Here is a 121,896-nt window from a genome sequence, read left to right as displayed (position 1 = left end):
CGATTGTCCTGCTATAGCTTATTTAAGAATACAAGCACTTTATCAGTCATAGAATATGAGATAAATGTCCGCTCGTCCTGTCATACACATGGCACAATAGTACATGTCCACGTCAGAGTATCGAGTTGACTATTGGCTGGCGTCAAACGTAATAAAAGTCTTTCATCTATTAAATTTCCTGAACGGACTATTATGAAAAGTTATTTCATCTTCTCACTATAGCCGCGCTCAATTTCTGTGTAAAATAGCAGGTTGTTGTTTACTATATCTCGTCTAGCTATAGTATAGTCTTGTTTTATATTGTACACAACCGTTTACCCAGTTGTGACGGTCATGCGGTATCCTTCAAGTAGACACACTCCTACTCCTTCCTTCACCAGCCCCGGTAGCTCGCCGTGATCGTATAGTGGTTAGTACTCTGCGTTGTGGCCGCAGCAACCCCGGTTCGAATCCGGGTCACGGCATTGCGATACAATGTCACGGCACACGGGCTGATCTTTTGGTTTTGTTACCACTTTATTTTTCCGTTTTCACAACAAACACTGAAAACGTTTGTCGGCATTCGTTAATAGATTTAACTGAAACGTGACAACTGTAATTTGTGGAGGTTTGATTGTGCCTTAACCTAGGGGATCCCAACCTTTTTTCTAATCCATTTCACCAAAATAGCATTAGACGACGGACCCCTTTTCGTAGAGATTTTGTCCTAAGGAAGCCCATCTGAGAGGATTGTGCAGTTGAGTTAGTATAGATTTAGTTATGATACGAGTTAGTATACAGTACATTTAGGTGGATAACAACAGAGTGCAGGGTGAAACGTATAATCAAAATAGTCATCTTTGTACAGCATCTCATTGTGCTAACTCATTAGAAATGAAATAATAGTGAAATTGCACAGTGTTTCATTTTTCTGGAGACCCCCTGGACCCCCTCAGGCACCCCCGAGTTCCCCGGGCCGGACTGCCGACCAGAAGTGGGCACTAGCGGTTTTACTAATTGTAAAGCGCACCAGCGAGGGCCGGCCTGAAGATGGCAGTCTAATACGATTCAGTCTTTGTTCACTGTAGCTTATGACATAGGAAGAGTTATAATAAATAATAGCTGATGTCCTAATTTTAGTGTGGCTTACTTTAAGTGTAGCAGAACTACCAACGTTTACACCTACCAACCTCCAGTCAGATAACTATGATATATTGCTTATCTGAGCATTAAACTTAAATGATGATCCATGACAGCATGGCAGCCTGGCATAAGACTTTAGGCAGAAACTGAACATGAAAACCACTTACCTCCAAAACACTTTATAACACAGTATATGAACTGCAACAGCCATTTTCAATCAACCATTGCTTTCGGCGACTTTACCATATTAACGAAGGAGATATTTGATATGCTAAATCAGGAGGGGTCATCAGTATTGTCTAGGCTTACTCACATCCAAAGTTCTGCATTTTCCACTTAACCTAATAGCCTAAAATACTGTGCCAATTCAATTTCCTGGGTTGCACTGAAATAGGTAAAGTGAGACCCATTCAGGATGCTAAGACTCGTTCATTCACCATGGATTACCTCAGCTGTTGATTAGACTGGGGCTAAACCATTGCAGTCATCACTCAGTAGTTTTGCAGTCGGTAGCTTATAAATAAAACATGAGCCTATATTTAGTTCTAACCAGGTAAAGGATATCTCCAAAAACTCAAGCCCCCTATCGAGGATTTTCAGTGCACGGATAGGATAAAGTGTGGGGTTAGAAAAAAAACATTGGATATTAAAGTGCAGAGAAATGCCTCGCTTTCCCGTTGGTTGGCTTTGACGTCAGTTTTCGGCGGGTCCCGCCCTCTTGCTCAAGTTGCAGCGGTGAATGGTGAAAGATTATCCACCGCCCGAGCACAGAAACACAAGGCTGAGCTGCCTCTGGATCTGGATGCGGGCATCCCTGGATTCTGCTCTCCCTGGCACAGGCCTGCCGTACCAAAACTTAATGGGACAACAATGGTCCGCACGTCGGCGCTTCAACCCGTGGCTGCTGCTCGTTTAGCGGATCGGAAAATGTGGTCAATGTGACATTACTTGCATGCTGGTGTTGAGTTTATTGTTCTGGTCCTAGACGCAGAGCAGCAATTCTCTGAGAAGATGTTGAGCCGATTCATGAGTGGCAGCATCAGGAATCTTGAGAGAGAATACAACTGCACCGTCAGACTGCTGGACGATACGGAATATACGTGCACAATTCAGGTTAGTCACCTGTCGACCACAGTTTATTCCCGCCGCAGAGCGTGTAATAGCGCTGCAATTGTCTCAGACCTGGCAGAAAGCGAGTGCTTCAGCATAGGGGCTGCAAGTGCCTGCATGTCCCGCTACTGGTGTCTGCCACCAGCAAATGTGTTCCTTGAATTGTATTATATAGACTTAATGTTTGCCACCTCACCTAACATTAGGCTTATCAAGGGGAATTTAGGCAGTCTACGCCTCAACACGAGCCATTATTGTGAAAATCCTTTGCTAAAGTAGCAGGCTTTGATGTAGACATCAAGGAGCCCTATAGGACAGACATGGCAATTCCCTCAGTGCATCAAAGTTGAGGTTGACAAGATGTAAAATGCACATTAGAGGCAAGGAATTATGGGTGAAAAGGCAGATGGATTTTGGATATTTGGATATTTTTCAAATGTATCAGCTTGTCTTTTAGTTTGATGGACTGTTGTTTGCAGGATTATTTCTTGTAGATTTTTTTGTTGCTACCTGAACAAACAAATGCCTTCACTGATACAAACTAGTAAGCTAGTAATGCATATGATACGATGTTTACATGCATTACCCAGTACTAAGTGGTATTAAGAATGGAGAGCCACTAGATATTAGTCATCATCATTTACAATCACTCATAGTATTGTAGCTCATGCAGTTTCCCTATAGTCACTGACATCAATAATGCACATAGGCTATCCTGTTGCCATGTTGGAGAATAGAGCAGAGCCATAGCATGGAGTATGGTAGAAACATAAATATTTAGGCAGGATTGAATAATATTAGATATTGATCACAGCAACCAAGTGTGCAAGTACTGTATTTTCCCTTCAGGCATGGCCCTTTACTTCAGTGGAGAAGAAAACTTTGATAATGTTAAGTGAGACACGTTGCTTGTAAAGGTAGAAACAGGGCTAGGCCCAGATATTAAACCATGTCTTTATCTTACTTTTATCTCTCCGCTACAAAACAGGCTTTGATGGTTGTGTAGTTTTATGTTCATCCTGATGTCATCAAAGGCAGGTGAGCGGGCCTGTCAAAATCAGTCAGAATTGTTTTTTTTTCTTTTCTGGATGCTGTAAAGTTGTGGGAAAGAGTCGTGCATGAATCCCGGGAGGATCGTCTGACTATTCAGCAACATGTAGACGCATCAAAGCCTCTCCAACACCTAAACCAAGGAAACATGTAACCTATGTGGAACAATTAAACATTAACGAGACATGGCATGACTGTTGTCACTTTGATACCTATTGTTTTCAGCGGGACCATGCTGCAATCGAGCCTCTATTGTGTGCCACGACAAAGCGTGAGAGATTGATACTGCGGTTACTGTAGGACCGTGATTGTGTGCCCAGGTTGTAAACAGACCTGCATTTCTGCTCGAGGGCTGAGCCAGAGCTGGAGCCGGGCCAGATGGACTGTGAAGCCAGCAGGTGTGCTGTTTGCAGCAGTGTCGTGTGGACTGGGTGGCTGACGTCAGCAGGCTGGAAGGAGGGGAAGGGAGTGAGAGAGAGAGAGAGAGATGCCGTGAGTGTCTGGCAGCCTGGCTACCTCTCTGTCTAACCTGGCCCTGCTGGGAGGGAACGGGCCGATCCACCTGACTAGCCGTAGCGTCGGAGCGTGTTCCTCATTTAGCTCTAACTTTGCCCTTCCTTCCAGGCTACCAGCCTGCCAAAAAACACCCAGGATTCCAGGACACCTAGACTGGGGAATGAGCAGCAAGAGGCATAACTAGGTCATATATTCTCCCTCTCTCTCTCTCCCTTTCCCTCTTTTTCACCCTCCTATCCTCTTTCCACAGTGTGCTGAGACTCTATCCCCACTAGACCTGTTTCCATTACACTCCGATCTTTTCCCTAAACTGGTTAATGGCTCTAAATTCAGATTTGCCCCTGGCTTAGGTTAGCCTCCTTTCTCTGACATCGAAGCAGGTACCAGCATCTTTGTCCTCGATGTCCGTGTCAATAAAGCCACCTTCAGCAGAAAGAATCTTCAGTGGAAATTAAAAAAACAAAACAAGGACATGTACCGAACCAGGGCGTAGACAGCTTTCAAACGAAGGCCAGGAAATGTCTCCATCTTGATAAAGCAGAGGCAGCCATAATGCATGACCCTAAGTTTTACTCTAATGAATTATGGATCTTTCCACTATATTCAGGGGGATGAAGAAGTGAGTGCTCATCATTATAGTAGATTTAGCTCTCATCTAGTTGGAGGTTGATGAAAGTCCCAGAAATCCTCTTCTGCCGTCTGATTTGATGCAACGTCACAGCAGAGAGTCAAACTGAGGGTTAAGCGGCTCCTCGCATTTCCGTGTCACCTCGGTATGCAAAGATAATACTATATTATTAGTAATATTGTCCAGCCAAGACCAGGTGAGGTAGATTTAGCCGCTATAAATACACAGAGTTGGGTATATATGGCATAGCTCTGTTTGTGGGTCAACTCTGCTTGGGAACTGTGATGCTTTTGTGTGATTTTTTTGTACAAGTTCTTCCCTGTAGTGTTCACTTGTACAGATGGAATGCGAAAAACTGCTTGCACTTTTTATGAAATGCAATGAAATTGATGAAGTCTGTTCAGCTCCTGAAGCGAACCTCAAACATTATTCTAATTTGGTTCTGTCAGATGCATTATTGATGAGCCTGGGAGCTCTTAACTCAGGTTGTTTATCCTGTGCTTGCTGTCCTTTTGGAAGTTTTGTCACCCAGCTTCTGCATGTGCCGAAGCCTCGAAAACGCTGCTGTTGCACACTTGTGTCCTCAGATGCTAATATTTATTCAGGATCTCCATTTTTACAGGGGCTCCATGTATGTTATTTTGTGTAACAGTTGACAAGGTATTGTGTATTTTTTATATGTGTGGAGAGGGGGGGGGGGGGGCAGAGAGAGATGGAGAGAGCATCTACACACACTGCATCATGTGGCTTTTTAAGGAGCTTTATTTGTCACAGCTTATTTTTTACAGAAAGAGTCGGATGTGCTTCCACAGTCCTATGTACGTATCGTAATCAATAAGCTGCCTTTCACCCAGTCCTGCTTTTTCTGATTATTCTTTTTTTTTTTTTTTACAGATTTGTTTTCTTCTGTTGTTCATAATAATACACTGTGCTGAAACGAGACTGAAATTGTACTTAATTTGCCCATCATCAGTGTTTTCTCTACCTGCTTGCGATTAATTACAGATTTATTGAACGACTGTCAACACAGAGATGTGGCCCACTCTATTCCAGATGCAGTTAATAATAGAGTTAATTACAGCATTCGCCCTGTGAAACCTGTGATTGCCCTTGGTGTTCTAATAGCTATTTTGCTTGACGATATCACAACCACCAGCTTTTCCGGGCAGTTTCATCCCATTAGAAGCAAAACAAAGCAAAAAATAGTGGTGTGTTGTGAAGTCTGTGCTAAGAAAATAATTAATACACTGTGCTGGCCTACCATTGCATGTGGTGAAAGTATAGGACTTTCTACCTGCTGCTGCACAGACTCTCAGGGAGATAGTCCAGATAGTAGATAGTGTGTGTTTTTGGTGTATGTGTGTGTAGGGGGGGGGAAGGGGGGGTCTTACTGTGAAGCATGGTGCCGGGCTCTCAGCTGTTGCTACGGTGACTCCACAGTTACTCTGGCAAAATGTGAGATCACTCTGGTCAGGATATCCCATTCCAAAAGCCTTGACAAAGGCCCAGCCGTTAGCGCTCACAGAAAAGCACAATAAGGTAATTTATTCCCTGAATGCCATTGGAGGGTGCTGATGATGAGGTGACTGATGACACGCCCACCTCAACCAGTACTATCCTCGGACTGTCCCACTATTCCCCTGACCCAGATTCTGTCTTGTACCTCCTGTAATGCCATTCTCATGGTAGATATCCAAGACTGTCTTTCTGCTCTTTGGAGGTATTTGGTTAAAGCTCAACTAGTTGCATTAAAAGTAGAGTTGTTTTTTGTTTTTCTTGACTTGTTTGTGTTTTGCCCTCACTGACTGCATCAGCATAACTGAGTATCTTCATCTCAAAAACTTAGAAAGATACCTTTTTGTTATCTTGTTATTACGGTTATATAGCTGCAGTGTCCGAGAGGCCTTAACAGCGTATTTGAGATCTGTGACACTCTATCTGAGCTGACTTTACTCTCTCTCTCTCTCTCACTCTCTCTCTCTCTGTCTCTCTCTCTCTCTCTCTCTCTCTCTCTCTCTCTCTCTCTCTCTCTCTCTCTCTCTCTCTCTCTCTCTCTCGCCCTTCTATTCTCCCCTCCTGACTGCCTGCTCATCAGACGGCTCATCTTCTCCTGTCAGGATCATGGAAGGTGTCCTGTGCCAGTTCTGCCAGGTAGTCATATGTCAGTCAGGGTTGAAGGAGCGTCTGCCCTCAGACACTGTGTGTGTGTGTGTGTGTGTGTGTGTGTGTGTGTGTGTGTGTGTGCGTGTGTGTGTGTGTGTGTGTGTTTGCGCGTGCGAGGGTGCATATGTGTGTGTTCAGAGCTCACGCCGGCTGACACACTGTTGCCATGCTGCATATGAATGATTAAAATGTGTGCTAGGTCTGAATGTTTGATGAGGAGTAACCTCAGGAGGACGTCGCTCGTGTTTACCGGCGTCACTGTGCACCAGCGGCACGATTGGCCGAACCTCGGGCGCATGGCTGGTTTGCGATTTAAGGATTACATCACTGTAGTGTCTCCACAGCAGAGCGATGAGACGATGGCAGCATGCAGCTTTCTCCCAATCCCTTTCATGGGGTTTTGATTTGTGGAAGTAGCCACTTGGCAGTTACACTCATTCAGCTACTCTATGCCTGCGTTGATAATGAAAGAGTTGATGCATCGTCTCAAGGTTGCGAGGGCTGCTGCTCCGTTCCTGCCTTCGGATGGGGTCCTTAACCTTCCCCTTGTGTTTCATTACCGTTTCTCACACAGTTCTGGTATTCCAGCGGGGTATTACAGGGAAATTAAACTCTGACTGACCTGCATTGGCTTCCTGGGATTCACGAAAGAGCTTAGTGGAAGACGAGCTGCCAAGTGACTCTTGCGCTACACACTCATTCTGTCTCTCTCTATTTATGCTCCTGGCTCACAGAAATGTCATCAGTGCTCTCTGTCATATCAGCAGGCCAATAGATGTGGGTGCTCTTTTGTGTTTGTTTGGGTTGGTCTCACCAAATGTCCTTCTCATATTCCCCAGTGTCTCTTTGTGTTGTGTATGTGTGTGTGTGTGTGTGTGGCCTGGATGGACAGCAGGCAGGCAGTCTGTCAGTGCGTCGATAGCAGTCTGCCGTGTCGTCCATTGTGCTGTCTGGGTTGTATTGTGTGACAAAGGGAAAGGGAGAGGGGGCCTGAGGTTACGCTCCAGCTGGAGGCATGAATATTAAACCTCCTGAGCAGAGCAACGTATCGCCACGGTCTACCAACACAGAGAGAGAGGATTGGAGGAGACCATAGTAGAGTTGGTGGTCCCGTTGCCCTATACGGCTCCGCTCAGGCCAAGGTTCACTGTAAAAGGAGAGCGCCTCCAGCCATAGTAGTGCAAACAGATTGCACAGCTTGTTGGTGATGTTTATATACTTCACTGGCCTCATAAATGACTTAACACGGTGCGGTGCAGCCCTGGGTGGGGATGGGAAACCAGAGAGCCTCAACTCATTTACAAGGGTAAAAAACAAAGTCGAGTTAAGCTTTGATCAAGTCCTAATAATCAAGGGTGTTTGTAACCTGCAGTGATGATGCACAAGAGTAACGCACCACCTCAAGCCAGATAGCTAACCAGATATGAGCTGCCTTCAAAAGCTGACCTCAAAAAGTGTGTGAGCTTGCTCTGCTATCAAACAGAATTATAATTGTGGTGTTACATCAGGCTCAGCATTGAGGAAGACAATGGAACAGCCTTGTTTAATATTGGATATGTTATGTTTTACAGTGGGGAAGTCTTTTTGCAGAGCCCTTTTTCCTTGTTGTGGAACTAACCTCATGCTGTTGTTGTATTTGTGACCAGTGCCAGTTCAATCCCAGTGCAGGAACAGCAGATAGCTGCGATAACTGCAATACGAGAGAGAATAAAATGTTAATGTTCCGGATTTCTTAACTTGTAGTTCGGGGATTCCACACAGCACAAGAACACCTTGTTAAGGAAACTGTTTGAAACATCTTGCAGTCTAAGAAAAAAATTGTAGCCTTGCGATGTGGAAAGTAAAATGAAATTAGTTCTGATTTTTTTTTTTATCTATCAAGCAGCTCTGACAGTGGCCTGTGTGCCTTGAGAAGGCTTTAATGGACAAATGTCATAGTGCTGCTGTCCATATCCACTGGCCTTACCTCTCCTCCTCCCCTCTCTCCCTCCTCCTCCCTCTGGTCCCGTTTGTCTTTGGGCCTTTCGGCTCTCTGCTGTACGAGAGAATCCGGCCTTTGTCTGGCTTTCTACTTCAAGTCCCTGTGCCTCTGCAGACTAATGAGGAAACACAGGGATATGCTGGTACCACTACACTCACAGTGACAAACGGCAGTACTGCACTCTGTGATGACTTTTGTTGCACAACTGCAGACTTAAAATGTAGTAATCCGCATTAGTGTGCATGTGGGATTCTTATTATACTATCAGTTATATACTGTAGCTATTGCTTAAGATATATTTTTGATGTTGTTACTTGTGAATTATCAATTCAGTTCAATGAGCTTTATTAGCAAGAAGTACAATTCAGTAAACATATTGCCAAATAAATATATTTCTAATATAATATAATATAATCCAAATAGAATTGTCTCTGGCTGCTCTCTCTAGGTCAAAGGTAACGTTGTGTTGGAGATTAATACTAATCTGGGTGTCATCAGTATACATCAGTATAGGCCAGGTGCTGAGCTGAAATCGGACAATGTTTGACAGCAGTGACAGTCCAGCCAGACAGCAGACCAGAGAGAGAGACAGAGAGAGAGAGAGACAGACACAGAAGGAGAGAGAGAGAGATACAGAATGAGAGCGAGAGAGAGAGAGAGAGGGACTGACACTTAAAACATCTTTATAGTCTCTTGAGTTTCATGTGACACAACAGAGCATCATCAAGGCAGCGGAGGGGGTAAAACCTTCTCTCTCTCTAGATATGAGATATATACTGTATGTCCTTTTCTCTCTTTCATCCTCCTCTTATTTCATCCTCCTCTTGTTTGTGTCCTTATCTGCTCCACAGGTCACCTCTCTCTCTCTGTACCATCATCAGTCTCGTGGTTCTTTTCCACTGCAGGGTTTCTTGAGCTAATGATTGCTGCCTCTCCCCTCCCCACTTCTCCTGCCATCTCCCTCATCTTCCATCCATTTCTCGGTACTCTCTCCGCATCAGATTTTACTTCCCCGCTATGCCTACTGTGCCTCATTATACATGTGCTTGCTATGCTGTGGCCAATGAACTGAACAAGAAATAATTCACACGGAAATGCATGCTGCTTCTCTTCTATTGATTTTATCTTAACTAGTGCTTTTCCAAATACAGCGTGTACAGTATGGGATTCTCACCCTGGTGCTGTATATTTTCAGTGGGCAAGTCAAGGCCTTTTCTAGGGCTTATCATAGTTTCTACACTGTCACTCTTCATATAAACTGGATTTGTGGCTCAATTGAATTTCAGCTTTGAATTGCTGCCTGATTCATGGCTCCTGTCTCCCAATAGAATTTGGCTCCAGATGATTGAGGCGCTGCTTCCGATGTGTTAATATGACTAGAATCATGATTTAGTACTTTGTTTTGGCTAGATATTTAACACACATAATATATAAAGAAAAAGATAAGAAGAATAAGATAAGAAGATCTATAAATGATCTTCTGATTTGTCCTCTTTCATTCTTTCATGACATTGGAGAAATCGCAGGTCCTCCAGTAGTTGGTAGATAGAGTTACTGTTTAGTCACAACTAATTTTCTCTCTCTCTCTTTCTTTGTATAAGCATATATAGGCCTACAGTCTGTATCCACTTTGTACACCGTGTCGTTCAAAAAACAGCTCGCTCCTCCAGACAGTGAGTCATGTATAAATAAAGCATGAAGTATAAAGCATGCAGACAGGATCGAGGGGTTTAGCTCCTGTTTGACTAAATGGTAGAATGCGTAACATCAGTGATTTAAGCAACTTTGAATGTGGTATAATCATTGCTGCCAGATGTGCCAGTTTCAGCATCTCAGAAACAGCCACCCTCCTAGGATTTTGGCGCGCTATAGTGTCTGGAGTTTACCAAGAATGGTGCGAACAAACCACGTCCAGTCAGCGACAACTCCTCATTGACAAGAGAGGTCATGCATGTAACGGCTTGGTACAACGGTGGTGTGCAGAAGGGCGTCAGTATGAAATTTGGATAGTGGAAATGTGGAAAAACGACACCTGGTCCGACAAATCCAGGTTTTAGTAAGGTCAGAATTTGGTGTAAACAGAATGAATCCATGTTGGTGTCAAATTTGGGGAATGTTTTGCAGGCACACATGAGGCTCCTTAGTACCAAATTATCATCAGTTGAACACCAGAGCGTGACAGGCCAGGTGCATCCCATCATGGCCATAGTCTACCCTTTTTCTACTTCCAGCAGATCACGAAGCACACATCATCTCAACATGGCTCATGCTCCAGTGGCCTGCGTAGTTCCCTCATCTCAACCCAGTAGAGCCTTTGGGATGCGGTGGAACGTGTTTGCTGCGTGAATGCGCTGCTGATAAAAACTATATGCAGAATAATTTATAATTGTCATTTGTAATGAAGCGAGGGAGGAATGGAAACATTTTAATTAAGAGTACACTTGGGTGCTACGCTCCACTTGACGTTCACAGGGATAAAGTAAATATTATCTCTTCTGAAACAATGGAAGCTGGCAGAATGTGCCTTTCAGGCTTGTGCTGTTTACTACGGCAGAAGGTGGTTGATCTTGAGCAACAAAGTGAAAGTGGCCACTAAGGAAAGCCATCTGCACTCTCACAAATGAGTGTCTAGTGCTAAGAAGAGAAACACAAAATCCTGTCATCATTGTCCAGATGTGGCTGGGAGCCTGTGAAGAGGGCTACTTGAGCTGCGCTGAGAGTATGAGGTCTGTTCATTCTCTGTGGATCTCACTCTCGCTCTCCTTCACTGTCTTTTATCTCAGAGTTCAAAAGAGTGACAAAGCTGCCTTTCTCTCAGGTGTGCCATGGCGCACAGTTTAACAAATCCTCTTATGAAAACTGAGAAAGGCAGAGAGTGGAGGAGCTTGAAGAGAGCTGTGTGTACCGGTGCAACACGACGTCGCGACGAGGCGGGCTGGTTGTTTTGGTATTCAGAGTTGAAAAATCTCCCGTTGAATGTTTAATTCATCTAAGTCTAATTTGCCACCCACATCTGGTAATTTTCCTCCAGAGTAGGGGTTTTGTTTTCTACTGGGTGGATAGATGACAGGCGCTGAGTTTCTTTGTGAGAGTCATTATTTGTGTGTGTGTGTGTCTGTATGCGTGCATGTATGCTTTTGTCTATACGTGTATATATTTGCGTGCCATATTATCCATGAGTCCACAGTATTTATTTATTCCATCTTGCATTCAAATAAAGGCTGCTGTGGTGATTGCCGATTGGACGGCTCCTGTTGTCACACGTGTGGCTGGGCCTGCAGATTACACTAACAACAGCTATTCATTCATGCAATCAGTCTCCTTTTCCTTTGTGTGTGTGTCAGCGCAGCAGTCAGAGGAGATGAGTGTCTCTGGAGAGGAGATAGACAAACACACACAGGAGACAAAGAGGCCGGCCAGTCGAAATACACAACAAGCCACAACCACAAAACCAGCTGTCCGCTGCAGGGGCAGGGTCAAGTAGAATAAAAATAATAAAAACTGGATATCTTTTTGCCATGGAAAGGTTCTTATATCCAGTCTATAATGAAATTTGTTATTTATTGAATTTGATAAATGAGAATGAAGCTCTGTCATTAATATGTGACCGTTTAATTTCACATTTTCAAACAAGTGAATTGAAATTTACTGAAAAGACTAGTACCAAATGGAGGGAATTGAAGAACCAGGTTTACTGACATATAGCCTACTGTAGGTCTTGTGTTGGTTTGCCAGAAGGGCAAGCATCTTCAAGTACTGATGTTGCTATGAGTCTGTAGGACTTTCATTGGGTCCTTGTTGAACTGTTTATGTCTGAAATGCCTCTGCTAGTACTCTTTATAGTCCAGCTGATGGCTCATAAATTACTGCTCCTGCTACCTGCAGCTGAATTTTGCTTTTTCCATTTCACATTTTCCTACAATTCAAATTGCTTGTGGAATCATTTCACTAGCTAGTAGAACATTCATTTCTAGCTCCTTGATTTCCTGATGAGGTAAGTCGAGTTGTTTTACAACATTAGATTGTTGCAGTAATGTTTTTCTTTGTAAGTTGTAGTAGTGTGCTATTATTGGTGATTTTATTTTATTTTTCATTGTTATATTTTAAGGTCGATTTTCAAAACTGGAAAATGTGTCGACTGTGGTTTTGTGTGCTTTTGTCTGAGTGTTCAGCTTTGTCAGTGTCAGCTGTAGCCGATCACCATTGTTGGCTGTCTTGTGTCGTAGTGTAGTGTAGTAATCTAGACGGCTTGTTACATTATTTGCCAGAAAGACACTCACAGCTGGAAAACATGTAACTAGTGCTAAGGTAGTTTTCACTTGTTGTATTTCTCCTGTGTAACTGTAGTTCTTTGCATTCAGACTTGGTATTGCTCTGTATTAACCATCTAGCTATCCCACACATAACAGCATCCTTCACCACTGTAAGAGCACAGGCTATGTATATCCTGTCACAGTGGCATCCAATCATGATTTCATTGATTAGCACACCTTGAGCTAGAGATGAACTATTTAGTGAAGTCACCTGGTGTAGTGATTGGTTGGAAGGAAAACCTCCAGACTCTTGGCCCTTGATGGCAGATGATTGGACACCTCTGCCCCATCACAATCCTGTTTCTCAGGGCCCAGAGTGCAAGTTTTCTATCTTACCAGGTAGTTAATTGCATTCACCTGCTGTCCCAGGTGTAAATCAGTCCCTGGAATGAAAACCAGCATGGCTCTGGGTCCCGATGAGCAGGATGGAGAACCGCTGCCCATCACAACACAGTGAGCCCATGAGCCCACTGGCTTTGGCTGCAATGACTGCCAGAGATCAGTTCAGGTGAAACATACTCATCCTCCCTGGTTCATTGGGTTGTGTGTGTGTGTGTGTGTGTGCGGCTACACAAGACCACAAGCCAAGATAGAGTCCTGTTATTTGGGTTTCTCCTGTCCTGTCCTGTCCTCTCCTGTCCTCTCCTCTCCTCTCCTCTCCTCTCCTCCTGTCTCAGCCTGCGCTCTTTGTCCTTCGAGGTTTCACCAAGAGGAGGGGGGGGGAGAGTGTCCTCTGTCTGGATTTGCCTGCATGCCTCACTGACTAATAGCAGAGCGAGTACATGGAGGACTCAATCACAGGCGTCTTTTCATTTGGTTCAGAAAATTCCATTTGCTGCGCTGTAATTGTTGTAATTGTAATAGGAGACTGTTCACACATCTAGCACACGAAAATCACATTAGGAACAGAGGAAGCCCCTAACAACTGAATTGTTGTCTTGAGGAAAATGTTGTTGTAGCCTCACAATTGTAAAAATGTCTAGGAAAAAGCTTGGGATTTCAGGCCAGAATGACACAGACTTGAACCCTCCTTAAATATGTAGTGAAATGGGTTAAGGGTTTAACAGTGGTGCATGTACATGTTTGTCAGTGTGTGTGTCTCTCTGGGGGTGTTTGTATCATGACTGACTGAATAGAGCATCTGATGTCTTCTGAGCAGCCAGATGCACTCCCCCTCCTCTCTCTGATGTAAAAACAGAGAGTTGCTCTTTATTGCTTCCTGTCTTGCCTTTTCTTTATTTGAAGCTTTTCATATCAGCTTTGAAATTAAATATGTGATTCAGGGTTATCAAAGGTCTCCGTTAAAAGTCAAATGTAAGATTATTCTTAGGGACTATGATGCCTAACTTGTCTCTAGGATTCCTGTTTGGAATAAGAAGTGGATGGGGAATATGAAGCAGTGGGAAGATGCTTTGAACAAGAATGCCCTTTAGATGAAAACACGGCTGCATATTTGGCTCTGATCTGACACTCTGAGCCTTGCTACCTGATGAAACAACTCATGGACCAGTGTGAAAAGAAAAAGAGTGAGACAGGAGGTATTCTGTCTCACTCTTTTTCCCTTTCTGTGTGTGTTGTGTGTCTGTGACATGAGCTGTGGTGGCAGTCAAAATCAGCCACATGTGTGTACTGTTCCAAAGAAGAGACATCAGGCAATAATAACTTCATCCTTCGGTGGCAGCTCTTAGCTGTCTGCGTTTTGGTTGAGTGGAGAGGCAGAGGTGTGCCATATGGCAGCAGAATGGGAGTCTGGAGGGGATTGTTTCAACAGCGGTGCTTCCCTCTCCCTCTCAATAAATGGTGTTCTTGGAGCTCCCCCGTGTCCCCAGGGTGGGAGACAGGTGCCGCTGAGGGGAATAAAGGCCGTGTTTGCACAGCTACCCAGCACGTCAGTCTCCCGACTCATTCAGAGGGGAAGAGTGATTGTTTTCCCCAGGCCGCTCTGGGTGTGTATTCAGTGCAAGATGGGAAGAGCGCTTTCAAAAGAGTCTCATACAGTGTGAAATAGTAAGAGGACGGAACAAAAACCTTCACACATTTTCTCTGTTTTGTGTTGGCGAACTGTAATTGCGTGTTGCTGCTAGTACGATTTTATCTTTGTATTTTATGCATAAAATACATATTTTTTTAAATCTCATCTATTCTAAATGAAATATTCAGCTATCCTTCTGTAGGACTTTTTTGTAATATTATGTTGTTTATTTTGGGAGAAAATTGTTTAAACTGTTGCAGTGACTTGCCTGACACAACGATCATTATATGATGAGACAAAGGGAAAAAGTTGTTAATCTAAATTGCAAATGGAGCTTGTTTGCCAATATTGTTTTTTTAACAACCCATGCATCGCAGGAGCTGTCCTAATTGGAATTCAATGAGTGTAGATCGGCCCAATCAATATGGAGATCAATAGCTGTTCTGCGGGCTGTGGGGATGCTGATGATGCTGATGATGCTGATGATGCTGATGATGCTGATGATGCGGTGCTGCGGTCCAGTCTGTGGTGAGCTCAGCTATTTTTAGCACTAGCCGTTCCTCACAGTGCAGGTATAGAAAATAAACTGTACAGAGGAGTTAGCCCAGCCACCTCCACCCACATGCCGCCTCAAGCACAATGCAAACATAATGAATCATGAATCCATTCTGTGGCATCATTATCTGATCTGTCAGTGCCCTCCCTGCCTTTCTCTGGGAAGATTCAGTACACTACATCTTGTATTCATTGTATTGCTCGTATTCTCTACTTTGCTACAATTTTATAGCAAGCCGCCCAAGCCAGATGAGTCTCGTGAGTTGATCTCACTGCAAGACACGTCTGGCCTCTCTCCCCGATAGGAGACTAGGAATAATGCAGGTCCATCTACAAAGTGGACGGTCCAATCACAGTTTTGGAGGCTGATCCATGGGGGGCGACATAAGCAAGACACGACACTGCAGAAATATAAACAACAATGGCGGCAGTGCAGTTTGGTAGTGTTGGCCCTATACCGGAAGTCGTATCTTCTATTATTACAGAATTCGATGGCATAAATGCATTAAAAGATGAGCAAATAACTGCACTGAAGGCTTTTGTTGGGGGAGATTTTTTCACTCTTCTTCCTACCGGACTCTGTGATTCACATACAACTGGTAAATATTGCCCCCATGTGCTAAGCTATGTAACATTGTTTACCAGGTAACGCTGTGATTTACATGATAGCAGCACTTGCATGCGCCGCACTGTGCTTATGTCATATGATTTGTTGTTCTGATTGGTTTTAACATTTAGCCAGACGTGGCTCTCGCAGTGTGATCAACTTGTGAAAACTTGTCTGGCTTGTGAGGCTAACAACTTTATGTTAATTTATTTAATATATTTCCTCACAGTTGCTCTCACTTTTCATTTTCAATTTACACTTTTTTTTTTTACCTCTTCCATTCATCTTTAAGTTGTGTTGGGTAAAGCTGTGTATTAGCTCTTCATCTGCACCCTGACACCTCTACCAATGAGTACATGTTGTATATCTTAAGTTTTATCTGATGTGTAATGCCCAGCTACCGATTGAAGCTACGATACACAGAGTCTCATGCAAGTATTAAATATTTCGAAATTTACATCTGCATACTGGAGGTGGACGACATTTTCTGGCCCAATATCTGTTTTTTTAATAACAGGGCAACAGCCTGATATGTAAACCAATGTAACCGTAGTAACTGATAATTCTAGACACTAATCCTACTTCCAACCCCACTCTGGAGAGAGGTGGAGGGCATTTGAGAGTGTTTACATTCCCAACCTGGTGTTGTTACGTAGACTTTATAGATGTTGATAATACTGAGGTAAATTTATACCTGCATACTCAGTTCATCTGTATGGTTTACCAGAAGGGCAGCTTGACACAACTTGTATCTTCTCAGTGTGGGATTCAGCAGAGGCAGGTTTCCCACCTGAATGAATTGCTGAGTTTGTGTTGCATCCTCCTTGACCACTGCTGCCCTCCCTGGCTCCTGTGGGCTTTCCTGAAATGCCTCTCATACAGTAGACATTAACTGGCCTCTATAATTAATGAGAGTAGCTAACAGTAGAGTGGCGGCAGAGCTTTATGGAAAGCCCCCAGGAGTGCCCTTCAGGACATCCCATTACCCCGCTTCTCGGGTGGGAGCAGGCGCAGACAGTTGCTGCTGGCCTGTTGCTGCTGTAGGCCTAATTGTGATGCCAATCATGGATGATCAGTGTGGTCTGTGGGAGATACATTGAAAATGTGCTCCAGTAGAGATTATTCTAGATTATCTACACAAGTAACTACTGGCAGTAATCTTAATGACTCCATTAGGATGTTCACTTGTATTTACTGCATCAACTGTGTAGTTTTTGACTTCTCTATCAGCAGCCTCCATTAGCTTGATACTTTGTTGTCCTAAAGAAAGTTTTACCAATTTTCATAGTGCATGATCTGTACTTAGGGAGATATCCAGTTGGAAGCAGCAGTCATTAAGAGGAAATGACAGTATAGTGGGTTTGACAGTCAGCATTCAGCCCCGGGGGACGTAATGGAATTGTAAGATGATGTGGTATTTCCGCTGTTATTTTACATTAATTACATCATTCCCTTGGCTAGGCTGTTTCTTAAAGTTGCAAGTGGCTGAATAATGGATGAGCAAAGGTATGAATTATGTATGTGCTACTGAATACTGAGGAGGTTGGATATTTGGGAATTACTATACTTTACTATGAAATTGACAATGCATTAACAATTACATAACTGAAACTAAATGTGCTTCTCTTTGTGCTTCTCTAGCCAAGGTTGATGATTGCTAATTTGGCAGAAATCAACGTATTGCCTGTCTCTAATGTTTTATAAAGTTTAACTGAGTCTTGAACTTTCACTTCTCTGAATTGTAGTGTGGGCAAAATATGAGTGTTTGAGCCTTTGCCAAGGCTGTGCCCTTCTGCGAACTGTGCAGTAATTACCAACCAACTGTCAGGCCTTGTTTGGACTCTGACAGTTGGCCAGACTTTGCAGTCAATACCTCATTGCCCACTTCATTCACAACAGACGTCACCTTGATTTGATTTATCACTAAGACTCTTCTTGTCAGGGTCTAGGAAAGGGGGTACACAAGGACGATGGAGACTGAGGGTCACCGCACGTGTTTATGGCTTATTCGGCTTATTGCACACTGATATTGAAGTTGTTTGAAAGAATGTGTCTTGCCTGTTTTTATGTCTTAAACTCTCCAGCTCAAACAAGAATGCCTTTCACCTGTCATTGAATCAGCATCTCTGTGTTCTCTGTCATGGCACGATTGTTGCTATCAAATAACACAAATCCCTTCTATGTTTGTCTCTATGCATCAGTGGAGACTGCAAGTCTTTGTTGATGCTTCAGTCAGGTTTTCTGCTGTGGAGGGTGATACAGACTAGAGCAATACCAGAATGCTGATCGCTCTGCCTGTTTACACCTGTGTTGCAGGAGACAATTTGTGTTGGAAGAAGAATCTGTTCCCTCTCTGTCACGGCTGGACAGCTACTCAGAGTTATCAGTAATACACACTGATGCAACAAGCATTATAACATTTAGTTTGCTCACAATCTCTGCTATTTGGATATTCTAGCTTGGTATTTGAAAAAAATAAAGACCCCATCCTAATCTGCTAGTTATTCTATGTTCAGAATAACTCAGTGTCCCCAGAATACATGCTTTTCATCTTGACTATATGAGCTTTTCAACACCTGCATGTCTCTTCGGCCCCACTCATGCAGGCGCAGAGGATTTTTTGGTAGTAATTTACACACTGAACATTGTATTTATCCCTCAGGACAGTGGTTGGCAGATTGCACTGTTCTGCTTTTCCTTTTTGTGTAGTTGTGGCAGATAATGGTGTTTTTTCTTTTTCATACTGACTGACAGTAATAATCACTATTCATTTCATAACATATATAAAGAAACCAGATATCATGTCTTTTAGGGACGGGACGATATATAGAAATTCAATATATCACAATACAAAAATGTGACAATACGTGTCGTGGGGCAGAAAAATGAATTGTGATATTAGGTACATTTTATTCTGCTGTAGTAATCAAGAGTAATGAGATGGCTTGTCCATCACAATTTCACAAACTCTCCATTCAAATTATATTATTGGCACTTTGTAATGACATTTTTAAATAGTTCTTTACATTCTAGCAAGCCAATGCCATTGCTAGAAAGATTTGTGGCTCAGATATAAACATAATTCTGCACAGTCACACATTAATTACATCGTATGGTGGTTGTATCGAATCATGAACCCCATATCGGGTATCGAATCGTATCGTGAATCGTATCGTGAGATAAGTGTATTGTCCCATCCCTTATGTCTTTTCAAAAGACCCTTTACTGTGTTAAACATAAATATCCAAGGACAAGGTACAGCATGAAATTGTCACTCATACTGTGTTGAGTCAATATAATATGTAATATTACATTGCTGTAGCGCACCAACCCACTGGTTTTATAAAAAAAACAAAAAAAAAAAAACAGTAGCTGCTCAGCTGGTGAATCATGAATATGTGAATGTTGCTGGCCCGTCACGATTGGGAAGATCACAGATGGAAGGGATTGAAGGCCAGTTCTAAACTGCTTTCTAAATCTTGTCAGTATGGCTATGCCGCGTGTGCGTGTTCAAGGTCATTTGTCAGGGTTACCGGCCGATGAGTCAGTCTGTTAGGAGGCAGTGAGAGGAAGAGAGAGGGGGCATGGTCGACTGCCAAAGGAACGATATAATATTCTTTAGGCGCTGTCACAAATCTGTCAGTATGTCAACACCGGACAAAGACTGATGGATGCCGTCTTCCTTTTAAGGAATAAGGTCACAGAAGTAGAGGAAATAAAATTCAGTCTGAAATTTGAGTGACATTCAAAGCTGGCATGCAGTATACTGCTATTGCCTTGGAAATAGAAGACAGCCTGACTGATCACGCCGTATAATAATCTCAGATGTACAAGGTAGAAGTTCTTCTCTGAGCATGAACAGCTATAGAGATGCTGGTTGATTACATCTGTGCAGGTCTGATCCAGGTTTTCATGGCTGTGCTGTGATGCAATCCCCATCTCCACTTGCCTCTGCCACAGTCCGTTATGTTTAGATCACAACCCACTCTGCAGGTTTATTTCACTGTGACCCTGTTCTGACATCCTGTAGTGGATTATTTCTCTCAATCAAGATGTTTTATGTAACCGCTAGCCTGAGAGGATTATGGGAAAACATTCCACATTTAGAATTTAGTCCAATGAACCATGAAGATGCGGCTCTACTTTCTGTCATATGTTGTATGTTAAGAATCTTCCTGATGTGAAACGATTTTGTATAATGTTTCTAAGGCGTTAATGTACATGTGCTCTTCAAATATTTAAAAATGTCATGTTGAAATGCGTGTTCTATGTCTCTTGATATTCTGGATCAAATTACATGTACATGAACCACATACATGGTTGACATTGAAATTAGCATACAGTAGGTTGAGCTTAAGTCCATCTCTCCTCCTCGTCTCTGGCATTCCTGAGTGGCAGCCAAGGAAAAAATGACATTTCCATGTCCTTGGACTTCTGGGATGCTATAGCACCTCATCTCCATGGCAACTGCTCATCTTGTCATTGCTCCCCAGGGGCCTCATGTATAAACGTTGCACACGTACAAAAAGGTTGCGTACGCTGGTTTTTGCGCACACGTCGGGATGTATAAAAATGAACTTGACGTGAGAATGTGCGGGCCGTCCCGCAAACTTTAAACCATGCGTACGCAGATTTGTCTGGCTTTCTCAGTTGGCGACGCCAAACTACAAAGTAGTGAAACTCTCCAAATGTTTCAAAATAACATTTTTTCACTCCATTCACTGCGCTATATCTATGAAGTAGTCTATGAAAAACAAGAATTATTTCACATTCACCATTGTTTTTGACAAGAAGGTGACATGAGGGGCGTATTTATAGTCATTTGCAAAGTTAATTCTGGGAGGAGACAAGGCGGGGTGAGAGGCTCGTGCCTGTGCGCTCAATTTCACGTTGATTGGGATGTATAAAGGAAAGGTGCGCAGGACCTGGCGTGCACGATTTTATATTATATTATATTATTATATTTTATCTGAAAATTTCTGTGCGTACGTACTTTTCAAGTTTTGTGAGTACGCCATCTTTCAGTATGAAATCTACGCAGTCTTTTATACATGAGGCCCCAGGTGTGCTGTGTAATGTGTGCCCAAACTCTTTCTCTGCTCCCAGCTATGTGTCTCACCTCATATCCCTCTTCCTCACTCAACTCAGATATCACTCATTACACTATTATCATGACACAGAGCAAGGCCGTGTGTTACGCTCATGATTGAATGATTATCCCTCTTCTATGATATGCTTTTACTTTTGTTTTCTCACATCACCCTACATCTTTTAAGTCAACATGCAGGCTGGTAGATATCAGAGCGATGCAGTCTAGTTCTCCAGGGAAGGTTTACCAGCCCCGTCACCCCTGATGTTCTCATTTCAGCTCCCCAAAACAAACGTCTGCTTCCCTTCTTGTATTTACAACTCAGAGTGCCAGTAAAGACCGAAGAACAACAGCAAGTGGCGTGCACATCACAGTGAGCAACACAGCCTGCAGATGAAAATCCGCTTGTTCTGGTACAGTAATTAGTGCCTGAAGGGTGCAGCATTAGCACATTCTGCTAATCCAGCGCTAGTGCTCCAGTGGGCTCAGGGACGGGAGAGTAGGACTGAGTCCCAGTGGAGCAGCTGGGTGACGTGATCGTGAGGCAGGCTGAAAAGGAGCCCTGATTGTTTAAAAAGGCTGATTGCATGGTGGTAATGAGATCAGCGTTTTGGGCTCAACGCTGGTGGTTTGCTAGAGATCCAGTTCTCTCCGGGCTTCTAGTGAAGCTCAGAGGACTCCTGTCTTTAAAGAGACTTTCTAGTGAGATCAACTCGAGGTCGTCTTTCTCTCCAGGGAAGTTAAAAAACATTCTTGTTGTTGGCTTCCACATGTGTCAGTATGAGATGACATTGCCTTTTGGTTAGTCAAGAACAAAGAACGAAATCCTTGCAATCTCTAGATGAAAACATGCATGTTGTTAAGAGAAAAATGTAGAAAAGCTGAACGCAATTGGAAGGCTGATGAACTGCAAGTGTCCTATAATATTATGAAGGAAGTTCAGAAAGTGGTTAAAAATGGAAGAGTGGTTTGGTTCTGTGATTTCATTTTGAAGTCATTGACCCCTCGTCTAGTTACTGTGTTGAAGCTTCCACTGAAGAGTGTGATCTGAAAAGGAGAGGACACAAGACTCCAGCTCTCACCCTCTGATAGGGACTTTTCTGTCACTGTTGATAATTCAGTTGTGATGAGCTGTTGTGAAGGCATTTCTCTCCTGGTCCTGGAGCAGATCATGTCTCAAGTCCTTCACCAGTCCCTTATATATTGTTTTTAAAAGAGGTATGAATCAGTCAGTGCAAGCATTTTGTCTATTATCAATAGCTCTCTGGTCACTGGCATTTTTCGTTGTAATTTTAAACGTCCAGTACTTCAATCCCTCCTTAAGAAACCAAGGCTTGACCTCCTGTCTGCAGGATGAAGTCCAAACTGCCCTTTTTGCCCAAGGCTGTAGAAAAAGCTGTTTCAACCCAGCCGACATCTTTTAGGACTCAAATAATATCTTTGAGAAATTCCAGTCTGGTTTTACAGCACTTCATACAATACAGACTGCTCTCCTCAGAGTGACCAATAACCTTCTTTTAGTGGCAGATGATGGGCAATGTTCCATTTTAAATCTTTTAGATGTCAGTGCAGCCTTTGATACCATACTCCATGTCATTTTATTAGATCGGTCACAGGGATATCGCTCTTCAGTGGTTCAGCTCTTACCGTTCCAATAGAACATTTTCAGTCCCCACAGGAAACTCATCTTCATCCTCAGCATGCATTACTGGTGAGGTCCCGCAGGGTTCAGTTCTGTGCCCACATCTTATTCCCCCTTGACATGCTTTCACTTGGATATATTATCTGCAAGCAAAACATACATTTTCACTGTTATGCCGACAACACAGTTATATCTGCCCATAAATCCTAATCCAGTTAACACTCTAGCCACTCCTATAAACTTCCTCGCACATATAAAGTAGACATTGCAGAATTTTCTACAGCTCTCCAAGTTAGAAATAGTTGGTAACATTTTCAGCTACCAAACTCCATTTAATTACCATGAATTAGGTACTCTGCCAATGTTAAGCCAGTTGCAATTTGAACTTTAACAGGCAAGTTAAGAGAATTGTGCAATCTTGTTTCTTTCACCTGAGGAATATTCCTAAAAATATAGAGCTTTTATCCTTCAGTAATCTGGAAAAAGTCCTCCATGCTTTCATCTCTTCTCGCTTTGACTACTGCAACTCTCTGTATTCCTGCCTCAATCAAAAGTTTTTCTCATCTCCAACTTGTACAATATGAAACAGTTTGGATTCTTACTGGAACAAAAAGAAAGGATCACATCACACCAATTTTAGACTACCTCTGGCCCCAGAAAAATAATATGATTTTACTGGTCACTCCCAAGGCATGGATGAGTCTGGAACAAAGATATGAATGCCTGAGGAGCTTAGGCTGGCTAAATCACTATTATCTTTTAAATGACTTCTTTCTTCTGCTTTTATGTAATGAGCTTTTATTAATTGTCTTGTACCTCTCTTCTGTGGTTTGCCTTTATATTTCTTACCGTGCTTTCATCGCTTTTGCTCTCGATTGTTTTTTCTTTTTTTTTTTCCTTTGTAAAGCACTTTGTAACTGTGTTTTGAAAAGCGCCATATAAATACAGACTATTATCATTGTTATTATTATACAGTCACCTTCAACAATAACAATGGGTGCTTGAACAGGCATCCTACAAGAGAGCAAGAGAGCCCTCTTTAGTTGACTTTGGTTCCAGCCTGGGGGAAGGTTAGGAATTAAATGATCTTCATTTAAATCACTGTCGCTGGACCAGCCAGCCACGCTCCTCCTCCTTACAGATGGTGTGTGTGTGTGTGTGTGTGTGTGTGTGTGTGTGTGTGTGTGTGTGTGTGTGTGTGTATTCCCATGCAAGTGAATGCTTTGTTCTGATGAACCAACCCTCACTGCATTTCCATTGAACCAAACACATCCACACATCCATATGGACTGTGTCCCTCTGGCCCTTTCTGGTTCCAGCATAGGCACACATGCAAGCGTGTATTGCTGTGTTTGACTAAAAATGAATCTGCATTCACTCATGTTGATATCTCAGAAGACTGTTGTTATTTGATTTTCATTCACCCCAGAGCAGGGATTAAGATTTGATTAGAAGTATTTATCAATTAGGGGAAGGTAAATGGAAGCAAGAGCCTCGTTTGGCAGGATTAAAACAGATTTAGTTTCTGTCTTGTTTCTGTGGAATGGAAATGACTTGGCTCCTAGGCCCCTTTTCACTCTTGAAAGTCTACATCAGTCAACCTGAGTCCCATATTCTAGTGAGGGCAACACAAGGGGTAAACATTTCTAGTTGAAAGAAAGGGCGATGATGGATGATATTGAAGATATTGAAAGACAGTAAGGACTGTTTGCAGCCTGTCCTGTGACTCTCCTGTGAACTCTAACGTCCAATCATAGACAGTGAGAGGATGCACAGCTGGCCAGGTGGCCCTGTCCATAACCTCGTTGCATAAACTGGAATCTGTTGTCGGTGCAAAACCTAAGGTTAAAAATGCTGGTGTCAGCACGCATGACTGGACGCAGCAGTGAAAGGTATAAAAATTAAAAATTTACTAATTGAGTGAGTTAATGTGGTGAAGGCTGTCTGATCCCCATGCACCTCCTCTCCATTTCTTAAACATAGTTTCTCTCTTTCTCAGCAAGGACTTGGATAACGCAGGCAACAGTAACACAGTTTATAGATGGGGGATGTGATGAGTTGCTACAATACCTCTTGCCTATAAAATCCGTCAAAGATGTTGGTTTTGCATTAAAAAAGGGTGATGAGTTTAACTTGTGCTATATGTGGGCAAAATGTTCCTATCTGATCATGGTTGTTGAGCCTGTAGAAGACAGATGTTTCTCAAGTATTCATTGATTCATGAGATGCATGTTGATTTTGCTGTCTTTTCATCCTTGACCTCCATCAAATGCATCCACAAAATGATTTCTAGCATTTGCATCCCTATAATTGTCCTCATGAAAATGTATGTTTTGTTTACTCCAGTGAATCCCTTTTTCCTGTCCTTATCCCTGTCATTTTGATGATTCAGAATCTAAATCACCCAGGACCCATATTTTGTGGTATGCTGGGAAATCTATCGGCCTGCTTTCCAGTTGCAGCTTCCCTTTGCTGACTGGGGATGTTCTGTGCACCATCCTGTGGGCTGTGAGATTTTCATCTGACAACGCCTCATCCATCTCAAGCAGAGTGGCAATACAGTGAGCAAAGAAGGTGATGATAGTGTTGAGATGCACATGTTCCTTCTGGGACCCTCCCTCTCTGTGTGCTTTTGTCTGAAGTGATGGATGTTCTCCACCAAACCCACCATCATGAAGCATCGTCCTCAGCTTAGTACCCCGGCTAGTCATACTGTGTGGAGGATAACTATTTATCCAGCTTTTTTAACCAGCAGATGTAACCAGCCCAGCATTCACAGTTACTGTGTACAGATAGAATGATTAGTTTCCTTAGCCGACGTCCCAGTTCCCATATTTCTTCAAAGTTCCCATTTTCTGTTTATGGCACCTGCTAATTGGTTTCCTGACCATTTTCCATTAGGATTTGCATAAACGTATTTATGCATGTAAGAGCACAGCAAAAGCATCAAGAATTGACACTTGGACTGACTAAGCACATTATACTCATTTAACCGTGGAAATACATTGTGTGCATTGTGTGCATTTGAGGCAGTGATTGAGCAACGATACCACATTGACAGTCATAATTGAAGCCTTTTATTCTAAATCTCAGACTTTGCACTGGCTGTCTTAGCGAGGCTCACCAGGGAGGCTGCGCACTGCTTGCAGCACTGAATGACATCATAGCTCCCAGTGCATCCCCGAGCTGCATGACTGAGTGGAGGTTTGAAAGACGGGGGAAAAGGCCTGCAGCAAAAAGTACAGCCTCCCACGCCACCCCGGTCCCAGTTAGACCAGACCACATGCCACCCTGTGCAGCCAAGCCATGCCATTCTAGCTCTCCCCCCCCCCGGGCAAACAAAGACCCCTTTCAGGCCAGTCCCTACTGTGATCATGCAGAGCAGAAGCAATCTGTTCCTCTTGGCTGCTCACTGTGAAGTGACCCAGCCTTTTCCTTGCTACAACGTTGCTGTTTTGTGCAACGCTCGACCAGCCAGGCTGATTCTGCTCTTTGATTTTCCTGCTCGGCCCATCTCAGAAAAGGGCATGGAGGCTGAGATGAACCATCCGCTGAACTCGCTGTGGCAATGCATCAGCATATTCAAGGTGCGCTTGGATTTGTGAGGCAAAGGTACATGCTCTGTGGCCTTGAAAACAACTAATAATTTGTTGAAATAATCCAATTTCATAACCATAAACGTCTGATAAGTCTTAATAGATAAGGTTTTATCCTTACAAGCTAAAAGTTAAAGAACACTGTGATGGTATTTCGTGCCTATCCTCAACACACACAGGCGCGCGCACACACACACACACACACACACACACACACACACACACACACACACCTTTGATAGCTTAGGATGCTCCAGGGCCAGGATGCCATTTGTCTGACTGATGAGGTCCGAGCAGGGCTGTCTGGACCAGCATGCACCTGCACTCCTATCAGCCCTCCAGGGTGATGTCACATCCACAGTGTGTCAGTCAGCTGGCTCCCCTCCCTGTCTACCTGCAGCACCAATCCACTGGCCCCATTCAATCACTCTCTGCAGCAGCTAAGGTGCTCAAGACGCCTTGCCCTACAAATAAAAACCTTTCCTACTGAGTCCCCAAGACGTTTTAACATTGTTAGGAAACCATTGGCTCACAAAAGAACTGACAATAGACTGAACATTTCAGCTTCTTTTTACAAAGGTTTTTTTATATCAGTTTTCTTCAGACTGACAGGGACAGTGAGCATTAATTAATACTCAAAGAGGCAAAGTGAAATCATGATAATTTATATGTTAAAATAATGCCTGTTGTGGGAAATGTCATTGGCAGTCTACAAAACAGTTTGACAGAAAGGCAATACCATTAAAATCTCTCACTCTCTCTTTATAGTTAAGTCATTGGATACTCATCTATTGTGAAAAGTAATCAATAGCTGAGTAAGATGCATGTGTCAGGATATTGACTTGTTGGTTTTCAACATCCACCTCTCTCTCTCTCCCTATTCATCAGCAAAGAATCATAGCTTTCAGACCAGAGCTAGAGGAAAACCTGACTTAGCCCAATGCTAATTTCTTTTGCGCGCCCCTGCTGAGTATTGATAGAGTCATCACAGCATTTTAACGGTTTAAAAAAGGACTGATCCAGCAATAAATTAGTGATGGATGTTTTGCATTTTGCATGAAAGGAGTTTTCATGCTCATTCTACTATCTCAGCTTATTATGTAATTTGTGGATCTGGGAAAACTTGCTTGTCTTGTGCAGGATGAGGATGAAAAAGACACCAAATTCTCAGTTAAATGATATCAATTTTTAGTGTCTTTCCTGGCCAATGACTGCAATCTTTTTTTTTAGAGCAGTAGTTTCTTAGCGCTACCATCATGATCGGAGTAGGGTGTTAAAAAGGGCAATACAAGGAGCTCTCTATTTTTGGTCATGCTGACAGCCTACTTTTTCCACTGTGGTCTTACAGTACTGTGGTGGAGAATCTCATTATATCCAGTGAAGTGGAGGACTCTTTCAGACACTCCTTTTGAAATGTGAAGATGCAGCCATCTTAATTAGAAATGTAAGATTTGGCAAGCCCAGAGAAGAATGGGAGTGGAGAAGAATTACATAGTTGGTCTGCACAGATGCTGCTGTCATTGCTGGGTATGACTGTCCCAAACTGTACTGTGCTTTTCATCCCATAATATAGTGAAAGACAGACAGTATGTTGTTATCACTCCATGTCTTGTACGCACTAGTAAATAACTTCTGTTGTATTTTAAACACTGTTCTATGAAGGCTATGGGCATTTTAAGGAGAAATATACAACTTGAACTACAATTTTGGCACACTCAAACCTACAGTAGGTAGTCTTGGTGTTATGAAAAAATATGAAAGTAGGCTTTAGCCTGATCCATATGAATGAAGCAAAAACTCAGCAAATCCACAAAGTCCAAATAGCCGAGCAAGATTTAGAAGACAGGGACAAGCAGCAACAGGCGACCTAATTAAATTGAAATTCAAAACGACTGATCAACAATTTAGAATTCCAATAACCCAATGCCTATAATCATAATCACCAGTGCAGGATTCCCCACTGTGTCTTTCTTGCTTTGAGCATGGCTGGATAACAGTACTCTTCATCTCCCTGTTGTTGTTAATGAAATGGCACGTTGTTGTAACTTATGAATCCACATTAAAGGAATAGTTCACCCAAAAATTTAAATTCTGTCATCATCTACTCACCCTCATGCCAAATGAAACACAGGTGAAATTTGTTAGTCCATATAACACACAGGGAGGTTGCCAGCACAACTTGGTAGCAGCCTTCTCCAAAACAACTGAAGTCAATGGGGACCTGTTCTTTAGAGTTCCAAAACAAAAACAGCCAAACAATCACACTGTGAATAGAAAGACCTATACACCATTATTTGTTGCAAATCAATCAGCTGTAGTTAAGATTTGCACTAAATTATGGTGTAAATATACTGTAGGTCTTTTTGGAACTCTGAAGAACTGGTCCCCACTGACTTCAGTTGTTTTGGAGAAGGCTGCTATTGAGTTGTGCTGGCAACCTCCCTGTGTGTTACATGGACAAACTTTACCTGTGTTTCAAGTGGCATGAGGGTGAGTAGATGATGACAGAATTTTCATTTTTGGGTGAGCTATTCCTTTAAGTGAGATCCAGGGTTAGAGATCTGTAGTGATTGCAGCTTTGCTTGTTTGGTCTAAAGTAGCACAAATAGACATCATGTTTTCTACATACATTTTCTCTAGATGAGAAGTCATTGCTTTACATGATGGGCCAGAATACTCTATAAAGTTGTTTTACTTACTGTGTTGGCAGGATTATATTTAGTGATTTTTGAGCTCCCCATCTGCCCCCCGTTAAGAGATCCCTCCACCTTTAAGGACACGCTTACTAGAAGGTGGAAGTTCGAAATATGCCCTATCGTTTGGAGACTGGCACATTTCGCTAAATGGCAAAATAGCAGCGTATGAGGAGGTGTCTTTCTTACTTGTACGTGGAATAGAGTACTTTCTAAAAGGGGAGAGATACTTGGACTATATTGAGGGTCCACAGATACAGAGGTATTCAGCTCAATTCCCCTTATCTACATACAGTATTATCCTCTTCTATCTCCCCTTTACTTAGCTCAGGACCAGTTATAACATATAGCTTCCTGTTATCTCCTCTATTTATTTGTTTGATTGATTGTTTTTGGATTGTTTATTTTTCATTATTGTCCATAATTTTTGGACTGTCCGGTCAGCATCTCTATGTACTCATTGAAGAATTCAGTAGCAATATGTCTTTCATTACCTGCTTGTGTGTATTTCTAATTGTGTGTGTGTGTGTACTTGATTGTGTACTTCTGAAGGCCAGGTGTTGGGTAGCTTCCTGGTTGTTTGTTTGTGTGTGCGCGTGCGTGTGTGTGTGTGTGTGTGTGTGTGTGTGTGTGTTTGTGTGTGTGTGTGTGTGCGTGTGTGCGTGTGTGTGTGTGTGTGTCTGTGCGTGCGTGTGTGTGTGTGTGTGTGTGTGTAAGTACTGAAGCAGGGATGGCCTCAACACATGGGTTGTTCTTTCATATCTTCCACAGATACTGTTGTTGTCTCCTCTGAAGCACTTGTAATATCACTGGAAGGCTTCCTTTCATTGTCACAGTATGGGTGTGCTGATGCTGCTTTATAATCTTGTCTTCCCTTTTCGTTTGTACATTCTATTAATGTCAGGTATTGTCTCCCTGAGGTCTTTTATTTTTTTTATGTTTCCTAGTAGCCTTGATATAATTTCCCTTTCTTGTATATTCATACCTGTTGTTGCCCAATAAATTTCAAATAAAATACTAATCATGTAAAAAAAACCACATTCACTATCTCCCCTCTGATTTCTGCTGATCCCTCCTGAATACTGTTGGTTGTCCAACTTAAACGTAATGTCTTGTTTGTTTTGATCTCTCATTGCAAGGCTGTGGTAGCACTTAGCACCGTCTTGATTAAGGGTTCTTTGTTTACGTCTTCAGTTTCTGAGGATTCATGGCAAGGTGAGGTCGGTGCCTCGAGGTCTACTTCAGGCAAATCATTCTTTCTCAACTTACTTTTCCCATTGTGGAAGTTTGGGGAAAAAGTCAGTTTGCTGCCGCATTTTAAAGTGATGTAGATGAAGTTAATGTAGCGATAATTCTGACTTAAACAGATCTTGTTTGATAAGATTTTAAGAATTAATTTGCCAAGCTATCCAGAGTGTGTCTTACTCACTCGTCTCTCCACCCGAAGTCTGGCACACTCATCAATACCTTATGTAAGCTGTGTGGGAGACAGCTGAAGGTGTTTTTGAGCCTCCGTTACTTAAGAAGACCCAGTGCTATCTTTACATTGAGTATGTTCTGCTAGAAGTCGCCTACCTTTGTTCAAAGGGCATGTGTTGAGGAGCAAGCAGCACTGAGTCCATCGGACACTTCGTTTGCAGTGCTAAATAGATGCTTGTAAGAAGTGCTGGTCATGGCTGCTGCTGTTGCTATGAGACAATCGAAAACCTGTTTGAAGCGCAGCCCTCTTTTGATAAAAGTTGAAATATTTTTAACTGCTACTGCTCAGGGCAACGAGCGCCAAAAACATGCTAAGCCCTCTGCCATGAGGATGCAGTAATGCGTTCTTTCCATTGAAAACATTGAGAATAAGAAGCCAGTGCTGTAAAGGTACATTTTGTCATTTGGACATTATCTAGGGCAGCTCCCCTCCCCTCTGTCTCTCTCACTGTCTACTGCTGTCTGTTCAGCTTATGAGGGACAATATTTTCACACGGCATGTATAACAGGGAGAGAAAAGGCCATGTTTGTCCCTCCGGGTTTGTGTTAAGTGTTAGGAGGCTGAGGGAAGCGGTTATGGGGAATACACTCAGAATGTCAGTGATTGGTTTGGAAAGGGCACAACTCTGGGGTCACATGACAGATCGTGTTTGTAATGACGGTCTCTGTTGGAAGCTAGAGGACACGGTTAATGACCAGGGCTACAATGAGTCAGCTTTGTGGGTGTCCTCTTCTCACCTGCTCAGCATCTCTACTTTGTCATCCTTCGTTGACCTCCCTGGTCACTAACAGACATATTCCATTCCTGCATTGCCTTTCCACATACTTGTGTTGGATCACAGATGATTGCATGGGACGTCTTTAACCTTTAGCCCCTCTGGGGCCAGAAGACAATCACCACCATGTCTCCCGTGAGGAGAACAAACTAAGCTGCCGGGGAGTGAAATTGTAAGGCGGCTAAAATAATTCTCACAATTGCCTTTGAAAGTTCTATTTTTGCTCAACTTTTGGGGTTCTATCCTAAGAGGCTTAATTTATATTAGCTGTACAATCAGATTGCTCTCAAAATACCAGCTTTTAATTAAGCGTGCAAACCAATTAAGTTACGCTCTCTCCATGGCAGTCGCTTTCCCCGCTAGTTAACCTCAGACAAGGTTAGCTGCAGAGGCGTGCACTGTGACTGGGACTATGCTCAGATTTACAAGCTTCTCTGGGTTAAAGTTGCTGCTAGAGGCATACTGGGTTAAAATTACTGTGTGAAGCCATGTCATCTCATTGAAAACTGTCAAGCACTCAACTCAGGTCACGCTCACACAGACTAAAGATGTTATGCATGTGCTACTTAGATGTCAAGGTGTGTTGCCCATTGCTAAGCAAATTTATGTGGATAAAAGGCATAATTGGTGCAGTGGTAAATTCAGATGGGGCTACTTCAGCTTGACTGAAATAAATGTCTGTATTTACACAGCCCAGCTTGCTCTAAACTAATAAGGGACAGCACCCATCAGCAGATATCAGTTTTCAAATGACTGGGTCTCATCTTAATTGCACAGATCTACATCTATATTGTATGTACAATATAGATCTACTCGACTTCATGAAGCTTTACCTTCGAAATCTCTTGTGAAGTTGAATGCAGAGTGTTTGAAGGGTACATAAATGCCGAGAGCTCAACAACAGACATTGACAGTGATTGGTACCGTAACCTTTTGAAAAGAGATAGCACAGATTTGTCATGGGATCAAGTTAGTTCTCGCATTTTGTTAGGCTGATGGTCAGCTACACTGTCTCTTTGTTTACTTTTTTCCTCATTAAAACATTTGTGCAAAGAAAATGTTTCAAGTGTGTCCAATTTAGCTTTAACTGTGTCAAGGATTAAGCAATAGGGAGACCTCTCCTTGAAGCCACATAAATGACACCGCAGTAAATCTCTCAAATAAGCTGTCACTCCAAATCCCCAGCCAACAACTCAACAGCACTTTTTAGCTTGTCCTGTCTGGCTGTTTGGTTGCCAAGTACAGCGCTGTGGATGGGGAGACAGCAGCCGCCCTCGCCTTCATAGTTAAACTCTTCATGGCTGTCACACTAGATAATCAACGAGAATAACGCGGTCTGAAAGAAATTATTCTACTCGCAATTGTCTCTATAAAACTTTGTGAAAACGGAGCACTGAAAGGATAGTAGAGAGCTCAATAACCACCTCAGGACAGAGTGGAGTGTGTCATGGCTGCTGTGGAAAGTTAGCCAAAGATTACATCATATCAAATTAGATCAAACAAAACAGGGTTGAGTGATTTTTAGGAACATTGCTCTATTGAATCTCATTATATTCAAGGATTAATAGTGAGAGGCTTTGCTGTATGTGTTGGGCATATATTCTGAAAGAAAATCTTGGTGCATATTGACCATTTTAAAACTCTGCTTAGGCCCTAAAAGGATGTTTTTCAGATTTTCAAATTTTTCTGAGCCAGATTTATTAGTATGGTGTGAATTATTGGGATGATATTTGGGAAATTGTTATGAAAGTGGGTTTGATTTACTGCAGCATTTTCAGTGGTGGGTCCCACTACATGTTGAACTAATGGTGCTGGTGATTTGGACAAGGCCTAATGTTAAGAAACAGATGACAAATCGTGTTGCATTATCACTCTGCCAGTCTGTCGCTTATAAGGACTCACTCAACACAATGTCCTCTGGGAGTTATCAAAGACAGCTCAGTCTTAGAGGGCACTGGAAAGCTCAGCGGCGTTGAACTGGCTCTTTGTTTCCCAGTGGCCGATCCGTTTGTGTGTGACCAATAACATAATTTCCTAATTTCCCCTGTTATAGTGGAGCCTGGCATTCATGAGCACTCATCTTTAAAGAGAGCATCTGACTTTTGAAGGTTATGTCACCTTAACACAACCTCTGATAGTAATAGACTTAAACTTGTTATGGATAGGAAACAGAACATAATTACAAGAGGGAAAAATGTAAACTCTCTAACTTTCTGTACTTGTCAAATGAATTCAGAATAAACAACAGTGAGTTTGAGTTTTTGTCAAGAATTTTGAACATATTTCTTCGGAATGACAATTCATATGACATTTATAACATTCCTTTGTTTACCCGTAATAAACCTTCTACATTGACATTTCTGCTGTTACGTTTTGATGCCTCATTAAATCCCACATCTACACAGAGGCTTGTTTCAGATAGTTTCTTCAAGGAAATGAAACAACTTTTTGAGTTGGTGTCATCCGATATGTGGTACAAAACTATATTGTTGAAGGTCAGGCATGGATCTGACATTAGTAATCACAGTGTGTGGACTGGGGATGATAGAAATGAAGCAAACAACATCTCATTCTCCTTCACCTTTTCTCTCACTCTCTTCCTGGCACTTTCCCTTGCTTCCTCTCCCTTTCTCTCTAGCCCAAGCTTCTACTTTGTCTCAGACTCTGTCATGTATTGACAAACTACACAATGCAATGTAACATAATGTGCATTGCATCTGATAAAAACTTTGCTTTAAATGAACGGCAATGATGCCAAATGGGATATAGGTGGGATATAGGTGAGTTACTTGGTAGAATACTATCTCTTAGAAAACTCAGAGAGTGATTTTCAACTTGGCTTGTTCTCGTGCTGACTATAAAATGTCATCTTCCATCAGTGTGATAGAAATACCTCATTAAAGGACTACACCGGCTTTTGGGGAGTTTGGCCCATTGGTCACCTAACCCAATATGTGACGAGAGGATTGGCACCATAGTCCTGTCTGAGTCTGGTAGATAGCTCTCTCATGCGCATGCTAATGCTTTAGCATACAGTATGTCAACAAAATTGGCAGCTTTTTGTTGCAGCACAGGCTGCTAAGCACTGGGATGAGCAGACTATCAGCATGTAGTATCTCTTGTATACAGTGCTAGTGCTAGTATAGTGCTAACAGACCAACAGCATACTATAGGTCTGTCCTGCTCCTATCTCTGTCTACTGTCACAAATCATGATTATAGCAGATTTAAGGATATGTTTGTGTTACATTCACCCATTATATGTTTTGGGCCCCAGAACTGCTTGCAACCGAGGAAACCTAATTTCTAACAGATTTGCATCTTGGTTTTGTGAAAAGGGGAGTGAAATTACATAACACGTATTATCCTTTTTCACAAATCTATTTTAAATAGGCATAATGCAAAGCTTTTAAAAGCTCACCAGTGCCAAATCCTTCCAAACTTAACCTCAGTACCTCTGTGAAGACCAGCAAAGCGTGAATATGACAAAATGCTCTTTGCCACACTGGCCACACACACTCATACAACTCATTATGCTACATAACATTATCATTGTTCATATGAAAAAATGGCCGATGGTAGAGGGTTGTTGTGGTCGGAGTGGGAGACAAAATTGTTGATAAGTATTTGGGCAGAGGAGGACAAAAAAACAAAGTGGTACAAGCTGTTGTGGTTCATAAACAGCACGTCACTTAAAAGTACCAGTAAGAAGAAAGAGAATACGACGCCACTGTTGGTGACGGTTTATCTAAACTTGACGGATAACTTGACACCTCCGGTTACCTGTGTTGTACCTGAAATGTGGGCTGGGATGCGTGTTTGGTGGAGACATTTACGCAAACGATGCTCTGCTTTCCTGCAGGCACAGGGAAATGAATAAGTTTCTCAATGAGGATTTCTGAGTCATAAGTCCTACAGCCCACCAGTGATGGATTTCGCTGCCAGCTCGGCTCTAATAGCTTTTCTGTCTCATCTCTCAGCGGCATATACAGCTGAGCATTGTGGGTACAGCCATTTCAAAATAGACTGCACACAGAGCATCATGCAGAGCTCGGATTTTTGTAAGTTTTATAGGTGCTGTGATAACACAGACAGATGCACACCACATAGCAATTGGATCACGCTTTCCCATGCACTTCTGGTCTTTTGTTGACCAAATATTGCAAAATACTTATTTGTTATTTTTTTCCCTGTCCCTATCTCTGGTTAGAGTGCCATTCTTTGTCTCCTTGCTCTTGTCACCCAGACTAAATGTATTTTTAGGGGGTTTGGAGTTATTCCTCCGCTGCACAATAGTCACATTTTCTTACTAAAAAGTGTAACAAATACCCCCAAAACAGAATGCGCAGCACAATTGGTGTCATTCTTGGGATTAGCATAGAAACAATACTTAATTTTTTGGCATCTGCACAGCTCTGATGGTGATGCGCCAGTTTGGTCTCCCCCAGTGTATTGCAAGGCTGTTGGGCAATGACTCAGTGTCTCTAATTCAGACTGCATCAACCCCTCAGACCTGACATTTACTCTCATCCACTGCTGTCCTATACAACAATGGGAACTGGGCACTCTTACAGCACACAGTATTATCATAACCGCATCTAGCTTTAGCCCACAGGCATGACGCATTTTACCAGCCATGCACATTAGTGTTGCTGGCAAAGTCTCATTCACACATTGACTAATGTCTGTTGTTTATCAGTGCAATAGCCATAAGCACTGCAATATTGGATTTTTTTCTTGTGGCGGTTGTTAATGCCCATGAGCCTTTTAAGTTGCTGTTTTTTCACTCTCCATTTCATAAATGGCATTTAAGACCCTGCCATTGCCAGGCAGGTTCAGCCTGAAGAGGTTATTGTTAAAAGCAGCACTGCATGCTCTGCTGATTGTCTCAGGGTATAGATTAGGTCCACAGTCTGTCTCAGCCCTCGGCTTTTTTAAACAATGAGGCAACTGGTTCGTTGAGCCCCAGCCTCACCCTCTTTGCCAGAACTACCCCCCTGTCAGGCAAAGGCAGCTGCAGCCTACCAGGCAGTCCTCACCACTGGCCCTTTCTCTCCAGCCTCCTGTTGGGAAAATATGCGTGGACACCCACTGGGCTTACTTGTTCCAGTACCATGGCACCCTCTGTTTGGCATTATTGTCACTGATACTGTGCTGATAATGCGAGAGTCCTTCCAGTGAGGGTGCACTCTCTCAGGCTTCATCTCACAATCTCCTCCTGACTGTACTGATGAACTTTGATTGCCAACCTGTGTCAGAGATTTTCATCTGTGTGTTTCTTGGCACTTTCAATTTTCCTCCCATTTTTCACACTTAACAGTTTGCTAGTAAAAATGCCATTTTTGCTGCTATTTAAAGAATCTGCTGACACAAATAAAACAGCTGGTAAAAGCATTGTGTGTCTCCTTCAATAAATTGCTGCCGTCAGATCTTTTAATGAAAAGCAAGAGTGCACAAGATAAAGGGCAGAAAGAAGCGGCTTTCTGGGGAAGATGGGCATTCAGTGAGACACAGTTATCTTTTTACTGTCAAACTGTAATTTCCCTCCTGAATTCCAGGTCTTTTTATTGAAAGAAAGTATTTCCCAGCCCCAGCCTCTCCTATTTTTGTCTCGGGGGCTGATTGAATCTGAAGCCACAGGAGAATAGATCAGTTGGGAATGGCCTTTTTGCTGTCTTACCTGTGCATCGACTGAAGCCTGTCAGAGTCACTGCTGCATTGTGAAAATGAGAGTTTAAATATTAGATGAGGAGAGCAACTTTCTATAATTCCCAGTGGTTTTCAACTATTCTAAAAACATACAAACTACTGACTTTGGTGTGTGTGTGTGTGTGTGTGTGTGTATGGGTTCCTGTGAAGAATAGTTTGGCACTTCAGAATCAGTTGGGTTGCGGTGAAGAACGTGTCCCAGGACACCCTCTGTAGAGATCTTTCTTCATGAGATTCCACTGAGACACCACTCCTCTGTCACATTAAAGAGTAACTAAACACCCAACCTGAATCTGTGTAAACCAGAAGATGACATCACCTGGCACCAAAGATCAGCCAATGGCAGATGGCAATTACAGTAGCATGCTTTTTACCATTAGATGTAAGGCTTTGGGTTTGATGTTTAGTCTAGAACTCTTTTAGTTTGCCTAATGCGATGCTACTTTGTCCAAAGTGATCGACAAAAAAGCCAAGTGTTCATATTCATAGTATTCCCATGATGTCACATGCATTTCCTACCAATATGCCGCTTTACAATACACATAGCTCATTGGCTGTGTTTGTCATTTGATTGTAATCACCTGTTAATTTATTAGAATCACCTGTTATTTTCCTACCAAGATGGCTGTGTGGTGATGTAACAGAATACTATGAATAGTCCACTAAACTAAGAGGCAGAAATTCCCAATGGAGTAATGGAGCACTTTCTTGTCTGTCTCATCTGTGAGTCGGTGTTGCTGTATCGTCCACTCAGGGGAAACCCACTGAACCAATCAAAAAGCTTGACTTGGACCCACAGAAGTAGGCTCTGCTTTCTCGTTGTCCTCAGTGTATCTAGTATATCTGAATATCATGGATACAATGACACCAGTCTCTGTGGTCAGAGCATGGTGAGAGGCTCTTTCCCTTTTGCATAATTAAGAGCTTTTGAACAGCTCCGGCTATTTTAATACCTTAGTAAATGCCATGCATGCATTGTGGAGTGGAACTTAAGTCGTTCTTTATCTCATCCATATGTATAAGGTGCACTCTACCAAATGCAGGAGTCTCTAACGAAACAGCTCCTGCAGACAGTTTCTCCAACTTTCTTTGTATTGACAGCTGGCTTTAGAAATGCAAACGTAAAACTAGTGGTGGTGTGTGACAGGTTTCCCGGTTTCCTCCAACCCAAAGCACTCAGAGGATCCATTACTCGACAAGGCAACACAAGTAAACTGTGCATTTGCCAGCAGGACACAGTGATAAAACTAGATTGCCGCTGTAATCCGAAGTAAAGACAATAAAGCGAGCAAGAAGAGGCAAAGGCAGCAGAATGCTTTTGAGTGAATTCAAGGCTTTCTGTAGTGAGTAGGTGGAATGCTTGATTTTTCTGGCTCTGCTGATGAAGTCACTTCTAGCTGGCATAAGGTTTGCTAGATAGACATACTTCTTTTTCTGTGCGACTTTGGAGAGTGGACTCTCTGAGGAGGTCGGTGTCAATCAGCCAAAAATAGCTACCAGAGATTAAAACTTGACATAGATCACCTGGGGGACATAGATGGTGATACCGTTCCTTAAAATGTCACATGAAGCGATTCTGATGTATCGCTTCTTTGCAAAATGCATTCCGTTGACGATTGGTTGCCCACTCACTGTATTGCTGCCTGAATTTCACTCAGTGTGCCTTTAGTTCTGATGATGACATCCTACATATTGTGTAGCTGTGTCTGAATCCAGCATGCCACAGGCACTCAATGTACTGTAGATCAGATTCTGTTGCTGCTACAGTATGTAGCAACAGCTACCACTGATTGTTGCCTGCTCCTCTTCTATAAATGGTGCATATGGTACATATGTGTCTGAATATCAGGGTTTTTATGTGGCCTAAAATCAGTACACATGTTTCTGGCAGACTGCTGGCTGATTGACTAGCTGGTGGAAAGGAAAACGACAAGGAGCTCCATTTCCTAGAGTGGGCACCCTTTGGCTGTTTTAAACATCTCATGCTGAGAAGAGGGGCCCTCCATGGTGCCACTTCACCCTTTCCATTGTCTCCGGAGCCCCAGGAAAGATCACTTACCAGTGGTGAATCCATCCATAAAAATGCAGAAAGCTGTTTGGCCCTGCAGACTGGCTGCCTGTGCACGCAGGCGTGAGAAGCCCACTGCTGCCCCTGCGTGTCAACGCTCTAATGGAGGCTCCAGGGAGATGCAATCTCCTCAATAAATGATTCAGAGAAACTAGGCTTTCGCAGAATGCCGCTCTACACAGTTATGACAAGGGCAAATCTGGCCTTGGGTGGGTCAGCACACTTCCTCCTGCTCCTGCCCATAAATGATGGTCTGAATGGTTGGAGTAAAGATTGACTCATTTCATACGTCTAACGGGGCGGATAGTTCAACACAGAGCGATGACAGAGCTGAGGATGTTATAATTGGATTCACTGTTCAGAGGCTGGGAAAGCCTGCCTTAAGATTTTCATATTAAATATAACTTTTTTAGATTGTCATAATTAATGATTTGTTGACAGTCCTGCCAGTTGTGTCAAGTTAGGTTACCGGTAAAAATGTCAATTATGAATAATTTTTGAGCACTAAGGGTCTTGAAGTGATGCCTTGGCATTTAGCTGAGTAGAACATTTCTCTCTCATGCATTCCTGTTATGAATCATAAATGCCAACTCACATTTTACCCATTCAAGCTATCTGCCATTCGAAGGCTTTAGAAACAATTATCCATATCGCTTTATCCACAGTTCTCTTTTGCTTTGCGTGTTCTCTTGATTTCTCACATTTCTGGGGCAAATCCATACACATTCCCACCATGTTTTGATGGCCCACTTTTTGCCTGGTGAGACTGTGGTGCATGCTGTTTCTCTAGTTCACAGCATCATATTGTTGGTGCAAAGCCTCACTGCAACCGCATCACTTTATATCTGTATGTGTCATTACACACTGAGTCCAATTCTCAAGTGAATAAACTGCTAAACAAAAAGTAACATGTATTCTGTACTACTTGCACATACATAGCTGATAAAAAATATGCTCTGCTGTTGTTTACTAAACAGTGTTTGGTAAACGACAGCAGAGCATATTTTCTTTTTTGTCTTTTCCGATTTCTTGCCAATTTACCATTGTGTTGCATCATTGGCCTTGTGCATTCTAACATTTATTGTTATTGTGAATTCATAAAATGCGCACTGCATTGTCTTTGTTCTATAGAGTGCAGTATTGTTCCTCAAGGCATCATTATGGTGTCATGATGTCTTTGCTAATATCGGCCTGTCTCTTTAGCATGCTGTTTTGATGATTGATGATTGTGAAATAGTCTGAGTGAAGCTTTTTAATCACTCTTGAGATATTCTGTCACTTTCTATCACATGCATCTCCTTCAACTGCCCAGGGCTGCATATAAGTTAATCACCCTATTCAAGAGCTGCCATTGAGCTACCACAATGACATCAAACGTCTGATCATGTGCTGATCAATCAGATCCACACCTAAGGCAGATGAGCTATTTTGCTCACTGCTGTCTTCCAGAGTATTTGGCCTCTGTGTTTCCTTTTGACTCCTATCTGCGGGGAGTAAGGCATTTAAGATGTGTATGAAGCTTTTAATTGGCTATACTTCCACTGACCCATGGATCTCAGCATGGCCCATGATGGGGGTTCAAGTTATTCTCTCTCAGAGAGCAGAAATTGTTCTCTCCTGCTCCTGTCCTCCTCAGCTGTGGGGGCAGAGTGTGATAATAATGGCTGCCTGGGGATCTAATTGGGGGAGTGAAAGACTCCCGTTCCAGAGGCAGGTGAAACTTTTAGACTTGAGTCTGAGGTGTATAAAAGGCACAAAACTGTCAGTACAGCACTGTCTTACTCAAGACTTACTTGCTTTTATCCCATTAGGCCCAGCCACTGGAGATATCTAGAGGCAGCTCAATAAAGTGTAACTGCCATGTTAATGTGTTGACTACTTGACAATTAATTCCATAAATGTAGTTAATGATTCCCTGTTCATTCCCTGACTGTATGATTTTAATGCTGCTGTGTTTCAAAACAATGTTCAGATTTTCTTGGTATTGGTGGTCATATACTGTATAGCCTACTGCTGGTGGAGTGGCTGGAAAAGAGCTTGACTGATTTTATACAGTCTGAATTGTTCACCTGGCATTGATTCCTGCTCTGAAGTAGTATCAATTTGACTGTCTCTTCAATAGATTTCAAACAGTTGCTCTAATCCTGCAACAGCCCATGTTGATTTATTGTATGAACATGTTCTAGTAATGCCCTGTTGTAAATAGAGTAATGTTAAAATCACCACATGATGGGGATCTTTGTAAACACCTATTACCTATTTACTGTCCATGAGTGGACATGCAAAAACCTAGTGGTGAAATGTTTTGTTCATTTCATTGGATTCTTATGCATTCTCAATACATGAAAACAATACACATATTTGTGTGTCTGTTTTATTTGCATTCAACAATCTTAATACATATTTAGGGATTGTAGTCTTAATATTTTTCCATTTATATTTCTGTTTACTTTATTTTATTGCATACTGTATATTTGTAAATATTGAGACAGATCTCCCGATACTTTCATCTCTGTGCGACTTGAAAAGAAACCTGACTGATTGTAAGGCTTACTGTAAATAGAGCTGTGTATTTAGCATCAACTGAGTGGATGTGGGTTGCCCTCTGTGCTCCCAGCCCCAGCTGAAGTGTCGGGGTCTTGGCTTGAACTTCATGCAGCTCAGTCTGGAGACGGAGTAGGTTTGCTATATTAACCACTGCAATCACTCACCCTCCTGGGGTGGAGGAAAGTAATCTGTTTATGAAACCAGAGAAATCACCCCAGGGCTCTGGTGCTCCAGGTGCTTTCTGAGCCTCACCCTGCTCACACACACTCGCCTATACACACACTCCCACACAGTCAGAAACAGCATCATGTTTCCACCTCTCTCACTATAAAGTGATACAATCTTTTATTAATGGTCTGTGCTCCTGTGCTGACATGGAGACCATTTTAATGATTAATCTGAAAGGAAAGTGCCTATTGTACTCTTGGGCCTCCTTAGGAAGTAAAGGAACAACCAAGTTGTTTTCAATGATAAGCTCATTAGAGAGACTTTTTTAATTCTACTCTACTACTGTCTGTCAGAGATGCCTATCAGCTCCTTTCAGGGAGCCTATGGAGGTCCAGTGACATTCAGCTGTTGGTTATTTCTCATAAAGCACAATGGTTACACCGACTGCCATGGCTTGATTCAGTCAAACATCAGTCACAGTATTTACACATAATTAGTTGCCCGCAAACTATTTCATGAATACATAAACATACCAAATAATGCAGAAGTACAGAAGTTGCCATTTCTTATCAAAGTCTAGTTGTGCAATAGCTCTTCTATTCCCATTAAACAACTATTAAGCTATTAAATTATCAGTTAATAACCAATGTATGTGTAAAAGTTACTTTCTAACACCATTCCCCACCTTATACGTTATATCTAGGATTTCAACGTCAGTAGAAAACAGATCGTAGATAACAAGTCTGTAGAAGGAATCACCACGCTCAGCCTTGTTTTGTTTGGTGCGAAAAAAACAATAGAATATCTTCAGTAGAAAACGAGTGGTTCGCACTCAGAAATAAATGGGTTTTTGGGGGCGCCCCAATGGCTCAACTGGTAGAGCGCGTACCATTAAGACTAAGTCTTAATCACAGTGGCATGGATTTGAATCTGGCCCGTACCCTTTGCTGCATGTCATCCTCTGCCCTACCTTTCCTGTCTCTCTCTCTGTGACTGCCCAGTAAAGCAGAAATGCCCAAAAAAAAATCTTAAAAAACTAAATGTGTTTTACCTTTTATGTTCTCCTTTTTAGTTTTATAAATGCATTTACAAATGCATTTATAAAAATAAAAAAAATGAGCATAATGAGAACATAAAAGGTTTGGAAAACCCACTTCTTTTTGAGTGCAAACCATCTGTTTCCTACTGAAGATATTCTATTGGTTTTTACGCACCAAACAAAGCAGGGGTGAACTCAGTGATTCCCTCTACAGACTGGATATTTCTCAAAGACAAATTCATATGAAAATGCCTCTATTGACAAAGACCCTAGAGATTGATTAGTTGAGTAATCAAGCAAGAGGGAGCAGCCCTACTAAACTGCATGGATACACATTGCAGTGTTGCCGAATCCCACCATTTTCAGAACGAGACTAGACTATTGTTTTTTAGTTACAACTTATCCATTGAGGCACACTAAGTTTTTTGAATTATGGCTCTGTTTGCCTCTGTTGCCACAACATCTCCCCTCAGGATGAGTTTATGTCCAGTAAATTGGCTCTGGTCAATAGAAGCTTCCTTCCATCCAGTATGCAGGAGAAATCTGCTAATGATCCTGTTTGAGATTTAATTAAATTCACCCGCCATTTAATTATTTTACTGTAGAGCAGGGACATTTGGTCACAGGTGAAATATCATCATGGTTTTCCCAGTGATCTAATCCATCCACATTATAGCTCTATTGTAGCATTATCTTAGATGAGTACACAGTTTTATCTCTGAGCTTTTTGCCTCTCTAACAACAGGAAGGAGACAGAAGGCGAGAGACTGGGCCTATTTATTCAACAAATACATCATGGCAGGATTGGATTTTGTAAACCTGATCGCACCTGGTCACTGAGGTGTTTTAAAGCACATGTTTCTGGCTCTCTCAGCCACAGGTCAAACCAGTGAATTCAATTTGTAGATCTGGTCGGGCTCCTATAGTGTTATATTTAGATGTCCACCCAGCCAGGCGAGGAGATCGTTCATTAGTATTAATTAGAAATTCACCAGCGTTTTTCAGTACATCCTTTCTCTCCTGCAATCATCTCGATCTTGTAATTAGACAGACTGGCGGGGGAATAATGCAGCTGCACTCTGTGTGGGGCAGAGACAGAGGTGGGGGGCATGGCAATGGGGAGCAAGGAAGGGGGAGAGAGAAGGGGAGGAGGGTGATGGGAGCGCTGTGGAATACTAACAAACTTGCTCTTTCCTTGCAACAAAAGAGCAGGTGTCCTTTCTGACTCACTGTGCTTTCTCTATACAGAAATGTTGCACTGTTTTTTCTAGCTTTGTCACTGGCTCCCTACTGCAGGGTTTTCAGCCCAGTGATGACACTAGAGGAGGAATGAAGCATCACAGAACATCAACAACAACATAAAATATTTTCAGCCTGCCTCCTGTCCTTGTTGTGTTCTTAGTGCATAGACATTTAATATCTCTAAGTAAAGTGAACATTTTTAGCTTATTGATGGAGTATGGACAATGCTGACTATGAACACTAGTATGGAAATATCACCTTATATTTTGAATGTGTGCGTGTATTTTTTTGAGTGTGTGTGTGCATGCGTGTGTGATCCTTTGAAGCAGTGTGTGTACGCATGTATGTGTCCCAGCGCAACACAGCGATCCTAGCCTTTCTATTTTTTCTAGGTCCAGTTAGTAAGCAGGCACGTCAGATTGGTTGATAATGTTACTGTGAGGGAATAATCTGGAAGTGACAGTGGAGGAGTGCCCATGACGGCCCTCGCTCTCACTACAGAAAGGTCAGTTACCTCCAGTAGCGGAGCTCCTATCGACGTTTGGTTTGGGGAGAATCGCACCGGTTAAGCGACGAGCCCAGCATCGACAGGCCGCTGTCCTAATGAAGTGCCTGTTATCAGCAGCCTGAGTAATGACATGGAGGAGAGTGCTGCAAGTGACACTTCTGCTGCCATCAGAGCAGAGAGGGAGTTAGAGCTAAGACTGAGAATTAAGGCCAGCTCTGGTCGTCCAGCCTTGACCCTGGCTGACCTTCTTCTCTCAGAAGCAGAGTGGCCATCAAGCTGTAGCTGATCTGTTATTTACACATGCACAGACACACATTCCCTTTATAACCCTCCCTCTCTGGCTGGACATCACTAGGGTAGTCAGGAACATCTGCACACTTAAATCAATGCGTTTTCACGTTTATTGGCCGAGCTTTCGGTCCATAAGACCTTCACCGGCAGAGCGTTGGAATACATATCAAATGTATTTTCAACCAAAAAAGATGAGAAGCACTCTGCAGTACGTTTCAGGTACCGAAGAGAAGTAGGGCCATATAAAATGTATTTGAGTTGTCAGTCAGAACTTTTTCTCAGAATCTCAGAATTCTGACTTTATTCTCAGAATTCTGGCTTTAAACTTAGAATTCTGGCTTTAAACTTAGAATTCTGGCTTTAAACTTAGAATTCTGACTTTATTCTCAGAACTCTATGGCCCTAGTCCTCTTCCGCAGGTTTGCCTTTCCTCTCAGTGAGAAAGTTCTCCAAAGGAAGCCCAATTTAGTTTTTTTTGCTTCCCCCGGAATCGAGAATGAGGACAATGTTGAAAGCTGACATGTTGTCAATAGTAACTTCCCTGATCTGACAGCTGCTAAATTTGACCTTGAAGTGTGTTCTTTTGACAGTTGTGTGCAAAAAGTGCATGAGCAGTGTGACGCTAAGTGTGTGTGTGTGTGTGTGTGTGTGTGTGTGTGTGTGTGTGTGTGTGTGCTGACTGACCCCATTACAGCGCTCCTTTAAAAGGCCCCCCGGTGAGACAGCTTGGGGATGAGGCACGTGGGCACGATGTCTCCCTGGCATGAAGGCAGAGAGCAGCGAGGGAACTAGCATTAATCTCTGCTCCCTTCCTGACACTGATGTATCACACCCACCCTCTCAACCTCATCACATTTATTAGAAACACGCTCTGATACAATGCTTTAATGCCACGGAAGTCAAGATGCTGAAATGTCAAAGTCAGCACATGGGATCCATAGATTTTACCCAAATGTCAGTTTTACATAATTATTTCCTTCTGATATGACTTTGTAGTTTAATTTTTTTTCCCGATTTTCTAATGGCAAATAGGATTCTAGCCTGTTAAATAAAGTTTTAATCTTTTCACAGACTGACACTGCTTTGTACAGTGTGGCATCTCCAGGGTCTTTGATTAGGTGGAGACCTGTCGCTTATTACTCTATTTGCCTTTTGGCTTGCTGCAGTGTTCTACCCGGTTGTAATCATCACTCTAATGTACTTATGCAAATAATATCTGCATCCCTCACCTCCACCAGAGGAAAGACAGCAAATTACGTTGAAGTGCAGCACTTCACCGTGCCATCTTTCCCAAAGAATTTCTAAACAGGTGAATGCTATGGGGAACAAAATCTATTTTTTCTGAGAGACATTTCAAATGGTAATCAGTGCTAGGAGTTACTGCCTGGCACAGAGGCACGGATAGTGTTTTTGCAGGTGGGCAGTCTCCCCTGATCCTCTACCGTCTCTGTCTGCAATCCTTCAGCTCTCTAATACCTTTCAATTCCTGTATATATCATGTTGTCTTTGTTGTTGTCACCCACACTGCATGCACATTTTTGACCAGTTGTATTTACTCACTCATGGCACAGGGGCCTACAGTTTGCTGGTGTTTTTGAGCATTATGAAACAGTACCTTGTCATACATAAGCCATTACAATATCCCACACAGAGATGTCCCACAGTTTGTGCTGCAGATTATGCTGAAGAAGATTACTTCACATCACACTGCAAATCAAAGTGAGAAGGCAAAGAGATCATATCCGCAGTCTGATCCAAATGTCCCGGTTTGTCCCAGGATGGACAGTTGAAGAATTCCCCCTGTTGTTTCTGTGCTGTGTAGTTGTGTAATGCAGACTGGAGTGTTGTGAACAGGGAGGAGGGAGGATCAGATGTGTATTGTAGGCAGTGGAGTGCAGTCCTCTGTCTGGTATGTGCGAATGTTTCTCTGAGGGCAGCTTGCTCATGAGGGAGGTTCAGAATGCAGGGCATGAGTTAAAGCCCGGCCAGATCTCAGCATATTTAATCCACTCTCTCTTTTAGCTCTTCCTTTAGCTGTGGAGGGGGTTTATGCCAGACTCTTTAGATGGCTCCGGCTGTGTATTAATATTGGATGAATCCTAGATATCTCTGGCAGGGTTTAGAAAAATCTGAAGCATATCCTGCTCGCAGAAATTATTTCCCACGCTCAAACTTGGGGCAGCGTCTTTTCATTTCTTCATGGAGTCTTTTGCTTGACCACATGTTTTGTTTGTGATTTGGTGTTTCTCAAAATTGAGTTTTCAGCTGCTGTGGTCATGCTGAGTTTCTCATTTTTGTTTCTCTTCTCTTCTGTTGCAGCGGGATGCAAAGGGGCAGTATCTGTTTGACCTCATCTGCCACCACCTCAACTTGCTGGAGAAAGACTACTTTGGCATCAGATATGTGGATCCAGACAAGCAGCGTGTAAGTGTGTGTGTGTGTGTAGGTGGGTGGGGGGCCTTCATGTGCATGCTTGTGTGCATTTTTTTTAATTTATCCTTTGTTTAATCAGGTAGTCTCATTGAGATCATGGTCTCTTTTTCAACAAAAATACATATTCCTAAAAAAATTAAAAAAAAATCAACCAGGTCCACGTTCGAGCAGTCAAACAGTCAGCAACTCACAGGTATATACATTATCAAAAGCAATCACAAACAGCACAGAAAATGTAAGATACCATTGCTTTAAAATACTTGAGGGGGACGTAAAAATCTAATTTCAAAGTGCTTTGCAGTCTGTTTCATTTGTACGGTGCGTAATACCAGAAACTGCCTTGACAAGTTCAAAATTTGTGCGTGGAGTTTTTTAAATTAACCAGTCCTGTGATCTCGTACCGTAATTACTGGATTTAAAAGCAAGTAATAATGTGAAGCAAAATTTGGATATGAATCACAGTCTGAAATTTATCTCTTGTAATAAAATGCAAAGCACTGTGGTAAATTGCATCCAGTGGTTTAAAAGTAGAAGTAGAAGCATTTGAATACAAAATGACTCCATAATCATATACAGACATGGCTTTGAATTGTTCAGTGTTTTTTTCTGTTTTCAAAAGAGAAGCATGTGCTGTTTCTATATAAAAATGGAAGGGAAGAGGGTAAATTTAATTGTTTATGTCCTTTTGTTGCCTTGTGAAGCACTTTGTGATAAACATATTTTATAAAAAAGCACTTTAAAAATGTATTTCGTTTTATTTAAGGGAAGAATGACAACAGGACATGGGCCAGATTGAAGATTTATGTCCTTCACTCGTCTTCATTCACACCCCCTTTCAGAGTGATGGTTGTTCCATCAGGCCCCTCGGTGTACTTAAGGTTATTACCCTCTGAGGCTTGTAGCTGCACTGCTTGATTCATGAAGAATTCACATGTTCACAGATCATGTTTTAGTCCTGGAGACAAGAGCCAGGTCCTGCTGATGCTGCATTTCCTATGCTGTCACTCAGGGCTATTTTGGTGGTTGTTGCCAGGGGTGGGCTGGGCTGGGGAGGAGACAACCGGGGAGAGGGGGGAGAGATGGAGAGAGAGAGAATGAAGGATGGTTCAGGAGCCTGAGCCTGGCCATAGACACAGAGCCAGTGCAACCTTCACCACCAGTGGGAGCTCGGTGTGAAGTGAAAGCACGATGTCTAATCAGCCGTACTGCTGGAGCGATGCCTCGAGAGACCTCCGCTGTCATGTGGCAGAGAGCGGCTTGATCTGTGTGAGATCTGATTCGCCGGTACTCTTTGATATCGTCATGACTTTTTGATAAAAAGAAAGCCCTGCTAATTCTTCATATTCTATGATCTTTGTCAAATTCTGGGCGGATATTTTATTTGAGCAGTGGTGTTGCTGCTGTATTAACATGACACCATGTGTGACACAAGCAGGTTTCACCTGAAAACTGTCAGTAGTAACAGCTGAATATTATGGCAACTGACACTGAAAGTGTCAGCTGAATGATTTGTAGTGAGGATTAATCAGAGAGGATTTTTGGTCATGTGCTATGTGTCTCATAAGTCCCATTTAATAATTTACTGTGCATGTCTTTGTTTTTGTTGCTGATGCAGCATTGGTTGGAGTTCACAAAATCGATTGCCAAGCAAATGAAATGTAAGTACTTTGAGTTTGTTTATTCATGCTGATAATTTTGGAAATTGCACTGCACTGATGTCCTGTGCTGACAAATAAATGTATTTGAATTCATAGGATAGGATCACATTCAGCTTTCCAATGTTGGTGCACTGTTGGTTGGTGTTAGTCAGTTTTGATAGACTTGGCAAATAATCCTCCATCTCATACATAGCTGAATGATAAAACTGATAATATCCCACACTCTTCAGTTCTGTTGTGTCACAATATGTTGCAGGATGGTGTTTTCTGACTGTTTCTCCAGTTAATCATTTGAACTCTCACCATGAAAGGGTTCTTGTCCATTTCTTAAATGCTGATACATGCTTCTTTCCTCCAGCTCAGCCACCATTCACCATGTGTCTGAGAGTCAAGTTCTACCCTCCTGACCCCGCTGCTCTCAAGGAGGAAATTACCCGGTATGACCTCTTATTCAGATGAGTTGGTAAAGGCTCTCTATCCACTTTTCTCTACAGTTAGAGTTTGCCTCAAGTTTCTCTAATTTGACAGAAAAGACTTGCTTGCAGTACAGATTGTGCTCAAGAACATTCTGAGGAGAAAACAAACAGGCTTCTTACTAAAACATTATTTAGAGGCCTTCATTATTAAAATGCCTGAATACTTTATTGTCTAAAAACAGCATGATAAATATTATAAGGCAAGAGGACTGGTGGGGCTACAATAGAGAAGAACGTCCCTGTAGATTCACCTTTGCCTAAATGAAATTCTGCACACCATTAGATCTTTTGCCTCTCTCGTCCCCTTGGAATCCTTTGGTATAAAGCGATCAGAGACCAGTCGGGTTGGTTAACTTGTGTGCAGTTACAGGATTTCTGGGTATTCATGTTCAAAATTTTCACACAATTACCTCCATTTGGAGCAGTCAACTTGCAAAGTTGCCTGGTCCCACTTTAAGGTGTGTGCATCTGGGCCTTACACTGATCTCTCAGCTGGGCTGACTCTAGAGGCAGGAAGGAGGACCGAGGGTCAGTGACTAGCAAATTCACACTAAATGATATACGTTTAGTCCGCGGTTAGCTTGGAGTGGGATCACATGTTCACATTTCTGCCTGACGTCCTCGTCCCCTAGCACAGCCACAATGAGGTCACCCAGAAAAAACACTCCTTGCCCTCAATAGAGACTCTCACCACAACTGATATACTCTTAATTTCCCCACCTGATGACAACATCAGTGAATGTGCATGTAAAACAGAAGAGATATACAATGGCCTGTCTCCGTAAGATCTTCAGCTACATGTATTTATTACTGACCAGAGAGAGGACTCTCCGTTCTCCCAGGTGCGATGGAACGAACGCTGGATGCAGAGTGTACTTCATCAATAGAGAGGAGAGAGTAGATGGGGCAGAGGGCGCTGATGGAGAGGAGAAAGGAAAGGAGGATGAATTAAAGGCTGGAGAGGGAGAGGGGGGGGGAGAGTGATATGATGAGAGTGGAAAGGGTAGCTTGGTGCAGACCACAGTGAGAGGGAGTGAGTAAATAATCAATTACACGGAAGTCTCCTTCAGTATGTGTTCCCTCTCATCACATTTTGTGGGGATAGTATGGACGGTACATAACAGCAATAATATTCTATAGGGGAAGAAAATAGACTGCCAGAAATAGTTTTTTTCCATTAATTATAGAGAATGCCTTTGTTATTATTCCAGCACCTTTCACACACTTTCCAGTTGCACGTTATTAATCTGATCTGACATTTAGGAACTTATAAGAGGTAGGCCCTTCTCTTTGGCCCCCTCTCTCAATATATTTTTGTATCAGCTCAGTGTCAGAAACGGCAGTGATCAGATCCCCACTTTCATTCCTCAAATCCACAAGGTTTTGTAGAAATTGCACTTTATGTAGCAGTTTGCGCATAAAAGGAATGTTTCTAATACAATAAAAAGCCAAAGCCACAAATACCAAATACACATATTATCACCCATTTACTTGTCATACCTTCAAAAGGATCTGTTGAACCCACAGCAGAGTGAACAACAGGGGGAAACGTAAGTGGTTTTTCAACACTTGTCTCTGTACAGGAAGCATTATTAGCTGTTGTGGGAATGGCCTAGTTAGAGGCGAGCGGGCCTCCGGGGCTGATGGTGAAAAATGGAGGGATGAATGTCTCATTTCCTTGTTCATGGCTGGGGGTTTGTAACAGGAGAATTAAAGTTCCGCTGAATGACTTCTCCGTACCTCTCTGCTTTCCGGTGTGATAACATTACAGGAATTCATTCCCACCTAAGCGTTGAACCGACAACAAGAATTACGGAATCTGAACAGACTTTGGAAATTGAGGTCATTTCACACCCAGGGACCTAACATTATAAAATGGTCTCTATAAGTGTTATTAACCACCATGGCAGAATAATGATGGTATGATAAATATGGAACGTGCTCGCTATAGACGCTCTAGGAATTGTGCTGGGAAAGATAGAAAACAGAAGAAGATTCCCGCACACAGAATTCACCCCTGCTGCGTCAGACATGTCTTGATAAAGATCTTGTACCGAAACGTCGACAGGTGATGAAAGGAATCTTCATTTGTTTTCTATGGATAATAATAATTAGAAGAAGAATGATAATAATAATATGAGCTTCAGCAGCTGATTGGCTGGCTGACTCTGAGTGCTAGGCTGCAGGCTTTAAGAGAAGCACAGCCCCAGTAGCAGCTTTTAGCCTCAGGGTCTCCCTACCCAGATTTGTCCCCACACTCATCTATACCTCCTCTCCACAAAACAAAACCCTCATTTCAGCTAAATCAAAAAGAAATATTCAAACTACCCACAGGGAATGTGAAGTCAACAGCCTTTTTGAGGTTTGTCAGGTTTGTCGTTTTGCTGTTGCTTCCTATTCTTTTTTTCCTTCTATGTCTTCACTAAGAAATGTAATCGTAAGACTGGTTAGGAGTATTTATGAACATCATTATTCTAATAAGTGTCAGACCTTCTAACCTGATTTTGTCCTCTTCTCTTCTGTAGATATCTCGTCTTCCTGCAAATCAAAAGAGATCTTTACCACGGTCGGCTCCTGTGTAAAACGTCGGATGCGGCGATGCTAGCTGCCTACATCCTTCAAGGTAATGGAAGGTGACAGTTAGAAATGGCTTGCACCGCTCACTGCTCTGCACTCTGTCCATGACCTCTGCCCTGCCGTGCCCTGTAGCCACCAGCCTGATAAATCCCTCCAGCAGAGGAAATAGATTTCTCTGGGAACAGGAGCTGAATTATCTGAGACAGTGGGGATGCAGTAAGCCTTTAGCTCTGTTTTTCCACGCAGAATGGTTTTTATGGTTTAAAGCATAAAATAAGCATTTCATGCCCATCGGGTGTGTTTTTCCAAATATATACTATCAAACTACTACAAAGCGAAAGGTGATAAGGTGTATTATTATTAGTTCAGTGCTTTGCTCTTTTTCATAAACAAGGATTCATGCTCAATTATAATGTCTTTGAAGTGGTTATCTAGCATCTTATCTCTATGTTTTGATATGGTTGCGTCTTGCTGCACACACACACTCACAACACAAATGAGGTATGGTGGTGCAGCTAACATCACAGAAAGCACAGAGTTAGTGGGAAGGCAGGTCCTCTGTTGAGGAGCGGCTGCTGAATTAAAGATGGGCTGCCTGGTCAGCTCCTCCTTGCAGAGAGAAACCGGCATCAGGGTCATCTGAGGGAGAGCAGCGTGGAGGCACGAAGGAACACAAATAATCCTGTGCATATTCAGCACGTCTCCGCCGGGCAAAAGGAGCAGTGTGCTGAAAACTGTAGCCACCAGTAGGCTGCCTGAGAAGCGATAACACCTTTTTTATTTGCTTTGAATGTCTGAACAGATGTACATTATGCTTTTTTTCTTTCCTCTCCTCCAGCTGAGATCGGTGATTACGACCCTGGGAAGCATCCTGAAGGCTACAGCTCCAAATTCCAGTTCTTCCCTAAACACTCGGAGAAGCTGGAACGGAGGATCGCAGATATACACAAGACAGAGCTGATGTAAGAGCCGAAATATTTTTATTCCGCCAAACAATCTCTCAGTCTCACATACATGCAGGTATTGCACTCATTTAGGCCAAACAAGTACCACAGACTTACTCTCTTGACATTTAATTGACTGCAGTAGACAATTCTCCAGCAAGGTACCATCTTGACTGGACTAAATTGGCCAAACAGCATATTGTCGGTTATTTGAGCCGGTAATGGAAAGCAGACCTGAGGTGGTTGGATTGTCTTGAACATATACCCTATCCTTCTTTATTTGCACACTTATTAGCGAGGGGTGCTGGCCCTGGCTCTAACTGGAAGAACAGCATAACACGCATAATGAATGTAATCAGATACAGCAGGTAGTGCACACACATGCACACACACACACATACAGACACACACACACACACACACACACACCACTCTCTCTGGCAGCAGGTTAGCTGATGAAGCAGTTCTCGTGGCCTCTTGGTGATGATTCACACAGTGGACACACACTCACACTGATCCCTCCAACTCCCCCACACGAGGTCAGGCAAATGAGGCCAAACAGGTGATATTTTAGCTTAAAATGATGTAGCCATTTGTCTCAGCACAGCACTTACCCTCAATCTGAACTAAAATGAGTGTTTTATCATTCCTAATGTAAAAAAAGCGACTGTTATGTGTCTCAGTCGTGTTTGTATTAGCGGGGAGGCTGTTTAAAAGGTTAATGTCGGCCAGCATAATCAAAGGATATAAGGAGTAAGAGAGATTGTAAATACCCCTCTTGTCTGTTCAGTATCGTACAGTGAGACACAATAGGGGTGGAACTGCATCAACCGAGCCTAGTATTAAGGCTGTAAGAGCAGTATGGCGATCACTATGAGACTCTGCTGCCCTCTAGTGGGCCGTTCTGTCTTCACCACCAAGTAAACACAGCGCTCTATGATTACCTAAAAAGGTAAATGTCTAAATACAACAAAATAGAAGCCAAGGCACACAATAAATGCTCTTTAAATATCTTGTACCACATTTTTATCAGTCATTTTGTATAAATTGATCTCATGGATATTTTATCTGTTTGCGTCTGTGCCTGAAGAGAAGGGTCTTTCTAAATGAATGTGTCACATCATTAGAAATATATTTTCTCTGTGCTTGTCTCGATTCTCTTTAGCTTGGACTGTCAATGCGACACATTTTGTGTTACATTTCTCATGCTTAAGGAGCACTGACACAGATGTTTGGCTTGTTGTTTCTCTCTCCCAGCGGACAGACACCTGAAACATCAGAGCTGAATTTCCTGCAGAAAGCCCAGATGCTGGAGACATATGGTGTGGATCCTCATCCATGCAAGGTTGGGTGCTTTCTCAAACACTGCTTTTCCATTTTTAAAAGGTTTACGTTTTAAAACCATTTCTGTCCAACTTGCAGTTTGAAATATGTTCATGGGATATAATTCTTAAAAAGCATTTATCACAAGTTGTATTTTGACGTTGTTACATTGTAAGGCATTGCTTCCTTCCTTACAGGATGTATCTGGAAACCCAGCTTTCCTCGCCTTCACGCCATTTGGTTTTGTGGTGCTTCAGGGAAACAAGAGAGTTCATTTCCTCAAATGGTGAGCCAAGTCATTTTTTTCCCTCTCATTGTGTTCTGCACCAAATGTGCAACTGTTTGTTATCTGTGTCAAAGAAGAGGCACTCCTCACAGGATGTGAATAGACAAGGCATGCTGTAGGTTTCCGTTTGAGCTGGTCTCACATATAGCACTCTATAGGCAAGGCCCTCTGCATCCAGCAGCATGCACACCACAGCTTGCTGTACTCTCACAGTCAACAAAGCCTATCTATCTGCCTCTGTACCTGTGACAAGAACCGGAGGCTAGCATACACACAGATGGCTAATTATGCTAGAACTAGATTCACAGGCATACTTAATACAACATCACTACAATAGCATGATACCAGTAGCCTCCACTTGTAGTAGACACCTACTGATTTACATTCAGCAAGATCTCTCATTGAAGAGCTGAAAATATGCATGACAATATGCATTTCTGTTTAGACATCTGTCCAAATGTCTTGTGCCGCCTTTGTTGTCTGCTTCCTGTTAACGGAGGAATCACAATGCTGCATTTAGCAGGATATTGTTATAATGATGAAGACAGATTTATTCCGTCCAGGTAAACACAGCCTGTGTTTACAGTATTTATAATGGCTTCGTTTGTTTTCCGTTAATAATGCTTGTGTTTCCCCATTGCCTGTCCGCTGTCTGCAGGGAATATTATCAGTTATTTGTTTTGTCAGCAAACACAGATCTCCTTTGCTGTTTATGTGATCTCAGAGTGGTTATCATGAATATTTAAAGACGCTGTGGCTTTCTGTTCAACTGGCTTTGTGTGTGTGTGTAACTTACTCCGCTCTCCTGGACAGGAACGAGGTGACCAAACTGAAGTTTGAAGGCAAGACGTTCCACATATATGCAAATCAGAAGGAGGTGAGAGCATTAATTAATGAACGGTGCTTGTGGGGTGAAGTAGAGGAACAACTGCGGACATCATGTTCTGACGACACCGCTGGGGGATGCGGCATGTTCTTGTCATGTTTCAGTGTGTACATACATTAGCAGTAGAAGAGGCTCATGCTGTAGAGCAGTGGTTCTCAATGTGAGGTCCAGGGACCACCAGGGGTCCTTGAGGGGGTTCCAGGGGGTCCCCAGCAAACTGATACATTGTTCAACTCTACCATTATTTCATTTACAAGAAGTTAACACAATTAGAGAATGTAGAAGAATGACTATTTTGATCATAGTTTCACTGTTATCTACCTACAATACAGATAGTCATGGAATTCTGGACAAAATCATATCTAACAATAAAACTACTCTCAGATTTGAGTTTGAGAGAGAAAATATCATCAAATGGGGGTCCGTGGCCCTAATGTGGACTAAATTAGGGTCCTTGATATGAAAAAGGTTGAGAATCACTGCTGTAGAGCGTCTGTGATTTGTCCCTCGGTTTGTTATATTGTCCTGCACACCCTTTTATTTCCAACGTGCAGGATAAAAAGATCATCTTGACGTACTTTGCACCCACGCCGGAGGCATGTAAACACCTGTGGAAGTGCGGAGTGGAGAACCAAGCTTTCTACAAGTGAGTCCATCCATCTCACCCTTCATTTCAATTTTTCCTGCCTAATATCATGATGCATAGTTACCTGTTGTGCATCTGTGAAAGCTGTGCAGCAGTTACTGTCACGCTAAATTGGCGTCCTTAAAAGCCCTGCCCCCCAAGTTGTTTGTCAACGGGAAAATAAGGTGTGTGTGTTGCCGCTGACCTTTAGTGAATGAGTGTGCGCTGGCACGAGACTGCAAGCACTCCAGCGCTCCTTCTGAGATATGGCTCCTCTGTGTCAGCCGTGACTAATGGTGTGGGTCGCCTCTTCTCCTTTCACCTCGGAAAGGTGATAAAAATAAAAAAGAAAACAGCAGCCAGTGAGCACAGAGGCCAGGAATGGTGTACTAATGGATGGGGCTGATGGCTCAGGTGATGCAGGGACAGACGGGGCGTTGGGGGGGAGGGGTTGATGGAGAGGGAGAGAGAGGGCAAACGAAGGGCAGAGCCTGGCGCAAGCAGGGATGGAGTTAGTAAGATGTGACCTTTTGATGACTCTACACAGTGGGAGACTGATGATACTGCCTCGCTGCTTTAATAAGGACCGAAAGGCAACAAGACATACGAGGCAGACGTACTGTACTCCAGAGGAACGCACATACGGCTCGAAAGCAAACATGAAACATTAAACATTAATGTCTCACTTACCACGGCAATCTAAACATATTGAATACTGTATGGAGCTGTTAGAGGACGTAATGTCTATACTGCATGGAGAGGACATGCATAATTTAATAGCAGGGTATTTGATTCTAGTTTCTGCTCTGGGACTCTGACAGCAAAGATTACACATAACACAGGGATCTACAGTGCAATCACATTAGAAGCATATGCTCCCCAAAATAGACTCATGCTACCTAGGGAATTCAAAATGGGGCACTTGACAACAAAACAACTTGACATTCAAAGTAGAGGTGGGAATTTAAATAATTTTCACAGATTATGGTTGCAAATTTCATTCCTGTGCTGCTAAATAAATTAAAAAAAAATGTTTTGCACACCTAAAAATCTCAAAAACCAAAAAAAGTCGATATTGAGAAAGAGATATAATCACGCACACTGTCTACACTAAAATTCCCCATTCAGCAGCTCATGTAGGTGCAACATTCCCCAATGCTCTAGTTGAAATATGGCCAAAAGATCAGTCATACAACCCTGAAACACTGACATCCCTCCTGTCTTTTCCTTGTTTTTTTCTCCTTCCATCAGGCTTGAGAAGTCAAGTCAGGTTCGCACTGTGTCCAGCAGCAACCTGTTCTTCAAGGGCAGCCGGTTCCGCTACAGGTAGAGTACATAACAGGATGGTATGACTGATGACAGGGAGGGGAGGACACTGCAGAAAGCCCCCAGCTGGAAGTGGAGAGAGGTGTTCCCAGAGGAGCAGGCCTCCTGGCCCTCTGTGCTGTAACGTCAGCCTACTTTACCTGGAGGATAGGACTGACACCTCACCAGCTAGAGGACACACAGGGAAAATGAAGGGGACTGAGTACATACGGCTGTTTTTGAAAAGCCATGTCACGTTGTTTCTGCTATTAATCTGCAGTGGGAAGACATTGTCCTATATTCAATAGATACGTTTCCACAGAAAAATATTGAAAGGTAAAGATTAAACGATTAGAAAGCAATTTTACAGCGACAATAGTCATGCATGGAGATTGCATATGAAGTTAGATCACAAGTGAAGTCAGTGAAATGTTGAGTTTGCTGTTGAAGGGCAAACTGTGGTCATTGTTTTGATATTTCTGCCTGTGAGTATGTGTGTGCGTTTGTCTGATGGCCGGTAATTCAGTTTCAGAAAGCCGAGTTCACCAGGTTAATCCAATCATGATGCTCATGTACTGTACTCATGCACTGTAGTGGTGCCTTTCACAGCCTTGTGTGGCACCAGGGCGTCTGGTTAGGTGTGTGTGTGTGTGTGTGTATGTGTGTATGTGGAACTCATCCTCAGCATCATCTCTATGCTTTATAACAGTGGGCGTGTGGCAAAAGAGGTGATGGAGCAGAGTGCCAAAATCAAACGAGAACCTCCAGAAATACACAGGTAGAGTTTCAGATTCAGGAGAGGTCAGAATGTTCTGAATCAGATGTTGATTTGCTTTATTTTCTTCCACTTTGTTTTTAGGCACCAAGCTACTGTAGATGTCTTTCTATAACAGCTCTGCTTGCTACAGAATGAGTAACCTCCATTCGTTACCGTTCTCAGTGCAGTGGTGCAGCTTGTCCATTTGTGTGTGTGTTTGTCTCTGCAGGGCTGGCCTAGTGCCCAGCAGAAGTTGTCCATCCATCACCCACGGCCCGCGCCTCAGCAGTGTTCCACGCACCCGGCGGAGAGCTGTCCATATATCTATCATGGAGGGTAAGACCTGAGCCTCATGCCTGGCTTCACCAGGCCACAGCCAGCAGCACAACACATCAACAAATCCCCATATCAGCCATAGCAAGAAGTTCATAAATTCATAAGAGGCCTCAGAAATGTGGGTTATAGTATTGTTCATCCGTCCTCTTTATCAAATGGTTGCTTTAACACTGTCCAGGAAACAGTTGTGATCTGTGCCTTTAGATGTAATCATGGATAATGCGTTATTGCAACAACAGACGGGCTGGCGTAAAATTCAAACAGTTTTTAAATGGATCAGGGAGTCATTGGTCCTATTTGTGAAAGCCCATCCCCACACTCATGCACGCGCACACACACATACACACAGACACACTGTAACTAGAGCCATTTGGCCCAGTTCATGCTTGCGGTGCTGGAGGGACATGCTGCAGGTGTGTGCGTCAGTCAGCCTGCTCTATTTCAATGCCAGGGCCCAGGGCCTAGTGTGTGTGTGTGTGTGCGTTTCCAAGCATTTGTGTATATATTGTGCCAGTACAAGGGCAGCTGAAGCGAGTTACTCAGCCCACCTGCAGGCTCCCCAGCCCAGAACAGGTGGCCTTACTGTCTCTGTTTCTGAGACAAACCAAGCTGACAGTCCTGCATGGCCCTGGGTAAAACCGAACAGTGGGGCTGCTGCAGCACTGCTACCTGTCCTTGTCACAGCTGAGCCCCTGCATTTCATGTACATATAACTCCTAATACACCTAGCTAAACCGAAGTCAGCTTTTAGGCTGCAGTAGCAGGCATAGTGTGTGTGTTGAGAGGGTCTATTGCTGTGGGTTCAAGAGTGCTGTAAGAGCTTCCCACCCCCAATGTGTGCTGACAGGGTGTCTTACAGGAGTATTAATACCCCAGCTGAAAATAGCCAGGGTCTTCCTCTCCATGTATGCCGCTGGCTTGGGTGGGGCCTGACCTGGCTAGGCCAATGCTGGCGATCCTTGCACCGCCGCAGAAACCCACGGTTTGACCTCACACACTCCTCTCCGCAATCCGTAACTAAGGCAGACCCCCGTCGGCCTAACGCACACACAGCGAGACTGTGGCCTGGGCTCCGGGACAGGGACCATAAGGATAAGGGATAAGCGCGTTGCATGCTGCAGCAGTAGAGACCACCAGTAGCCATGGTCAAGTGTCTGATCCGCATCACCACCAGGGTGAACGTGCACCTGCGTATGATCAACCACTGTTACCGGGATGTGAAGGTTCGCGTGCTGAGCCTGGGGCCCCGCATGCTGGGCAAGGCCCTGGGTGTCCTGCCCCTCTACCCTGCTCTGACGGGGCAGCAGGAGTCTGCCAGCGCCTCCCCGCTTCCCGCCACCCCCCTGCCCTGCGTTCAGCCCAGCGCCCCTGCAGGTAAACTCATCACAGAGCCAGCCAGGAGTGTGCTTTACATGGAGCTGCCAATCGCTCTCTCTATTTTAAATCACCCCCTGCTTCATCAATGTTGGCAGAGAAATGACACCATGCTTAGTGTCTGTGCTTTTAAATCACATGCTCCCTTGCGGTCACAGTGATTGGACAGGCATTTAATTTTACTTCTTGGCTCTGTTGTTGCGATGGTTTGTCAATGCTGTATTTTGTTGATAGAGATTGGAGGACTCTTTATATATTTGGTTTCAAAAAGTTAATATGAATGATTATTCATTTGATATTTATAGGCGTATGTTGTTCATTTGGTTTATGCCCTGCTTTTTAAATTGTCAAATGTTTTAGTTTATGAAGTTTAAGAGTTTGGGCTCATGAATGCATCAAACATTGTGCTCTGGAAGTGAAATGAAGCATTGCCTTTCTGCTCACTGCCCTACAATCCTAAGCATAACGTAGGATAAACTGAAGCATATCAACACCGAGTAAAGATGGCCGCTGACAGTCATCCAGCCTTTATACCTTCCTCCTGCTTTCCACTTGACAGAACTTTTGTGTCAGCAATGGCTTAGACTGTACACTGGACATAATCTCTCCTACTTGTCCTGGGGTTTTAACAAGTCCTTTTTTCATCTATGGATGAAATGCACACGCTGTAGTTTTATGATTTGCTGCCTCATCAAAAGCTGAATTTTAATCCCTCCCCTTTATAGTGAAGGTGTAATATTGCTGCTGTGACACTCCAGGGAATGTGATATAGTCAGCAGTAGCTCAACCACTGCTCATCTGCAGTGACATATACAGTACACTGTACTGCGGCTCGCACATACTGTACTGGTACTTGTGTTGCTGAACCCACAGCAGAGTAGATTTGTCATGTCTAGAAAACAAGGCGTTGTTGAATGGCTGTTGGTCAAAAATATTTAATTATTAGCATTGAATATTTTTGTGCATATCTGTTTCCCTTTCTATTTTGTTGTTATTTACGTAGGAAAAAAAACCTCTCTGGTTGCATGGGCCTAATGCAGTCAGAGTGATCATAGGTTTTGTAGAAGGTGAGTAGGTCTGCCGGTTCATATTTATTGGAGATTGTGAGGCTTTGTTAAAGTCACAGTGAAATGAAAAACGTCCCTTTCTCCTTGTTATCTGAATTCCCAAGCTGTCATACACCTTTTAGCCATAAATGCCAAAAAATGTGCAAAACTTTTCTTTTCTTGTATTTTTATATCAAAATCCCATCATGACTACTTCCTAGAAAATAGTGCATATTTAATGATTACCTCATGCTGTACCAGCAGGTGTAAATACAAATTGCAATCAATAAAATCATCACATATTTTTGAGCAATCCTGCCCCTCCCATCAAATATAACTGCCTTTCTCTCCCTAGCTGATATCGAATTGGTTTACACTTTTGAATGATCCCTCTACACGGTTGTTGAATGCTCCACTTGAGACCCGTACCTCCAATACAAATGGGTTCTTGGTGATTTCCCCCATTGGAGATGACATTTAGCATCACATCAGCTCATTAGCATTCTGTACACTGACAGTATCTCCCCCTGTCTGCTTGACCCTGGGGAAACCATGATCAGATTTCTGCTCTCAAGATGGAGCCTGTCTGTCTGCACTGTGTAACAGACCCATACTGGACAAATAGCAGAAGAATGCTCTCCACACTTAGCACCAGAAACACTAGTGTACACTGTGTCTGCGAACACCACACCACCATGACAGTCTGATGACCATGTCAAAAATCTAATGTGCTTATTTGTGGCATTTATTTCAAGTGTTGTAATGTATGTAATTCTTCCTTCCTCCCTCTCTTCCCTCCTTCTCCTCCTCCTCCCTCCACCACCCTCGGAAAGGTCTGGAGTCATTGCGTGACAGCGCCCATTCTACACCGGTGCGTTCGGTGTCCCACGGGGAATGCTTCTTGCCGCGTTCCCGGAGCCAGGCCGCGGACTCCAGCGAGAGTACAGCGGTGATCTCGGACGAGGCCTACAGCCCCTCCGACAGCGTCCTGCCCACGCCCGTGGCCGAGCACAGCATGGAGCTGGCCGTCTCGCGCCAGATCAACGGGGCGCCCTGCAGCATCGAGGAGGAAAAGGAGTCGGAGGCGGGCACTCCCATGCGCGGGGAAGGGGGTGATTTGGGTGCGGACGGTAGATCGGCACCGGAGGGTGCAGGGGGGGACTCGGCGCTCAGCGAGGTGGAACAGGTGAATAAGTTTGTCTTAAGTGTCCTCCGTTTGCTCCTTGTGACCATTGGACTCCTCTTTGTCTTGCTCCTCCTCCTCATCGTCCTCACCGAGTCAGACCTTGACATTGCATTTTTACGTGATATCCGCCAGACCCCCGAATTTGAGCAGTTCCATTACGAATACTTTTGTCCCCTCAGGCGGTGGTTTGCCTGCAAGCTCCGCTGGGTGGGCGGGTTGCTCATTAACAAGTGAGAGTGAGGCCCGTAGAGTTCGTAAGCCCATTCGGGGGTTTGAGAAGACGATTAGGACTCCGGAGCGATGGAGGGCAGCCTCGTCCCAACCATGAACCCTGCTTCTCTCATCATCCTCCTGCAGACATACACCTCGGACCACTCCTGGTAACACTGGGCCAGGATCTCTCTTCTCCTCCATTTTGAGTTACCTCCCCCATTTTCCTCCCCCTCCTCCGTTTTGCTTTTTTTTTGTTTTCTACAAAGCCAGAAGACGTTTTTGCATTTTTCGTTTGTTTTTTTTTTATTTCAGGTCATTTCAGGTATTTTATTTTTTCAAATAATACAAACGAAAAAATATGAAACTGAAATCAAAGAACTGAAGCATTTTAAACAGTTCCTTTTTAGGAACGGGAGATTTTGTTGCAACAAATGAACGTTGCCTTCATTTATTATTTGTTTTTAAACATGTATTTGCATAAGGAAAGAATGTGGTGAATGGTAATCAAGAAAGTTGCAAGGAAGTCATCAAAAATTAAGATGGAAGTGAGTTAGGTTAGGAAAGATACAGTTGTGAAAGATATGTGAGGTAGCGTAGTATTGTTTGAGATGAATTCATCCCCATCAGAATTTAAGTAGACAGTCAAACAGTAGATTCACCTCATCAGAAAAACCAGAACAATCTGTATGGAATAAGCGAAGGTTCAGAGTTGATTTGTGACACTGAGAATAGTCAGGGTGATTACCAAATGCCTTTTTTGAGAAGATGTTGATGACTGGTGGCAGTTTTGAATTTTGTGGATTGTTTTAGGGAGACAATTACACTTTAGTATACATACAATGGTGTACAAAGTAGAACTGGTGAAGATCAAAGTTGTTTTTCTAAAGTTTTATAAAGGCTACAATTAAATAAACCAGTAACAATAGTGTTATGTGACCCAATAGCGTCAGATACGGTTAGAGAAATTTTCATGATCAACCTCTTGCAAAGATTCACTGGCACCAATAGAAAATAGTCTAGGTAGATGTGCAATGCTCATATGGTTTAATACTTCAGTACTTCTGAATGTGCTCATTTGTTCGGTTATTCTGTTATTTCTCAAATTAATTTGATTTACATTTTTTGATCAAGTTGAAATTTGATGAATTTCAATTATTTCTTTGTATGAAGAATTTATGATTTATTTTGGTTTCATATCAACCTTGCTCTTAGGTTTATGTATCATACTATATTATTATTAGAATAAGAGTAATGATGTACTTTTTGTACAAATTAGTTTGTTTCCTAATATATATTGACAGGTTTTCCATGTATATTTTAACAGAACTGAAATGTTATTTTGTTATTGAAGATTAAATTATACCTTTTTTAGCGCTGTGTTTCAAGTGAGGTCAAAAGCATTTATGGAAATATGGAAGGGGGACTGAAAAACAGTGTTTTTATCCAGATCCACTCAACACTGATCACACCTCTCACTCCACCAGCAATGAAGCAGCCTTCACTGTATGCACAATTTTTAAACATCAAGACGGATTATTATATCAAACATGTACAGTTTGGAGTCTGGAGATTTCATTATAGCACCACAAATACCAAATACTCCAAAAACACATTTTCACCTTTCAAAACTTTACCATATCTTATTTTACTTTACGAGTTTGAGAGGTGACTGCGCAGAGTCTTCTGCATCATAGCTCAAGGGAGCAATAATTCTGTCGTGGCTGCTGGATTCTGGGTAAAATCTGTTTTTGTACTGCGTGTCTACCTCCTGTACCAAGTGCAGGTGTAAGTGAGTGTGTTAGTGCGTCTGTATGTAGGAATGTAACAAAATTCAAGGTGATAACGATGGACGTTTAGACAGAGGAGAGAATGGTCATATGGGGGTTTTTTTGTTGCAAAAGGAGAGAAAGAATCACTGAAGGGGAACTTGAAAGACATGAAATGAAAGAAAGGGGTAGAGAGGGAATGAGGCATATCAGAGGCCTCCTAGTGAGGTTCTAGTGATCAGTCCGCTCTTGAAAGTGTGTAGGGAAAAAAAACAACAACTTGGGAATGAAAGGTGTGAGCACTTGGTGGCTCGTCGCTCTATTGGCTGCACAGGGTTGCCTGTTTTGGCCTGCTATTTAACACCACAAAACCCCCACACCCCCAGACCCAACACCTACAGCTGCTCCACTGAAAGGCCCGACGGTGCTACCTTCTTTGTGGAGTGCAAGTTTGCTAATCAGAGCGTGTCAGTGCTTGGCTAAGTGTAGTTTGGACCACAGAATATAGCAGGCACTCGGGCGTTGTGGCTGGGTCCACTCCTGTAGCTCATCATCCTTCACGAACCTTAGTTATCTGTGGCCGAGGGAGCAGCACCAATACTTCTGGGAATATCACACCGTTGGAAATAGGTCAGCAAGCAAGTCAGTATACATATGGCATAGGAATTTAGAATATGTTATGTCAAGTATGGATTCATATTTTTCTAATTCTGACACATCCAGTAAATAGCAGATGCAAAGATGAAGCACACTTTCCCCTAACTGAGGTGGTGCTTGGGTGGAGTGGGGTGGGTTGACTTCATTAGAGATAATTTTTTTGTGTGTGCATTCATACTTCATATTTATTACTTCTCTACTGACATATACAGTACAGTGAAGGTCAGCAAGACCGACCCGTCCAGCCAGGCAGAGTTGTTAGCAGGACATCTTTAAAGGTCAGTCTGGAGTGGTTTCTCACACATCTATCAGCATTATGTAGCTTCAATGGTCTTTCTGAACATGCAACAAATAAGGCAGCATTATTCAATGAGCAATAATCAGTGAAAACTGTAAGAGCAAATAGACGTGATTACAAACTTGTGTATGAAAATCCAACAATGAATAATGTTTGATAAGTCAAAAAAAATGTCTTTGTTTCTGCAAAACCAACCACTTACCAAATTACTGGTGTGATAACTACAGTGATAATGTGACCACAGACAGTTACCATTACATTCAGTAATAATGTTTTGTAAAACCCATTTCCTTATAGATCTCTTGTTTGGATTGCTCTGCTGTTTTTTTTTTGTTTTGTTTTTTTGCTCTGTTTCATTGTAAGTGATAGATTGTTCCCTGTGCCTGGATCGTAACTCTGCAGTTTACCAAAGTGGCAAAGATGAGGGAATGGAGAAAGAAAGGCAGAACATCCCTACCAACTAAAGTATGGACTACTCCACCCTTTAATTTCACAGGCTACCAGGGAAAACGCTTTTCAATTTGACCTCCCATGAAGATGTATTAATGTTGGCCTGCGTCTGAAGCTGTTTCAAATGTACACTGGGCAGCCCAAAACTTCTGGCTCTATAGTATCTGTCTTAATTTGTCTGTACAGGTATGTTTCCTGTGACAAACCTGTCTTTACCTTTACATTTCAGGTGTTGGTGTCATGTTTACATACTTTTCTTTTTTTTTTATTTCATGGGAGTTGGCTATAGCATTAGCTAGATATCTGACTCTTGCTGGTAGAGTGTGATTGTCAGCCATGGTTTATAAATCAGAAACAGCAGGTCCATGCCCAAACTACTGCAGTGAAGGTGCAGTCATTCAAATACAATGTGGTCCATTGGAAGATGAGGCATTCATGTTTCATGAACACCAGCAACGATTTGTTGCGGTGTTCAAAGTGCATATTATACTTTGTTACATTGTTTCAGCAATACTTTGTTACAATATTTCAGCAGTCTCAAATACGAATACAGTTGCAACATAATCAGGACTGGAATCCAAAAGATTATGTTTGGCTGTTGTTCCATCAAACATCCTTAAAGATTTTTTGTTGATATTTATGTGATGGAAAGAATTTGACAACCTCTTTAAACGGTAGATAGGATTCAAGATGGGTGATTTATATATACGATTGGCTACCTAAATTCTGGCCAACTTTCCCTGACAAAATCCCATTCACAAACAACAATGCAGATGATACAGGTAGAACTGTGGGGTTGAATAAATTCGTCATCATAAAACAAGACCAACATCTTGATATGCTTTCGCCCCTCTGCCAGCTCCCCAGTAGACAGACCCTCACACAACCATGCATATACGCAAATAACTGTATATGCATATCCATGTATGGTGGCGTCTTATGTAGTCTGCATCTTTCTATCTTGGGACTGGAGGTTGCTGTTTATTTACGTAATATATACAAATATATATATAAATCCATGTGCCAAATCCAGTTCTTGTTCAGTCCGATCCATTCCGAACCCATGTTTGTACTGTAGGTAACCTTCTGTACAAGTCAGTATAAAATATTGTTTCTCTCCAATAGTCCCTTGTAACTGGTGCCATTAAAAAAAAAAACTATTCAAACTTGAAATAAACATTGAATAAAAATGTGAGGTGGCTTCTGGTGTTTTGTGGTTCAGCACCTTCATTTCACACAGTGTGCTTCACCAGAAATGGTAACTCATTATAATGCTGACATCTAGAGGAAGCATCTTCATACTGCAGTGTGTAGATCCAACTGAAAGCAGTTTCATAATCAGGGATATTTCAATGTGCCTTTAATTAAAAAAAAGTAAGATTTACATCAGACTGGACAGTGAAAAGTAATGCTCAAGTCATTCTTAAAACAATCCAACAAAAACGTCACATGACAAAGACTGTACAGAAAATAAATACACAATGTTAGAATTAACAAACAGTTGGAATGTAGCAATACTTTATAACAAGTTGTAAAAACCAACATGTTTGGAAGTGTACTGAAAAAGGAGGAGTTTCCCCTTCCAAAGCACCGAGTCCTGGTAAGTTAGATCCGGAGCCTATGGTCCTAGCCCATGTGTGAAAAGGCAGGTTTTAGGAAAGGCCGGTGGTTGGTCTGTGGGGTCGGGATGGCCATGAAGCCTGGCCTCCTGCCTGTTGGTGCGTCTGCTGCTGAGGTCCTGGAGCCCTGGCCTGCAGACTGGGGGTAAGATTTCGTTCCACCTCTGGAGTTGGATGATGACCAGGATTTATTGCCACGTCTGAATTCACAAGAAAGGCAGAGGAAATTCACAAAGGCAGAAGAGAAGGAAAAACAGTTTCAGCTATGGAGGTATGACGTTTTGATATTTGTCAAAAGCATATTAGCTAAAATATGATCCTGTCCTAGATCAGTGGTTCTCAACCTGAAGGTCGGAATCCCCTAGGAGGTCACAAGATAATTTATACAAAAGGGAAAAAAACATATTCCTGCTTAAGTTATTATTGTCTATTTTTTCTGATTTTTCTCAAATTTTTGCTTTTTGTCCTATGAAATAGTAAATAGTTTTAAGCCTCTAGGCCTCCTCTGATAATCAAATTAAACAACCTGAAAAGAGAAAAGCATTCTTTGGTTAAACTGTTCATCACTCTGCATATGCAGCCTGTACTGGGGTTGCGAGTAGGCATCGCTTTGTTTTAAGGGATCACAAGCCAAAAAGGTTGAGAACCATTGTCCTAGATAATGAAATGTGAGACAAAACACATTACAGACCCTTTAGAGCTGGTGTTCTTTTTGCCGAAACCTTTTCTCTCAATCAGCGCTCCTTTTCTCTTTTTGGCATTGTTGAAGTAGGGGGCTTTCTTCCTCTTCTGTCCTTGGACAGTGTGGTCACTGAAGTAGCTGGAGGACTCGGTGTCATCCCCATATTCAAGATCTTCATTTGAACGGCCTCGTGCCATATCTATCCACCCATTAGAGTCTGCATTGTCAGTCGGCTCCTCCACTGCAGAGGGGTTCAAACGATGGGTTAATAATCACAATGTGCAGAAGAAAAAGACTGCACACTGACACTGCCTGAACTAGTAAGGGAGATGGGGTACATACAATTTAAATACACAAACGCTTCAATTACCAGGTAGCTTCCATTGAGAGTATTTCTGCAGGAGCTCAATGACCTCAGCGCCATACTTCTCCAGCTTGTCCTCTGTCACGCCATCAATTTGTAGAAGGACTTCTGGGTCAGCAGACAGCGTCTCTGTTCATGGGGGAAAAAAGTTTTTTAAAATTCTACTCATATCAAATGAGCTTTCATGACATTTAAAAGACAACTGTTGATAAATCAGGAAATACACTCACTAATTAACTGCATAACAGTCTTTAATAATAATAAATAATAAATAATAATAGTCTGCTTCAGAAATTACCAGCTATCTTTTTCAAGGTGGCAGTGGGGAAGATGTTGTAATAGTGAATGCCAAACACTTTGCCCAGCTGCTTGCACAGATCCGTCAGCTCTTCTAGACACTTCTGAACCATCTCTTCTCTCTGGGAGACGCTCTTGGCCACAGCAGCCTTGTGTTTCCTGATGCTAGACGCGCTCTCGGTCTCATAGAACTCCACCTGGGATGGGACAAATGGAAATTAGTGATTTGAGCTATGCTGAACAGTTGAATAAATGTGGACTCATAGCTCTAGCTCTTCACACTGCCGTAAAGCCGATGTATGATAGAATGTGAGCTGTATCGAGAGGTGATGTGAACCTGCATGTGTCCAGACTGGATGTTCACGGCCTTGGGTCCAGCGGAGATGTAAGCCACAGCCTGGCCGTTGTTAGTTATGTAGAGGTCCTCCATCAGGACGTTGTCCAGGACCAGCTTCTTGAAGAGACGGTCAGCATTATGCCTGGAGTAGGCTGATCCCATCCCAAACATCCCTGTCTGGATCTTGGCAGTTTTAGACCCTGACAAAGACAAACAACTCAATCATCCAAAGTTTCCCCATATCTGAACATTCACAGTTCTTGCCCACTTGGAATATGAACACAAAGGACAAATGCACAACTCATTACATACATCATGCTAGTTTTACTGTTGCAAAATGCATTCATTTGCAGTATGTATTAGAGCCCTGCGCGGGACTGTTTTTTTAATCCCGCTCCCGCTGGATTTCTGACCATTACCACCCGCTCCCGCAATGTGTGTGTTATTGATTGCCCGCTCCCGCCCGCAGCAAAGTTAAAACCGCCCGCTCCCGCGAGATTTGTGTCGGGTCCCGCGGGACCCCAATCCCAATGCAGGGCTCTAGTATGTATTGCAAGTATGTACCTAGGAAGATGTCCACCAGCATGTTCAGCGTCAGTCTGTTTTGCTGAGCGGTCCTGCCGAATCTTGCCCCAACTTTCTCACAATTCTCCTGGACGAACCTCACAACCTTCTTCACATCTTCAGTGACATTTCTCATCCTGTATTGCTGTAAAACACACATAGGAATATTCAACCATAATGACTCAACTGGAAACAGTCAGGTAAGTTTCGGATTTGTGATGAAAGAAGAAATTATTCTTACATTGGGTTTGGCACAGTTGTCACAGATGACGTCTGGGTGGTCCTTACAGAAGCTGGCTTTGAACTTGTGCTCTCCAAAGTAAGCAAGCAGCTGAATCCTCCGGCAGTCCATCACATTCTCACAGAAATGCACCATGCTGTGTAGGTTGTTGAAATGAGTTGCTTTGGCTTGTCTGTTGCCTTCTTTGTCCACTGCGATAAAAAAAAAGGGGAAACAGTTTAGTCTACACCACCAAAATTATATAATATATAACTAATATGTAGGAAACATGTTAGAAGACATTTCATAGGGCACAGGATAGGTGATTAAAAGGAAAATAAAACAAAAAGACACTTCATAACCAAACATATCTACAGAAATTGCAACAAGGAAGGGCTTTTTTCTTTTAGCCACGTACTGCTGATAATCCTCTTGATGCGGACGACATCAGTGTAGGAGTAGAAGAGGATACAGTGAGAGATTTCTCCATCTCTGCCAGCTCTCCCTGACTCCTGGTAGTAACCCTCCACTGACTTGGGGAGACTGGCATGGATCACATAGCGCACATCAGGCTTGTCAATGCCCATGCCAAAGGCTATGGTGGCACAAATTACCTGGCAGACAAGGGCAGGCAACAGTGAATTAGGTTCAGCTTGTGTGTATGTGTGAGCCTGCATGGTGCATCCTTCTGCCATCTACTGGTTTGCAAAATCTTACCATTAAGTCTATGTATATTTCTTGTTATGAAAAACCATCAATCAGTATATGTATTTAAACTATAATATCAGTAAGAGGTGAGCTCACCTGGCAGCCATCCTGATTGATCCACTTGGTCTGCACATATTCTCTGTCACTGTCCTTCAGGCCTGCATGATACGACAGAGCTAATAACCCCGCTCTCTGCAGACTCTCAGCCATAGTATCACAGTCATTACGGGACAGGCAGTACACAATGCCAGAGTCACCTGTAACATGCAGAGGGAGGGAGGTTAACACACAAAGGTAATGTAGAGCGAGAGCCAGTCATTAGTGCAAAATAAGGCCTGACAGGATGATTCAAGACCCAGACAGGAAACATGGGCATTCTCCCACTTATTACATGACTATTAACCAAAGACAATCATTTGACACATAATATTGATTTTAAATGATTTCAAGACAAGCTAAAATAATTTACAAAACAACAAACTAAAAATAAAACATAGTCCAGCAGGTATGTCTGTAGTAACCAAAGAGTAATGTCTTTTTGGCTCAAGGTGTTGCTAGTTAATCTGATTAGAAATCATAAAACCGACCAGACTTCCTGACTGATAGAGTGATATGTTTAAATGTGGAACAACAGTCTGTTATTCAGAAACAGCAGACCTCAGAATGCGTTCACTGGGCAAGCAGAATTGAATATTCAACAAAGCCGAGTAATAAAAAACATTTATGGGAGTGTTCTAAAAATATCTACGACTAGAAAAAGAACTACTGAATCATTTACGTGGATAGTGCTTCTTGATCCAGCTGATGCAGTCCTCGTCAACCTTCTTAGGTTTCTTGGGCAGCACAGCGTACTTGAGGTTAGTTCGGTTGAAACTCATGGTAAACCTGAAAATACAAAGGGTGAAAATTTAAAGTTACTGTTGTGCAGCTACAGTCAACAATAACAGAAAAGCACGGCTGTTAAAAAACCAAGACAGGGGCTGATGTGGAGCACATACACCTGCGGCCGGGTCATCTGCAGCTGGTTGAGGATGTCTTTCTGGACACGTGGAGTGGCAGTGGCTGTTAGGGCCATGATGGGCACATTGGGGAACTTCTGACGCAGCTCATGTAATTTTTTGTAGTCGGGACGGAAGTCGTGGCCCCACTGAGAGATGAAAGGGCATGGGCTTAATCACAATGCCGACTGCCACAAGAAAAGGATACTACAAATACTGTATAATACACAGGAACACACCTGACTGACACAATGGGCCTCATCGATGACAAACCGGGCTAAAAGGCCTCGCTCATACAGGTTCTGCAGGGCGCAGATCAGCCTGTTACTCGCACTCACCTTGGGGAAAAGAAAAGATGCGTCATTAATAGCTATATAAATACACCTGAGCAATTAATGGGAAAAATCCAAATTGCAGAAGATGCAATTAATTGTTTAAGAGAGAAGTGCGTCCAAAATGGATTTCTGAACAAGGCATTTTAGTGCTCCGGGTAATCAAGTACAATATTGGTGAAAACCTGCCATCATACTCAAACTCAGTAAATCCATCCAAATCTATTTTATCTACTTTTATTTAAACAATTACAAAAAATGTATGACAATAAAAACTTGTTATGATATAAATCACAATTTAAATCTGCAATCGCAATTGGAATTTTTGTCATTATCTTTCAGCCCTACTACTTTGCAAACAAGATAAAATACAGAACAGATATGATGCTTTCAACATACAGTAGGTCTGTTAATCATACATCCCCCACCTTCTCAGGAGTGACATAGAGCAGCTTAATGATGGGGTCTTTCTTGGACAGCTGCATGTAAATCCTCCCTGCTTCACTGTCGCTTTTCTCACCAGACAGACTTGTGGCTGGCACCTAAAACATAGAACATCACACAAAACAAAACTCATGTACTAACTGAGTATTCAAATGCAAGACATTAACACAACTTCATACTTAACTCCGATCCAACAGACCAGTGATAGCAAAAAAACCCAAAAAAACACTTACATCCAGAGAAGTGAGTTTCTGGACCTGGTCTACAATGAGGGATTTGAGTGGGGAGATCACCACAGTGACTCCTGGTGACAAGCAGGCAGGCAGCTGGTAGCACAGGCTTTTACCCCCACCTAATAAATATAGCGGTTAGAGAGATTCAGACGTTATCATCTCAGTTGACATCCTAAATCCATTGTTCCGTCGCCAAGTTCAACAAGTGTGTTTCTGTCACATACAATCATTACCAACCTGTGGGCATCAGAACAAAAGCGTCTTCTCCCAGCAGCGTAGCGTTAATTGCTTCAAGTTGATTGAACCTGAACTGATGAAGACCAAATCGCTTGTGAAAGATCTTCATCATCTCTGCTGAGTGGGGGAAAGTGAACCCTCTAAAGCGGTCATGGGCAGGGTTTCTGTAGTTGGGTTCTGCGGTGTACAACATAAAAATGAGACGGTAAAAACACAATGGAAGACCAAGAACACAACATATCAAGATCAACATAACTAAAAAAGACGCAACTGGCTTTACATGAGACTTGCCTGGGGAGCAAATCTTTGAAGGCTTGGGTGCAGGGGGAGGTGTTGCTGGTTTCCTCTCCCACGCAGACTTGTTCGACCCCCCCTCTCGGACTGTTTTAGTCACCGTGCTGGAGTTTTGTCCCGACACCGAGGAGCTTGGGGGTTCATCAAAGTAATCTGGGATATCCGATTCATTGAAGTCATCTATATCAAAGTCGTCAATGTAAAAATCATCTGTTTTTTTGTTTTCTGTAGCTGTAATGCCAACTGCCGTTTTATCCATGCTACCGCTCTTTTGCACAATAGCCGCTGGCCTCTTGGGTGAGTAGAAGAGATCTGAGCCATCCAAGCTCATATTTGTGTTCTTAGAGAAATTATGGGATGGGTTTGCAAGGCTGTAGGCTGATGGAGAATCACAGATACTGTGACTTCCAACAAATGTTCTCCCATTGTCTCCAGTGAAAGCGGGCTTGACACTATTAACAAAGCTGCCAGACTCCTCTAACACGCTGCTGTCATAGTCCACAGAGATGATTGAAGATCTCTTCAACTGGAGGGTCTTCTTGGAGGACTCTCCTCTGTCTGTAGGTAGACAGGTGGTGGATGACATAATGCTGGGAGTGTTGAAAGTAAAGGAAGGCTTTTCTTTAAAGCCGGGTTCCAAAATCACAGTACTGTCTGGCTGTTGCATCCTAAATGATGCGTCACTGCCATTTGAAAGAATCCTCTTCCTGGGGGTGAAAAGGAAGATGATTGCAACCACACTCAGACGTCAAATATCATTAGGGCTAAACAATTAATCAAAATTTTGGCCTACTGCAATTTTCAAATCGCAGGAGGCGCAATATTTGTTAAAGGTAAAATGTGTGTCAAAACACCATTTTAAATTAAATATTGTCGTGCTGCAGAGATGTCCTGGCCTACACATCATATTCTACAGACTTAAGAAAACATCTTTGTTTGGTACAGATCCCCACAAAAATCACACCATAATCATTTTAATACGTTTTTCAATGAAAATGAGAATAATGATGTAAAAATGATCATTCCCTCTAATATCGCAAATCATATTGCAATCAGTCAAAATAATCGCAATTAGATATTTTTTCAAATTCGTTCAGCCCTAAATATCATGAAGTATAGCCAAGCTGTTTTCTGTTCAGATGTACACTACCTGAGAGCCCTTTTCAGCAGAAGCTCAGTTCCACAGGCCAGACCTATCAGTTCATGTTCAGGGATGGAATCAACCAGAGTGCAAATGGACTGCATGATACTGAGAAGTTGCTCATCTGGATAGGTGATTACAGAAAGAGGCAAACCAATTAATGAACAAAGGCAAAGAATATAGTCCAAATATGACATTTGAAATGAACACCTGGTTTAGACAAATCAGAAAAATGCATAATACCCACTTGCTTTCTCTTTAGGGTGGAGTTCATGTAGTGTTGTCATGGGTCCCTTGGTTTTAACAGGGCTTCTTCGGCTTTTAGAATCAGCCGATTTCAATCTGTTTGGGATAGAAGAAATGTTACATCCTGTTTATCGCAAGTTGGGTCCCGGATTGCTTCCAGGTTATTCATTGGTTCCCCCTTTTCAATTAGAGGGTTCAATTAACAGGAGAAAAGACCACAATCGCTAAGTGGTTCACTGCTTACCACAAGAGAGAAAACAATAAACTACGGCTAGTTGTGTTTCACGAGAATCACCAGAACTTTTGGAAAGTTTCTCTTGACTTATCAGATTGCTTGGGTGAAACTACACATTGTATGAAATACCTATGCATCTTAGTCTGATTTCAGACATTACCTGAGAAACAAGTAAACAAGCTAAACCTAAAATATAAATTTGATGTGATGCCTTTGTAATAAGGCTGTTACTATACCAACTTTGTATTCACCTTATCATATTTCAAAGTAGCCTAAAAACTGAGTACAAAGTTCACTGTTGCGTGTCACAAAATTGAAACAGAAATCATTTCAATGTCTCAGTAAGGTTAACACATGGACTGCAATAATCCGACTATTGACCTTATTCTAAATAAGACAATATTTCGATTAAGGTGTTTACATGAGTTGCTTATAGAATATTCCATTCATATTCCCGTTTAGAATATGAAAAAGTATCGGATTAATACGGCCTGACGGATTAATATCGGAATATTGCAGTCCATGTAAACGTAGTCAGTGTTTACACAGTTGACCAATAAGATTCATTAAACTGATAATCTTTATATAAATCAAAGGCAATACATGTATACTTAAAAATTATTTCACCACCATATATAGCCTACATAGTAATTTACATGAATTGATGGGTAAAACCCACAGTAGCCTAATTCAAAGCTAACCTTTTCTCCATTATAGAATTGGTGTAACTGATCTCATCAGGTATCGGAGAAGGGGGAATGAAATCCAGGTCATCGTCAGGCTCTGACTTGTCATCAATTTCTATGACATTTGGATTGATCCATTTACCCTGATCACCTGCAAGGTAAAAAGAAACATTAGATATGGCCTATTTGTTGACCATAATTCATTGCAGTCCAGAGCCATATTTAAATTTCTGCCCAAGTGCCCTCCAACATACAAATGATGTAGAAGTGCTACAACAGATAGCTAGTTACCTGTCCTTTCTTCAGAAGGCCCAGGCACACCGATGCTCTCCTCTTCACTATCAGTCACGACAGACTTGAGATGAACAGGTGGACGTCTTCGAGTCATTTTAATGGGCGAATCCTCCAGCTCCCACTCTGCTGGTTCCTGAATGGGACTGTGTCTAGGCGAAGCTGTGGCTCTATCCATATGGAGCTCCAATTCATCCATTTTAATACTAGACTGTTTTCTTGCAGCAAAACCATTATTGTTTGCAGCATTGTTGTTGGACTTCGGAGCCAAAATCTCAAGAGAGGCATCTTCGTTTGACCTTTCTGTCAACTCCATTTTTTCTTCATTAGAAAATGAAGTTGCCTTGCCATTATTCGCTGAGATTTCTGGACTTTTCCCTTTGACAGGTGTTTCAAAGTCATCAAAATCATCCCATTCATCCATTGGGAATCCAAGAGACATATCCATACCTGTGGGGTTGCCATTGCCACTAGTAAACTTGTCGTCAAATTTAGTGGGCGCAGAAGACACTGCTGCAGGGGGCTGGCTTGCAGCAGGAGAGTTAAGTGCTGGGCTGATGGAGTCCGACTTGCCTTTAGAATTTACCGGGAAGAAGTTGTTGATTTTGGCACGAGGTCTCTCGGGCTTGTTTGAAAACGTCAAAGGAGATTCTGTCACCAAACTGCTCTGAATATTGACACTCCTGTTTGCCAAAGCATTTGAGGTGATTACCTTGGTCGGGATTTCTGCCTTAGTTGTGCCTGATATGGACTTCTTTCTGAAAGAAAAGGTCCTGTAGAAAGAGTGGGATGATGAAAACACATGTAACAGTGTAGATAGACATTCAACGCAGTATCTCTAACAACATTAACATAGTCGTGCTAGTAGTAACGCTGCTGTTTGATGGACCTTAACCAGCTGCTTGTAACAACATTGTCATTGACAAAGCTGACAGCTCGAGGCTAAATGTTAGCTAGCGTTAGGAAGCTAGGTTAACTTTTAGCTCGCTTCGAAGACTCACCCCGCTTTAGGTTTAGCCAACGTCAACTTGCTCTGAGCAGCATTGCAATGCCTCGCCAGCTGTTCTTTCAAATTATTTTGTGGAAGACTGGACATGTTGGTAAGCACTGAGCTAGCGAACTAACGTTAACGTTAGCTGGCTAGTAGTCTTAGCTTAGCTATTCACGAACTGCTGGTGGAAAACCTTGGCATAGTTAGCCACAGAAGCTGCGGCAAGTGACAGAAAATACCCGCTCTGGCTTGGGTTTTCCTTGCAACTGGATTGTAATTCATAAAGTTAGCAGACAACCTCGTTCTTCATCAGTTGTCGCTCTTGGAAAGCATACAAGTGTGGGGAAGAGACAACAGATTGTTGTTTTGCGCCTATTCAGTAACTGACTTCTTATTGGCCGAGACGTTAGCAGGAATGAAGAGGAGGATTCTGGGAAATATAGTTTTAAGAAGACAGGGGACAACTGGCGCCAGTCACTACACACTACGTTCACTGCTGAGTAAACGGGAATCCTTATTCATGCTCCTAATGACGAATAAAAATGAATTTTCATGAATAACATGAATAATAATAAAAAGTGTAAAACTCAATTAGCCTATGTTTTCAACAGCTCGCAAGTAATAACAGCCAACAACGCACAATTTGTATATGGAAATGGAATGACTGTCATGTTTAATTCAATGTGATAGGCTATAATTTTACATTATATTCCCGTATGGAGAGATCAAGCCATTTCTGAGAAATTACCTCAACCGCTGGAGGGCACAGCACGACTTTACAATGGTTGTGAAAACCATTGGGCCAGCAGCCAAAATGGGCCACTGGACTGTTTATGGTGAGTCCCCACATCCCAGTAGCAGTAAGATGTTTTAATAAGCCTGGATCCCACAGCAACACCAGTTTTACTCAATATGGTTCCTAGGCTAACGTTTAGGATGTCATTAAGGTCTCTGGACCTCACAGTGATGCCAGGTAGTTACAGACAGTGGTGTTATAGATTTGTTCACACATTCAATATCATTATATAGCCTAAGAAGAATTAATTTGGCCTCCACAGCCTTCTTTTTTTTGAGCTCCACATTTTGAGCCAATAAAAAGTGAGATTATCAGGATATATCTTCCATTATTTGCATGCTCATAGATAACAGTCAAAGATAGGAAGTCAATCTCCATGTTTAGGAAAACACAAATGCATTATTGCTTGCTAGCCTCACATTATTTTTTAATGGCCCACACCCTCTGCATCCTGCAGACATCTGCAACTACGTTGTGATGAAAGACTCGGACAAGCTGATTCAACAAAAGTTTTATTACTGTATTTGGTCAGCCATTTGAGTGATCAGTACTTCTTAAACAACAATTCCCTGCAGTGTAAATCTCAGATATTTTGAAAAAGCTGAAGGATAGGCTACAGTACGATACTGATTGTATAAAAGCAAATCACCCTGAATCATCACAAAACCCTTATACTTAGTGTTAGGACAAATGTGTGTGGTCAAATTAATCCCCAATCTTAATTCTGGAACTGAAATTAATGACTATCATTTCATATCAGTTGATGTCAGAAAACAGACTATCACATTGTTCATTGAAAAAGAAACAACATTAAGAAAGATATTTGGATCCTGTTCCCTTTTCAGCCCTTCTGTAGCTTTCTACCATGCAGCATTCACACCACAGGAAAAGATGAGCAGGCAGCTAGTCCACACATGTTCTTCCCACGTTCAATGAAAAAATATCTGTAAAAGGAGCACATCGTCATTGTCATCGTCCTCTTGCTAGTAGATTCAGATGTCCTATATATGATTAGACTGAAGACTTACCCTTTCATCCCCCAGCTGGTTCCCCATGAGTTCTTCACAATCCAGTAAGGGGTGCCGTTCTCCTGACCATACCCAACAGCGAGCACTGCATGGTTCACCTTGTCTGTGGTCTTGTGGCATTTAGTGCTACAAATGGGAAGAGAGAAGTGGGAGATACTGTGAGTTGATACGGATGTGTGTTTTGACAAGGAATGAGGAAATAAACCCTCAAGTCTGACACCGCCTCTCTGACTGACATGGCCTTTCGCTGAGCCGAAGAGACTTTATACAATATGCAGCGTGCAGACAATATGTTTTCACTTTGATTAAATATTAAGAAGCAGTGCTTTCACAATCTTTATTTATAGCAGTGGTGGTTTGGAGGTGAACATGGTTTTGTCTCTGCATCTGTTCCTGTTTTGGTTCCAGTTTTGGTCCTACTGCAGGATGTTCTGCAAAAACTGTTCCTATATGAATACTTTATGATGATGATAAATGCACTAATGCTCTAAGAGGACACACACTTGTCTGTGTATATGAAATATGGCTAAATTACATTATTTATTATTGGGGTTTTAACAGCAAATCAGCAAATTTCCTGTGTTTGTCCACTGCTAATGAAAGATTATAAAGCAAACGTTGCTAAAGCAAAATCATTGTTGGATGAAGCTGAAGAAGACATGTGGTTCTAGGCTTGTGGTGGGTGTGGGACCAGCTGTGAGTCTAGTTTTTTATCATATTAGTCAGACATTAATACAAGATAGACAAAACTATTTTCAGGAGCTAATATGACAGTATGACTATGACTAATTCTCACCTGCTGTACACGCCCTGATGGTAATGCATGAAATCTTCAGTCACCTCATAGGCAAAGCTGACAGGATTGCGTGTGGCCACTGCGTCCACCATGCCCATCTCATCATACTGCCATGTAACAGAAGAACAGAGGCCGACTAGAACTGCACCAAGTTACAGACATTTATCGCAGACATTTGCTTTGGATAGACAGATCGATATTCACTTACCGCCGTTATGTTCATCACTTCCTTAACAAAAGCAGCCGCCATTTCAGGTCTATACTTGCAACTCTGATCCTGATTCAACAAAAAAGAAAAAAATCCTTCGATGTTGTTGTTACCCCAAAGCATGCCAATATATCATGATTTGTCATTCTTTAAAAGTCAGTTTTGTTCATGTACAGTATGAAGGCTAATTATTTACTTACAAAAGCTTTGTATGGGTAGTCATCCTCTGTCATGAGTCCCTTGTTGTACATGATGTACTCAAATGCCTGACTGGGAAGACCGCTAAAAGATAAATGAAGACTCTGCATAAGAATTTGACTGCAGTGATACAAACAGAGTTAGAGAGACTTTATCAAGAAGGCAGAGGTGTGACCAAGTCAACTTTGCCTGAGATTACAAATCTCTCTTACCTAAGTTATTTACACAACACAAGATCTTTTGTCAAGACTTTAGAAACCTTTTCAAGTCATCAAAGTACAAGTCAAAGTCAAGTCCCAAGTCACCAGAACCCAAGTCAAGTCTAAAGTATTCTCTTTATGCATCAAGTCAAGTCTCAATCAAGTATTCTCTTTATGCATCAAGTCAAGTCTCAAGCAATTAAATTTGTGACTTTTTCAAGTTTCAAGTTTATTTTCCATTTACATAAAAAAAAAAAAAGCATTGGAATTCTTACGCAAGTCCAAGTCGTGTCTCGCCTCCCCACCTCTGCAATACAGGATTGTTGCGTAATACAAGGAAACATGGCTTCTCAGTGGCACTCACCCATCACATCCATGGTTGTTGAAGGCCTGGGCACAGTCCACCAGTTGTTGCTCTGACTAAGCAACATAAAAGGTTACAATGGTGAATGAAAGCGTATCAGATTAGAGTTGATACTCTATGTCATATGACAACAATGGGAAAGACCTTCAACAACACTGCCTTCAAGATAACTTGTCTAGGTGTTATTGTCCGTAATACCAAATCATGTGATGTTGTCAAAACATTTTTAATGCAACAGCAGCTATTTTTCTAGAGAAGTGAAAATGTGTCACCAGTAGTAGGAGTTTCCCAGTGGCAATGGCAGTAACAGACTCCAAACAACCAGTGGTGGAAAAAGTCCAGCAGCTGCCACAAGGACCCTTTAGTTAAAAAACAAAACAAAAACAAAACATGAGCATTTTGTGGGATAAGACCTGAGGAAAGAATGTATCTGAATCATGCACAGACAACATTAAAGCTAACATCAGGATTTTATTATAATATTCACTGTCAGTCGTCACAAACCAAAATTAATCTGCTTTGTTCCACATGCAACAACTTTGAGATCAACAATTGAGAATAAACTGTGTGAATGTGTGTGGAGTTAAACTGTACCTGATTCTTCACATCTGTCACATAATGTCCTTTGTTTCTCCAGTCGATAGAGTCTGGATATGGTCCATTGCTGCTGCTGACATAGTTCCCTTTTGTAGCTGAGCAGTTCTGCAATTGACAGCATGCAAAATAATTGTCTTTCCCATCAGCTACAACATAAAATATGTAAACTATTTCCTGCATGGATGACAATACCTGTGGCTCCGTCAAGAGGAAAGATCTTCGAAACTCAGCAAACGTCAAGTCAGAAAACTGATTCAGTCGCACTGCAAGAGGAGATCAATCAAGGTTAGATCAACACAATTTAATATATATATGAAATAAAAAACTAGCTAATGCAAAAACAAGGAGTTCCTACTTGTGAAAGTGTGATTCCCCTCATTGTGCTTGTCGATCCTCCTCTTGTTCTCATTGAATATCTGAAGTCTGTCATAGTACTCCTCCACCTCGTACATTTTGTTGTGCTGTGCATTGGGAGAATTGCTGACATTGTTTAAGGCCATTAACCACTCATCAATAATGTTCTTAAGATAAATTATGTAGTTATAAAGTAGTAAGTAGCCTCAGTTAAGCCTAGAGATTTGTTTACAATCTTAACAATAGTAATCCAATAACTTCTTGAAGGATAACAAATATCACAGCTATAGGTCAAAAATTATACCACATAAAATCCTATAGTGATACCATAGGGCATAAAAAATACCATTAAATATGATAAAGTCAATATAAACTCACTACTGAGCAGGCAACGTCCGAATATAATAGTGATTTTACGGTTATGGGAAAACACCCTCATTTTGATAAGCACAGATTCTTACCACATGACGTTTGACTGACTTACCTGTACCATCCATGACTTGAAGTGCGATTCGTCTGAAAACAATTCATATTGTCCAAATCAATGCAACCAATAGGCCTATGGTTATAAAACTATATAAAACTATATAAAACAACACCGATACAGAGCTATACGCCCTGGCAGAATATGAAAGTGAAAGTTTTGAGCCTATTTTAAAACGCACAAAACTGCACAAATAGTTGGCGTAGAAAACAGACGATCACAGCAGCTTACCTCGCTCAGAAAGGCGAAAAGCTGAAGTTCCAGACAAAATAGCAAACAAAAGTAAAGTGTTCATGCTCGCCGTGCGTGTTGGCTTCAGCTGCGGTCTTGCAAAGAGACGCAGGTTCAAAGTGAAGTAAAGCGAGCTGAGGAGTCACGAGGTTACTGCTGCCTGTTCTGTTCCGTAAGAATTCCCCTACTCACTCATACTGGAAAAAATGCAAATTTAGCCCGAATTAATGAACTAATAAATAACAAGTCGAAACAAACAACATAAATAGATAGATAAAAATACTGGAAATAAAACAAACGAACAAATACATAAAAAAGAAACAAATAATAAATGAATAAACTGGCAATAAAACAAACTAACAAATAGATAAATAAACAGACAAATAATAAATAAATAATTGTTGTATCTGCATTTTAGCCACTACAAATAAATATCATCTACATGTAGCAAAAATGTTGTTTTTTTTTGGCCAATTTATGTAACTTTTTAAACGTCCATATGCATTGTGAAGTATATGTGGATTATGTATTTTCTTCTGTATGGGCAGGACGATTTTATGTTATTTTCAATCTGTTTTTTTCATGGCTTGCAAGGAGAGAGAGACAGACAAAATGAGGAAGAGAGAGAGGGACGTTAAATACATCATATTATATTATATTTATTTGACATTAGTAATAGAGAGAGCATGATGTCGATTGATTGATGAGCTACAAAAACACTTGAGACAAAATGCCCCTGAGATAGAATGGATTTATTAGCAAGAGGTAACTGGGAAACATACTTTTTTTATTATTATTATTATTATTATCATCATATCATTTATATATAGAGATTTTTTTTTATTTTTTTTTACAAAATTGGGAATATTTCTTAAGCTGTGGAAACATGAGGGTTGAAAGATAATTTTCATACCACTGGGTATTGCTAACAGCAAAATGTTTATTTGTTTATATTCCTTATAAGAGTATGTGCATGTATAAGTGTATACAGTATAAGTATATAGTATTATTCTGTCTGTGAAGGTGTTGCATGCCTGCCACATGAGCTTCAAAAGTGTACTGTACATACATAGTAAAAATACATACAAATATTCACAGAATAAGCACTACGTTACTATATTCCTGCTAACAGAATGGTTATAGACAGGATTACAGTATAAATGCAAAACACTTTGAAGTTGTCTCCTACCTCTAAGTCATGGTTTCAAGACCACACTGTTGTAGCATTTTGTGTTTAAGCTTGAGATACAATATTTTTTTGAAAGGATTACACTGTTCCACATTGAGAAATATGCAGGGTTGCATGTACAAAATGTACAGCACATTTCAATAAGGTGAATTAACAACAAAGTACAAAATACTTCCCCATGTTCATATAAAGAGCGGATCACTCTCTCTTATACTACTACAAAAATAGTGTTTGAATGCTGCAGGCAGAGATCATTCACATACGGTTTTTTTTTTATCATATTCTTAAACAGCAATGCATATAACAGAGTGATATACAGTCACGTTCCACAATCACTGGAACAGCAAAAAGGACAGATTGTCTTTTAATTACAGAAGAGCAACAACCTTTTACTCTACAGGAGTATCGCCGGACCTGAAAGTACAGTACTACCACTGACTGCATGTGTTCTTTTTTCATGAGTATGCTCCATTAACTTTGAGTTGAGTTGAAAACCGAGGAACGTGAGGTTTTAACAAAAGGAAAACTCATGAATCAGTCATTGTACAATGGCATGCTCCAAGCAAAACAGTGAATTCAGACAACTAATCCCTCACCACAGCAATCAATGAGATGTAACACTTCATCACTGTATGTTGATACATGTACATACAGAGGGAGATTTGCACTTAGCTTATTATTGATGAGTTAAAGTTAATGGAGTGGTCTGCGTTCATTTGGGTAAGATAGGACAGTATTGAATTACAACAAATGAAAACACACATTGAATTTTGTCAATTTTGGGTTAATGATGATATGAATCTCAGGGTGATAAGCAGAAATGAAGCAATAAATCCCCTTTATTTTGGTTTGGGAAGCACAGAGACAGCTATGCTTCAGATATACCATGCCATCATCTCCCCCTGAACAATATTTCCCCTTTGTTAAATATTGTTATATTCTCTGTGCTCTTTTACCTGATTTGATGCAGTTAGATTTTTACAATGCTACATTGGTTGCAGAGTAACTCAATCATCGTTAAACTCAAGTAAAGAGAACAATGGCCGGCAGCATGAGTGCTCAGAAAGTGCAAAGTCGACACAGTATGAGACGATGCAAAATAATGTCATTGGTCACGAAGAAGACACAGTTGTGTACAGCTGTAGTGACCTCTGTTATTATGCTTGAAATACCCAATGTAACTGAAAAAGAAATTAGAAACAAATCCTAAAAGCAGGTGGCATGGCAGTTGAAACAAACAAAAAATATATTATAATGTTTTGTGTCCTCAAACAACCTCGAACATCTACTGTACAGAAGAGCAAATATTTTAAACATGTACAACTATACAAACGTTAATGTGTGCATGTTAATTGATGTATAATATTAACAGAGAAAATAACGTGGAGGACCACCATCCTCATCAGTTGGGCACTTTAGGCTCAATTCTGAGTGAGGCTTCGTACATGCTTTCTTCATCCAGAACGAAACTGTTATCCAGCAGATACTGGGCTGCCTAAAAGAGGAAGTGAAATGGCAGCGAATGAATGGTTTCAGCTATTTCCTTTAAAGAAATGAATCAGCATAGTTTGACAATGCAAAACTACTTTGGCAGGCAATACTGTCCATTGTCTAGAGCAGTGGTTCTCAACATTTTTGGCTTAAACTTTCATTTTGAAAGGCATAGAGGCTGAGAACTATTCAGTGCTTCACAAGAAAAAATTTGAGAAAAACCTGAAAAAAATAGACATGATAATAAATTTGTATTGTAGAAATGTTTTTTCCTTATCACATAAATCATCCCGCGACCCCCCAAAATTATCCTGTGACTCCCTGGGAGATCCCGACCCCCAGGTTGAGAACCACTGGTCTAGAGTACTAGTATTAGTATTAGTATTAGTATTAGTTTACCTTTGGCTGATGATCAATCTTGTATGCTGTTTGCTGAAACTGCCTGATTTCTCTGATGATATGGGAAATCTGAAAAGTAAGAGAACCAGGATGTTTAATTCTAACAGTAAAACTCACACTTTGCACATTGCACCAAACAAGGTACGGTGGCAAGAACATCTTACCATCCTCATCTTGGAGAAGTTGACCAGGTTATCTTCTGTGTAGTTTGGCGTGCCCTCCTCGATGAAAGCCAGATCCGTGAGGTACATCCCCAGATACGGCACGCAGGGAGGATCGCAGCTGGCGGGAGAAAATACACGTCATCCGGGTTGCACTACATACTGTATTTGCTTTATCGATCCAGTATAAAACTATGTCCTTGAACAGAACTCACTTCTTCAAAGCCTCCCGCAGGTTTTTGAACCTCCCCTCTGATGAAACCAACTTCTGTAGCTTGTCAATCACCGCTTTTGTCTAGAGGAGCGCGGTAGAAAGAGTATCAAGCACAGTTTCAGTGATAACAGTAAGTACTTTTAAGAAACAATACGTATGGAGATAGATAGGCACCTGCTTGGAAACCTTGAGCCAGGTCTTCTTGAGGCGGAAGACAGAGCTGCGGTTGAGGGAGGAGGTGATCTCCAGCACAGCGTTGTAGTTGTGGAGACAGCGGCAGATGTCAGCCACAGCCACCCATTTCTCTATGACCGACACCCGAGTGACCACATCCTCACAGCGCAGGATCTCCGTGGCAATAAGGTTGCTTATCTTTCAGAGGGAAGAGATAGAGGAGGGGTTTACTTTTAAAATTATGAACAAAAAGAAGACAAGAAGTATTGTGGCAATTATTGTGGAGGATGGTGCTTGTTGATTGGAACGTACATCATTGAAGTGCTTTGTTGTTTTCATGATATATGGTGTCTTTTCATTTTTGTCATTCTTCATCCAGCCTTGTCCAAAGAATTCTCTGTAAAGCCGTACAGTGTGGATTGGTCAAGCAAAAAGTAGATCAACATCAGAAAGTCAACACTGAATCTGTATGGCTTATACATATAAAGGTGTGATGGCACTCACTCATAAGGGATGACCTTAAAGACCAGGTGGTCCAGCAGGGTGAGCTGCTCTGCTATCTCCAAGGCGGAGTGGTTCTCGAAGGGCTCGGCCTTCCCTCCCTCCGCCTGAGAGACACAAAACAGCATGTGATTTCACAATGAAATGAAAAATGACTTTGTCAAATCAAAGTCTCAAATCCCATTACTTTTATTTCCTGGAAAACAGAGTATCTTTAATGGTGACCTCATCATGTACCAGTAGACGTAAATGAAAATTTCAGACAATAATCCCATCACAGATTTTTGAACAATTCTGCCCCTCTACCCCTCCCATCAAATAAAACTGCTTTTCTCTCCTTCCCATTGGTTTACACTTTTGAACGATCCCTCCCAGTGTTATGTCCCAATTTGTATATCCAGTTTCAACAGGAAATACATCAAATTAAGGAAGCAAGATGCTCTCAAAATGCTGTTTCATTGTGACTTTAAAGCTGCACTGGGCAACTTTGCACATCGGGGGCTCCAAATGGCAGCGAGAAGTAACTGAAAATTTAGAACGTCAATACCCAGAAATCATTTAACTTGACATCAGTAATGATGATTAACAGCCCGGATGGTCTGTTTTATGCCAAAGGATAGCAAAAGGGGCAAGAGATGCAAAACATTAAACATTGGTGAGTCCAGCTTTCTCTGGACAGAGCGCTCTTAAGTTTTGATTCACCAGTTCCTGTGGGCAGAGAAGTTTCCATACCCAGCACCACCCAGAAGAAGGCAAATAGGACGAATCTACAGGGTCTCAATTAATGGGGATGGGACGCTCTTCTCTATTGCACTGTGATTTAGGCTGAGAAATGTGTGTATTTTTTTACATAAAAATTGTACATACTGCAGCTTTAAAACTGCTCCACACTATATTTTAAACATGTATAGAGTACAGCAGCCATTGACTTTACTCACCAATTGTGCCACCTCTTCAAGGCTGATCTGATTGTCACCATGATCTTCCTGAGTTAGAGTCCTGGCAAACACGAAAAAAGATAGTCAAGCTCTGAAGAATGTACAATATAGTAAATGTGCTCATATTCACTGAGCTTGTGAGTTTACATGTAGTGAATTCTAGTCCCACTACTAAAGCTGCGTTTCAGTACCTGATGATATTGGCTGCTGCCTTCCTCTCCTGGGTCAGCAGCTCAGGATCATGCATCACTTCTTCCAGGAAGGCAATAACCTTCGTCTTCAGCTCATTGTTACTCTCAAAGTCCTGGAGGAGTGCAGAGAGAAACACAAACAGGCGGCTTAAAATATACTGTAGAATTTCATCAATCATTAATCGTGCTTAAAGGAAAAATCCATCCTTGGATACTCTTACACGGTTGGATCATCAATTTGTGATGTTTAATGATATTTTGTTAGCTGTTACATACAATCAGTCCTTGCATCAGAAGTACACAATGGCTAAAAAAATCATAAATCCAATGTAAACAAAGCCAGTGATATCATCACAGTGTTTCAGCAGGGGGAGCCATACTGCCATGATGGATTGGGCCTGTAAATGCAGACTGTATTGTGTTGAGATGTTTTACCGGAGAGTGTTTGGACACCCAGTGCCTCAGGACATTCAGAACTCTGTTGGTCGCAGCTCTTCTGATGACGAACTCTTTGTCTCCATTTCTCTGATCTGTTGGGAAGCCTGGAGGAAATGTTTCTAATGAGTTTTGACGTGCAGCTCTCACCAGTACGGTATATATTTGCTAATGAGGGACAGTGAATTTTGGAGAACATGAGAATCTAAGGTGAGTCCTCATGGGTGTGGATGGGTGTGTGTACCTGTGCTGGCGAGGGACATCCGTCGATATTTTTCCTTGGTGGGAGTGCCCTCGTTGGCTCCTGCCGTAGCAATAGCGAAGGCGGAGGCAGCAGACAGAGCGCTGCGGTTGTTGTCCAGCTCTCGACACGAAGACATCACCATGCCATTGTTGTAGGAAAACAGGGAGAACTCTGTAGGGAAGCATAGAGAAAATAACTCCTTCTGTAAACTGGCAAGAGATTCATTTTGGTGCCATTTTCGTGGCATAAATTATGTGGGTAGTCCCTTTGAGTGGAGACATAACAAATTTATTGGCAGTGTTATTAATTTCACTGAGAAATATAAGCCAAAATGTTGAGAAAATGTCATTAGGTGAAGTTAGCTGGTTTCTCCTGTGGGCCATTCTGATTGAACAGATTTTGAATCAGTGCAGCAGAAGCAGGATGTGTTTTTCTCCTTGCTCATGCCTCCACTAGGGGGTAGTATAGGCTAACACTACTCTCTCCCTGTAGAATTTCCTTTACAAGAGGCTTTGATATTCAAGATGGTTGCGGCTAAATATAGCCACCAAATATCAGCATAACAGAGGAATCAACAGATTCTCTGCAGTCTGCTGTGTTTAAATCCTGAGAACATAGAGACATCATAAGGAGCTGAAAATCCTACACTATGTGCAACACCAACTGTTTCACAATTTCAGTTAATTCATGAATTTCAGGTCAGCCTTTGCTTTTAAAATCTATTTGTATGATTTTTCTCATAAGATTTGGACCACACAGAGAAGCTTAGCTACAGTGAAACAGCCTCATTACTGGGGGCGGAAGGGAAAACACGCTCCTGATGTAGTTGCTATGACACAAGTTTCCCTAACACCTACTCAAGCCAAGCATTGGCTTTCCCCACATGTTCATAACCATGCACCAGTTTACATTTCATATGGCTTATGCTAGACACAATGAAGTGCCTCTATTTTGATACACTTTTTTTTTGACCAATCACAGCCTAATACTGAGTCAGAGCTTTAATTTTCATAGACAAAAAAATACCCATCCATAGACAGTAAAGGAATACTTTGAATTTAAGAATATTTTACACTTTGTTTGCTGTATTTCTTTGGTCAAACACAAGAATGTGCAGTGCTCACTGGTAAATGTGGTATTGGCCAGGACATGGGATACAGGTGGCATGCCAGTGTGTGCTTCAGGAGCTCGGAGATCACACTACTGAGCAGTAATGATGTCACTCTGCTGTCTGGGACACAATGTACCTGAGGAGTTTTTGCACTTGACGTTTTTGGGGGTGGTTGGTGACTTGGTGGGAGAGGTTTCTGGGTCTGCGTCATCGCTCTGGTTCTGATCGTTGTCGCTTTCTTCCCGTACAGAGTGATCTATATAACACCAAAAGCATGCGGCTCAGTCAACACATAATTACAGGCAAATTAACAGTCAAAATAATCAAAGGCATTGCTTGAGGTGGGTGAGAGGTCAAGTGAAAAGAAGTCACTGAGGCTGACGTACCTTGTTTGCACGCAGCCGTGTCCTCTACCTTGTCCGTCTTGGCCTCTCCCTCATCGGGGATTTTGCTCGAGACAGGGCTGGACACGTAGAGTTTGTTGATGTCCAAGGTGGTCTTGCTGAACGGGGACATGGAGGAGTACATGCTTGCATAGCCATTTGAGGAGCAGCTGAGGGCGGCCAGGTCGAGAGCCTTGCCCCCAGTGATGATGGGGATGTTGAGGGAGAGCTTGCGCCGGCGGTTGGGGGACGAATTCTTGGCGATGGCCAGGGGCGGAGGGGAAGAGAACTTTCGGCTGGCCCGGGGGGAGCTGGGAGGCTCTCCATACAGGAGTTTGCTGTTCTGACTGCTGGCAAAGAATAACTCCAGGGACCTGCATCAAGGGAGGATATACGCATTTGAATTTAGGACATATGAATATGTTTCTTTGATATTTCGGTAAGTATACTCTATGTTTTAACCCACTCATCAGTGAAAAGAGCTTAGCTAAATACACAACACTGTCTCAATAATTTATGCAAACCAAGTCAGCCGCAGCAACAAGAAGTCCCTTTGCAGCCGCGTCTCGTCGTTTTAGAATAGGATACAGGCTGCAGTGTTGCAGAAAACCTCTCCCACTCCCTGCCACCCTCCTGGCGACCTCACGGGTTCCCATAAATAGCTCAGCGAGTGATAGCGCGCATGGCCACTGCTGACACAGGCAGCCAAGTGGAGGTGTCTCACAGTGACATGACAAGCACCACAGGAGAGCGTGCTGCAGGGCGTGGGCATGGGGAGCTCCCCCTGATCTAAACCTGAGAGTGGGGCTCTCTCTCTAGGCCTGCGGAGGGGCTCTGGTTAGTTAGCCCCACTGCAACACACCATCAATATTTCACACTATGGATCCTTTGCAGACAAGGAGAGGGGAGGGGAGGGGAGGGGAGAGGAGGGGAGGGTGGGGTCCTGCAGCATGGAGGTCGGTTGCCATAGAGCGACAGAGCCCAGTTGAGACACTCCCAGGCAGGCAGGAGAGACTGGACCCAATTACTGCATTCTAACACTGAACATACACACGCATGCGCACATGCACACACACGCACACACACACACACGCACTAACACACAAGCTGATACAGAAGCATCATAAAGCCTGTCCTCCTCTACTGCTCCATCTGCCACTTCACCATGCTCACAGTCACCAACAGGAACAAACTCCTCAAAATCACGCACGCAGCCTCTAAAATCACTAGACTTTCCACTCCCAATCTAATGAACCTAAACACCAATACTGTCACATGTAAAGCACTGTGACCCTGAACACCCCCTCAACTCATGTTTCACCCTCCTCCCATATCCAGACACAGATTAAAAAAAAAACCAAATAAATAAAAAGCTTGCTGCTGCCACAGCTCTCAACTGCCTCAATAACATCATGGTCGACTTTGGTATAATTGTTTTTTTTATATGTGTAGCGCCAATATGTCTATATGACTGTCTCAATAAAGTATCTATCTATCTATCTATTTATCTATCTATCTATCTACAGTATCTAAGAAAACAGAACTGGAAGAAGGGCAGCCATAAGCAAGAGGTAAACCAGCTGAGAGGAGGAGGAAGGTTGCTAGCCTGAACCCAGTGCCATGAATCACTGAAACCATGTGACCATTTGAATTTTGCAATTTACTGGACTGGCATGGGCGTCGTCGGGGCTGCTCTCCTGAATTCTCTGTCACCTTGACTGATAATATTTCCTCCAGCAAATAGTTATTTTACTCACGTCTATACATGCATCCAGCTCACAAATCAGCATGAGCTATCGGAGTCTTCAATGCCTGTATGTTTGAACTGCCTCCTCAGAGGAAACTACTGACAGTCCCATGAATTGTGAAATTCAAATGGCCTCGTGGTGAATGATTAAAAATGTGGAAAAACAAAAAGTAAGAAGTCATTGGACTGGATTCAGGCGAAAGGCTACACATTCTGTCTGTGGGCATTACCATCAGTCCAACATTGCCTGCTTGTCTACTGCACATGCCTTGCATTGATCAGAGGACCACAGCCATGAAACAGAGCTTCTCCGCATGACAGAACAATCCTATCTTTATGCAGCATGGTATGTTCTGGAGTGATGCCAAACAATTGAAAAGAGATTTTTTTTTTTGGTCTTTTTGTCTATTGTAAATGTTGTCAAATCCAAGCGTCCAACGTCAAGTCTGTCAAAGTGAGTGTGACTCACTCACCGAGCGGGGATGGCGCTGATGGGCTTCTTGTAGATGGTGATGAGTTTGTCTAGCACCACATCAGCACTGGTGAACACGCGGTAGGAGTGCAGGAAGGTGTTGAGGAAGTCGATGGAGAGGAAGCGGAGGTCGGTCAGCCTCTCCAGCAGGCGCTCCACACTGGCGTAGCGGATCTGCAGCACCTTGCAGGAGTTCATCATCTTGCTGAAGCGGATGTCCACATCATCACAGTACAGGCTGGAGTCCGACCTGCTCATATAACAGACCAACAGGTGAGCACAAAACATCCCCAGGGAAACAGGAAAAACACAGTTGCATATCACTGCTTTTGGATGAAAACCTTATATCCTTGTAACCTTGTATCGGATGAAAACCTTGTATCCTTGTAAGCCAACTTTTCAGGAACTAAGAAAACAAGCATTGTTTTCAGCTTGACCACTATGCATTTTTGTGTTTATCTAATTGGTTGTGGAAAAGTTTCATAAACCCAAGATTTGTATAATTTTCTCGAACTGTAGAGGAGAATATAATCCTTCCATTGAAGTTAAAACAGTTACAAGGTTTTCACCCGACAGCTCCGATATACCAACAGATGCCAACAGACAGACAGGCGCATACACACTCACTGTATATGAAAATAAGGCTTACTTGATCATCTGTGGCACTGTGACTTTAGAGTTATCTTCAAAGGCGTTCATCATCAGCCCGTTGCAGCGGATGTTGTCTATGCACTATATAGGACAGATGCGGTACAGGTAGACAGAGCAGACAGAGGAAATGTTAGTGAGTACTGTAATGTGCAGGCTCACCGCCGACATCCTCGGCCTCTCGTCTGACTGCTGGAGAGTGTGATGCGTGTTGACGTGCCTGGCTAATGTCACTGGTCCATGCAGACTTCTCCTGCCTGGAGGAGGCCACCAGGATGACTGTGAATGACTGGCTGTCTTTGGGCTCCACGACAATCTTGAAGTCCAGGTGCTCCATGTCCTGGCCAGTCTTGTCTGATTTGGCTTGGAGGCAAACAGACACACACATACAGTTATAGCTAGAGATCAGCATTTCTGTAAATACAAGCACACATAAAGACATTTCCCCCAAAAAATTAATTATTATCTGAAGTTCAACATTCTTTAAAAATAGTCAGTCTGTAAATGTGTCATTTTGTCAACAACAGATATAAATAACCCACTATCCTTTAAAATTTACAATAATTCATTTTAATTTTGTGTTATCAATTATTTTGAGCAGGAATTACTTTCTAGCGGTTGACTCACACTGGAACATAACTCTTCAATTGTTCCACATATGAATAATTCAATATTAATAAATTTAGTAATCATACATTATATAGCACATTACACATGGTACATATAGTGCACATTTCTGTGAGCTGCTGTATGAATAAAACACTGAGGTACTCACACTCATCATCTGTCCCCTCAGGATCCTCCATAAGAGTGCAGTCTATAAGCGAGACGACTCCATTCTGAAAACAACAGACAGTATACATTTAGCATCTCCATAACCGCCTCATCTGGCTCAATAGTCACGCTCACTGGTTTTGCAGTTTATACCATAACATCCAGAACATTTACCACTTTCAAAATCACACAAGAAAATAGCAGTTATAATTATATTTACAGAGAGACAAGGAAGGATGTCTGCACACTGAATATATAAGCTCCCAAAATATTTATTGCTGCAGTCCTTCCTTTTTGCTGATTTTGTCCTGCACCTGTATCCAAGTTGGGCTGGACCATTTTACTTCTATCTCATAATCCCTTTAGTGGACAGCCGTATCTTTGACCCCCAAAATTCCTTGGCCTTTGTACGAAATATGGTGTAATATGGTAAAATAACACCACTCCATTACACAAATCAAATTGACTACATCAAGAAACTGCGTTCAGAAGTGTACAATGAGCGCCTATGTGTGCGCACGCCCGTATCAGCATGCATAGCTCCTGTGGTCAATGCCACTGATAAAAGCCATGACATCTCTAACCCTGCAGCTTTCATCTCCTGCGAGTTAATCAATTTAGCCCAGAGATTCAAGGTTTGTGGTGCCACACAGATGGTGATGGTTTGAAAAGAGCGGCTCGTGTGCCAGCTCAGCAGCTCAGGCCCACCTTGGTGAGATGAAGCTTTCCCCCAGAACCCCTGGTGCAGATGATTAAATGCTTGGAGAAGAGAAAGCACTGCCTTTCCCCCTCCTTCTTCAGAGACAAAGAGCCCAGTCGCCCACGGGTGATCTTGCCCTTCTCGCTCATCGGCACCTGGATGAGAGACCCTGTATGTGGGAATGAGCGTGTGTGTGTGTGTGGGTGTGTGTGTGTGTGTGTGTGTGTGTGTGTGTGCAAATGGGACGGGGTAGAGGACGGAGAGAGAACAAGAGAAAGAGATACATATATAAATGGTAAGAGACAGGGAGCGGGGGGGGGGGGGGAATAGAGAAAGGGAGTGAGAGGAATGGAGAGTGGGGAAACCAAATGAAAGAGAGAATCAGTATCAATTGCTTGTCTTTAGTTATGTATATATGTACATTCACATGGGATACACAGGATTAAACACATAGGATTAAATAATTTGCCATTTCTATTTTCCCCTTCCCCATCCATCAAGGCCTGCTGGGGATGTGTGACATTTACAGTCCCAGATTCATCATCGGTTTGCCTCAGAACAGTCTAATTACACTTGGAAATTAAAGAGTCGCCTCACGAGGAGTACATGCTGTTCCTCAGAGAGAGATACGTCTCTTTTAAATCTGAGTTATTTCCCCAGCAGAGGTCTGCGGAGGCTTGAATATGTGAAGAACACGGATCAGGCTGTCAGGCAGGTGAGGGACAGGAAATCCACTCTGCTGCGATTGTGCTCTCCTGCAGAATCTGCGGTTCCTCGTCAGCTGATGGGAGCCGATCTGAAGTACAACACTTGAAGGCAGCAGTTACCTTGTCTTACAAACGTCTGGCTGGTGTCAAGGAGAATCTCGCACCCCTCTACGATCATGCGCTCTATCGCCAGGTTCTTCCTGATGTTCTCCGTCTCGCTCACTTCATCGTGCATGATTCTGGGGAAAGGACATTTCATCACTCACACATTTCATCTGTATGGGACAGCACTATAGATCTAGTTTGGGCAAAACACAAATAAATGAGATACACAGGAAATCTTATAGTCCTTCATTTCACTATTGTGCATGCATTATGCCAGGATTCAATGTTCTTTTTCCACTGAGGCACTGTGTGTAATTTTGTTTTGACAATGTTGGACTGCTGTACCTGGAGAGCTCCTCCAGCTTAGACTTGGCATAGTCCAGACTGTTTCTCTCTACATGTTCATGGGGTGTGTGGGCCAGCAGCTCATGGAGTGTAAGAATGTAGCGGGGAATCTAGAGAGACAGAACAGAAAGCAGCAGGAGGGGTCACACTCAAATATAAGAGCTTACATGCATGCGTGTATAGTGTAATGTAATAACAGAAACAACAACCACGCACACACAATCACACAGATGCATGGACAGGGATATACATGTGCGCACACACACACACAAGCACACATACTCTGATGAGAAGTAGATCAGCGGAGAGCACTATCTACAGTCATCAGCAAAATTTATTATCAACACAGCATAGCCTGAAGTAGGCCCCAGCAGAGCGGACTGTAGGGAAACTGCGTGCCTTGCCAGAAAAAAGCCATTATTAAAGCCCGAGCTTCAAAAACAACCACTTTTTATAGACATGAAACACACTACAGGGATATTCTGAGCAAAAGCAGAATAAATGGCTGCTGTTGTGTTGTGGGACACAGTTAGTTTAGAGAGCCAATGAGCAGCCACCTAGCAGAGTTAGAGCGTTCAAGAAGGGATTGTGTCTTTAAAAGCCTTGCCTTGACTGAATGGGGGAATTTCAAACTAGCAGCCAGACCAGAACACAGTAATTCTTGTAAAAGCAGAAAGCAGCAATTAGTTAGCTAACCAGCTTGGTTGTAAATCTTAAAATTTGCTTACAACATTTGATTTGATCCAATTTGGGGCTTGCTTTGCCATGTTACATTTTATGGTCCAAAATTGGGAAGTAGACCACAATTCACTGTTGCCACCTTGGACCAAACCAGCAGAGGAACCCTTACTGTATGTTCACACATTACTTCTGATTGGTAGAGCAGGCTACAGGCTCTTGACTCGCATCCCCAAATTGCCACTAATGGAGCAGGAATGAGCTACAGAAGAATATTAACCTTTATTTATAAATCACTTGTGAACAAATGTGAACAAATAAATCAAGAAAAAAATGTGGTGAATGTTGGGTGAGGTAGGATAGAGGGAGGGTTAAGAATAAGATTAAGCTGCCAACCCAATTTGCCAACATATTAAAAATACAATGACCTACAGCATCAAAACATGCTACTACAAAATTGCTAAAAAACCAAATGGCAAATGTACATGACAACTAAAACAACAATAACAAAATACAGACCATAGTTCAAGTGAAAGCCTAAAAAAGAGTTGTGAGGGCAGGCTGTTCCAGAGCCTGGGGGGCACTGATGGAGAAAGCTCCATCAAGTCAAGTCAAGTCAAGTCAAGAAACTTTATTGTCATTGTACTGCTGTGCAAGACAACAACACAACAAAATTATAGTCTACAATCACCTTTAGTCTTCAGTCTAGACTGTGGAACGACCAAAAGAGCGCTGCCCAAGGATCTCTGGCTGCACTGGACTCATAAGGGGTTACAAGCTCTGAGATATAGCCAGGCACTAGTCCAAGACAGTCAGTAAAATTTCAAAATCTGTCCTAAATTACACTGGTAGCCACTGAAGTAAAGCTAACATGTTGGTAATATGCTGTCAGGAGTCTGGATATACTCTGCTGGGTAAGGCAGGTGTACAGGGAGTTACAGTAGCCAAGGCATGATTAAATAAAGGCATGGGTCACTGTTTCCAGATGATAAAAGACAGAAATACTCTAATTTTGGAAAGTCTCATGTGTTGCAGAACACACGACTGCACAACTGTCTTAACATGTTGGAGTCAAAAATTACTCCAAGATTCCTACAATTTGAAGATACAATCGGGGAAAGTGGGACAAGCCGATTGTGGATTTGAGAACTAACACTAGTGGGTCCAATAATAACTACAGACTTCCAGTATCTGTATTCATTTGTAAGAATTTAAGAGACATCCAGCTTTGAATATCCACCAAAACGGACAACTGCTTGACATAACTTAGGTTTGCAGATATGGTATTATTGGCATAGCAGTCAAAACTAATATTATGTTTGCAAATGATACGGCCCAAGGGTAACATATACAGTATATATGGAGAAAACTATGGCTGCAGCACTGAAATAATGACAAAAATTGGCTTCATGCTGCACTTCAGCTGCAAACAAACATGGCTGCATTCATCCCTTGTGTATATAAGCGAGAAGAAGGTGCTAACCTGAAACATGGGGTAGGTGAGGAAGGTCTCCAGAGTTCTCTCCTCACAGTCGGGCTTGGCCTCATATTGCTTCAGCAGCTTGTCGAAGTCCCGGTTCTGCTTGCAGTGAGCCAGGATCTGCAGGCTGTACTGGTGGTTTCTCACAAACTCCTGGTATATGTTCAGCATGGGCAGCAGGATGTCAAACAGGTCCGCTGTGGAGAGATCAACACCAAGAAACGGGGAGAGATCAAACTCAGCTGTAGAGTAAATCATCATCATGCCTATTGACACAGAAACCAAGTCAAGACAACTTTATTTGTGTAGCCCTTAATCATGGTTACAAAGGGCTTCACAACGCCCACATTATGAAACAAGAAATGAAAACAAAATGAAGAAAGAAGAAAGAAATTATGCTTACCCAACACCAATGTCGGCCAGCTTGCTATTCTGGCTTTCAGACCCTGGTAAAATATCTGATGTAGGAACATGATAGTTTCACTGAAAGAAAAAAAAAAGAAATATTATGGGGGAAAAACATTAGCGATAGTGATATGTGCCATCCAACCTCATAGAAATACTTATTTATGAGTAAATTATTCTGCACCATGTCTTATGCAGCTGTATGCAATGCAAGCCCTGATGTGAGACAGTGTGTATGAGAGCATGGGTGTGCAGGTTGTATGTGTGTGTGTGTGTGTGCACGTGTGGCAGGGAGGTGCCGAGAGCGTGCATAAACGAGTGCGTGGGTGGGTTTTTGAATAGGCCTATGAATTCAGGTGAATGCAGATTACTGTATTATTGCATTGTTTGTTGTATTCGAGTCTACTATCTGCATGTGCGATGTTTACTGGACCCGACCAACAGAATTTCACCAGACTGAACAGTAAACTCAACCAGGAACGTTCTTGACCTTGAAATTAGAGCATCTGGGTGTGTTGATATAAAATATAGTGTATATAGCTTATGTCATTTCAGATTTTTACATACAGTAACTGGCCATTCTTACAATTCATCCATAGAAATACTCTTTACACTGAAGCTGAGGTAGTGTGTGGAGAGAGAAGCCCACCTGTTGAGGAAGATGCTGCTGACGTCGTCGTGGGTGATGGGAGGCTTCTTGGAGCTGGCGGCCATGCGCAGCGGCCTCAGGAAGTTGTTCACCAGGATGTGGAGCTGCTGGACGTACTCCGCCTCCGAGTCCAACATGCTGAACACCACCTGGTTCCTCTTCCTCATGCTCTCCGCGTGCGGCGAGCGGATGTAGTCCTGGATGATGGTCTTCCACTTCCTCCTGCAGATCCAGCCTCGCAGGAAGCTCTGGACCTGCAGCGGGTTTTTAAAAGCCCGCGGTCAGTTTCTCAGCATCATAATAAACTCAGTAAGAATGGTTTAAAAATCACAGGCTTTACTTTTTTGATCTTCTTGATTTCTGAGTCGTCGTCACTGGGCGCAGCTGTGGGGCTGGAGTGGATCTTCTCGTTGTCTTTGAGCAGCCCAGAGATCTGCCAGGGAAACAACCACGGGATAGACAGATCATTCCCACTCCTCTTCTCCTCACTTCCCAGCATGCAAACAAAGTGACCGAGTCAAACAGGACAGGACCTGTCAACACTGAAACATTAGACTGATACCAGAACAAAACTCTGTTCATCTGGCTAGTATCTCAGCATCAATATTGATTTACATTGGTCATTTAAATGCAGTGTCACTAGGTACAAAGCTGCACAATGACAAGAGGTAAACAGGTTGCTAAAAAACAGACTGGAACTGCCTTGCATTGTTTGAAGGTAAGTGTCTCCATTTACTTTGTAGAGAGTGAGAGAGTTAATTATCATTGCATTTCATAGAAGAGATGCAATATAAAGCCCTGTTCATGCATATTCAGCACATAATTTGATTTCAAGCATCACATTTGCACATTAAAGTAAAATGACTATTTGATCTGAAGAATACAGCAGGGAACGTAGCTCTATTGGAGGGATTGTTTCTGAGAAGAGATGCAAAGTGGAGCGTGGTTGGCCTGAACGCATCTCTGATACTGCTCCAATTTCTATCCTCCCAGTCACACACTATTTATCACATATGATACAAACATAAAATATAATCGGGATAATGTACTGTTTTCCCACAGGTTCTCCTGTTATCTGTGTTGCTGGCAGGTTGAGGCGAGCATGGGATGCAGACAAATTTTGGAAAGGACTGCGTGCAATGCAAGAATCTCTGTTAATATAATATTATTGTGTCAGTTTGAAGAGTCTATTTATGGTGAGTCTGTCTGATACTGTGTGGGGCCGCCACAAATAAGTCTATAGATGGAAAATCCTGCAATCCTCAGCTATCATGGTTCAGTCAGAGAGGACAAAATCCTGGAAATTTTAACAGCACTCCCTTTAGTGTTGAGGACCTTAATACTGCAGCGACTGCCATCAGACGATCCATTCATGCTCAGTTCAACAAAAATAGCCCAAACAAATACTACTGAGGGTAAAGGAATCACAGTGAATATTACCTCTGACTTAAGCCTTTCAATCTCTATTTCCCCATCTTCTATCTGTTGTCGAAGTTGCTTAGCAACTGTTTTCTCTGTCTCCACAATCTGAAGCAGATGAAGATACTTCTGCATGAGAGTCTCATGCTCGGTGGCCAAGTTTCTGTAACTGTTGTCATGTACACGGGAATGCACATGCGCACACACAGACACACAGACACACACACACACACACACACACACACACACACACAGTACATAACATGACTTTCACATAGCATCTAATTATTGAAACTTGAGTAATGAATGAATGTATGTCATTGTATGTAACTACATGTAACATCAAAGCGATCTGTGCCATATCTTATATTTTAAGTCAGCACATGAAACCATGGCAACATCCCTTACAGCTTAAGCACATCAGTCAAAGATTACTTACCCGCTACCAACTAATTCAGCTAATAATTAACATGTCTGCACATTTCACTGATGTGCTCCTTTACCTGGCATGTGATATTGCAGCCACCCATTCATCGCAGTCCTTTACATCCTCTGTGCGTAACTCCAGTGCCTTTTGGTTTTCGTGGGTGAAGTTGACAGTGAAATAGTACTGAAACAAACAGGGTGGGAAAGGGTGAAAAGTCCTAGTTTAAAAACAACAGATGACATGACCATCATTAACCTGGCCTGTAATAGGCTACTATTCCACACAAAAGGGAACGTTTATCATGAGATGCTTTCTAGATATATCTATCTATCTATAGTGGTCTGACTGAAGCTTCTCCACTGCTTTTGTCTGTGTGTTCGTTCCACTGCCTCGCTGAAGACATCAAGCGGGTGATTTAAAACCACAGAGGGCCTGGGGAAGCCACATCTTCCTCGCCCACCAGTGCAATTGATGGAGCATGCTGAGGGAAGCCTCCCCCAACCTGGTTCCTGGGATGGCTCTGGTTCCCATGAGGAAATGCCATAAGACATGGAGGCTGGAGCCACGGCCAATTACATAACTGTGCGATACCTGTTACCTAGCAACTCCACTCAATGTGAACAGATAGGCTGTTTTTGCGTTTGTTGCCACACTCTATTTTAGATAAGCGTGCTTCCTTTTTACGCTTGATTCCCAACCACAACTAATTTTGAGTAGTGTAGTTGTAGCGGGGAAATCACTGCCAGCATTTTTTAACATGTGGGTCCTGTGTTCCTCTTGTTTAGGAGTTAAAACCTTAGGCTGCTCTATGTCTTTTTACATTATTGCTATATCTGACAGTATTTTGTGCTGATTCATTACAGAAAAAACTGCCAGAACCCACAAAACAACCATTTGAAAATGGCTTTCCAACCTCTACAACGTTCCTCTGCAAAGAAGCACCTCTTCAGACAAGGAGTGGCTCTTTTTTTCTGAAGAGGTGCTTCTTTCAGGAGGAAGGTTTTCTTCAGAGATTGCTAAATGACACAGTGGGGCAACTATTTGGATAAAAGTGACACGGTATTTTCATCAAATGTTATGATTTTTGTGGGTTTTCAAAGTGAGCACAGTACATTTTCCTACACAATAGAAACCTTTAGCAATGCCCAAATTGTTGCCTCATATATCTGAACAGTGGAATAAGATCCCAAACAATGGACTGCAGTTTTATCTCCTATGGAGGCAAGAATAATATGTGACCTAAATTTAAAAAATGCGCCATTAACCTTTAATTTCCTATGTACCAGTTTTGCATGTTTGGGTTTATCTATATAGCGAAGGCCTTTTTTGATGAAAGCTTAGATACAGTCGTTGTAGTCTATTAAAAACATTAATAGGGTGAACAAAAATCCCACAAGGAGAGCCAAGTCAAAACGATACCACAACTCACACAAGTAAAATGTCATCTTTCTTGTGGACTATGCCAGCCATGTTGAGTGAGAGCAGACTCTAATCTTTGGCCTGCAGATGTTCAACAGGCGCCTATCAACCTGCAACTGATCATTATTCATGGCTGACTGCTCTTCCATCTTCACATTCATTAGGTATTCATCCTACCGTCAAAGAAAATCTATTTCTGGCAGGGAAGCATGCATGTTGTTGTAGTTTTCCCTCATCCTCATTCTAAGAGCGGGCTGAGTGTCTGGTATGAGGCAATGTTAAGCACACTGTCTGCTTTATGTTTATGGCTGAGTCATGCTCTCTCAAACACCTTTAATGGCTCCATGTCTTAACAAGTCTAAATGATCTGAGCTGATGAGGCATTGATAAAAGCTGTGATATACTGTATATATCCTTAGGCTTTGGAATGGCCTGCCTGAGAATATTAGGCTAGCCAGATCAGTATCTTCTATTACATTTCTTCTTAAAACACACATTTATAGACTTGCTTTTGCTGATTGAGATCCATGTTCCATGAGAAAGAGTGCAGGACATATCTGGCCTTGGATATTCACTATGTTATGCAATTCTCATTGCTTCTAGGTTTGCTGTTTATCTATATTTTCCCTTGACTTAATGGTATTCAGGATGCCGCTGTCATGTTACTATGCCTTTTGTCTTTTCTTATTCTTGTTTTATTTTGTTAATGTAAAGCACTTTGTAACTCTGTTTTGAAAGGTGCTATACAAATTATTATTATTATATTATTATAATCAAAAGTCAGTCCTGCTGTGCTGTAGAAGCTGTGAATGGTAAATAATGAATTAGATATTTTTGATTAATTGTACTGTCTACACAAGTAAAATAATTCTTATGCCTTATATAATTGCCACTGACTGATAAACAGCTCAGTTTTATTGCAGAAAAACAATAAAATGACTTTGCTGAACCACATAATGAGATCTATACAACAGTAATCTATCCCCAAGAGAAACCAGAATTTAAGTGTCTTCTATTGTAATGACTAGCTTTATTTTGGACATTAGCCTTCTCCACACCCCAAAGAGTACAGGATCACATATTTTAACAGTTCAATGTGAGTAAGACCTTCATCATTCTCCCATCCATAAGTATCATACAGGTATCTATTTGAGTAAAAACTAAAAGTGGCAAATCATAGAGAGATCAGGCATCACTTGCTGCCAAGGCTTCATGTAGAAAGGGCTGAAACGCTGCTGTTTCCCACTGTGAGAGGACTGTGTTTTCTATAAATGGACTCTGACCCCTCCAAGGTACTGCAAGGAACGAATTTAGCCCAGATAGCGCTCGCATTAATAGGAGAGATGCGACACACTACTTCTCTCCTCAGTTACCCCGCCTCTTCCAACTGCATCATTCTTTAGGATGCAAATAAGGGTTGCCATAGAAACCTTGGGCTCAAACGCATTATCATTTTCACACTAACTGCATTTGAGGAAAAATATAATGTAGGGATTATGGTGGATTTCTAAAACGTTGTAGCAAAACCATAAATCCATCCACATCTAGGCGGTGACAGAAGATAGAGGTGATATTTTCTTACTCTCATTCTTCCTTTGAACATTTCTGATAAAAGATTTGTTATGGATGTTGGATGTTTGATTGTTTACATTGCAGGGTAAGTCTTATGCAGCCCATGATATCAGTCACATCAGTCTTTCATTATTTCTATACCTTCCAGTGCTTTCAGTGATGAAAAAGCAGCATTCATAGAACAAAATGAATCAAATATCTTAGTTTATTCTGAATTCAATCCCAGATATCAGAGGGCTATGGATCAGGCTTATCTGAATCTATTCACATTTCCATTCCTGTAATTAAGAGACCCTCAAGATAATGTGCAAAAATCAATAACAACAAAACAGTATACTAGCTAAATTTACCTATGTACAGATATAACTGGACAGAGGGCACAACATTGTTGACAAAATTACAAAAGAATCCAAAAATTTGCAATAGACTACATCATAAGGAAGCTTTTGGTCGCCTTTAAAGCAACTGGGAGAGCATAACATTAGCCAGTGTGTTGCATTCTGCTTTGTCAGCACAGGGGCAGCTGTTCACAGGAAGAGCCTAGACTCACTTTGGATTGCAGCCCTACCTACACAGCCAGGCACAGAGCCTGGAGAGAAGAGAGCCAGCGGCCTGGGCACTGAAGCAGAATGTTCCTAGAGCGTATAGACGCAATAACAATGATAACAGGCCATCATTACAGTAACCTTTCCTTTCCTCTCATTCGTGTCTCTGATTTCTGATGCTCTCATGTGACAGAAGCAGGCAGTAAGTAAATATTAAACTCTTGCAGATTGGCTATGACTTAAAATTCCCAACCCTACTGCATATATTCTGTATGCTGGGACTGTTATAGACAACACTTCACAGAATTGGCTGAGATAAGGACTAAATGGATAAGAAAAATCCATTAGATACAACCACTCATAAGATGTAATGCAGTAATTACAGTGCAGAATGTAAATGAAAAGTCTGACTGAGTAACAGACTGGGAATCATTTCAGTCAGGTCATCTAGATCAGAGATGACTCTGATCACTGGAACCCTACTGTTCTTCAGCTTCAACTGTAATTTCATCATTTCCCCGCAGGATGGCGACCTCGAGGCCATGACTGTTTTTTTTTTGTGCATGTTTTATTGGAAGGAAATATGGCCTAATACACTCGGCCCAAAAAACTTCAAAGAGATGATAACTGAAAGTCAAAACCAAAATATTTGACCAGCCGGCATGCATAAAGCAATCAATCTGATTTGTAAAAATCACCCAAAACTGAAAACTATCCCACCAATAAAAAAAAAAAAAAAAAAAAAAAAAAAAAAATCAAGCTTGGGTTTGCTGCAACCTAAAGCAAAACGCTGCATAGCCCATTGCTGGGGCATCTCATGTTATCATTAGGTGTTAATATTGATGCCTCATCATTAATACCATGCATGGATTACATAACATGGAATACGGCAATGTGGAACCTCGTGCTATTCCGCTGCGCTGGATTTGAGGTCATCATGCAATAGCCTAATAAGAAAAATATGCATAAGAAAAGCGCTTTGTTCAAGACTAAAATACAGTTAAAAAGGAAATGACAGTAGAGATTTTTTTTTTTAAATCGCCTGTGGATTCTGCATGGAGGCTTATAACCCACAAGTGTTTCACGTCGTTAATATTGTGAAATTAAACCTGAAACAATAAAGCAATGCGAGTGTGCGTTTGCGTGCGTGCGTGCGTGCCAGGTAAAGAGAGAGAGAGACGAGAGAGAGAGAGAGAGAGAGAGAGAGAGAGAGAGAGAGAGAAAGAGAGAGAGAGCGTGCGGGCGCGCGTAAGCTCTTCATACCTGCTTTTCTAAACACTCCTTGGCTGACAGTGAGGGTTTTGGTGAAGGCGCCCTGTCGCATATGCATCCCTCCAACAGGTATAATCCCGAGGGTCGAGAGCTAGACTCGTTCTCAAAATAAAAGAGCATATTTTGTAATAAAGCAAACCACTTTGTGTGCCATTTTGTGTTGTCTGAGCTCTTTTTGCTCAAGCACCCTCGTCTTGTACCATCCTTTTTTGCCAAAAGCCCCAGGTAGGTGACATGACCATCATTAAGTCGTATTCCCTTCTGCATTTTGATGAAGAGACTTCAGCTGGAAAAGGTAGCTGGGTAGTTACATCCTTTTGAACTCGCTCCCGAAAAAAAAAAAAAAAAAAAAAAAAAAAAAGATGTTGACTTTCTGAATGCGGACCTCTAGCAGCAGGCTTGTCCACTCTGTCCGACGCATTCACCGTGTTGGCATTTAAGTAAAAAGAGGGGAACAAAACGAAGAGCACAAGTCCAGCATCCGAAATCTTTCGCTATACTCCGAGCGCTTTGAAGGTCCACATATTATCCGATGATAAAAAGAGAAGGGAGACGAAAAAATAGTCTAAACAACGCAAGATGAGAGTGAAAGGGTTCGGGGTTTGTCCTTTTCTCACATGAAATCTCCAGAAAGCAGTAGGCTTGGTGCTGAGCTAGGCAGTGCTGGGTGAAGTCACATGACGCATGCTTGGGAAAGCAGATTTCAGGACCTTGGACAGGGACATTACAACAGCTAATTGAAGATGCCGCATAAGTTTCCTCTCGCTGTCACCTCCATTAAGCCAATCAAATATCTGCGCGATGAGAAGAAATTGGAAAACATTTTATTCGAATGACAAACATAAATTCACCCACTGTAAGCAGCCATTTAGCAGCCTACTGATTCAGTGTAGTTCACTGTTTTACAGTAAAGTTTTGTCCTCTCCTCAGCATGTTATTTTTGTTGATTACAATACAACCAGCAGTGTGCACTGAGATATTTAAACAATTAAATTGCCAAAGTTTCAACAATACTTTCTTGTCCAAAAACTACCCATTAATTCACAATTATCACCATGAAAATGTGGCTTGTTGTATGTTTTTTGTGAGCTATATGTTGTGCTTTTTACATCCACATGTTGTTAAAGAATAGCTGGAACCTCTAAACGGTTCCTCACTGATATTTGTTAGAACTATCAATAGTTCCATATAGCACAAAGTAGATCCCACTGATTCTCCAGAACCAAATCATTCATTAAAAACGTAAATAAATGTTCTTCATGATAAAGGAAGTAATCTATGTAGATACAGCCATTTTAAAAAAGAGGCTCCATACAGCACTAAAAGTTCTTCTATTACCTTGAGCCAAAAGAACCCATTTTTAGTACGGTTTAACCCCTTTCTCTGGGGGAGTGTAATTTTTACATCTCAAGCAGTAGTAGTAGTAGGCTCTTACAGGAAAACTCGAGTACATCTCAGGTCCTCAAGGGCTACAGTGTCTTGTGTCTCTTGGCAATGAAGATCGATTGTTGCTGTGAATGGCTGCTATTGCATTTTAAGCCCAAAGGAGAGCTGCCTACAGTAAATTAGGGTCCAGTCAGTGACAGAAAGTAGATGGTGAAAGATAGACTGCTGTCCCACATTGGTTCTGTAGTATTTTCAGATGTACACTATGCAATATTCACGTCAGATTTGTTTGTATGAAAAATGTTATTATTTGGAATGAAGCGCGACAACTGTTAAATGTGGCACCTTAGTCTTTGTTAGAAATCACAAATTAGTGACATAAGTCATAAACATCTTCTGATATGAACAGACATCATAACCATGCAGGAAGTTAGTGTAATATTAAAAATTAGCAGCACTATGACATCTTCAGCTTGGCCTTGTAGGAGAACTCTGATGTAAAAACCTTTTTCAATATAGCTGCAACATTGCTTTCAGACACATGTTGGTTTACCTTTCAAAATTGATATCAAGTATTTTTCTTAATTTTTTATTGAGTCCTGAAATGAACCCATTAAATCAGTCTGTAAAAAAAAGGTGTACCAAGGAAATCAAGGTAAAAAAAAAAATCCACATTTTTGACGATGTATTGAAAGAAGAAAACTATAACATTTTGGTTGCATACAGTAAGTGTGAAAACCCCTTTTAAAGTGGGGGGTTGGAATGCGTTCAGATTTGACTAATCCCATTCCAAAGCCTGTATGTAAAAGATAATCGAAATGTATATTTCTGACTGTGGTTCCTTCAGATTCCTCTTAGACCGTTTTGTCATTGAGAACTCTCCTGCTTTTGCACAAAGGTTTCTCCAGATGAAACAAACAGAACCACACCACCTAACTAAGGTCTTGTTTGGATCCTGTTTTCATCTCATTCTTCTCTATCCAGTTCTCTAAATATACCCACTATTCACTCTGGGTCTGAAGACTGGATTTAACATTAATATAGGTAAAGGTAATATAGGTAAAAAGATGACTGAGTTTGCAATCTGAGCCTCTTTGAGCTGCAGCATCATGCTATGTGGCTAGTGCCAGCATTATGTGTCCTGGTGGTTACAGAGCTGAACTATAAAACATGCTCTAGCACACAGCCAATATGCCTCTTTGAGCACCCAATTTGTTTAAAAGGCATAGGCTCTAATCTGCTCCTGTCAGTCCTCCGGCTACTTCTCAGAGAGGAGATTTATTTATTACTCTATCCCCATTGTTATCTGCTTGCTCTCAGATCCATTCTCCCATAAATCCCTCCAGGCTCTGAGGTGCCTAGTTCAACAAGCCATTTTTTCCCTTCAATTAGCCATTGACTAGTCAAATATTAATCAAAACTAACATTTTAAGGTGATTAATGAAAACCCTGGCTAAGATGCAACCACGTGCAGTGAAATGAGCGTGGATGACTTTTTTGCAATAAATTTATCAGAAACATTAGTTTCATGTGCCACGACCATGCAATTTATATGGCCAATTTTTTAGTAGATTTGACTAGACAACACATGTGAGTGGCTGATAACACTGTGGGTATTGTCGGTCTGCTCTTTATGTGCCAAGCCTCAGCCAAGGTGAAAGACAACGGTGCTGTTCTGCTTGACGTGTGGATTCTCAGTCCATCCGGCTCTGTGGATCACTGGATCTTGAGATAGCGGCAGATATATGATGATGTCTCTGAGTGCAACTCCTTCCAGATACATACATGAAATCTGTTTGTTTTGAAGCAGTCTGAATCAGCATTCCTCCAGTAGCTATATGGCACAAAATGCTGCTGGAGCTTCTCTCAGACTGACTGACTGTGCTGGCAGAGGAGCGGCTCGGCTTCTCTGCTGGAGACTCCCCTCTCTTGCAACAGACTCCGTCTCCCCCCACATGCAAACATCTCACTGAGGAGGGATGGCATGTGTGCAGCTAATGACTGGCTAATTATTTGTCAATAACGATCGATGATGGTGCACTTCTATTTTTGTGAAAAGAGCTGACATTTGGGCTGTTTGTGACCTTCAATATACTGCTTTGATACTGAATGTGTCCCAACATGGAGAAGCAGGCGCATAGTGGGAGTTTTTGTTGTTGTTTTTTATAGACTATTGATCTTTGCATTGAAAGCTGTACAATGGTGCATTACTGTATTACAGCCTATGGATCAATATACTATTTTGTACATTTTGATCAAACTTTTTTTTGATGTAAAATGGATCTCCTGTAAAATTAGAGTGTGGGTTCATGTCGTTTCGCATTATGGGAAACAAGAACAGCAAAAATATAATAATACTGCAATAGTCATACATCACTGCAAGTTTTGTTTGACATTAGAATATGTGTGCGTATGTGTGTGTGTGTGTGCGTGCGTGCGGGAATGCATTTCTGTGTGTGTGTGTGTGTGTGTGTCATATGGTGTTTTCTGTAACAGCTCTTAGTGCTGTCAGTGTGCAGAAGATGATGCTGCTGTAGTGTCCTCGTCCTTCCCTGTGCTGCCTATGAAAAGGCTCGAGTCCTAATTACATGATCCACCAGGCTTCTAATTCGCCATACTCTTCTCAAATGACATTTACTAATTACTCCTTCCTTTTTTAGAAACAGCTTTCTGGATTTTATCCAGGCCCCCTCATGCTCATTGTCATGTAGGAACAAACAAGTTGGCTGTTGTGGCAGTCACAGCCTATTTGATTGAAAGTGAGTAAGCAAACATACAAACAGACACACCAAATCCCTTTAAAGCATGATGTTGTGTTAAACAATCTGGATTAGGGGAAGAGAGGAATTAAATAAAAGAGAGAGAGATGTGGGGGGAAATCTGCAATGCAGTAATATTGGGACATAAAACAAGGTTGTCAGAGCCTGAGCCCACACAGCGACCTCTTCAAAGAGGGCCACCAAAAATGTCTTCCCCGTGTTCAAGGCTAAGCAACGCGGTGCCACCACCATACCAGTGTGGTACCACAGAGACAATGTATGCAAATGACCTATGTGTGTTATTATACAACAGAAAATGAATGGATCCATATGAATGATACAACAGAAGAAAAAGGGTATGACAAACTTGGGAACGACAGTGATTGTGGCTTTAGTTGTGAACGAGAGTTCAACTTGCAAATGTTATGCACTCAATTTTGGTGTTATTAAGGATGAATTTCATTTTGTTTTTTTATTGTACAAGGTATACTGACCGGAGGACTGATTTATTTAAAACGGCTTTTCAATGAAGAAGTTTTTATTTTGGCTAAATTTCTAGAGAGACCATGGAAAAGAAGACAAAGTATTTTGTACCCCTAAGTTTGTGTAAATATTGTAATCATATGGATACAGAACTTGGTTTCTGGACTGTATGGGTTGCCATATTGGACGTACAGTATGTATGTGATGTATTGTAGTGTCATATGGGCTGGGCACCTAACTGGTGCATAACACGTAAATAAATCAAATCAAAATCAAAATGCAAAGCTGCAAATGCATGTTATCCCTTCCCTGCAATCAAACTAACATAAATCTGTATTCAGTTTCTGGTTTCTGGCTTAGTACTGTGCATTCTGCATTATAGGCATAGCTGGAGTAGCTGGGTTGCGGTACAGTACAACATGGTTTTGGGACTTTAACTGGAATGGAGCCTGACATGTCTTGCTGATGGTCTCCAATGTGGCAGGCAGGCATTGCTCCCACGGCTGCTCCCTCTCAACTCAGGCTGATTCTCCTGTGTCAAGACCGGTTAGCTGGCCTGCCACTCACAGCTCATCAGTAGGGGAGTGGGAGGAACCGGACCCACGAGACGCTGGCTGCATTCTGCTCTCGCTGTACAGTAACCACTGGCCCCGGCACAGAATATCTGACCTTCAATGTACGGTCTCATCAGCACATATAGATTTCAGGACAAATACTACAGTGGCTTTGCTTTGTGTCTTGTGGTTGGAGATTGCCGTTGCCATGTGAGTATTATGCTGACATCCCCATCACTAACAACAGTTGTGTAACAGTATGGAGACATTACCAGGGTCCCCAGTGGCCACTGAGTCTTGGTCACATGTAGGAAGTCTGGGCTTGCGCACATACAGATATCATGTCTGCCTGGGTGAGCCTTTACCAACCAGAAAGATCTCCCATTTACTTACAGTTCACCCTCACATCAGCCCAGCCAATGGCACTTTGATGCCTCACCCCTGTCCAGCTGGGTGGAGAGTGTGAGATGACCACATTGTGCCACCAGGTTGTTCGCTTAACCTCCTACACGGCGTAATTACAGAAGTACATTAACATCAACAAACATATCGCTTTGACACATCATACCCCAAACACGATAAAATCATAGTCATCTCTAATGCGTTACTATAATCCCCTTTTATCAGCATTTGCCTTTTTTCTTAATCCTCCATATGCAATGTTTCTATTTTCCGGAGGCACTGATGAAACAGTGAGTACTGTTAGAGTACTCTATTTTCGGAGCAGGACATGAATTATAGAGCAAAGTGGCCAACAATGTGTATTGCATTCCCTTTTTACTGACCTGAGTGCGCCAAGCGAGAGCCGTGTGGAGAGTGTCTGTGATGAGTGACCATGAGCTCCTCTTGGAGTGTCGGTGGGCCGTGTGATGGCAGAGTCCCAGCTCTTGGCGCTGGCCCAGGCCATTGTGATTTGTGCTAGCTGCTGCCTACAGGGTCGCCACCTGGCTGCTGCTTCCTCCAGTCTCCCTGGGTTACACAGAGTGCATCCGCAGCAGGTCTGTAATTGAATTTCACACATGTCACAGTCCGCTTAACTGTGCTTTCTGCAAGGTGTGTGGACCTTGAAAATCTTATCTTGATGCACTTGAGAATTATTGCGATGAATGAGGATGCACCTCAGATCTAGATATAGAGGTCTACAAAAAAATTATGGCAAACTTCTTGACTGGTTTTGTCAAAAAAAATTCAAAACTTAATTTTCTTCTAAACACACAGAATTTGGGAGGTTTTGAATGTCCCACGGGAATTATGCTTGCTTTTTGGATTGCCTGTCTTTGATTCTCCTTGTTTTCATCAAACAACTACCTGAAATCTTACCTAAACATGGGAGCGATTTTTTTTTAACAGCAAAAGGCTAAAATGATTTATTTCTTATTTCTGGCATGATCTGAAGATGAATTGCTTCTCATGGTACTTCCATAAGGTTTCATAAAAATCTCGAGACATCTGGTAAACTTTTGTATACTCTATAAACTGATAATACTCTAGCATGTCTTATTGTTTTTTTGTTTTTTTTGTTTTGTTTTTTACTCAGCTCCATTTTAATGGGTTAACATGCAATTATCTACCTATCTTACCTGCTTCCTTATGCATTTCTTTTTCAGCTCCTTCAGCTCTGCTTTTGCACGACTACTATTCTCCTATTTGAAGAGTGATTTGACAAATTCTCACTCTCCTTGATGCTATTAAACAATTCTTACTTGTACACTGAAACCTTCGTTATCTTCTGCTGCTTTTCTCTATTGCTTTTTGCTGCCTTCTCTCTTGCTCTAGACTTTCAATTTCTTGCTGTTGCCTCAACCTCTTTGGTTCTGAGACTACCCTCTATTATTTGTCAACTCCAACTTTTTAGATCCCATCCTCCATTTTATCAAACTTCTTCTCAACTGTTCCTTTTAGCCCATTTCATACCATTTTCAGATAGATGTTAGCACATTTCCATGAGTTCTTTTCAGTAGACCTAGGCCATTTTTACTATGTTTCAGCCTGCTAACCTTTTCCTTCCTTGGCTGCCTCACCTCTCTGCCCTCCAAACCCTGTGTTTCAGTGCTAATGCCTGCTAACGCCTTTTCAGTGACAGGATATTGCATCCTGTGAGATGGGGTTTAGCTGCTGCACTAGCCGGACGTCTTATCAGCCTACTAGTCATCTCTCATACCTGCTCTTGCAGAATCAATGAGTCTTCTTCCTCTTTGCCTTTTTATAGCTATATTGGGCGTGTAACCAACATGCAGAGCCAGCCTCAGATACTGTCAGCTGTCTATCCAAGCTGTCACATGATCTTTCCCAACTTATCAGCTGCTCCATTCACAGCAGTCTCTAGACAAATTTAGTTGAGACAGTCACCAAAAATTATTGTATCTGTTATTCTGACAGAAATTTCTGACTAATTCATGTTATGGCTGACATCAAAGAAATGTCTGAGGCATGCAACAATTTAGCTTTCACTATCAGTAAGAAGGGCCACATCTTTTTCAGATTTTTTTCATCTGTGCCAGTCAATCAGGGGCTGAACTTCTCATGAGAGATGAGCTGTACCTCCTGCAGTAGTAGCTAGTCTGGCTGCAACAATTCTGAATGCTAAGGATAATGCAGAACAGCAAGAACTCTTAAGGACTTATCAATGGTATTTCATTTGTATTTTGCCTGGATAGCTGTATTTAAAGACATTATTCAGATACCATATCACTAGCTACGGCTAAGGAGGTAGGTGAAAATTTAACTTACATGCAGCAAGCTAGCTAGTTACAAGTGTATGATTCTAATCACAAACAAGAATAGCCAACATGACTGCAACACAAATATTGCTGTTGATCTAAAACTCTCAAAAAACAAAACCTATATACCTAGGCATATGTGTGATCCACCTTTATTCCAACAAAATGCCGAAAACAAGATGTTTCTCCAGCACTCTCAGATCCTGACCAGCTCACACGTTATATTACATAATTACAACACAACTCATAAAGCATAAAGCAATTTTGTGATTACAGATGAAGAATGTATAAAGCCTGTGCATGTGCAGTTCTCAAACCCTTGACACAACAAATGGCCACAAAATAAATGTACCTTGTGTATTGTCGCTACTATGAATATCTACAATAAAAGTGTATGTAGTTGTACAGCATTCATTTTCATTTATACCTTTCTTAACATGCATAATTCAGTGCTTCACTCTTACAACTCAAAAATCACTTAAAGACGTTGTGTACTACAATGGCATGAAACACCTGTATCTAAAAAAAATGATGCAAGACCATATGTACTGTAGCATGCACTGGAACTGCTGACGGGCTGTACGGGTTCGGTACTTGTTTCCTTTTCACAATGTACATTCCTAGTTTTGGGTTTGCACCTCCACTAAACTGGTGTCTTATGATAGCATTTCTCTTGTTCCTTACTGTAGTTCTCTGATGTACAATTCCACATTAGAGACAAACACTCGCCTCAAAGTAGGCCAATTACCAGCGACTATGAATAAAGACATTAATGCAGTGTGGCAGAGCCCAAGAAGAGCGGCAAAGGCAGGGTGTCTTCCATCAGCTAATATGAACTCAGAGGGGACACGTAAACAAGTCCCTCCATTACGTAACCAGGCCTTTCCTCCTTGGAGCATCTTCTCTCGTTTTATCCATCTACTCCTCGTCATCTCCTCTCTCTGCTCGCTGGCTAGAGTGGAGTTGGAGAAGATTAATTGTTGATGTTGCCTAATTCCCCACTTCCCCTGGCGTTCACAATGTACAGCTGCCTCAATGCTTCATCCATTGCTCATCCGATGCTGATAGCAATCTGACCTCTTCAAGATCAGCTTCATATGGGTTGTTTTTGATGAAAATGAGGAAATCTGGTGTAAGGTTAGAACTGCATCTGCAGACATACTGGCAGCGCCTGTTTAACATCCAGTCAACACAAACACTGAAAATGAAGCATTGACCTGAGACTAAATTTGAAAAACAGGAACACACATAGTTGAAAGGAATAGGAGACGTGCTACAATGTCAAATTAATCTACTAAATCTCTGCTATATTCTTTGTTTGCATGTCAGCGTCATTATTGTGACTGTAATTGGAAGACTAATATGGCGCTACAGGTACACGGCTGACATGAACGGGGCCCCGGCACCAGCCCTACTGTATTCACAGCCCAAATGAAATGGGCACAGGAGACAGTGGTGCCATTAAGGTTGGCAGGCACAGATTCCATCTGGAAGAACAGGGGCAATGAGACAGCCTGCAGGGGTTATTGCCAATATGGTCTCTGCAGCACTCAATCACTGCTAAATTAAATCTAAGGATGACAGATGCTGCCAATCAGTGATGGGTTAGTGAGGTCAAATTAAGATCCATACGCTGACCTTTTCCTTGGCTGCCTCCTTTCAGAGTGCCTATCATCAGGGCTATCAATAGGGACTAATGAGCCTTAATGGTCAGATCCTGGCAGAGTGCCATCACTTACACTACAGCCTAGTGCTCACCAGGCCCAGGCAAGGTTATACCAGTGTTGACGAGCACTCTCAATAAAAATGCTATTATCTCAGCTGATGCGGTGCATCAACAGCCCCTTCACCCCCCTCACCCCACCCGGCGTGACCCCGTCTTCCAAGCTTCTCCAACCCATCGGTCTTCTGGGTGACATTCAGACAGATTGCAGCACAGATCTGATTTGCTGTCCAGCTTATATACATTTTTTTAGTCTCTTGTGTTCAATAGCAGTAAATCCACTTTGCTGGAGCATTCTTCCTGTGGAGTGTATTGGTTCTTGGTGATTTAACAGGCCGGCACAACAGCGAGGACCTTCTGACACCAAATTCCACTAAGTTCAAATTGTATCTCCCTCAATCACTGGCTTGCCATCTCTGATTTATATTTGTTTATCAAACTGGTGGCCTTTCCAGTCTGCTGCTGCTAATGAGATACAGATCATTAGGTGTTCAATTTGTCATTTATTTGTCAGCGTTTTTGTGAGTTATGTGCCAGGAAAGTTGTGGCAAAACATTCCATATGTTTTGATGATGATGATGATGATGATGATGATGAAGATGATGATGATGATGATGGTGATGATGATGATAATCAGGTACAATTCTTCTTCTTCTTCTTTTTCTTCTTCTTCTTCTTCTTCTTCTTCTTCTTCTTCTTCTTCTTCATTCTCTTCTTCTTCTTCTTCTTGCTGCTGTTTTTGCTAGTAATAATAGTCATAGTAGTACTAATATAACTTCCTCATAATCTGTCACTGTACACGGTTATCTTTAGCTTTTATCTGCATTTCATGTGTATTATTGATGAACAAACTCAGATACTTCAGTAAGCTTTTATGCATTGCACAACAAATGTGCAGGCCCACTAAGCTTGCACACAGCGACTGAGCCATGAACTGTGAAAATGTCAGCCCTTATTAATGACAAATTCCTTCTCCCTTCAGAAAAAAAAGCATGGTGGATCTTAATGTCTGTGCTTCCTACTGTATATTTAGATGATCAAAATTAGAAGTCTATTTATGTCACACAGTAAGTGCATTTTCCCTGATTGTGGCCTTAAGAATGAAGCTGCAGCCCTGGGATTAATAAGCCTCTCTCAGTCTGCCTCGGTTAGACTCAAAGCCACAAAGCCACAAGGAAGCCGAGCAGCAGCCGCCTGCAGTGCATAACAACAGCTCCAAATCTGATGGAATTGGACAAGTCAATGTGAGGGTGTAATTCTTGCGGAAAAAAAAATACTCTTTTGATTTAAATTTGACGTTTTCATGCATTCCTGTTGTAAAATCACTCAAAGGAGTATGACTCTGGAATGAATAAGTCCTATTGTTTATTGCTGAATATTGTTGGCTTCATTGATTATGTGTATGTGTTAGTAGAACATCCAGGACTATGATTAAGGATTGTGACACTGATCACCCAATTACGAGGCACACAGTAGAAGCTATGTACCTTTAGTGACAAAGACAGCTGTCACTGTATTGTTTACAATGAATTGCTAGTAAGAAAATCTGACTACCTGGTACTGGCACGGTAGTGCAGTAATTGCAAATTATGTTAAACAGAAAGAGAGATAGAGACGGGGCTGGGAGGTGACATGGATTTATTGATATTCTTTCTTATTTTTTGTTAGATAAGCAGCCCGACAACAAATCAACACACCGCCTCATAAAGAAAAACACGTACAATGCGGAAAAGGTCCTATCCCATGTTGATGTTTGTCTGATGCCGCGGACATTGCGAGGTCAGATCTTTGGCTTTTCAGATTGGATTTCTTCCAACAGCGTTGATGCAAAGCAAAGCCATTTCGGTTCACTGGAGATCTCCAAGCAGTATTTGGATGCTTGCATCTATTTATTTCAGCCTACACTATGCACACTCTGCCTGAGGGCTAATTACATTTGCACAGTCCAGAGGTCCTCCATTGTCGCCTTTGGAGAGAGACCTCCCCGACACAATGGCACAGAAGAAGAAACCATTTGTTGAGTCTTGAAGACAGCAAACCTATGGAAAAAAAGCTTTGTATTAATTCAGTCTTTGATAGTAGCCTACTGTCTCTGTCTGTAATGAACAGCCTGCAATAATAATAGAGCCGACATCATAGAAAGTTTAGAAAGTACAATACTGCACAAGCATATTTAGCTCAAGCTTTATCTTCAAGGCAGGTTTTTAGTATGTTTGGGGTGGAGACACACACACACACATGTGCGTACCCACACACACACATGCACGTACACACACACACACACACACACACGCACGCACGCACGCACGCACGCACACGCACACGCACACGCACACGCACACACACGCACACACACATGCTGAAGACCATGTAAGATACAGAGGAGCAGAAAGAGACACAGAGAGGGAAGCACAGTTGACTTCCTCTGTCGTTACTCACACCTGCAGTAGGATGCAATCTCCATAGCAACAAGACTTGGCAACACTGTGCAGAGTTGATATTTGAGGTTGTGATCTTTAATACCCCCTTTCTCTCCTTTTTTACTGCAGTATTTTGCGGGAATGCATTTCTGTGTTTTTTTTTCCACCTTCACCCTCCACATGTTTGTTTCACAGGAACACTGAAGGAAATTATAGCCCGCTGTAGTCAAGGTGTTTTTCTTTGTCATCTGAAAATAACCTCTTAGAATGCTTAAATGTACACATCCAAAATCAAGCTCAGACTTATTTGTGCTTTTTTTCATATATATATATATATATATTATTTCTCTGCTGCCTCAGACTTGGCATTGTTTAATGCATACAGCATAAATTAAGATATGCAACCTTCTGCTGCTCCAAGGATGCCATTTAGTTTAAAACTCAAACCTCATTAAATATCCTTTTGACAGTCATGCTCACACTTTGACAGCCCAAAACCATGTGCATTATAATCTATCATCATTTACTCAGCAGTGTCAGTTTTGCAGTACAACCTTGTTTATCTGAACCTTAGACTACTGAGCTGATTAGCCAATTGAGCAGGCATAATTAACAACGTTTCCATTTAAATACAATTGAAAGAATTCAAACTGCAAATTAGACTGAATGCGGATGCATGTTTCATATTTTGAATACGTAAGCTTTGGTACAGAATTTTGAAATGCTTCAGATGCTCTGAACTTTTCATTGTCCTGAATGGCCTCCATTCCCCAGGTATTTGGATAACTGAGGTTCTTCTGTATTAAGGAAATAATTTTGATAACTGGCAATGGTTTAGTGGATACGTCTTTAGTTGATTCAACTTGCTCAGCAGGCAGAGTATGGTTCACATTTTTCCTGATGACTGTAGGCCTAATTTATATAATTCACATCAAAAATGTCCCAAACACTGCGTACAATACTTTGCCAGCAGGTTTTTATGTCTTCTGATGTCGGCGTCACATTGTTGTTGTGACTTATAGTGTAGTTATACACTAGAAATGCCCAATGAAAGAAGTCAAATGGACATTTCCTTTGAAGTGAAAGACAAGCATAGTTGTGATCCTGTCATCATGATCAGCACTCACAAGTCATAACCTGTGCAAACCTTAAAATATAACAATCTATAATTTATCTAAGATGAATATAAAAGCTCTGCTACTGAACTGAGAGCCCCGGGGGTTGTACGCTTATTTCACAATGACTTGGGTTGTCCACTTTTGTTGAATATGTTGCTACTCAGTGTGTTTTCTTCATCCTTCTTAAATATTCATCTGGTAGCCTGCTTTTCCTTCTTACAAGAAGTGCAGCCTCATCATGTGCTAATAATGAGCCTGATGGCCACACAGTCCCATTTTGCTAATGTTTGACTTGAGATTGCCATCTAGTGGGCATGCAAAAGGAGAAAACCTAGTAGGCGTCAAACTAGAAACATACTTAACTATTGCCATTATGTACCACTTATTGACCTAGAGACCTAATTATGAACAAAACATGATAATTAGTGGAAAGAATTCTGATTAAAGCAGTTCTGTGTGGAGATTTTCTTCCCATGTTGCGTAATGGGAACGCTTGTATGTGAAGGGTAAAAAGGTGGTAAAGATTGATTAAAGCCTGAGTGAACAATTAAGATATTCTATCAGCAAAATAATATAATGTCACCTCAGTGTCATACTCCACAAGGCACATCCTCATTGGTTTCCATTTACAAAACAAAGGCTAAAAACACCAGGCTGTCACATGGGATATCCCACCACCCACCCCCCATTCCCATCAGCCACCCTCATTCTGTCTTTGGGCTTCTGTTGTGATCCACTCACTTTATGCTCTGTGGTCACGAATATGAAGAGTGCTGCTGAAACTTTGTCAGTTCATCATCATGTCTTTTTGTTTCCACGCGTTTGACCTTGTTCTGTAATGCACATCCAGTTGCCCCCTGGTTGGTGCATGAGCTCCAGCCTATGAATAATCATTTCCAGAAAAAAAAGAGTCCTTTCACAGGGAAAACTACAATCTTGAAGCCTATATACTCTTGCCTAACCAGGCTCTTTGTTTATACATTAAAACAGATGAGAGAAACTTATTTGACAGTGAGCGGTGTCATAGTCTTATGCATTGCAATTGCTGTTAGCCACAGTTTTTTTATTTGGTGCACACATTTTGAAAGGTCAAATAAACTGGGAACACTGTAGAATTCTGAATTACCAATAAAAAAAATGATCATCAAAATATATTGGTCAAATATCCCCCCCCCCCTCCTCTCTTTCTGACTTCTTAAAATGCATATAATTTCCTGTAACAGCCATTTTGTTGTCATGGACACAGATAAAAAAAAAGAGAGAAAAAAGAAAAAGAAAACATGATCTGTGTCCATAGCAACTGAGTCAAGTTTAGTGCTGCCAAAAATGGTTTAGGCAAAAGTCTTCCAGAGATGTGAGATGTGTGTGTTATAGATGCTGGTGCCTTGCATGCCACAGCTATCAATAAACAAATCTTTCAGATCTATCAGCACAATCATGTCAGAATCAATCGCATTTAACCAGTGGTCCTAAAAGACTATAAATAGATCAAACCCACAACCAAAATATAGCCGCAAGAGGCCATTCAAACTGTTTGGCAACAGGGGCAAACTGTTTGACAGTGAGAATATAAGCTTGATTCATCATTATGGAAAAGTTCTACATCTCAAAGACGGAATATTTCAGTCACAGGCCTGCAACTGCAGGTGAAATGTTGCCTGACATATTGCCATTTGAAAAAATGCTAATTTGTCCTGATGTTGGTGCTATTCAGCATGACCAAGTGTGGTCTGACGCACTTTGGGGCCCCTTGCAAACAGGTAGGTCTACGTGAAGTTTGGATCGTCTACCATTAAGCATTTAGGAAATATGCCTCCCTTCCTCACAACTTAACACAATTTAATTTGTGCACCATGGCCAAAAAGTTTGGATTTTCAAAACTCTGGGTAATGGCCGTAATCTAGGAAATCTATATAGGCTGTGTGCAAAATTTAGCTGAGATAGGAACCACTTTGCAGAAATAACAAAAATATTTCTTGCATATAATTCAAAATGGCGGAAAACTGTCACAACTGAAACAAAACCCAATACATGTAATTTGTATGAAACCACTGAAATGTGTTTTTTTTTTTTACTTCAGGTCTTACGGTTTACAGTAATAGTTGTTGGACAAAATGTAGATTTCATGTTATAGCCCCACCATCTGGCTGATCGGTGCATGTCATTTTTGTTGCCTGAGCAGTGGGGGACATTTGAAACCTATACACCAAATTTGATTGCTCTAGGACTTTGGTGCTGAGGTACAGATCATTTTAGGACAGAAGAAGAAGAAGAAGAAGAAGAAGAAGAAGAAGAAGAAGAAGAAGAAGAAGAAAAACATTATGGTTTCAGCCCTATGGACTTGAATGCCTAAACATTGCCATAAATTACAGCTTGATTAGGAAACACTAAGTAAAATCCACATATACAGGTAAGGCTGAAGATATTGTAAAGATGACAGCAACTGAATACTGAAGAAATGATAAATGGCTGCCTCACAGTCTCCTGTTAGGACTCAGTGAGAGAAAATAGGCCTTTTTCCCTGAAAACAGAGCAAGGCATCCTCAGGAAGCCTCTAATCCCCTTTAGAAATCTTAGTCAACTACTATAAATAGACTGCATCCATGGTGCCCTCTGCTGGAGATTATTTTGAGCCACTGATGTGCACCGCACTGTATTCTGGAGCATCAAGCAATGCTATAGGACTGCTCACATTAGGTTGCTGATATGTCGGATTTTATGTAAATGAGGCTACATCGCTTGTTTCTTGCAAAATGAATAAGTAGGCTGGCAATTATCATTTTAATGTAACATATCAGTTGTTTTTTGTGCTGTGATGTTGAAAGCCAGCTTGTTTCATCATGAAGACATTTCCCACACGCAACCAAGCAGCATCCTGCAGTCTGCCAATCCCCAAGACCCCCCCTCCCTCTCTCTCTCTCTCGCTCTCTCACTCTCTCTCTCTCTCTCTCTCTCTCTCTCTCTGAGGGCGTCATTAGTGGGAATTACCTGGTCTCCCCAGGAAAAGCCTAATCAAGCCTCCACTAAATTGAGCGCCTGTTTTGTTTGCAGACAAAATAACGGAGTGGAAATCCCCCCTCTGTCTTAAACCAATCATTGCTCGTTATTTAACAATTAGCAAACGTGACCTAGGACGCAGCAGGGGTCCAAGGTCGCTCCAGTGACCAGAGAGTGAGAGAGAGAGAGAGAGAGAGAGAGAGAGAGAGAGAGAGGTAGTGGTGGGTGGGTATGGAGGTCAGAAAGAAAGGAGTTTAGCTAGAGGAGAGGTCACAATGATCTCCAGGGTCCAGTTTGTCCAGCAGATAGTCACCCTGATGGGGAATGAGTGATTTCTGTAAAGTCAGTCAGAATGTGATTTAAAACATATACAATAACAGTATTGTTGCGAGTAATGACACTTTTTTGCAGTTCCCTTGATGATCATGCACAAGTAAACAAGGATTCAAATAAAGACAGTTCACATATTTCTAAAGAAGTCATCACAGTCTAAATTCGACCGTGTCTGAGAGCTTCTTTAACTGCATCTTCAGGTTTGACACTGCAGTGAAATTCAAGATTTTTTGCATTGAAATGCTGCAGTCAGTGGAAAGTAAAGAATTGCTCTCAGGCTTCCAGCGCTACTGCGATGAGGTGTGCGCTGACCCCTCGTTCATACAATTTGATCCTCAGTCCCCACGGCAAAGTGTGGGACGGGAAAGGCTTTCTGTCCTGTCAGTGCGGGGAGGAGGCGAAGAAACAACAACCTTTAAAATTTTGTCAACCTACCGCATTGCTCCGTCTCTAAAACTTCCCAGCTATAAAGGAAGAAGAACATTCGCATCTCAGAGGACCAACATCAAACTGTGGAGTGGATGTTGTTGCTGTAGACTGATTCAGTACTCTGTGTGTGTGTGTGTGTGTGTGTGTGTGTTTGTTTGTTTGTTTGTTTGTTTGTTTGAGAGAGAGAGAGAAAAAGAGAGAGAGAGAGAGAAACAAAAAAAGAAAGAGAACCAGGAGAAAGAAAAAGAGTGGTGAGTATGTGTGTGTGTGTGTGTGTGTTTGTTTGAGAGAGAGAGAAAGAGAGAAAGAGAGAAAGAAACAAAAAAGAAAGAGAACCAGAAGGAGAAAGAAAAAGAGTGGTGAGTATGTGTGTGTCTGTGTGTGTCTGTGTGTGTCTGTGTGTGTGTGTGTGTGTGTGTATGTCTGTGTGAGTCTCTGTGTGTGTGTGTTTGCATAGACACCCCCCCCCCCCCCCTCACCCCTCCACCCCTACACTGATGTGTGGATGAAGGCCCCGGTGTTGCTGACGGTGGGAATGCGATGCG

At 42.0% G+C, this 121,896-nt stretch overlaps 4 protein-coding genes and 1 non-coding gene across 6 annotated transcripts; 2 read left to right on the top strand and 3 right to left on the bottom strand.

Annotated features, from left to right (window-relative positions):
* Nucleotides 1-392: 392 nt before the first annotated feature.
* On the top strand, nt 393-464 carry trnah-gug (transfer RNA histidin (anticodon GUG)). Its single transcript has one exon. It is a non-coding gene; the product is annotated as a tRNA-His (tRNA).
* Nucleotides 465-2,133: 1,669 nt separating this feature from the next.
* Nucleotides 2,134-62,309, top strand: frmd5a (FERM domain containing 5a). 2 transcript variants are annotated; one of them, XM_071532200.1, is made up of 14 exons: nt 2,134-2,235; nt 47,183-47,287; nt 48,912-48,954; nt 49,313-49,391; nt 51,956-52,053; nt 52,846-52,969; nt 54,209-54,296; nt 54,472-54,560; nt 55,374-55,437; nt 56,001-56,092; nt 57,323-57,397; nt 58,086-58,154; nt 58,363-58,469; nt 61,723-62,309. In XM_071532200.1, exons 1-14 carry the CDS (start codon nt 2,134-2,136, stop codon nt 62,307-62,309), a joined length of 1,722 nt encoding a protein of 573 aa, XP_071388301.1. The 2 variants fall into 2 exon arrangements, with proteins under 2 accessions (XP_071388301.1, XP_071388302.1); XM_071532201.1 differs by lacking the exon at nt 47,183-47,287.
* A 4,510-nt stretch (nt 62,310-66,819) lies between these two features.
* Nucleotides 66,820-76,674, bottom strand: blm (BLM RecQ like helicase). Its single transcript, XM_071532197.1, has 21 exons — nt 76,389-76,674; nt 75,388-76,160; nt 75,112-75,247; nt 74,177-74,271; nt 73,939-74,053; nt 72,786-73,495; nt 72,495-72,671; nt 72,258-72,376; nt 72,009-72,122; nt 71,488-71,586; nt 71,249-71,397; nt 71,029-71,135; nt 70,347-70,507; nt 69,961-70,156; nt 69,564-69,754; nt 69,323-69,467; nt 68,759-68,958; nt 68,423-68,618; nt 68,131-68,253; nt 67,770-68,001; nt 66,820-67,278 (listed from the first exon to the last, which is right to left on the bottom strand). The coding sequence occupies exons 1-21, from the start codon at nt 76,481-76,483 to the stop codon at nt 67,086-67,088; spliced, it is 4,326 nt and encodes a 1,441-aa protein (XP_071388298.1). The 5' UTR covers nt 76,484-76,674; the 3' UTR covers nt 66,820-67,085.
* A 996-nt stretch (nt 76,675-77,670) lies between these two features.
* On the bottom strand, nt 77,671-81,791 carry ctsh (cathepsin H). Its single transcript, XM_071532185.1, has 12 exons — nt 81,635-81,791; nt 81,404-81,435; nt 80,921-81,026; nt 80,758-80,828; nt 80,563-80,670; nt 80,241-80,327; nt 79,969-80,024; nt 79,407-79,488; nt 79,207-79,275; nt 78,999-79,105; nt 78,203-78,328; nt 77,671-78,118 (listed from the first exon to the last, which is right to left on the bottom strand). The coding sequence occupies exons 1-12, from the start codon at nt 81,696-81,698 to the stop codon at nt 78,049-78,051; spliced, it is 978 nt and encodes a 325-aa protein (XP_071388286.1). The 5' UTR covers nt 81,699-81,791; the 3' UTR covers nt 77,671-78,048.
* A 2,434-nt stretch (nt 81,792-84,225) lies between these two features.
* On the bottom strand, nt 84,226-104,696 carry rasgrf1 (Ras protein specific guanine nucleotide releasing factor 1). The gene is made up of 27 exons (XM_071532196.1): nt 104,421-104,696; nt 99,698-99,804; nt 99,216-99,363; nt 98,116-98,208; nt 97,776-98,029; nt 97,125-97,204; nt 96,725-96,918; nt 94,564-94,673; nt 94,234-94,352; nt 93,415-93,575; nt 92,708-92,771; nt 92,153-92,295; nt 91,934-92,016; nt 91,286-91,534; nt 89,069-89,439; nt 88,819-88,938; nt 87,572-87,742; nt 87,328-87,434; nt 86,893-87,005; nt 86,702-86,762; nt 85,767-85,870; nt 85,575-85,659; nt 85,263-85,460; nt 85,090-85,169; nt 84,878-84,995; nt 84,714-84,782; nt 84,226-84,318 (listed from the first exon to the last, which is right to left on the bottom strand). Exons 1-27 carry the CDS (start codon nt 104,694-104,696, stop codon nt 84,226-84,228), a joined length of 3,771 nt encoding a protein of 1,256 aa, XP_071388297.1.
* Nucleotides 104,697-121,896: the final 17,200 nt, after the last annotated feature.

The sequence above is a fragment of the Centroberyx affinis genome, unplaced genomic scaffold (assembly GCF_046629955.1).
Source record: "Centroberyx affinis isolate AG114_WGS23_722 - 3 ecotype Tasmania unplaced genomic scaffold, CSIRO-AGI_Caff_v1 ptg002167l_1, whole genome shotgun sequence".
Taxonomy (NCBI): Eukaryota; Metazoa; Chordata; class Actinopteri; order Beryciformes; family Berycidae; genus Centroberyx; species Centroberyx affinis.
The sequence above is the reverse complement of the archived record's forward strand: the minus strand, read 5'-3'. Positions and strand labels throughout refer to the sequence as shown.

Excerpts from the sequence above, each read along its gene's own strand:
- frmd5a (XM_071532200.1), top strand. The coding sequence starts at position 2,134 with ATGTTGAGCCGATTCATGAGTGGCAGCATCAGGAATCTTGAGAGAGAA. Across the intron at positions 48,955-49,312 it reads GATTGCCAAGCAAATGAAAT|CTCAGCCACCATTCACCATG; the intron begins GTAAGTACTTTG and ends TCTTTCCTCCAG. Across the intron at positions 58,470-61,722 it reads CCATATATCTATCATGGAGG|GTCTGGAGTCATTGCGTGAC; the intron begins GTAAGACCTGAG and ends ACCCTCGGAAAG.
- blm (XM_071532197.1), bottom strand. The coding sequence starts at position 76,483 with ATGTCCAGTCTTCCACAAAATAATTTGAAAGAACAGCTGGCGAGGCAT. Across the intron at positions 70,157-70,346 it reads TCAATCAGGATGGCTGCCAG|GTAATTTGTGCCACCATAGC; the intron begins GTGAGCTCACCT and ends CTTGTCTGCCAG. Across the intron at positions 67,279-67,769 it reads AAGAACACCAGCTCTAAAGG|ACGTGGCAATAAATCCTGGT; the intron begins GTCTGTAATGTG and ends TTGTGAATTCAG.
- ctsh (XM_071532185.1), bottom strand. The coding sequence starts at position 81,698 with ATGAACACTTTACTTTTGTTTGCTATTTTGTCTGGAACTTCAGCTTTT. Across the intron at positions 80,025-80,240 it reads CTGGGAAACTCCTACTACTG|TCAGAGCAACAACTGGTGGA; the intron begins GTGACACATTTT and ends TATGTTGCTTAG. Across the intron at positions 78,119-78,202 it reads ACCAGCTGGGGGATGAAAGG|ATATTTTTTCATTGAACGTG; the intron begins GTAAGTCTTCAG and ends CTCCTTTTACAG.
- rasgrf1 (XM_071532196.1), bottom strand. The coding sequence starts at position 104,696 with ATGCAGAAGGGAATACGACTTAATGATGGTCATGTCACCTACCTGGGG. Across the intron at positions 97,205-97,775 it reads AGCAGCATCTTCCTCAACAG|TGAAACTATCATGTTCCTAC; the intron begins GTGGGCTTCTCT and ends TTTTTCTTTCAG. Across the intron at positions 92,772-93,414 it reads GAAAGCTTCATCTCACCAAG|AATGGAGTCGTCTCGCTTAT; the intron begins GTGGGCCTGAGC and ends TGTTGTTTTCAG.